At 39.3% G+C, this 144179-nt stretch overlaps 2 protein-coding genes across 2 annotated transcripts; both read right to left on the bottom strand.

The window, feature by feature from the left end:
* Positions 1-54102: 54102 nt before the first annotated feature.
* Positions 54103-56168, bottom strand: LOC135645271 (uncharacterized). The gene is made up of 5 exons (XM_065163473.1): positions 55838-56168; positions 55404-55739; positions 55052-55301; positions 54800-54895; positions 54103-54706 (listed from the first exon to the last, which is right to left on the bottom strand). Exons 1-5 carry the CDS (start codon positions 56081-56083, stop codon positions 54588-54590), a joined length of 1047 nt encoding a protein of 348 aa, XP_065019545.1. The 5' UTR covers positions 56084-56168; the 3' UTR covers positions 54103-54587.
* Positions 56169-62633: 6465 nt separating this feature from the next.
* On the bottom strand, positions 62634-129979 carry LOC135644149 (uncharacterized). Its single transcript, XM_065161610.1, has 5 exons — positions 129836-129979; positions 68546-68682; positions 63714-63861; positions 63289-63595; positions 62634-63149 (listed from the first exon to the last, which is right to left on the bottom strand). Exons 1-5 carry the CDS (start codon positions 129977-129979, stop codon positions 63007-63009), a joined length of 879 nt encoding a protein of 292 aa, XP_065017682.1. The 3' UTR covers positions 62634-63006.
* Positions 129980-144179: the final 14200 nt, after the last annotated feature.

Here is a 144179-nt window from a genome sequence, read left to right as displayed (position 1 = left end):
TAGTGCCCATAGATTCCTGTAATTTCTCCAGAATCTAGAGAAAAATCTGGAGTCTCTATCATATGATCTCCTTTAGAATACCATGAAGTCTTACTATTTCATTGACATATAAATCTGCAAGTCTGTCAAGCGAATAAGTCATATTAATCGGTAGGAAATGTATAGATTTTGTTAACCTATCAATGATAACCCAAATAGCATCATGCTTTCTAGAGGTTCTGGGTAGTCCTAGAATAAAATCCATGGTAACACATTCTCATTTCCATTCAAGAATATTTAAAGGTTGCAACAACCCTCCATAAATCTCCTGTATTAACCCACCATGCCCAAGAAGCTTCTAACTTCTGTTACATTTGTTGGTACTTCCCATTTAACTACAGCTTTTACTTTCTTTGAATCAACAGATATGCCCTTCCTTGAAGTCACATGGCCTAAGAAAGTAACTTCATTCAACCAAAATTCACATTTGCTGGACATTGCATACAACTTCTTTTCTCTTAGTATAGACAATACATTTCTCAAGTGTTCCTCATACTCCTGATTACTCATTGAATACACCAATATGTCATTAATGAATACAATCATATAGTCATCCAAGAGTGGTTGAAATATCATATTCATTAGTTCCAAAAAAGCTGTAGGGGCATTAGTCAAACCAAAAGACATCACCAATAATTCATAGTGACCATATCGAGTCCTAAAAGCTATTTTTGGAAAATCCTCCTTCTTGATCTTCGATAGATGATAACCCGACCTTCAATCAATTTTAGAGAATACTTGTGCACATTGTAGTTGATCAAACAAATCATCAATTCTGGGTATAAGATACTTTTTTTTTATGGTCACCTGATTTAACTATCTATAATCAATACAAAGCCTCAATGTTCCATCCTTCTTCTTAACTAACACCACTGGAGCACCCCATGGGTGAAACACTAGACCAAATAAAACCCTTATCTAATTGTCCTTTTAGTTGCCTTTTCGATTCCACTTATTCAAATGGTGTCATTTTGTAGAGAGGCTTAGATATTGGGATTATTCTAAGGACCAAATCAAAAGCAAAGTCACGTTTAGAGATAATCCGGGTAGGTCATCTTGGGATACATTAGGCAAGGAGATAAATCATGTCCAATACTCTCAAAATAAAAGATGGGCTAATCTAATATGCAAAAAGTGATCATTTGTTATATAAAAATCCATAATGGAATAATAAGAAGACAGCCAATTCATACCAAGTATAATATCAAAACTCCAAATGTCTAGGAGAACTAAATCAGCAAAAGTTCAAGTTCTCCAATAAAATCAGACAAGAGGACCAGATTCAAGTTTGTTATCAAAGAATTTCCAATGATTGTATTTACATATATCACATAATACAGTAGTCTAGGTTGAATACCCAAGTAATAAGCAAAATATTACGAATCAAATCATAGATAGGACCCATGGTCAAACAAATATTTGCATTCTTTCATAAACATGCATAATACCTTCGACTACTAATTCAGAAGTTTTAGAATCATATTCAGTGATAGCATACACTCTGACATGGGCTGATGATTTAGGAGGCAGTGACTCTTTCTTCTTGTTCAAAGGGCAGTCTTTTATTTTATGATCCAACTTTCCATAAGCAAAATAGACTCCAATCACCCGAAAACATAAATTTGTTTCATAATTTAATTTGTAATTCACACATGATTGAGTCTTTTGTGGTGACTTCCCATTTCAAATCCAAATGTCTTGACCCTCTTATTATTACTTTCTGATTCATTTCCAATCATATTTTTATTAGTAAACTTGTCCTTATCATTCTTGCCACTGATCTCCAAAAATTCTTTTTATTGTTTCCATTAATGATCAGCCTCTACTTCCAATATAATGTGGCAAAAGAAATCTTTTGATCATCAGAACAATTTTGTACATAAAATATCTTCTCTGTTTGCATCATCCCTTTTTCTACCACCAATGAAATTAGGTTCACGCTTTCATTACTCTACTCTGATTTAGTATCCTCGATCAACCCTTTCATCGCATTTAATTAATCAAAAGTAGATGAAGTAGGAGGACTAAATGTCCTCGTCATCCTAGATTCCTAAAATGCATCAAAGAAAATTTTTACCGATCATTATAGTTCACTAGACCTTAATATATTTTACATGTCAACATATCAAATATTTCAGTGATCCTTAAATCATGCTCTGATACCACCTCTGTCACGCCCCTCAAAAAAAATCGATGATTTTAAAATTTTCATCACAAACTAATCCAGGATCCAAACTAACATTAGAGGACACTGAAAAACGTTCTATCAAATTCACATCTTTAAAACCTATGCAGTTTATAATCATACATCACATCACTCGATAATTCATATTTATGACAACCCAAGCCAGCTTAACAAACATGAACAACATTTATAAATCCATAAGCTAAGTACTCATATATAATCAGAACTCCAACTATTTACCACAAGTTCATATCATCGTAAACTAGACTTAACATTCCGATATTCCAAATAAGAGAGATCTTCTAACACTTTTACATGGTATATCCATTTCGATTCATCGACAATATTTCATTACGTACAAAATATGCTTATACAATAATAACATAAAAACCAACAAAACTTGCCCATAATTCTGAATAGCTCTCTATTGCCTCAGCCCGATTCAAACATCTCAGAGAGTGACAAGCTGACCTGAAAGATTTATATAACAACGGAGTGAGCTAAAAATAGCCTAGCAAGTGACAAAGCATATCTAGCACGAGAATGGACAATTTCAAACGAACAAGATATCACAATGCAAAACAAAATCCAAGAGATTCAAGGATATCATCTCATTAGATACAGAATCGTAAATGTCATTTCATTCATAACATATTTGATTCATAACAAATGGAGCATAGAGTAATTGGAGCATATCAATAGCGTACGAGATGTTCCGGAGCATATCAATGGCAAATAGGACATTTCAGAACATATCAGTTCATAGCAAATGGAGCACAGAGTAATTAGAGCATATCAATAGCATATGAAATGTTCCAGAGCATATCAATGACATATGGAACATTTCGAAAAGTAACAATAACAGATGAAACAAATAGAAGGTGAGGTGGGATTTCAAACATAATATGGTCCATCCATTTCTGAATTACCACCAAACATAATCTAGAGCATCGTAGGCTCTAAGCACATACCCTTTACCATTTCTAACAAAGGTCCAAATAATCCCACAAACACCAGAGTACAAAAGGGTATTATGAACAATAAATTGGGACAGTAGCAGATGAAACATTTCGGAGCATATCAATGGCGTATGAAATGTTCCGGAGCATATCAATGACATATGGAACATTTTGAAGCGTAACAATAATAGATGAAACATTTCGGAGCATATCAATATGGTATGAAATGTTTCGGAGCATATCAATAACAAATGAAACATTTCGAAATATATCAATGGTATGTGAAACATTTCAAAGCATATCAATGGCATATGAACTATTTCAGAGCATATCAAAGAACAAATATGAAACAGAAGCTCAAACGTCGAATTTGACGTTGATTCATATCATTCTTATCCAAAGCATGTATAGAAACACATAATCAAAGCTCTGGATATCATATCAAACATACAGAAGCTTAAGTGGGACCATAACATAATATAGTACATCTATTTCTGAATGACCACCAAACATAAGTCTCCCACGTTTGGGAGCTCTCCCACGTTTGGGAGCTCCATCCACCCACGTCTAAGTGAAGTCATAAGGGCCGGCAGAACATCGCAGGCTCTATGCATAACTCCCTTCACCATTTTTGGCGAAGGTTCACAATATCTCACAAACACTAGAGTACAAAAGGATAGTATGAACAATAAATAGCACATATCGGAAGCACACGCAGAATAACAAAACATACATGTGCCTTTACGAGTCAATACGAAGTAAGAAATAATCTTTCACAATTGTATTCAGATTTGAAAGGAAATGAAAGCAAGAGCACACACGGATTTTAGATAATCACATATAGCTCAATTCAAATAAGAAGGTGAGATTAATTTGATATTCAAAGAAATGAAACTGGAATAGGCACATATCAAAAGCAAATACGAAACAATGGCATATATATATGCCTATATGAGTCAATATGATATAGCATAAATAATTTATAGACAAGAACAAACCAGAATTCAAGCATTAATATAAGTCTTAATTGAGTGAAGGGAACTGAATGAAATCTATTTTTAAACGAATGAAAACAGAATATGCGAAATCGACCAAAGCTCGATTTCCGACAGAATTCGAGAGGCACATTAAACAAATGATTTAAACCATCACTTGTGCTCCAATTTTACTTAGAAAATATATCATTGGAAAGATATTTCAATCTAGTTTCTGATGAAATAAGTTTCGTATGAATTAAGATTTCTAACAAGGAGTTACTATTGATTTAGTAACTAAAGGTCAAAAACAAAATCACTATTTTACAGAACTCAAAGGGTCAGATTCAACAGATAGCAAGATAGGCATTTGAATTCCAAATGTTTCAATCTATATATCAAAAGAAAGCTCTACAAGTCTAGTTTCAAATGAAATTAGCTTGGTATAAATCAGAATTTCTAACAGGGACTTATAGGCATTTTAGAATCAAAAGGTCAGAAATTACGATCCTTATTTTTTAGAATTCGTAGGCTCATTTGAAATAGAATTTTGGACAAGCAAACTTACTCCAAATTCTTAAAATAACCTACTAAAAGAAAGGTTTATGAGTCTTTATTTAGATTAAATAAATTTTGTCCAAATCAGAGGTCAGTGCATAAAGTTATAACCATAATAAGGTAGAAAGGTCAGAATCTTGAAAGTTTTACAGATTCAAATTGCTACGTCTAAACAGGAGATATATCAATGCAAGGCGAAGAACAATTCAAAGTTCCTTATATTCAAAGCAAATGTAGAGATAAAATTGCAGTAAGGGCAGATCAGGACACTTGCAATAGGAAAGACTAGAAAGCTTGCAATAGGAAGGATCGAAACACTTGCAATAAAAAGGATTGAAACACTTGCAGGAGAAAAGATCGGGACACTTGCCTTTCGAAGGTTTTGATCCAAATATTCAAAGAAGGTGTACGTTGGAATCCTTCTTCTATTTTTCCTTTGTGTCCTCTCCCTGTTTCATTTTTTGTATCTATCTTCTTCTTCTTTTTTTTTCAACTATAGCCATAGCCACGGTCGCAGCCGTAGCCACCGCTGCAGCCCCTTCCTTTGCACAACTTCCTTTCTCTATTCTCTCATTCCTTCTTTTTCTTTCCCAGCTGCAACTGATGTGGTCGCAGTTGCAGCCATGGCCGCACCCAAACCATAGCCGCAACCTCTTCTTCCTCCCCTGCTCTTCTTCCTCTCCTTCTTCTCTTCCAGCTGTAGCTGCCATCGCCATAGCCACAGCCCCTTCTTCCCCTTCTCTTCTTCCTCTCCTTCCCTTCTTACTTCCTCTTCCTCTTTCCCTGCCATAGCTACAGCTGCAACAGCCGCAGCCGCAGTTCTCCTTCCTCTCTTCTTCCTCACCTACTTTTCTTCCTCTCCTTCTTCTCTTCCAGCTGCAGCTGCCACCGCCGCAGTCATAGCCCCTTCTTTCCCTTCTCCTCTTCCTTCTCCTTCACTTCTTCTTCTCTTCTTCTCCTTCCTCCCCTTCTTTTCCCCAACGCACTACCTCTCTTCTCCTCTATTTCCTCTTGCTGGAAACAGAGGTTTCATAGCCTCCTCCTCCCTCCTCTTCTTCTTCTCTTCTTCTCCTCTCCTTCCCTTCTCCTCCCCGACGCAACAAGCACCCTCTCCTCTGTTTCCTCCAGCAGGAAACAGAGGTGTCACAACCTCTTCTCCCGCTTCTCCTTCTTCTCTTCCTCTTCTTCTTCTTCTCCTTCTCTTCTTCTCCTCTTCTTCTTCTTCTTCTCTTCTTCTTCTCTTCTTCTCTTTTCCTCCTTTTTTTTTTTTTTTTTTTGCAACTTAATAGTTTAGTCCTTGAAATTTCTATATTTATATATAGGTCCACCGATTTACAAATAAATCCTTATTAATAAATTTCAAAAGTGAGGGATATTACAGGTTTTATTTGAAACAACTTATAAGTACAGACTAAAAGATTAATTTTTGACTCCTTTACTCTACTAGTGCATTCGTGAGTCACTTTGAGTGTGTGTCATATATCAAAAGTCGTTTCACAAATAGACACTTGATTGAACTTGTTTTTATCCAAAGCACAAAACAAGGCATTCATAGCCTTAGCATTTAAAGTGAAAGTCTTCTTTTCAAACTCATTCCAATTGCTCATTAGAAGAGACGAATTTTGAAAACCATTTGCTACAAGATTCCATAACTCAAAATCCATTGAAATTAGAAAAATCCTTATTCTAGTCTTCCAATAGGTGTAATTCGTTCCATTGAACATGGGCTGACGTGTGATTGAATGACCCTATTGGTTGCCGAAAAATATCATTTCTCTTAGGTTTCAAACCAAATAAGAGTGACTGAGCTCTGATACCAATTGTTAGGATCAAGAGCGGCACTAAGATGGGGGGTGAATTAGTGCAGCAGAAAACTTTCCTTTTTCAAAAGTCTTCGTTTCTATTAAACCTAATTTCAAAAATCGTTTCGTAAAGATTTTAACTTGAAAGTGTATGGGAGCATAAAGAAGCAGTAAGAAGATAAAGTAACTTACAAGAAAGGTAAATTGCTCAAGACGAAATGCAAACCAGAATTTAGAGTGGTTCGATCATTGTGACCTACATCCACTTTTGGATTCCTCCTCTATCGAGGTCACCGGTGTCCACTAATGGCCTTCCTTCAATAGGCAAAGACCAACCACCTTTTATAGTGCTTTATACTTTTCACGGGCTTTGGAGACAATCCTTACAAGTCTTACACCTCTCTTGAATAATCACAACACTTAGAAAGGGAGGAGGACTCTAGCACTTTTTACAACACTTTAACACTTATGAATTCGGGATTATGCCAATGCTTTCGTGTCTTTAATGTAAAAAGGGTAGGGTATTTATAGTTCCCATTGGCTTCAAAATTGGAGCCAAAAAGTGTCATATCCCCGGATTTCAGGGTACTAGCGATACCACCACCTAGTCTGGGTGATACCACTGCCTGACAGACCCCAGAGACCGAGCTCTGGTGGTACCACCGCTGGCAACATTAACTGCCAGTAGTACCACCGCCCAGACCACCTTGTCATGGACTTAGTTGGTTTTACCTAAGTCGTGCGGTGCCCTTGCATATCCATCCATAAAGGTCAACCTCCCTGAAACCTCCCATGGTCCCTTAGGACCTACAAAAGAGAAAATGGGTTAGAGAAAGCGCCTTACTCGGGATCCATAAACAAACATTTTTGAAATACTTCATAACCAATGCAAATTACAAATAGACTTTACAAGCTCTGAATTATTGCACAACAAAGGGTTAAAATGGTCCACTACATACCGAATATCTCTCACAAGTATCCACATGACATAACCTTTATTTACAAGCCTAAAAAGGCCACCAAACCCAACTAAAATGGGGTTGTTAAGCCTTCGACCATCCCTCTATTTGATGTGCAAAGCATGAACAAACTAAAAGATACGAACATACATAAGCTTTACATTAAACATCCTGTTTAGAATTTTATCCGTGACATTCTCCCCCACTTATTTCTTCGACGTCCTCGTCGAAGCCTTTGCTGACACTATAACTCCTCGCCTTTGTTGAGTCTTCAATTTTTTGCTCCAATTGCAATGTGCCTCTTGGCTCCTAGTTGCTCTCTGCTGCTATTGTCGAGTAGTCGAACTTTTGGTCTGCCACACTACTTCAACTTGCTAATGACTCTGACTCTAGTATAGGGTTGCCTGAGTTATCTTGATCCCTGTTGGTTCTTACGGATCCTTTCGATGAAAGAAAAGACCATCCTTACTATGCGCCAGTCTCCCAAATGTCTCATGTTGCTTGAACTGGGTGGATGCTTGTTGGAGCTTTAACGAGCATCGCCTCACAAACTTTTAAAGTTTTGGGTCCTTCCTCCACCAAATTTACCAATTAACTCTTCTTTCACTTAGTTGTCACTTCCAAGTAGATTTGCATCACTTCTGCTTTTGATTAGCATTCTATTGGAAAATGAAGCAAATAATCTACTCTCAATAGCATTGATCACCATTGGTGAGGATTTGACAACTATTATCTTCCATTATCTTCGAAGGATATTTGAATTTATGTAGAGCTCCTCAGCTGGATAGATAAGAGAATTGGTGTACTCGGTTTTACCAATTCTCTTAAGAGTTGAGAAGGTAAAGATTACTTGACTTCGCCCGCCTCCTCGAAGGTTGTACTCCATGCATCGAGCTGGTTACTAGCCTTTGCCTGCTCTTTGCTCACACTTCTGAAGCACTTGAAGTGTTTGCACTCCTTGTGTTGAGTTAGTTACTATGATTCACCTTCTCAATGCCATTGAACTTCTGGAATGCAGGAAGATTTTCACCCCAACTTAGAGTAAGTCTCTAATAGATTTGGTCGCTTCTGAGATTGTACCATCTTCTCCATCAACCCTGCCGTCTACTCCACTGAGTAGTAAAGGTATAGCACCACATATTGCTTGCTTTGTTCCTTAGACATGCACTATTGCATGACCCAATGTCCTTCACTTTCGGCTATTTTGATGAGAAGCTTATTGACACCAGTCTTACAAATTTCCTTGGCCTCTACCCTTCAGCCTTATCTTGGTACTTGGAGTTTGCCTTTGCATACTCTACCTTCTCGGCCCCTTTCACAACCAAGCGCTCTCTCTCCATGAGAGCAAGGGATCGATGACTTCACGAAAGTCACACCTCTGTGGTATCATAGCGCTATCATACCCATGGCCCTACTATCCATCGCCTCACATCTGCATCCATTTCTTTACGATCGGTAGATCTACCTCTATGGCACTATGACACTCATCTGAGTCCACCTCCATTCTAACTGATACTTGGTTTTTGGTATATAAGTTTCTCTGGACTCATCGTCGCTTCCTCGCCCCTTTTGACCCCTTACTTCAACACCTCTATGTTCTCCAATCAATCCCCTTTGGTCAATGGAAAAACAAACTACAACTCTTATGCATGGTCTCTACCATCATGTTGCAGGGTTCACACCGATTCTATTCTCCTTAGCTTCCTTGGGAGCAATGTTCGCTTACTTGATCTTGTCCTCTAACTTGTCGGGTTCCCTTAAGCGAATATGGGCGCTGGAGTAGTCCAACTCTCCAGCTGCTTCGTTCATACCTTTGCATGATCAAGTCCCTCCCATGGGACTCACTAGTACTTGCATTCGAACTTTTCCCTTGGTGAAACACAATCCCCATATGCTGATAACCAAGGCTTTCATCCGATGCAAAACTCAATGCACGCACGGAAGACCCGCCTTTACGGTACCATGGCCTTCACTCCTTGAATCCATAGCCCTTCTTATCGTCATGTTGTTCACCGAGGTGGAGCTCCCCAATAGCTCCCGATCATATCTCCGTATGATATAGTCCCTCACAGGACCATATTAGTGTGTATCGCATTGCCACGAACTATTCAACCACGATCCACTACACCATGTCACCTCCTGGTGACATCTCCATTACATTCTGATCATTATGGGATGAACTCGGATTGCGATCCCTCCATATGTGGCCTCTGCCAACATATCATAGGGCCTCTTCCACTTTTGATTGTGTTCACTCCTTTGGCAATCGACCTTCATCCACCCGCTCTTGGGTCACACCTAGGTGAAGCACCGCTCTAGGATAATCTATCGCCTAGTAGCTCCCGAAGTCCACCGACTTCGCTGAAAATGGTGCACCATTGTCTGGATCTTGGGCCTCTGCCCCTACCAACACAATCTCCGTTGTACAGTGCTTCCTTCATGGCAACTTGAATGGCAACATTATGGCATATTCTTTAAGAGTACCCGACTCCGCGTACTCTTGCCCCGTGCCAAGGCCTTCTAAGTCCAACTTCCCTTCCGCAAGTTGAGTCACCTTAGTTCCTCCATCAAATGCTTCTCCAAGATAAGGTGTATGTGCCCAGAAGCTTCCTTTGTCTTTGGCATCATGCAAGATGAGTCCGCTCCATCAGAATAAAGGACCCATGGAACAACATGATCCTGCTCTTGCATCTGTAAGAGTTTATGTTCTTGACCTCTGTCCAAGGAAAGCTCTGTGCCTCCGCTCCATGTTTTATCTTCTATGCTGATTCCCTTTATGTGGCTTAGGTACTTCGCCAAGTTACACCCAAGTTGCTCCACACCTCGTTTTTCATTGAGTTGATGGTGGCCCTCGCGCCCACCATTCCATGGGTCATCCCTCCATTGAGTTTGATCTCTATATCGACTTCAAGTGTGCCTTCATTTGTGTTGCTTTGGGTTGCTCCCCCACTTGATCTCGCAATGCATCTGCTAATGCATTCTCTCAAGCGAGATCATGTGATGACTCCTCGCCGCTCACTCGATTCATTGAGCTTCTTGGAGTTGTTGTTTTTGAGGTGGTACTCTTCAACATGTATGGTCTATTGCACGTGATTCTCCCTCTAGAGAGCCGGGACTTATCCCTCCTGGATATCTATTTCGTTGAAGCAACATCTCTCTTTGTTTCCTCCCCTCTAAAAGTTTCGAAGACCACCATCCCCTTGGACTACTCCGACTTGCTGAACAAACTATGCATTATTCTGCCTCCTACAAACGCACTTGCTAAATTGTGACTCTACGTCAATAGAGCCCCCGCTACACCACTCAAGGTCTAGCAATATGCTAAACTCGCTACATACTTCAGCCTCCTATGGATGTATCCTTCTTATGCCGAAGAGAAAGTTTCAATGCTCCATGGCATTGAGTTTCGATCACCTTGGGATGGTTGCGACATGCTGAACTCGCTATATTGACTCCACGTCAATATAGCTCCCGCTGCACCACTCAAGGTCTAGCAATATGTTGAACTCACTACACACTTCAGCCTCCTATGGATGTATCCTTCTCATACCGAAGAGAAAGTTTCAATGCTCCATGGCGCCAAGTTTCAGTCGCCTTGGGATGGTCGTAAACATTCCATCGTCCACATACAAGCCCTTGCATGGGTACTGAATTCTTTGAGTTAGCAATTCCCCTCACCTTTGTGAGCTTTGCATAACTCTTTTGATCATTGAGCAACCCATTCCATCTTGTATGGTCTCATCCTTTACCAAGCACCTCGCTTGTCTTGAGCACCATCAAGTATAGTTGTCAACGTCGAGCCGTAGCTCGTACTCAGCTATCCCAACCTTTGTGCGCTATTTATTCTTCTAAGCTTGTTTGTTCTCATGGTGCCTTTTGTGTGAAGGGTTGGTTATTCCTCTGAATGCTAATCTCAGATGCCCGCTCCTTCGAGCGACTCCTTTTCCCTATATCTCCATGCCCATCTTCCCTCAAATGGTCATGTGTGCTAACCACCCTCAATGCAGCCCTGCTAGGTCCCCCACATTTGCATGCCAAGTGTTTCTATGAGTGCTTGTCCCGCTCTGATACCATCTATCATGAACTTATTTGGCTTTGCCAAAGTCGTGCAATGCTCTTGCGTATCCATCCGTAAAGGTCAGCCTCCCCAAAACCTCCTATGTTCCCTTAGGACCTACAAAAGAGAAAACGGGTTAGAGAAAGTGCCTTACTCGAGATCCACAAGCAAACATTTCCGAAAACACTTCATAGCCAATGCAAATTATAAACAGACTTTACAAGCTCTGAACAGTTGCACAACAAAGGGTCAAATGGTCCACTACAGACCAAATATCTCTCATAAGTATTCATATGACATAACCTTTATTTATAAGCCTAAAAAGGCTACCAAACACAACTAAAACGGGGCTGTTAAGCCTTCGACCGTCCCTCTACATGCTGTGCAAAGCATGAACAAACCAAAAGACATGAACATACATAAGCATTATATCAAACATCATGTTTAGAATTTTGTCTATGACAACTTGGGAGATTGGGTCTCCTAGGCGATGCCACCGTTGGCCATGATTTCAGGGGCTAAATGGGCTATTCAAGCTGGCCCAATTCAGTCCTGTTAAGGGCCTAGTTGGCCCTTATCTGAGTTAGTGGGATTACCTCTTAATCCTAATCAACTAATGTACTAACTATGATTAAAGCAAGCGATTAGTCCGGTATGTTGATTTCTCTCGGTGATCCTCCGACGAACTTCTCGGCGAGTCTTCCGGCGTGCTTCTGGCGAACTCCCGACGAACTCTCGATGATCTTCCGATGAGCTCTTGACGATCTTCCAATGAGCTTCAGGCGACGAACTCTTAGCAATCTTCTGATGAACTCTCAGAGATCTTCAGACAAGCTCTCGCGAGCTCCCGGTACATCGTCCGAATCTTCGATTCTATCACATCATATGCTTTACGCCTTACTGCTATCGTAGTTAATCCTGCACACTTATCTCAACACATAGATTAGGTCAAATAATTTACTTATTGATTTCATCATCAAAATCTGAGATTTAACACTGGGCGATACCACCGCCTGACACACTATCACTAGGTGGTACCATCGCCCAATCTGGCAGTACCACCGCCTGATAGCCTTAGAGACCGAGATTTCAAGTTTTCCAACTCACAAGCGGTTCTACCCTTGTTCTGATGGTGCCACCGCGTGGCCCAACATTTGGGTCATTGAATGGGCCTCCCAATCACTCTTAATTTAGGCCCAATTGACCCCTAATTAAGTTAGCATTGTTTCACCCCAATACCGACTCAATTAGACCTAAACTAAATCGATCTAGGCATAAACGATTACAAGCGAATCCCATATTGTCTAGCATATCATTGATTTATCCAATGCTTCGTCCGATCCTTCGGCACCTCATCCTCTTTTGCGACCTTTTGCCCAATTGGTATGTTGACTCTGCAACTTTGATCTCTGTGGCGTAATGTCTACTCTTTTAGGCCCGATGCTCGAATTCACAGCTCGAAGCCTTCTACCAACACGTCGACCAATCCTCCAGCCCAACGCCCAATCTACTGACATGTTTGCTCCGACCTAATATCTGATTCCTCTTACTTTAATCATTTTGCCTATTCTGATCGAAGCTAGTCCCGCATCACTTAAAATGCAAATTAGATCAAACACATCAATTGATTTCATCATCAAAATCTGAGATTCAACAAAATATATTATGGCTTTTTGGTACAACTTGAGTAGCAAACTAAAGGAGAGCCAACAGAATTTAAAGATCTAAACCTACTTCGTTTGCTTGCTGAATTTTTAGATATATTTGATGAACCGCGCAACCTAACTCCTACCCATCGGCATAATCATTGTATATCGATTCTTCCGAGCAAACCTCTAGAAAATACTCGGTCATATTGGTATCTACATCTCCAGAAGGATGAAATAGAAAGGATTATAAAAGAGATGCTCAAAATAGGAGTTATTCGGCCAAGTTGCAGCCCCTACTCTTCACCGGTGCTCCTCGTACGAAAGAAGGACGGAACATAGCGAATGTATGCTGATTACCAACCTTTCAACGGCATAACTGTCAAGGACAAATACCTTATTCCAATAGTAGATGAATTGATTGATTAATTAAAGAGAGCACGAGTCTTCATAAAGCCGGACCTTCGATCCGGGTGTCGTCAAATACGAGTGTGTGAAGAAGACATAAAGAAAACCGTCTTTCGAACACACAATGGCCACTACGAATTTTTGGTAATGCCCTTTGGTCTCACCAATGCTCCCTCCACCTTCCAGAGCCTTATGAATGATATTTTCAGAAATTATCTTCGTAAGTTTATGCTAGTTTTCTTTGACGATATCCTTATTTAGAGCCCTTCTCTTGAAAGTCATTTTCAACACTTATGACTTATTTTGATGATTTTACGAGAACATATTCTTTTTATCAAAAAATTAAAGTGTAGCTTTCTTTAATAAAAGATGGAATATCTTAGGCAGATCACATCAGAGGAAGGTGTGGTGGTGGACCCCTCCAAAATTGAAGTAATGCAGAACTGGCCAACTTCGAGGAACATAAAATCGTTACGTGGCTTTCTCGATTTAATAGGCTACTACCACAAGTTCGTGAAAACCTATGAAAAGATCAGTGCACCCCTTCCTTGCTGAAAAAAGATGCTTTCTAATGGTAAAACAAAGCCACCACCACCTTCGATGAACTTAAAGTTGCAATGACAACAATGCCCATACTAGCGCTACCTGACTTCGGCAGGACTTTTATTATTGAAGTTGATGCCTCCGAAGTCAGAATTGGTGCTATGCTAATGCAAGATGGTTGCCCTCTCTCTTATACCAGCAAAGCATTATCTCCTTCCCATCTCAAGATGACTATTTATGACAAGGAGATGCTCGCGATTATGCATGCGGTAACCAAATGGAGACCGTACTTGATTGGGCAATGCTTTCAAATCAAGACCGACCATAAAAGCCTAAAATATTTCTTGGAGCAGAAGATATCTTCCACCGAGCAGCAAAAATGGATAACAAAACTTCTTCGATATGATTATGAAATAATTTACAAAATGGGGAAAGAGAATGTTGTTGCAGATACGCTTTCGCGGCTACCCAAGCAAGCTAAATTTTTTGTTGTTTCACTTCCAACCAATGACTTCCTTGAGGATATTAAGAGGGAATGATAGGAAGATCCGGAGACCAGTAAGATCATAAAAAAATTGGAGGAAGCACCAAGCTTCATGGCTCATTACAGTTGGGACTCAAAAGAATTACGCTATAAGGGATACATTGTGCTTGTGCCAAATTCTACTTGCATAAAGATCATCCTTCAAGAGATGCATTCCACGCTTGCGGTCGGGCACTCCGGGTTCCTTAGAATCTATAAGAGTATTAAGTAAAATTTTTATTGGGTAGGGATAAAAAATATAATTGTTAAATTTATGGCACAATGTGATATATGTCAATGACATAAAGGCGAGACAGTGGTAAGCCCCGGAAAGCTACAACCTCTACCCATCCCGGACTTCATCGAAGAGCTTCCCTCATCACAAGGAAAAAGTACAATTCTTATCGTGGTTGATCGCCTTACAAAGTATGCTCACTTTTGCGATGTTCGTAATCCCTACACTGCTTCTAGTATTGCTTGAATATTTATGGAGAATATTGTAAAATTACATAGGATGCCGAGATCTGTTGTAAGTGATCATGATAGGGTCTTCACAAGCAGATTTTGGACAGAGTTATTCCAAATACAGGACACTAAATTGAAAATGAGTATGGTATATCACCCATAAACTATCAGCCAAACTGAAGTGGTGAACAGGTGCTTAGAGACATACCTCAAATGCTTCACCAGTGATTGGCCAAAAGAGTGAACAAAGTGGCTTCATTGGGCGAAGTGGTGGTATAATACAACTTATCAGTCATTCACAAAATATACTTCCTATGAGACTATATATGGCTAACCTCCCCATGTGATCCCAAAATATGTGTTGGGCACCTCTAAAGTAGAACAAGTAGACAGGGAACTATAGGACAGAGATAAAATTCTAAAGTTACTAAAAGACAATCTCACTACAGCACAAGCAAGAATGAAACAGCAATATGATCAACACAAAGGCGAAAGAGAATTTTCAGTAGGAGATTGGGTCTTCTTGCAGCTCCATCCATACAAGAAAACATCAATCCAGACTAGAGCATCAATTAAGCTTTCACCTCGGTTCTATGGACCCTACCAAATTTTGGAGCGCAACGGAGCGGTAGCATACAAATTGGACTTACCTGCTAGCTCCCGAATCTATCCAGTCTTCCATGTGTAGTGTTTATAGTTTAAACTGGGACAAAACAAGGCAGCCCAAAGCCATCTACCAAATATGACTACCCAAGGAGAACTTTAGACCCAACTGAGTGCCATTATTGATCGATGGATTGTGACTCGATGAAGATGACCCACTACTGAAATGCTAATACAATAGGTGAACCTACCAGCAGAAGATGCCACTTGGGAGAACTATGACAACTTAAAGATCAAATTCCTAGAATTTATGTATCGTTAGCCTCGAGGACAAGACTGATTTGAAGATGGTGGGTCTATTATGACTCTAGCTACGAGAGTCCTAATTGAATTTTATTGAAACGAGTATTCATGTAAAACCTACCTAGCCGACCCCTATTAAAAAGGTGAAGAGGTCGGCTAGGGTTATGGTAAGTTGGGAGGTTGCTTCTTAGAGTAGAAGTCTTATTAGGAGTTGGTTAGAAGTAGGAATCTTGAGTAGGAGTCCTATTAGGAATTAGGGTTTAGAAGCCCTGTAAATAGTCATGTATTCATCCTCTTTTGACAAGCAATAGATGAATCTTTTTAGTAGTCTTTGAGCAGCAATTTGGAGGAAGGAACCCCTATAGAGTTTCAAGGAAGTCGATCCCCTAAAGAGATCAACCCTAAGGTTAGAATCTGCTAGGGTTCTACCAATGGCTTTGGGCTGTCTCATTTTGTCCTAGCTTAAGCTTTAAACACGACACATGGAAGACTGGATGGATTCGGGAGCTGGCGGGTAAGTCCAATCTGTATGCTACCGCTCCGATGCGCTCTAAAATTTAGTAGGGTTCATAGAACCAAGGTGAAACTTTATAGATACTCTAGTCTAGATTGATGTTTGCTTATATGGCTGGAGTCGTAGGAAGACCCAATCTCCTACTGAAAATTCTCTTTCGCCTTTGCGTTGATCATATTATTGTTTCATCCTTTCTTGAGCTATAGTGAGATTATCTTTTAGCAACTTTAGAATTTTATCTCTCTCCTGTAGTTCCCTATCTACTTGTTCTACTTTAGAGGTGCCCAACACATATTTTGAGATTACAGGGGGAGGTCGGCCATACATAGCCTCATAGGGAGTATATATTGTGGATGAATGATAAGTTGTATTATATCACCACTCGGCCCAGTGAAGCCACTTTGTCAACTCATTTGGCTGGTCACTGGTGAAGCATCTGAGGAATGTCTCCAAGCACCTATTCACCACTTCAGTCAGGCCGTTGGTTTGTTGGTGATACACCGTACTCATTTTCAATTTAGTGCCTTGCATCTGAAATAACTCTGTCCAAAATCTACTAGTGAAGATCCTATCACGATCAATTACAATAGATCTCAGCATCCCATGCAATTTTATAATATTCTCCATAAAGATTCAAGCAATACTAGAAGTAGTGTGGGGATTACGAACAGTGCAAAAGTAAGCATACTTTGTAAGGCGATCAACTATAACAAGAATTGTAGCTTTTCCTTGTGATGAGGGAAGCCCTTCGATGAAGTCCATTGATATATCAGTCCATATTGAGTCCGGGACGGGTAGAGGTTGCAGCTTTTCGGGACTTGCCGCTGTCTCGCCTTTATATCGTTGACATACATCATATTATGCCACAAATTTAGCAATAATATTTTTCATCCCTACCCAATAAAAATTTTACTTAATTCTCTTATAGGTACTAATGAACCTGGAGTGCCCGGCTGTAGGTGTGGAATACATCTCTTGAAGGATGGTCTTTATACAGGTAAAATTTGGCATAAGCAAGATGCATCCCTTATAGCACAATTATTTTGAGTCTCAATTGTAATGAGCCACGTAGCTTGGTGCTTCCTCCAATTTTTTTTATGATCTTACTGGTCTTCGGATCTTCCTACCATTCCCTCTTAATATCCTTAAGGAAGTCACTGGTCGGAAGTGAAACGACCGAAAATTCAACTTACTTGGGTAGCCGCGAAAATATATCTACAACAACATTCTCTTTCCCATTTTTGTAAGTTATTTCATAATCATATCCAAGAAGCTTTGTTACCCATTTTTGCTGCTCTAGGGAAGATATCTTCTGCTCTAAGAAATATTTTAGGCTTTTATGATCGGTCTTGATTTGAAAGCGTCGTCCGATCAAGTACGGTCTCCATTTGGTCACCGCATGCATAATCACAAACTTCTCCTTATCATAAATAGTCATCTTTAGATGGGAAGGAGATAATGCTCTACTAGTATAAGTGAGCGGGTGGCCATCTTACATTAGTACAACACCAATTATGACTCCGGAGGCATCGACTTCAATAATAAAAGTCTTATCAAAGTCGGGTAGCGCCAGTACAGGCGTTGTCGTCATTGCAGCTTTAAGTTCATCGAAGGTGGTGGTGGCTTTGTCCGACCATTGGAAAGCATCTTTTTTCAATAAGGAAGTAAGGGGTGCACTGATCTTTCCATAGTTTTTCACGAACTTGCGGTAGTAGCTTGTTAAACCAAGAAAGCCATATAGCAATTTTATATTCCTCAAGATCGGCCAATTCTGTATTGCTTCAATTTTGGAAGGGTCCACAGCCACTCTTTCTCTGATATGATATGCCCAAGATATTCTACCTTTTGTTGAAGAAAGCTGCACTTCAATTTTTTGACAAAAAGAACATGTTCTCGTAATTTTTAATCGTCAAAACAAGTTGTAAGTGCTAAAAATGACTTTCAAAAGAAGGACTCTAAACAAGGATATCGTCAAAGAAAACCAGCACAAACTTACGAAGATAATTTTGAAAAATATCATTCATAAGGTTTTGGAAGGTGGAGGGAGCATTGGTTAGACCAAAGGGTATTACCAAAAATTCGTAGTAGTCATTATGTGTTCGAAAGGCGGTTTTCGGTATGTCTTCTTCAGACACTCGTATTTGAGAATGCCCAGATCGAAGGTCCAGCTTTATGAAGACTCATGCTCCCTTTAATTCATAAAGCAATTTATCTACTACTAGAATAAGGTATTTATCCTTGACGATTATGCCATTGAGAGCTCGGGAATCAACGCACATTCGCTATGTTTCATCCTTCTTTCATACGAAGAGCACTGGTGAAGAGTAAGGTCTGCAACTTAGCCGAATAACTCTTGTTTCAAGCATCTCTTTTACAATCCTTTATATTTTATCCTCTAGAGATGTGGATACCAATATGGCCAAGTATTTGTTGTAGGTTTTCCCGAAAGAATCGGTATACAACGATCATGTCGATGGGGAGGAGGTAGGTTATGCGGTTCGTCAAATATATCTAAAAATTCAGCAAGCAAAGGAAGTAGGTTTGGATCTTTAAATTCTATTAGCTCTCCCTTAGTTTGCTGCTCAAGTTGTACCAAAAATCTACTACATACTTTGTGCAAAACCTTCTCCATTCGTTGTGTGCAAATCATCGTTACATCGCCCTCACGTTTCCCGTGCAGTATCACATGTTTCCTCTTACTATAAAATTTCATAATTAGTTTCACAAAATCCTAAGAAACATCACCTAATGTCATCAGTCATTTGATGCAAAGCACGACCTCATAATCATTAAGATGGAGGAAGAAATCTGCAATTATCTCTTGGTCTTGCAGCAACAGTTTCACCCGCGGGCACCTATGATCACACTTCAAAATTCATATGTCGACAATCTTAACATCAAATCTACTATAATTCTCGATAGATAAGGCCATCCGGATAGCAACCTTGCTGTTTATAAAATTATTAGTGCTCACAGTGTCAATAAGAATGGTGATAGGTTGTTGCTTCAGAAGTCCTCCCACTTTCATCGTTTGCAGGTTTATATAATTGCCAAGGGCATGCATCGTAATATCCACCGACTATAGTTCTTCATCCATGACCTCTTCCTTATGCTCCACGACCTCCTCCTCCATGTCTCCAAGATGTTCAATCAGCAGGAGGAGCCCCTTTTGCAGCGATGATCATGGTTCCATGGCTCGTCGCAATGCCAACAAAGACCCTTTGCTAATCGGTCACGTAGATCTTTGTTGAATCTCGGATTTTGATGATAAAATCAATTGATGGGTTAATTGATCTAATCCATATTATTGAGTTAAGTGTGCAGGATTAACTACGATAACTGAAAAACATAAAGTAAGAATACCGGAATCAAGTTCGATGGACGTTTAAGAGACTGAAGAATCGTCGGAGATGTTGCCGGAACCAACCGAGAAGAAATCGGGAACCTGTCGGAATTTTTAGAAGTTCACCGAAGAGATCATCGGAGGTTCACGGAGATCACCGAGAAGGCTCGGCTACTCGTTAAAGTCATCATAAGATCGGGAGCTTGCTGGGAGTCCGTCGGAAGAAGTTCGTCGGAAGAAGTTCGTCGGAAAGCTCGCCGGAACAAGACTCGACGTTCACGGTTGAAAACTTGCTTAGGATGTTTTTAGTTATGTAGTTCACATGTAATTAGGATTAGGATTAAAAGATAATCCTATATCCTGGTTAGGGGCCAACTGGGCCCAAAATTAGACTTGGTTTGGGCTAAATTTAAAGCCCAACCAGTGAACCGAAGGGTCTGGCGGTGGCACCGCCCAGCACCCGAGAGCTGGGCAGTGGCACCACTTGGCTGGGCTATGGCACCACCATTGACAAGCGGTGGCACCGCCAGCATCGGGAACCAAAGAGAATTCAAATTTTGGAGCCCAAATTTGAATCCTCTTGAGGCCTATAAATACCCCTCAAATCTCAGCTAAGATTACAACTTTTTGAGAAGCAATTGATTGAGAGAAAGATCTTAGAAAAGTCTTAGCAAGTCTTATTTTCAATTTGCTAGTGTTCACCTCCTTCTTTCTTGCTGAAAATCTGTAAGAGAATGAACTGCTTGTAAAAAGTTGTAAGAGGAGTGTTTACCCTTCCCCTTCAAGAGATTTGCTAGTGGAAGGTGGGAGCCTCATCGAAGAGGGGCCTCGCAAGTGGATGTAGGTCATTTGACCGAACCACTTTAAAATCAGCATAATCTCTGGTTTGCATTTCATTATTGCTATTTACATTACTGCAAACCTTCTTGTGTACTTTATTTCCTCATTACCTTTGCTGCATATCTTTACGAACACGCGTTCAAGTTAAGCACTTCCGAGTTCGATTTTTATCGTACGAAAGATTTTCCAAAATCGACGTTTTAATCTGCTGCACTAATTCACCCCCCCTCTTAGTGCCGCTCCGATCCTAACAATTGGTATTAGAGCTAGGCTCACTCTCATATTTGGTTTGATACCCAAGAGAGATGGCTTACTCCGGCATACATGAGGGTCATTCTATCACACGTCCACCCATGTTTAATGGGTCGGATTATACTTATTGGAAGACTCGTATGAGGATCTTCCTCATTTCTATGGATTTCGAGCTTTGGACTATTGTTGAAAACGGATTTCAAAAATCTTCTCTTCCGATGAGCGAATGGAATGAATCGGAGAAGAAGGTTTTTGCTTTAAACGCAAAGGCTATGAATGCCTTGTTTTGTGCACTAGACAAAAATGAATTTAATCGTGTTTCAATTTATGATTCGGCTTTTGATATTTGGAGAACTCTTGAGGTCACTCATGAAGGCACTAGCCGAGTGAAAGAGTCCAAAATCAACATCCTTGTGCACTCTTACGAACTTTTCCGAATGAAACCAAGTGAGTCCATTAGAGACATATACACTCGGTTCACGGATGTCATCAATGGACTCAAAGCCCTTGGTAAAGATTTTACTAACTTTGAACTAGTAACTAAAATCTTAAAATTCCTCCCTAAAAGTTGGGATTCAAAAGTTACGGCCATTCAAGAGGCCAAAGACCTTAAAACATTCCCTCTTGAAGAACTTATTGGGTCTCTAATAACCTACGAAATGACATGTCAAGCTCATGACGAGCTCGAGAACCCCCTTCCAAAGAACAGGGAGGATATAGCACTCACATCACAAGAAGATCACTTGAAAGGAACATCAAGTGATGAGGACAATGACAATGACATTGCACTTTTGACTCAAAAATTTTAAAAATATTTAAGAAAGAACAATTTAAAAATAATACAAAAAATAAATTCGAACAAAAGAAGGACCAAGTAATTTGTTATGAGTGCAAAAAATTGGGACACTCCAAGAATGATCGTCCTCAAGCGAAAAAAAGAACATCAAAGAAGAAGGCGCTCAAGGCAACGTGGGATGATTCAAGCGCGTTCGAAGAAGAGGAGTCCAACACCGAGCAAGTTGCTCATTACGCCTTAATGGCCATTGGAGAAGAGGTAACGGATTTAATTGATGCAGATTTACCTTATCATGAATTATTAAATGCCTTCCATAAGTTATTTGATGAATGTAAGACAATTAGTAGAAAATACAAATTGCTAAAAAAGGAGCATGATAGTCTCACTTGTAATGTCGATAAATTAAAGACTGAATATCATGATAGTTTAGCTCCATGTATAAAATGTCATGATCTAGAAACTCTCCAAAAGGAGAACTTGCTACTTAAGGACACCTTGAAGAAATTCGAGGTTGGTAGCAAGTCTTTGAACATGATCCTTACAAATAAGGGTCATGTTCCTAAAAGAAGTGGAATCGGATTTGTGAGAAGTCCTCACCAAAATCCAACCACCTTCATTAAAGGCCCTATCTTACATGTTTGGCACCAAAGCAATTGCAACTTTTGTTACAAATATGGACATAAAACTTATAAATGTCCATTCAAGAAAATTAGTCCGAACAAGCTAATTTGGGTTCCTAAAGGAACCATGATCAATTCTATGCAATATGATGGACAAGTTAAATTAGTTTTTAAGGCACCCAAAAGAAAATGGGGACCTAAAAATAATCCCTTCTTGTAGAAACATACATCATCACAAGTTAGGAGCAAGATATGGTATCTAGATAGTGGATGCTCAAGACATATGATTGGAGATCCATCTCATTTCTCTATGCTCACTAGCAAAGAAGAAGGGTACGTCACCTTCGGAGACAACAACCAAGGCAAAATCATTGACAAGGGAACCATAGGTAACAAATTAAATTTTTCTATTGATGATGTCTTACTAGTTGATGGATTGAAATATAATCTCTTGAGTGTTAGTCAATTATGCGATAAAGGTTATATCATTAGATTTGAATCAAATGTGTGTATTATTGAAAAACCAAACCATAACATAACTATGATTGCATTAAAACAAAATAATGTCTACACCATCAACCTTGATAAACTAAGTAATGAAATGTGCTTCTCCGCTTTAAATGATGATGCTTGGCTTTGGCATAGGAGACTAGGCCATGCAAGCATGAAACTAATATCTAAGATCTCATCTAGAGAATTAGTGTGAGGAATTCCAAATATAAAGTTTATTAAGGACAAAGTATGCGATGCATGTCAACTAGGTAAACAAATAAAAACTAGTTTCAAACCAAAAACTCAAATTAGCACCACTAGACCATTACAATTGATTCATTTGGACTTATTTGGACCAATTGACACGATAAGTCTAGGAGGAAGCAAATATACGTTTGTAATTGTGGATGACTATACTAGATACACTTGGACCTATTTCTTAGCTCACAAAAGTGATTATTTCAAGTGTTTCTCTAAATTTTGTAAACTCACTCAAAACGAAAAAGGTTTCATGATTTTATCAATTCGGAGTGATCACAGTGGCGAATTTCAAAACCGTGACTTTCAAAATTTTTGTGAAGTTAATGGATACAATCACAACTTCTCCACTCCGAGGAATCCCCAACAAAATGGAGTAGTTGAAAGAAAAAATAGTAACCTACAAGAAATGGCAAGAATGATGTTAAATGAACATAGTCTACCCAAGTATTTTTGGGCCGAAGCCGTAAATACGGCTTGCTACATCATGAATAGGGTCCTAATAAGACCATCCCTATCAAAAACTCCCTATGAATTATGGAATAACAAAAAACCAAATATTTCCTATTTTAAAGTTTTTGGTTGTAAATGATTTATTTTGAATGAAAGGGATGCCTTAGGAAAATTTGATGCTAAATCCGATGAAGGCATCTTTCTTGGTTACTCTTCCGTTTATAAGACTTTTCGGGTTTTTAACAAAAGAACCTTAGTAATAGAAGAATATGTAGTTTTTAATGAAATTTCTGATTTAAAGAAAAATGATTTTGATGATGATCTTGGTTTTGATAATTTGAATTTAAATGAACCCCCTCCTCAAAATAGCAACTTGGATGTACCTTCTTCCGAAATTTCCTTACCCAAGGAATGGAAGTATATAGATGCTCATCCAAAGGAGCTAATTATAGGAGATACCTCAAAAGGGGTTCAAACCCGTTCCTCTTTCAAGAATTTTTGTGCTAACACCGCCTTCCTTTCTCAAATCGAACCTAAATGTATTGATGAGGCCTTAAAAGATTATTTTTGGGTTATTGCAATGCAAGAGAAATTGAATCAATTTGAGAGGAATAAGGTATGGAAGTTTGTTCCTAGACCTAGTGACCATTTAGTCATTGGTATTAAATGGGTCTTTAGAAACAAGCAAGACGAAAATGGTATCATGGTTAGAAATAAGGCTAGATTAGTGGCCAAAGGTTTCAACCAAGAAGAAGGTATCGACTACGAAGAAGCCTTCTCTCCTGTGGCAAGATTAAAAGCCATTAGGATGCTCTTTGCCTATGCTAGTAGTAATAATTTTAAACTGTTTCAAATGGATGTCAAAAGTGCCTTCTTGAATGGTTTTATTTCCGAAGAAGTATATGTTGAACAACCTCCCGAATTTGAAAATTCTCTTCTACCTAATCAAGTATTCAAATTGACTAAGGCTCTCTATGGTTTAAAACAAGCTCCTAGAGCTTGGTACGAAAGGCTTAGTTCCTTTCTTATTTCAAATAATTTTACCAGAGGCAAGGTTGATACTACATTGTTTATCAAACACTTTGAAGATAATTTTCTTATTGTGCAAATTTATGTTGACGATATTTTTTTTGGCTCTTCGGATGAATCACTATGTGAATCATTTGCCAAATGTATGAGACATGAATTTGAAATGAGTTTAATGGGTGAATTAACTTTCTTTTTAGGATTACAAATCAAACAACTTAGTGATGCTATATTTCTTAACCAATCTAAATATACATTAGAATTGTTAAAACGATTTAACATGGATAATTCAAAAGCAACAAACACCCCGATGAGTACTTCGACTAAGTTAGATTTGGATGAAAATAGTGAAAATTTTGATCAAAAAATATATAGGGGAATGATAGGTAGTCAACTCTACCTCACTGCGACTAGACCGGATATTATGTTTAGTGTAGGACTTTGCGCTAGGTTTCAATCTAATCATAAATTATCTCATCTTAAGAGTGTTAAAAGAATATTTAGGTATCTTAAAAGAACTTCAAATCTAGGATTGTGGTATCCAAAATCTAAAAAATTTGATTTAATAGCTTATGCAGATGTCGATTTTGGCAGATGCAGGATAGATAGAAAAAGTACATCCAGAACATGCCAATTTTTAGGACATGCATGTTAGAACCCTTACAGATTCTAAACTTGGAGTTAATCTCTTTAAGGGATCGGCCTCCTTGGAACTCTATAGGGGTTCCTCCCTCCAAGTTGCTGCTCAAAGGCTACAGAAAAGATTCATCTATTGCTTATCAAAAGAGGTGGAATACATGACTATTTATAGGGCTTCTAAACCCTAACTCCTAATAGGACTCTTACTTAAGACTCCTACTTCTAACCAACTCCTAATAAGACTCTTACTCAAGTCTCCTACTTCTAACCAACTCCTAATAGGACTCCTACTCAAGACTCCTATTCCTTTACAACTCCTTATTCTTCTCTAAGAAATAACCTCCTAACCTTAGCTGGCCACTTCACCTCTTTAATAGGGTTCAGCTTAGGTAGGTTTTATATGAATGTCTCTCTCAATTAGGACTCTCCTAGCTAGAGTCCTAACAAACTCGCCCTCTTCAAATCAGCCTTGTCCTCGAGGCTGACGATTCATGAATTTTGGGAATTTGATCTTCAAGTCATCATAGTTCTCCCAAGTGGCATCTTCTCTTAGTAGGTTTGCCCACTGTATTAGCAATTCAGTAGTGGATCGTCGTCGTCGAGTCACGATCCGTCGATCAATAATGGCACTTGGGTAAGTTTGAAGTTCTCCTTAGGTAGTCATATTTGGTGGGTGGCTTTGGGCTATCTCCAAGCACCTATTTACAACTTTCGTCTAGCTGTCGGTTTGTGGGTGATATGCCATACTCCTTTTCAATTTAGTACCCTTATAGTGTAATTTTTTTGAGTCCTAATTGTAATGAGCCATGGGGCTTGGTGCTTCCTCCAATTTTTTATAATCTTACTAGTCTCTGAATCTTCTTGTCATTTCATCTTAATATCCTTAAGAAAGTCACTGGTCGAAAGTGAAACGGTCGAAACTTCAACTTGATCGGGTAGCTACGAAAGTGCATCTGCAAGAACATTCTCTTTCCCCTTTTTGTAAGTTATTTCATAATCGAATCCAAAATGTTTTGTTACCCATTTTTGCTGCTCAGAGGATGATATCTTTCGCTCCAAAAAGTACTTGAGGCTTTTATGGTCGGTTTTAATTTGAAATCGTCGGCTAATCAAGTAGGGTCTCCACCTCGTTGCTGCGCGCACAATGGCGAGCATCTCCTTATCATATGTTGACTTATTGTGATGGGAGGGAGATAATGCCTTGCTAGTGTATGTGAGTGGTTAACCTTCTTGCATGAGAATGGCTCTAATTCCGACTCCAGATGCGTCGGCCTCAATAATGAAGGGTCGGTTGAAATCTGGTAGTGTTAGCACCGGCGTCGTCATCATGGCTGCATCAAGTTTGTCGAAGGCAGTGGAGGCTCTGTCCGACCATTAGAAGACATCCTTTTTCAGTAAGGAAATAAGTAGTGCACTGATCTCTCCATAGTTTTTCACAAACTTGCAGTAGTAGCATGTTAAACCCAGAAAGCCATGTAGCAATTTTATGTTCCTCAGGGTAGGCCAGTTTTGCATTACTTCAATTTTGAAGGGGTCCACTGTCACACCTTCCTCTGATATGATATGCCCAAGATATTCCACCTTCTGTTGAAGAAAGCAAAAATTCGTAGTGGTTGTTGTGTGTTCAAAAGGTGGTTTTCGGTATATCTTCTTCGCACACTCATATTTGATGATACCCGGATCAAAGGTCCAGCTTTATAAAGATTTGTGCTCCCTTTCATCTAGCAATTCATCTGCTATTGGAATAAGGTATTTGCCATTAATGGTTATGTCATTGAGAGCTCGGTAATCAACGTATATTCGTTATATTCCGTCCTTCTTGCGTACATATAGCACCGGTGAAGAATAGAGGTTGCAACTTACCCGAATAACTCCTGTTTTGAGCATCTCTTTTATAATCCATTCTATTTCATCCTTCTGGAGATGTAGATATTGATATGGCCGAGTATTTGCTGGAGGTTTACTTGAAAGAATCGTTATATAATGATCATGCCGACGGGTAAGAGGTAGGTTATACGGTTCGTCAAATATATCTGAAAATTCAGCAACCAAAGGAAGTAGGTTTGGATCTTCAAATTCTATTGGCTCTCCCTTAGTTTGCTGCTCAAGTTGTACCAAAAATCTGCTGCATGCTTTATGCAAAACCTTCTCCATTTGTTGTGTGTAAATCGTTGTTACATCGCCCCCACATTTCCCGTTCAGTATCACCTATTTCTCCTTACTGTAAAATTTCATAATTAGTTGCATAAAATTCCAAGAAATATCACCTAATGTCGTCAACCATTTAATTATGAGCATGGCCTCATGATCATCAAGAGGGAGAAGGAAGAAATATGCAATTATCTCTTGGTAAGGCCTCATGATCAGCAACAGTTTCACTTGCGGGCGCCTATGATCATACTTCAAAATCCATCCATCGACGACCTTAAAGTCAAACCTGTTGCAATTCTCGATAGGTAAGGCCAACTGGATAGTAACCTTACTGTTTAGAAAGTTATTAGTACTGCCCGTGTCGATGAGAACAGTGATCGGTTGTTGTTTGAGAAGGCCTCCAACTTTCATCGTTTGCGGGTTTGAGTAGCCGGCTAGTGCATGTACCGTAACTTCAGTCGGTTGTGGCTCTTTTTCTGCATCTTCTTCTTCATGTTCAAGGCTCTCTTCTAGATGTTCAATGATCTCTTCTTCTATTGGTTCAATCATAAGAAGTCTCCCTTTACTACAGCGATGCTCACGGCTCCATAACTCATCGCAATGCCAACATAACCCCTTCGTATATCGCTCCCGAAGCTCTTCTCTTGTTAACCTCTTTGGTGTAGGGACTTGGTCGATAGTAGGGGGGCTGAGGGCTTCAATATAACTGGTTGAGGAGTGACCCTAGTCCTCCGAGCTTCATGGTTCAATTGCTCCTCTTGATGTCGTGCGAAAGAGATGGCTGCCATAGGCGTATACGGTTGTCGCGCTTTAACTTCTCCTCGGATCTCCGGCTTCAAGACCTCAATGAAGGTTCTCAATAGCTATTTTTGAGACCAATCATGAGTTTGATTAGATAACCTTTCAAACCTGGTTTGGTACTCCTGAATGGTGGAGGTTTGTCGGATCTTTGCAAGTTGTCCGTCAATATTCTCGTGATCGGTTGGTCTGAAGCGGATCAGCAGTCCTTCTTTGAATTGTTGCCATGAAAGGACTCCATAAGTATGTTCAAACTAGTCAAACCAATGTATAGTATCCCCTTCAAGATGTATAGCTACAATTTTCACTATAGATGCATCCGTGGTTTTATGGTACCGAAAATATCGCTCCGCGCGCGAGATCCAACCAATCGGGTCTCCTTCCCATCTAGAGAAGTCCACTCTCATGTATGGATAGTTGGGGTCAGTCATAGAGCTTCCCCTCTCTTGGAAGTCATATCTTCGGGCTTGGTGTGATTGGGCAAAGCTCTCTCCGTGATATGATTTTTTCGGGCTTAGTAGTCGGCCCAATCTGAGTTCGGTAAAGAGCGTCCGAATCTTATCCTCCATTCGCGCCTCCAAGGCTTCGAATTTAGCATTGATTTCCTCCTTAGATGCCATAGTATATGCCTCCAAATCTATGATGTTAAGATCTCTCTTTTGTTGTCAGGTTAAAGGCATGTATAGGTTGAGAGAAGTGATGGTCGAAAGGGTTGGTGGATCAGTGGATGTAGGCTACGATTTAGGCTTGTTTTGTGGCTATTTTGGGTGCAGTTTGAGGGTGTGGTATAGTGGAGTTTTAGGGTTGTGGATGAAAGTTTTGGATCTGTGGTAGATGGCAGCAAAGGTTTGATAGAAATCAGTGGAAGTTGCAGCAAGTATGTGCTGTCTTGTAAGAGCAGAATTGTCATCGAAGAAATAGTGGCTTCTCGACGTAATTTCAACCAAAAACTTGAGAAAATTGAGGAGGGAATTGATAGAAAAATCACAGTTTATATAATAGCAAGGATGACTAATTTAATCAAGAAAATTTCGGCAGTATAACAGCAAGGAAATTGGTGCAAGTTGCGATAGCAGAATTCTCATCGAAAATTTTCAACAGCTTACGATGAAAATTTACAGCAACACAAAATCTGTTTTAGAGATGAATTCCTCAATATATCAATCTTAGATGAAATCCAAGATGATCTATGAAGTGTATAAGAAATTTCATTCAAAAAAGATTGCAAATAGATGGGTTAAGGCAACAATATGCGGTTGAAATTTTCTGCAGCACAGATTTTTAAGTATAGCAGATTGGACATAAATGATCAGTAGTTTATATTGAGATTTTTTTGATGAAACCAAAGGAAAATCTACTATTAGGAAGTTTCAAAGCTATCATAAAAATTTCGTAGAGATTTAGATAGAAACAACATAGTATCAAGATCAAACAAACAGTGCTATGCGGCTAAAATTTTACAGTGCAGATTTTCAAGTATAGCAAATTAAACGTAAAATATCAATAGTTTATATTAAGAATTTTTGGACAAAACTAAAGGGAAATCTGCTGTTAATAAATGTCAAAGATGTTATAAAAATTTCGTAGAGATTTGGATAGAAAAAACACAGTAGCAAGATCAAACAGATGGTGCTATACGGTTGAAATTTTGCAATGTATCTTTCGTCATAGAGATGAATACTTTATAACGAAAAGTTTATGCAGCAATATAGGAATAATTTTTTTGGGATTTTCAAATAAGGATAACTAAATTGCAGCAGTAGTAAGGTAGAAAACCAGAACCTGTTGTTTCACGGGGAGATCAAAGGATGATCCGTGGTGGTGGAGATGATGGCGGAATTCGGCGATGATCTTTTAAGCAATTATGGGAATTGCTTTGGGTGATTATGGAGGGCTGATGGATGGCAGTGGAAGGGCAGCGAGATGCCTAGAACGCTGCTCTGATACCAGGTGTTAGAACCCTTGCAAATTCTAAACTTGGGGTTGATCTCTTTAGGGGATCGGCCTCCTTGGAACTCTATAGGGGTTCCTCCCTCCAAGTTGCTGCTCAAAGGCTGCAGAAAAGATTCATCTATTGCTTATCAAAAGAGGTGAAATATATGACTATTTATAGGGCTTCTAAACCCTAACTCCTAATAGGACTCTTACTTAAGACTCCTACTTCTAACCAACTCCTAATAAGACTCCTACTCAAGTCTCCTACTTCTAACCAACTCCTAATAGGACTCCTACTCAAGACTCCTATTCCTTTATAACTCCTTATTCTTCTCTAAGAAATAACCTCCTAACCCTAGCCGGCCACTTCACCTCTTTAATAGGGTTCGACTTAGGTAGGTTTTATATGAATGTCTCTCTCAATTAGGACTCTCCTAGCTAGAGTTCTAACAATGCACTTGTTTCTTGGACTTCCAAGAAACAAAATTCAGTTGCACTATCTACGGCGGAAGCCGAATACATTGCTGCAAGTGCATGCTGTGCACAAGTTGTTTAGATGAAAAATACATTAGAAGACTATGGAATTCACTTTAAAAACATTCCCATAAAATGTGATAATACTAGTGTCATATGTCTTACTAAAAATCCAATTCAGCACTCTAGAACTAAGCACATCGACGTTAGGCATCATTTCATACGCGATCATGTCCTTAACAATAATGTTGTTCTAGAATTCATTAACATAAAGTATCAATTAGCAGATATATTTATAAAAGCTTTGAATGAAGACCAATTTGAATTCATTAGAAGGGAATTAGGTATGTTAAATTATCCCTAAGAATAAACTTGTTTGAATGGATTTTCCGTAAAGTTTTTCATCCTCTCTCCATTCCTCGATGAATTTGATCCTTCTCTTTCGATTCTAAATGACACGTTAAATTACCTTATCCTATCTTGAGTCAAACACCGCTCCCATCTGATCAAGATTAATGATTTTATGATATTTTATGAATCTCGAAATTGATTTTGGTGGCTTGATTATGAGTTTCAAGTTGACAATTTGAATTTGAATGAGTTTGTATTTGAATTATGATCTTGACTTATTGGAGTTACTACTTGAAATTTTTTTTAATCACAATCTCTTCCTTGTACACCTACAATTTTTGTTATTTATAGAAAGAAGAGATTTGATAAAATGTATGAATACTGAATTTTCCTTTAAAGATGAACTCTGCGTAAATATTTTAGCATACTTAATTTTGAATGATAAATTTTTGTATGATCAATGTTGAATTCCTGATGTTATAATCACAAATTATGTGCTTCAAGTGACATTCCCTTTTTGTTGATGACAAAGGGGGAGAAGTGATAACTAAGTGATGACTTATACCACTTCGATAGCATGACTTAATGAAATTATCTTATGCGCATCGATAACATGACTTATATGAATTACAAAAGCTTGTGTGATATGAATGTCTTATATGCCTTGCAAAATCTTTGAGAATATCGCAAGATTGATTGATCATATTGAAAGCATGCCTTACATCTATATCATGAAATTCATGTTGAAAATCTTTATCTCCTGTCGTAGTAAAAATTGTCTCTTATCATTCGACTTGAAAATGATTTTCATCGAAGTTTCGTATTTACTATTGCTTAATGAGAAAAACGATAAGTTCTACGGTTAGAACTTATCGGTTTATGCTTGAATTCAATGGGATGAAATTCAAGTGTTTTATCTTCTCATAATATGGCATATAGATAGGGGGAGTTATGTTTAACTTCGTCATCAATTGATTGTCATCATCAAAAAGGGGGAGATTGTTGAATCTCGGATTTTGATGATAAAATCAATTGATGGGTTAATTGATCTAATCCATATTATTGAGTTAAGTGTGTAGGATTAACTACGATAACCAAAAAACATAAAGAAAGAATACCAGAGTCAAGTTCGATGGACGTTTAAGAGACCGAAGAATCATCGGAGATGCTGTCGGAACCAACCGAGAAGAAATCGGGAACCTGTCGAAATTTTTGAAAGTTCGCCGAAGAGATCGTCGGAGGTTCACGGAGATCACCGACAAGGCTCGACTACTCGTTAAAGTCATCACAAGATCGGGAGCTTGCTGGGAGTCCGTCGGAAGAAGTTTGTCGGAAAGCTCGCCGGAACAAGACTCGACGTTCGCGGTTGAAAACTTGCTTAGGATGTTTTTAGTTATGTAGTGCATATATAATTAGGATTAGGATTAAGAGATAATCCTATATCCTGGTTAGGGGTCAATTGGGCCCAAAATTAGACTTGGTTTGGGCTAAATTTAAAGCCCAACCAGTGAACCGAAGGGTCTGGCGGTGGCACCGCCCGAGAGCCAGGCGGTGGCACCGCCCAGCACCCGAGAGCTGGGCGGTGGCACCGCTAGTCCACTGTTAGTGTTAGACACTGACAGGCGGTGGCACCGCCAGCATCGGGAACCAAAGAGAATTCAAATTTTGGAGCCCAAATTTGAATCCTCTTGAGGCCTATAAATACCCCTCAAATCTCAACTGAGATTACAACTTTTTGAGAAGCAATTGATTGAGAGAAAGGTCTTAGAAAAGTCTTAGCAAGTCTTGTTTTCAATTTGCTAGTGTTCACCTCCTTCTTTCTTGCTGAAAATCTGTAAGAGAGTGAACCGCTTGTAAAAAGTTGTAAGAGGAGTATTTACCCTTCCCCTTTAAGAGATTTGCTAGTGGAAGGTGGGAGCCTCATCGAAGAGGGGCCTCGCAAGTGGACGTAGGTCATTTGACCGAACCACTTTAAAATCGACGTGATCTCTGGTTTGCATTTCATTATTGCTATTTACATTACTGCAAACCTTCTTACGTACTTTATTTCCTCATTACCTTTGCTGCATATCTTTACGAACATGCGTTCAAGTTAAGCACTTCCGAGTTCGATTTTTATCGTATGAAAGATTTTCCAAAATCGACATTTTAATCCGCTGCACTAATTCACCCCCCCCTCTTAGTGCCGCTCCGATCCTAACAATCTTCTCTTGTCAATTTTTTTTAGCAGCGAAGGATGGCTGGGAGGGGATCAATCTCTCTCTTATATACCCTAAGGAGCCGAGCCGAGACCCATGTCGATCGACCAGTCCTCATATATCTTCCAAATAGTCTCGGAGGAATAGAGTATATCTCTCAATGGAAGCACTTGATCTATCTTCTTATTAGATAGGAAGGAAAGTATATTATTTATAGAGCATCCAGACCGAGCGAGACTGAACCCTCAATCCCTACCTTTATCTATGAGGTATAAATTCTCCTTCCAACCTTTATTGTTGGAAGGGATATCACTAACCTTAAAGCACTCTCGAACAACTATGTAATAGTTATTTTTTTTTATCTTGCATAGTCAAAAGCAAGTAGCAAAAAATTTATAGGTCAGGGTAATACTAGCATGACAACACTTTGTAGTGAACACTACCAAATAACATAATGAGTTGGGCACTATTTATGAGGACAATATCCTCCACTGTTGGAGATAAGACACAATCACTAGATGAATGGGAAAGCAAAGTCCTAACTCTAGAGCGTCAGAAGATAAATAAAGGAATCTAAATATTGGATCATATGAATGGTGATTGGGTTGAGGGACTGATAGCTCAAACTCAGTTGAAATATAATACCTAGTATGGATGCAATCTAGGAGTTATGTGCTTATCACTGAGTCCCTATCATATGTGCCTTTTATGGATTTTAAATCCCAAATAATCATTGGGTTCACTGGGATCGACTCTCTTAATGAAGAAGAGATCAAACTTCCTCAACTCTTGAGTTGTCTAAGGACGGAGTAACAACCTCTTTAACCATTCAGTGGCTATAAGATTATGAGGAGTTTATGTGATAATGGAAAGACATCCCAGCCCATAAAGGTGAAAAAAATTCTTCAGGATCGAGATGCTGGATGGCCAAGGTACTGGAGAGTCAACATGCATAAAGGATGAGACACTTGGGAACCGACCCGCCTTAAAAAGATGACCAAGAACCAACTTGCCTTAAAGAAATAAGCCAAGGCTAAGAAGAAGAAGCTCTTAAAGAAGACCACAATGGCTTAAATGAGAGAATGAGTCTCACTCCCATGGCTAAGGAGAATTTATAGGGAGGGGATTAATCTCTCTCTTTCCATATTGAAGATAAGTGTTCCTTTGTGTTGAATATAAAGATATGCTAATTGATGAAGAGGCATATTTAAAAGTATAAAGGTGATCGATGTGTGATGATCTTTTAAGCAATTGTAGGAATTACTTTGGGTGGTTGTGGAGGGCTGATGGATGGCTGTGGAAGGGTAGTGAGATGTCAAGAATGCTGCTCTGATACCAAGTGATAGAACCCTTGCAGATTCTAAGCTTGGGGTTGATCTTTTTAAGGGATCAGCCTCCTTGGAACTATATAGGGGTTTCTTTCTCTAGGTTACCGCTCAAAGACTACTAAAAGGATTGATCTATTCCTTCATAAAAGAGGATGAATATATGACTATTTATAGGGCTTCTAAACCCTAACTCCTAATAGGATTCCTACTCAAGATTCCTACTTCTAACCAACTCCTAATGCTTCTCTAAGAAACAACATCCAAACTAATCCTAACCTTATTCGGCCTCTTCATCTCTTTAATAGGGGTCGGCTAGGTAGGTTTTATATGAATGCCCCTTTCAATTAAACTTAATTAGGACTCTCTTAACTAGAGTCCTAACATATACCTACTAGATATGTATATATATTTGCATGTGAAGTAGATATATATTAAATATATATATGTATGATATGTAATATTAGGAGATCGAATAAAAATCTACTCTTTCGATAATATTAAGTTGATAAATATAAGGCAATTATATTGACCCATATGGCCTTCCATTGTTATATAGAGAAATTAATTCTCAACGTATGTTGAGTTAATTGAGACCCTCGAGGCTCACCTATATTTTGATTCGAGATCTTGCCTATGACATAGAGATGTCACCGGTGACCTAAGGACGTGGTATATTTCATCAAGTCCCTCGAGGGTATTGCTAGTCATAGGTGCCCTGTAAGGCAATCACGTGAGTGATGGCACGTACGATATGACATGCACTCTTGTTGCTTATTATTATTTATTGATATTTTCTCACTTTATCTTGTATGTTGCATATATTGTAATATTCATAGATCTATGCAATGAGAATCGGATTGTGATGAGATCGCGATAATGAGATTGATCCGCCTTTAAGCATAGACCCTAAATGATCCTGGTTGTAGGTTACTCGAGAGGGACATCAGATAGATTGGTGTGTTGTATACCCATCATATGATGGAGGTAATTGGTCTCATAGCAGCTCGTGTGGGGACACCAGGGATATAGTGCATGTCCTTATTGGAGAATAAGTTCACTGATTGATCCGCTCATGGAATATCGAATGGTATCTCACTATTAGACAGTGATTTCATTGTCCCAATTGCATATTAGACTTGAGACACTAAGGATATCCCGTATGAGTAGTTCGCTCTTTAATACCATACTTATAGGTATAGAGGTTTCAGATCTAGGACAATCGATATTTAGGGGTGGCAACCAACCTTACGAGGGCATTTGAGTGTCGATAGAGGACCATCCGCTCTCGGTATCATGAAAGAAATATCCTATGTATTCTTGTCCAAGCAAATCTCTAGCTAGGGTCATTCGGATTAAGAGAGAAAGTTCTCCGGGAGAATCTGATTAGAGCGAGACTCGAGTAAAAATCGTATGGGTCTAACAGCACTATGCATGGTTATATGATCTTTGGGATATTAGATAGATGAGAGACTATAGATACATAGTAATTGAGGACAAACATGTATAATTGATTGGATTCCCCTGTATTGTTTGCGGACTGTGACGTAGTGGCCTAGTATGTCCGTAGTTAATGAGTCGAGTGAATTGTTATTGAGATAATAATTCATTGAATCAGAAAGAGTTCTGATAGGTGTGACTCACAATCAGCTCGATATTGGGCCTAGAGGGTCATACACATATGGTAGGTATTGCGATAAGTAGAGGTTTAAATATAAGATATCTATTAGAGCTCCTATCTTATTGGATATCTAGTAAGCTCTTGAATTATTGGATCCTATGGATGAGATCCAATAAGAGCCAATAAGATATTATTGGGTAGAGATCCACTAATTCAAGAGGCTTTGGTAGTTGGATGGAGATTCAATGCCCAATAGAGTAGGATTCATTAGGGTTAAGTTGGCAGTGACCTCTATAAATAGGAGAGAACCAAATGCGCCATAGGCTAGACCCTTTTTTGCTACCACCTCCTATACTCATCTCTCTCTCTCCTCCTTAGCTGATAGCCCTAGTTTGGGGCATGTGAAAGGTAAGAAGAGTTGGCTCCTTGATCATGTGATGCGTGTGGAGAAGAGGATTGTGCAACGATTTCAGGAGCGTCTTCGCGACATCTATCATGTAGATCACCACTAGAGAGGAGGACAATTGACCTCCTTCATATGATGGGATATAAAAAGAAATAAACTTTGTATAGGAACAAATACTAGTAGGTTGTAACATGAAGTGGAATTAAATAGAAATCACAATCAAATAGAACACCAAGATTTACGTGAAAAACCCCTCCAACGTGAAGGGTAAAAGTCACAGGGCAAACTAGAGATAATTCATTACAAGAATAATGAATATATAAATCCTAATCTTTTACCCAAAACCCTAGTAACAATCACAAAAGAATAATTGGGATACAAGGATTACGTCACTATGCAAAATATCTAAATTCTCCCTCAAGTAATCACAATAAGAATCTACTGTAAATCTGATCTAACCTGAGATAAGAACACTATCTAGATGATTGAGAACAGTCTCTCTGCATTGTCCTTGTCTTCTTCCCTTTCCTTCTCTTATTTTTCTGCCATTTTTTAAATTAAGTTGCTGCTACAATTTTTCTCCTCATTACTATAGTTTTTCTCCATGTTGCTGTAGTTTTTCTCCTCACCAAATCACAGCCACTACACCCCCCTAATTTGATCTAGGGATAGGTGAAAGGGGGGTGGGTTATGGGCTGTTAAAACCCACTATGGGCTGAACCTATGGGCTGTCAGCCCAACAACCGCCCCCTTCAGCCCATAAGGGAGGCTATCTCATGACTCCTCAATATGAAGTCATGCCGATCAACTGTCGGCATATCTCTTGTCTTTCTTTTGGTAAGGTCTTTGTCAATATGTCTGCTCTATTATCATCTGTATGAATTTTCTGAAGCTGCAACTACTTCTCTTCAAGTACATTTCGAATCCAGTGGTATCTGACATCTATATGCTTTGACTTGGAGTGAAAAGTTGGGTTCTTACATAAATGGATGGCATCTGGCTGTCACAATTCACTACATAGTTTTTCTATTTCAGCCCTAATTCTTGTAAAAATTCTTTCATCCATAACATTTCTTTACAAACCTCTATAGTAGTAATATATTCTGCCTTTGTGGTGGAGAGAGCAATACACCTTTACAATCTGGATTGCCATGACATAGCTTCCCTTGCAAAAGTAAGTATAAAACCTAATGTGGACTTCCTCATATCAATATCTCTTGTCATATCTGCATCTGTATAACTTGTCAACATAGGTGATCCATCTCCAAAGCTTAAACAAACCTTAAAGCTCCCTTTAAGATATCTAAAGATCCATTTTACTACTACCCAGTACTCTTTGTCTGGATTTGTAAGAAATCTGCTAGTAACACCCACTGCATATACGATGTCCGGCTTCGTACATACCATTGCATACATAAAACTTTCAACTACTGAAACATAAGGAACCTTTTGCATTTTCTCCTTCTCCTTATCACTTGATGAACTATATTCTGAGCACAACCTGAAGTGACCTACAAGAGAAGAACCAACTAGCTTTGTATTGCTCATACTAAACCTTTCCAATACCTTCTCAATGTATTTCTCCTATGACAACCAAATCTTCTTGGTTTCTCTATCATAGGAAATCTGCATGCCTAGTATTTACTTTGCTGGCCACATATCCTTCATTGCAAAAGACTCAATTCCTTCTTCAACCTGTCAATTTTAGACATATTTTTCCCAAGAATAAGCATGTCATCAATATAAAGTAAGATAATAATAAAATTCTCACCAAACCATTTAATGTACACACAATGATCTAAAGCCATTCTTTTGTATCCATTTTCAATTATAAATGAATCAAACTTTTTCTACCACTGTCTTGGAGCTTGCTTCAACCCATACAAGATCTTCCTCAACTTGCAGACAAAGTTCTCTATACCTTTGACTTTGAAGCCTTCTGGTTGATCCATATAAATTTTCTCCTCCAAATCACCCTAAAGGAAAGCTATCTTCATATCTAACTGCTCAATCTCCAAGTTCTGGCTAGTAGTAATACCAAGAGCAACACGAATATATGACATTTTTAATAACATGAGAAAAAATCTCTTCAAAGTCAATACCTTTCTTTTGACCAAAGTCTTTCATAATCAATCTAGCTTTGTACTTTGATTGAGAACAATATTCTTGAGTCTTTAACCTGTAAACCCACTTATTCTTCAAGGTCTTTATTCCTTTTGGTAGTAGCACTAAATCATGTGTAGTTCTTCTGAAGAACATTCATCTCTTTCTGCATAGCAACTAACTACTTCTTTTTCTGCTCACTTTCAACTGCTTCCTGGTAACTCTCTGGTTCACCTGTATCAGTAAGCATCACATACTCATCTATAGAGTATCTTTTGGAAGGTTGACGTTATCTAAAAAATCTTCTCAACTGAGGATCTATGGGAAGTTGCTCCCAAACGTCTTCTTACTCAACATGTCCTACAAGTAGATCAATATCAAGCTCTACACCATCTTCTTGCATATCTCCCCCATCACCCTGATATATTGGAGGAGTAATTGGGTCAAATCTACTAATCCTTCTACAAAAGTCTTAGTTGATGCCCTTTTTTTTAAAATCCTCAAAGGTTTGATCCTCAAAGAAGATAACATCTCTGCTTCTAAACACATTCTGCTTTTCTGGATCTCAAAGCCTGTAACCAAAATGATTATGTAAGTAGCCAAGAAAAATATATTTTTTGTTTTACCATCCAGCTTAGACCTTTCATTGTCTGGAACATGTGAAAATGCACGATAACCAAATACTCTCAAATGCCTATAAGAAACATCTTTCTCAGACCATATATGGTCTGCAAAATCATAATCTAAGGCTATACATGGTGACAAGTTGATCACATCAACTGTAGTCCTCAAAGCCTCATCCCAAAACTTTTTAGGTATATTGGCTTGTGAAAGCATACATTTGATCTTTTCTATGATGGTACGGTTTATCCTCTCTGCAATAGCATTATGCTAAGGTGTACTAGGAACTATCATCTCATGTTAGTTTCCATGTGACCTACAATAATCATTAAATAATCCTGTGTACTCTTTGAAGACATTAATAACCTAATCTTTGGTCTTCATAGCATAGGCCCAAACTTTCCTATAAAATTCATCTATAAAAGTGATAAAATAAAGTGCACCACTGATACCAAGAATATTAACAGATCCACCAAGAGTTTTTATCCTCAAAAGACCAATACATCTATATAAACATGATCTAAGATATTATTTTTCTAGATAAAGCAGGACTAGTAAATAAAACTCTATGTTGTTTACCAACCAAACAATTAATACAAGGGTTCATATGTATTGAATCTCATATTTTGATGATGAAACCAATCAATAAGTGTTTATGTTTTAATCTGTGTTTTGAGTGACGTGGGATGCTTCGATCAGGATGAGAAAATTAAAGCAGGAAATATCATGTTGGGCCGGAGGAACATGTTAGAAGATTGAACGTCAGGCCGGTGGATCAGTCGACGTATCAACAGAAGGCTTCGGGACGTGGATTCGGGCATCGGGCCAAGAAGAGCGGATATTGTGCTAAGGATCTCAGAGTTGTGAAGTCAACTGACCGATTGGGCAATAGGCCGCAAGAGAGGACGATGCGCCGAAGAATCAAACAAAGCATCGAGGAACCAATGACATGTCGGACAACATGATTATTGTTTAGAATTAATTATCTAGATCGAAGTGTGTTTTACATGTGCAGGATTAACTACGATAGCAATGTATGAAGCAAAATAAAGTCCCAGAGTCAAGGACGCGATCACGTTAGGAGTTTGAGAGTTCGTTGGAAGTCTGGACGTTCGTCGGAAGTTCTAGAGGAACCAACCGAGAAGTCTCATAGCTTGCCAGAGAAGCTCGTCGAAACTCTCCAAGAAGATCATCGTGAAGTCTAGGAGCTTACCGGGAGTCCACCGAAACATTACCGAGAGATCGCTGGAAGCTCACCGGAAGAATAGACATACGGACTTTGTTTAGCTTAGAATATGTCTTAGGAATCGTAATTAGCATATAATTGGGATTGGATTTGGGTCAACCCAATTAGGGGCCAGCTAGGCCCATGTAAGAACTGTGTTGGGCCCAATAAGAAGCCCAAACAATGCCCCAAGAAATCTTACCGTCGTGGCACAGTTTTCGAGGCTATGTTAGAAGGTGGTACCGCCCATCTGGGTGGTTGTAACCGCCCCTAGCAAGGTTCCAGGTGGTAGTACCGTCAATTTGGGGAGTGGTACAGCCCAGCATAGCACCCTAGGCAGTGGTACCGCCAAACCTAGGCGATGGTACTGCCCATGCCCGGGGAACCCTAGATGGGAAAGTTTTAGGCTCCAAGTTTGAATCAACTTGAAGCCTATAAATACCCCTCTCATCCCTGGTTAAAGCATACAAGCACAGAATATTCAAAAGTAAGAAAATGCTGCTGCAATCTCTCTAGAAATTCCCTCATCCACTCCAAGTTTAGAATTCTGTTAAGAGAGGAGAGTGAGTGCTTGTAAGGGTTATCTCTTAAACCCGGTAAAAGGAGAAGAGGGGTGTAAAAGGTGATTGACCTTCGCCTATTGAAGGAAGGCCTCTAGTGGATGTCGGTGACCTCGTCATCGGAGGAAGCCAAAAGTGGATGTAGGTCAAGATTGACCGAACCACTCTAAATCTCGATTTGTATTTACTTTCTAATATTTATCTTAACTGCAAACAGCCTCCATTGCTTTACATCAACTACACTTCCATATGCTTTTAATTTAAGTTAAGTTTCCGAAAATAGTTTTATGTCGGAAATGATTTTACCATACGAAAGTTTTTAAACCATCGTGAATTTACCGCGGTACTAATTCACCCCCCCCCCCCCCGACCTCTTGATCCTAACAATATGTGTACCTCTAAGGTTTAGCAATACCTCTTTTAGAAATAGCTTGCAGCCCCTTCTCGCTCATGTGTCCCAGTCGCTTTTGCCATAACTTCATGCTTAAGTCTTTCTCTGTAGCATTTAATTACTCGCCATAAGCTTTGGCCTGCAACCTATATAAAGTGTGATATTTTTTTCCACTAGCCACAATAAGAGAACCCTTACTGAGCTTCCATTGCCCTCTGTGAAATCTACTATCATAGTCATCATCATCTAGTCTTCCAATTGAAATTAAATTCAACCTCAAGTCAACCATATGCTTCACATCTTTAAGCACTAACTTATAGCCAAGGTTGGTCTTTATATGGATATCACCCATGCCAATGATGTCTATTATGTCATAGTTGCCCATCTTGACAACACCAAAATTTTCAAACCTGTAGGTAGCAAAAAACGCCCTTCGTGGTGTAGCATGATAAGAAGCATTTGTGTCAATAACCCACTCAAGATCCTAATACACACAAGAAAAAATATCATCAGAAGGAGACAAAATCAAATAATCACCACCCTACATTGTAGCTGTAGTATTATCCTTTGACTTTGTAGGCTCTACTTCTTTTTCCTTTTTCTTACTCTTCTTATGTTGCTTACATCGATTCTTATAATGTCCTTTCTCATCACAATTATAGCAAACAATATCTTTTCTTAATCTTGAATTGCTTCTACCTATACGTGAACTGTTTCTATCCTTGGACTTTGATCTTCCTCTATTCTCTAAGATAAGTGCATGTGAATCATTCTGAGATGTTACTGAATTCTTTCTTCTTGATTCCTCATTCAACAAACTGCTTGTTACTTGACTCATAGTAACAACACCATCTAGCGCAGAATTACTGAGGGAAACCGCTAGTGTCTCCCAACTTTCTAGCAATGAACTAAGAAGTAATAATGCTTGTAACTCATCATCAAGAGACATTTTCATAAAGGATAACTGGTTAGTGATACTCTGCATTTTATTCAATTGCTCAGCAATAGAAGCACTCTCTTTATATTTCAATTTCATAAGTTTTCTAATCAAGAAAGTTTTGTTGCTATCTATTTTTCTTTCATAAAGACCTTTCAACTTTTTCTAAAGAGAATATGCAGAACTTTCACTAGAAACATGGTGAAAGACACTATCATCAAGCCAATGTCGAATAAACCCAACTGTTTTTCGATCTAACCTCTTTCACTCATCATCTGTCATAGTTGCTGGCTTTGCACTATCTCCTTACAAAGGTCCATACAAGTCTTTGCAATACAAGAAATCTTTCATTGTTGGTTTTTATATCATACAATTGTTTTCATTCAAGCTAATCATGCGAGAAACACGACTGGCCTCCATGTTCAAATATAAAAATTAAATCACCAAAACCTCGCTCTAATACCAATTGATAGGATATAAAGGAAAATAAACTTTGTATAGGAACAAATACTAGCGGGTCGTAACACACAACGAAATTAAATGAAAATTACAATCAAATAGAACACCAAGATTTACGTAGAAAATCCCTCCAACATGAAGGGTAAAAATCATGGGGCAAACTATGTTGAATCTCGGATTTTGATGATATAATCAATTGGTGGGTTAATTGATCTAATCCATATTATTGAGTTAAGTGTGCAGGATTAACTACGATAACCAGAAAACATAAAGCAAGGATACCGGAGTCGAGCTCGATGGACGTTTAAGAGACCGAAGAATCATCGGAGATGCTGCCGGAACCATCCGAGAAGAAATCGGGAACGTGTCGGAAGTTCGCCGAAGAAATCGTCGGAGGCTCGCGGAGATCACCGAGAAGGCTCGGCTACTCGTTAAAGTCATCACAAAGATTGGGAGCTTGCAGGGAGTCCGTCGGAAGAAGTTCGTCGGAAAGCTCGCCGGAACAAGACTCGACATTCGCGGTTGAAAATTTGCTTAGGATGTTTTTATGTTATGTAGTTCACTTGTAATTAGGATTAGGATTAAGAGATAATCCTATATCCTGGTTAGGGGCCAACTAGGCCCAAAGTCAGATTTGGTTTGGGCTAAAATTAAGCCAAACCAATGAATCAGAGAGCCAGGCGGTGGCACCGCCTGGCTGGGCGGTGAAACCGCCCAGCACTCGAGAGCTGGGCGGTGACACCTCCTTGGCTGGGCGGTTGCACCGTCCAGCACCCGAGTGCTGGGCGGTGGCACCGCCTGGCTGGGCGGTGGAACCTCCAGCACCGGGAACCCTAAGAGATTTCAAATTTTGAAACCCAAAATTTGAATCCTCTTGAGGCCTATAAATACCCCTCTAATCTCAGCTGAGGTTACAACTTTTGAGAAGCATTTTGATTGAGAGAAAAGTCTTAGAAAGTCTTAGCAAGTCTTGTTTTCAATTTGCTAGAGAGTTCTCCTCCTTCTTTCGTATTGAAAATTTGTAAGAGGTTGAGCTGCTTGTAAAAGGTTGTAAGAGGGGTGTTTACCCTTCCATTTCAAGAGACTTGCTAGTGGAAGGTGGGAGCCTCATCGAAGAGGGGCCTCGCAAGTGGAGTAGGTCATTTGACCGAACCACTCTAAAAATCGGCGTAATCTTTGGTTTGCTTTTTATTATTGTCATTTACATTACTGCAAATCTTCTTACTGCTTTAGTTTGTATTACTCTTGCTGCGCAACTTTAAGAATACGCCTTCAAGTTAAATTTCTCAAATTTCGTTCTTAACGTACGAAAGATTTTGATTAAAATCGAAGTTTTAATCCGCTGCACTAATTCACCCCCCCCTCTTAGTGCCGCTCCGATCCTAACAAGTGGTATCAGAGCAAGGTTATCTCTCATATTTGGTTTCATACCCAAGAGAGATGGCTTACTCCGGCATGCAAGAGGGTCATTCTATTGCACGACCACCTTTGTTTAATGGGTCGGATTACACATATTGGAAGACTCGCATGAGAATCTTCCTCATTTCTATGGACTTTGAGCTTTGGTCTATTGTCGAGAATGGATTTCAAAAATCTTCTCTTCCGATGAGCGAATGGGATGAATCGGAGAAGAAGGTTTTTGCTTTAAATGCAAAGGCTATGAATGCCTTGTTTTGTGCACTAGACAAAAACGAATTTAATCGTGTTTCAATGTGTGATTCGGCTTTTGATATTTGGAGAACTCTTGAGGTCACTCATGAAGGCACTAGCCGAGTGAAAGAGTCCAAAATCAACATCCTTGTGCACTCTTACGAACTTTTCCGAATGAAACCAAGTGAGTCCATCGGAGACATGTACACCCGGTTTACGGATGTCATCAATGGACTCAAAGCTCTTGGTAAAGATTTTACTAACTTAGAACTAGTAACTAAAATCTTAAGATCCCTCCCTAAAAGTTGGGATCCAAAAGTTACGGCCATTCAAGAGGCCAAAGACCTTAAAGCATTCCCTCTTGAAGAACTCATTGGGTCTCTAATGACCTACGAAATGACATGTCAAGCTCATGACGAGCTCGAGAACCCCCTTCCAAAGAACAGGAAGGATATGACACTCAAATCACAAGAAGACCACTTGAAAGGAACATCAAGTGATGAGGACAGTGACAATGACATTGCACTTTTGACTCAAAAATTTAAAAAATATTTAAGAAAGAACAGATTTAAAAATAATACAAAAAATAAATTTGAACAAAAGAAGGACCAAGTGATTTGCTATGAATGCAAAAAACCGGGACACTATAAGAACGATTGTCCTCAAGCCAAAAAGAGAACATCAAAGAAGAAGGCGTTCAAGGCAACGTGGGATGATTCAAGCGCATCCGAAGAAGAGGAGTCCAACACCGAGCAAGTTGCTCATTACGCGCTAATGGCATTAGGAGAAGAGGTATGTGATTTATTTAATGAAGATTTATCTTTTGAAGAACTATCTATCGCTTTTCATGAATTATTTGATGAATGTAGAACTGTTAGCAAGAAGTTAAGTATCTTAAAGAAAGAGCATGCTTTGCTACAAGATAAGTTTGATAGTCTTCAAACTCCTCCATGCTCTAAGTGTGAGCACTTAGAAGCAATAAAAAATGAAAATTTGCTTCTTAAGGAAACCTTAAACAAGTTTAAGGTTGGTAGCAAAGGATTAGATATGATCCTTGCACACAAGGGTCACATCGCAAATAGAAATGGAATTGGATTTGTAAAAGGATTACATCAAAATCCTACCACTTTCATAAAAGGACCTACATTACATGTTTCCTCTTATATGAAATGCAACTTTTGTTGCAAATCCGGACATATTGCCTACAAATGCCCATTTAGGAAAATTAGTTCACAAAAATTAATATGGGTTCCTAAAGAAACTATAAAGAATTCAATCATAAATAACAAAGTTAGTGGGTCAATTTTTGAGGCACCCAAAATCAAATGGGTACCTAAAAATCATCCTCTTTTGTAGACAAACCCACAAGCTAGGAGCAAGAGATGGTATCTCGATAGTGGATGCTCAAGACATATGACTGGAGATCCATCTCATTTCTCTATGCTCACTAGCAAAGAAGAAGGGTACGTTACCTTCGGAGACAACAACAAGGGCAAAATCATTGGCAAGGGAACTATTGGTAACAAATTTAATTTTTCCATTGATGATGTCTTACTAGTTGATAGATTGAAACATAATCTCTTGAGTATTAGTCAACTATGCGATAAAGGTTACATCGTTAGATTTGAATCAAATATGTGCATTATTGAAAAACCAAATCATAACATGACTATGATTGCTTTAAAACAAAATAATGTCTATACCATCAATCTTGATGAACTAAGTAATGAAATGTGCTTCTCCGTCGTAAATGATGATGCTTGGCTTTGGCATAGGAGATTAGGCCATGCAAGCATGAAAACAATATCTAAGATCTCATCTCAAGAATTAGTACGAGGAATTCCAAATATAAAGTTTATTAAGGACAAAGTATGCGATGCATGTCAACTAGGCAAACAAATAAAAACAAGCTTCAAACCAAAAAATCAAATTAGCACTACTAGACCATTACAATTGATCCATTTGGACCTATTTGGACCAATTGATACAACAAGTCTAGGTGGAAGCAAATATGTTTTTGTGATTGTGGATGACTACTCTAGATACACTTGGACCTATTTCTTAGCTCACAAAAGTGATTGCTTCAAGTGTTTCTCTAAATTTTGTAAACTCACTCAAAACGAAAAAGGCTTCATGATTTCATCAATTCGGAGTGATCACGGTGGTGAATTCCAAAACCGTGACTTTCAAAATTTTTGCGAAAGTAATGGGTACAATCACAACTTCTCAACTCCAAGAAATCCTCAACAAAATGGAGTCGTTGAAAGGAAAAATAGAAACCTATAAGAAATGGCAAGAACTATGTTGAATGAACATAGTTTACCTAAGTACTTTTGGGCCGAAGCCGTAAATACGGCTTGCTACATCATGAATAGAGTCCTAATAAGACCATCCTTATCCAAAACTCCATATGAATTATGGAATAACAAAAAACCAAACATCTCCTATTTTAAAGTTTTTGGTTGTAAATGCTTTATTTTAAATGAAAGGGATGCTTTAGGAAAATTTGATGCTAAATCCGATGAAGGCATCTTTCTTGGTTACTCTTCCGTTTCTAAAGCTTTTCGGGTTTTTAATAAAAGAACTTTAGTAATTGAAGAATCTATTCATGTAGTTTTTAATGAAATTTCTGATTTAAAGAAAAATGATTTTGATGATGATCTTGGTTTTGATAATTTGAATTTAAATGAACCCTCTCCTCAAAATAGCCATTTGAATGCATCTTCTTCCGAAATTTCTTTACCAAAAGAATGGAAGTATGTAGATGCTCATCCAAAAGAGCAAATTATAGGAGATACATCAAAAGGGGTTCAAACTCGTTCTTCTTTCAAAAATTTCTGTGCTAACGCCGCTTTCCTTTCTCAAATTGAACCTAAATGCATTGACGAAGCCTTAAAAGATGATTTTTGGATCATTGCAATGCAAGAAGAATTGAACCAATTTGAGAGGAATGAGGTATGGAAGCTTGTTCCTAGACCAAGAAACAAGCAAGACGAAAATGGTATCGTGGTTAGAAACAAGGCTAGATTAGTGGCCAAAGGTTTCAACCAAGAAGAAGGTATCGATTACGAAGAAACCTTCGCTCCCGTGGCTCGATTAGAAGCCATAAGGATGCTCCTTGCCTATGCTAGTAGTAATAATTTTAAACTATTTCAAATGGATGTTAAAAGTGCTTTCTTGAATGGTTTTATTTCCGAAGAAGTATTTGTCGAACAACCTCCCGGATTTGAAAATTCTCTTCTTCCTAATCATGTATTCAAATTGACTAAAGCTCTCTATGGCTTAAAACAAGCTCCTAGAGCTTGGTATGAAAGGCTTAGTTCCTTTCTTATTTTAAATAATTTTACCAAAGGCAAGGTTGATACTACATTATTTATTAAATATTTTGAAAATAATTTTCTTATTGTGCAAATTTATGTTGACGATATTGTGTTTGGCTCTTCGGATGAATCACTATGTGAATCATTTGCCAAATGTATGAGTCTTGAATTTGAAATGAGTTTAATGGGTGAATTAACTTTCTTTTTGGGATTACAAATCAAACAACTTAGTGATGGTATATTTCTTAACCAATCCAAATATACATTAGAATTGTTAAAACGATTTAACATGGATAATTCAAAAGCAATAAACACCCCTATGAGTACTGCGACTAAGTTAGATATGGATGAAAATGATGAAAGTTTCGATCAAAAAACATATAGGGGAATGATAGGTAGTCTACTCTACCTCACTGCGACTAGACCGGATATTATGTTTAGTGTAGGACTTTGCGCTAGGTTTCAATCTAATCCTAAATTATCTCATCTTAAGTGTGTTAAAAGAATATTTAGGTATCTTAAAGGAACTCCAAATTTAGGATTGTGGTATCCAAAATCTGAAAATTTTGATCTAATAGCTTATGCAGATGCCGATTTTGGCGGATGCAGGATAGATAGAAAAAGTACATCCAGAACATGCCAATTTTTAGGACATGCACTTGTTTCTTGGACTTCCAAGAAACAAAATTCAGTTGCACTATCTACGGCGGAAGCCGAATACATTGCTGCAAGTGCATGTTGTGCACAAGTAATTTGGATGAAAAATACATTAGAAGACTATGGAATTCACCTTGAAAATATTCCCATAAAATGCGATAATACTAGTGCCATATGCCTTACTAAAAATCCAATTCAGCATTCTAGAACTAAGCACATCGACGTTAGGCATCATTTCATATGCGATCATGTCCTTAACAATAATGTTGTTCTAGAATTCATTGACACAAAGCATCAATTAGCAGATATATTCACAAAAGCCTTGAATGAAGACCAATTTGAATTCATCCGAAGGGAATTAGGCATGCTAAATTGTCCCTAAAATGAACTTCACAAAAAAAAAAAAGGACTCGTTCTTTTCCCTTCGTTTATAAATTTGAATTCTTCCTTCTTCTACAATTCAAAATGATCCATTAAAGTATAAATTATGATCTTGAGAGAAGAAACTAAACAAAAGGAAGGAAGAAATTTTTTTTTTCTTTCCTCCGCGTGATGCCAGTGGTGGCACCGCCAGATCCGGCGGTTGGACTGACTGGCGCTCGGGCGCCAGGCGGTGACACCGACCAGTTTGGCGGTGACACCGACCGAGTCACCCTTTTAACCCGAGGGGTTAGGGCCGGCGGTGACACCGCCCCCAACCCGAAGAAAGACCCCTCTAAAACCCTCTCCCATTCCCTCTAACCCTCATTCTACCTCTTAGAAACATTGGAGAAGGATTCTTGGTGGTCCAAGCTTTCCATCTCTCAACATAATCTCCACAAGGTAACACTTGAAATCCCTCATTTCTTTTCTCTTTCTCTTGCTTATTTTTCACAATTTCATCATCATCTTGTCTAGAAAATGGCACCAAAGAGATCAAAAGGAATAAGGATTGAAGGAGATTCATATAACCATGACCTTTTTAGATCAAAAGAGGTAGCCCTTAGCTTTCCAAAATTTGAAACACGATGTATCCATAAGGGAAAATACGTTGATTTGGATGAACTAGAGGACTTAGATCCCATTAAGTGGTTTGCTCAACTAGAAGCTCTACCTCTACTACAAATAGATGAACCAATCTATCCACGGTTAGTGAGATTGTTCTATGCCAACCTATATGAAGACAATGATAGCCTAAGCACTTACATTCTAGGAACACCCATTAGAATTTTTGACAGCACCATTTGTGAGCTAATTGGCATAACTGAAAAAGATAGGGGATGCTATTTTAAAGGTAAATGGGACGTCAAAAAAATAGGAGCAACCTATTCCGAAGCCGTGAAAACAATTTTTGCAAATCCAAACCTTGACTTCCTACCCAAGAGCTGTGAACACTTAATGCCTTTCAACTCTAAAATTCTTCATCACATTATCACAAGCATCATATTCCCCAAACAATTTCATCTTGACGAAGTAAGTCAATTAGAGATAGGAACCATGTATTGGATTATGACCAGTCAGCATAATTGTTTTGGGTACTTGATTCGCCAACACATGCAGGAAATTATGACTAAAGATACTATATTGCCATATGGGAGGTTAATCACTAGAATTCTTCATGCCTATGACATTTGCATACCACCCGATGAAGAATCTATTCAAAATGATCGATATAACATAATAAATAAAAACCTGCTAAAAAAACTTAGGTGCACTCTTAGCAATGGCATATGGGTTAGGCAGCCTAGAAGGACGGATCCAATTCCTACACCAATAGAACAACCCGAAACACCAATTCTTATAGGAAATGAATCTCCTCCTCCTAGTCCCTTTGGAGCAGCACCTTCAGTTCCTGTTTCCTCCTCTGAAGATATCATTATGGCGGAGCTATCTCAGATCAAATCACAGTAAGAACAAATTCAGAATCAACAAGTTGAAATTTTGAAGACACTACGACAGATGAATGAAAAAATAGATATCATGTATCAGCACTGTGGATTACCTCCTAAGGATTAAATTGATGTATCTTTTTATTCTGTTCTGTTTGCTTTTAAAAACAAAGTCATGGTTGTCATCGATTGTACGATAACTGATCTTTCCTTTAGATAACTACTGTCTTAATCTGCATAGATGATGATGTCTTTTGGATAAACTATTTCTGGCAAATTTGAATGATGAACTTTGATAAATGCTAAACCTTTTTCTATGATCATCAATTAGCTGGCTTGTCTCTTTTTGTTGATGACAAAGGGGGAGAAGTGATGACTTGCACCAGAACGATAGCATGACTAATATGAATTACAAAAACTTATGTGATATGAATGTCCTATATGACTTGCAAATCCTTGAAAATATCACAAGTTTGATATCATGAAATTTATATTGAAAATATTTATCTTCTGTCGTAGCAAAATTTATATTGAAATTTATATTGTTTAATGAGGATAACGATAAAGTTCTACGATTAGAACTTATCGGGTTATGCTTGAATCCAATGGGATGGAATTCAAGTGTTTTTTATCTTCTCATAATATGGCATATAGATAGGGGGAGTTATGTTTAACTCCGTCATCAATTGATTGTCATCATCAAAAAGGGGGAGATTGTTGAATCTCGGATTTTGATGATATAATCAATTGGTGGGTTAATTGATCTAATCCATATTATTGAGTTAAGTGTGCAGGATTAACTACGATAACCAGAAAACATAAAGCAAGGATACCGGAGTCGAGCTCGATGGACGTTTAAGAGACCGAAGAATCATCGGAGATGCTGCCGGAACCATCCGAGAAGAAATCGGGAACGTGTCGGAAGTTCGCCGAAGAAATCGTCGGAGGCTCGCGGAGATCACCGAGAAGGCTCGGCTACTCGTTAAAGTCATCACAAAGATTGGGAGCTTGCAGGGAGTCCGTCGGAAGAAGTTCGTCGGAAAGCTCGCTGGAACAAGACTCGACATTCGCGGTTGAAAATTTGCTTAGGATGTTTTTGTGTTATGTAGTTCACTTGTAATTAGGATTAGGATTAAGAGATAATCCTATATCCTGGTTAGGGGCCAACTGGGCCCAAAGTCAGATTTGGTTTGGGCTAAAATTAAGCCAAACCAATAAATCGGAGAGCCAGGCGGTGGCACCGCCTGGCTGGGCGGTGACACCTCCTTGGCTGGGCGGTTGCACCGTCCAGCACCCGAGTGCTGGGCGGTGGCACCGCCTGGCTGGGCGGTGGAACCTCAAGCATCGGGAACCCTAAGAGATTTCAAATTTTGAAACCCAAAATTTGAATCCTCTTGAGGCCTATAAATACCCCTCTAATCTCAGCTGAGGTTACAACTTTTGAGAAGCATTTTGATTGAGAGAAAAGTCTTAGAAAGTCTTAGCAAGTCTTGTTTTCAATTTGCTAGAGAGTTCTCCTCCTTCTTTCGTATTGAAAATTTGTAAGAGGTTGAGCTGCTTGTAAAAGGTTGTAAGAGGGGTTTTTACCCTTCCATTTCAAGAGACTTGCTAGTGGAAGGTGGGAGCCTCATCGAAGAGGGGCCTCGCAAGTGGAGTAGGTCATTTGACCGAACCACTCTAAAAATCGGCGTAATCTCTGGTTTGCTTTTTATTATTGTCATTTAAATTACTGCAAATCTTCTTACTGCTTTAGTTTGTATTACTCTTGCTGCGCAACTTTAAGAATACGCCTTCAAGTTAAATTTCTCAAATTTCGTTCTTAACGTACGAAAGATTTTGATTAAAATCGAAGTTTTAATCCGCTGCACTAATTCACCCCCCCCTCTTAGTGCCGCTCCGATCCTAACAAACTAGAGATAATCCACTATAAAAATAATAAATATACAAATTTTAGTCTTTTGCCCAAAACCCTATCAACAATCATAAGAGAATAACTGTGATACAAGGATTATGTCATTTTGCAAATATCCAAATTCTCCCTCAAGTAATCACAGCAAGAATCTACTATAGATCTGATCTAACTTGAGATGAGAACACTACCTAGATGATTGAAAACAGTCTCTCTGTGTTATCTTTATCTTCTTCCCTTTCCTTCTCTTATTTTTTTGCCCTTTTTTGAATCAAGTTGCTACTGCAATTTTTCTCCTCGTTGCTACAGTTTTTCTCCACGTTGTTGTAGTTTTTCTCCTCACCTAATTTGATATAGAGTTAGGTGAAAGGGGGGTGGGTTGTGGGCAGTTAAAGCCCACTATCGGTTGAACTTGTGGGCTATCAGCCCAACATCATATTCTCCTATAAATCTATAGATTTTCAAAGATATACGATTTTCTTAGGTAATACATATTTAATATATGTGCAGTTCTTTTGTTTTGTATGTTTTTACGTACCAATCTTCGTACAACAACGAAAAACTTTTTCTACGAGAAATTTTGGGATTTTAATTTTCTATTTTTCCGCTACGCATATGATGTTGTCCTATATTTCCAACACAAACGACCACCACTAACAACACCAAGTCGTTGCTGCCTAGTAGAGCATCGTATATACATAGCCTCTCCCGCATTGATGATAAGCTCAGGAGCTTCCGATCCTGTCTTAGGTGGATATGCATCGATCAGTCTGACGCTAGGCATGTAATGTTGTCTTGGTTCCTCTTTCTCCTCTTGGGCATCTTTGTCCCGCCACCTTTGATTTCGTCCTCTCCTATGCCCCTGCCCATCACGCCTACGACATAGTGGTCCAGCTTTCTCTCACCTTCGCCTCCGACCTTTTCTACCTCTCTTCATCTTCATTTGTCACTATGGCATTCTTCGTTTTTTCTTTTTTGACAAAATAAATTTTTTTAACTTAAATTATAAGTTTTATTATATTAATAATTTATTATAAATCAGCATACCAATTCGAACATATATAAAGACTTTTATTGTGGGAGACATATATACTATATTTTTTAAAATATATAAACTATTTTAAATATAAATAAAATTATAAAAAATTAAGTGACACAAATAACATCTATTAACACAAACTTAACGAGAAAAACTTATATAATATATTTTTTAAAATAAAAATTATTTTAGATATTAATAAATCATAAAAACTTAAATAATTCATGATCTAAACCAAAATTCGACCCGAGAAGAAACACGAAAAACAGCGCATCTCAAACTTGTGCTGATTTCCAATCTTCCCATGCAAGAGAAACATGGCTTGGACATGGGTAGAAAACAACGGATGCCAGGATAAAGATACGCCATCCCACAAACAAAATACAACAGTCTGGTCTCAAGAGAGCGTATGACATCATCTAAGCGACTTGTGATTCCCATCTCAGATTTGGGTTTTCACCATAAACGGCACACTTAACACTAAATTAATCATCCCCAAGACGAAGTTTGACCACGTGGACCAGGGAAAACTTCAGTGGGAAAAAGACATAGGAGAAGGCACGAGGGAAAATAATTAAAGAAGCAGGACAGGTACGACCAACAGAGCCAACACTTCACGCACAAGACACCACTCTCTCAACTTTCGGAAAGCAACACAAAAAATGTCGACGCCTTTACTCCCTCCCCTCATTCAAAAGCAAAAGTGAGCAAATCACGCCTCGCGAGGTCTTCCTGACAGCCTCGATGACCAAATAATAGCACATTTATTTTGGTTTTACATAATACGGAACACGCAAGAGAAGACATAGGACAAAATGCAATTTTTAATCAGCAGCACTAAACTAACTACAGCACAAGAACAAGTGAAATTTCACGATAAATACATACAAATTTAATGAGACTGCAATTCTCCTAGCACCGTCACTCTCCACACAAAGCAACTAACTAAACGAAGAACACGTCTACCAATTATTACCAAAAGAGATTGTCGACCTTACATAATAGAAAAGGCTGCAAAGAAGAGAACTAACTGACACACAAAAAAAAGGGGAGAGAACTTGCAGCAAAAAAAAGATTAATCTCCCCCTTGATGCTTTCACCGAAATCAACCCAACATAACTTATTTCTTCCTTCCCTGCCATCCTTCAGTACTATTCACAGGAGAAAAATAGCCTCCATACAAGACAGCCGCTGCTGCCGCCTTCCTAACTCAAAATATAGAACACTGCTACAGATTATGTTTTTTGAAATTTATGTTTCTCTTACTACCAGTCGTAGCTAAAATAGGGGCAACCCTGTTGAGTTAGCAGGAAGTTTGGTGGCTCGAGGACGTCAATAGGACCACTCATGGGGGAGTCGAATCTCCCGAGCAACCATGGATGTGGATGGGAAGACTTGGTGATTCAGGTTTTGATGCGAAAACAAGTCATTGCTTCGGCCACCACGAGCATCTGATAAGATGTACAACAAAAGCGTGTTATGAAAGGTTTTGGAAACATGTCAACTAGAGAATAAGCAAAAAAAAAAAAAAGAGAAGACATAACTGTGATTATGAAGAAAGCCATCTTCGAACCGAGACTGTACCCCCAACTCCTTCAAGGCCCGAACCACTTTTGCCGGAACGATCACGGTCGAGCAATCTGTTAGCGTCGCAAAGGAGTATAAAAAACTACTCGTCGACAGGAATCACGACGTAAACAAGAATAAAGTATGAGACAATTAAGTGTCGTTATACCATTCACGATGACAGCACGAATTCACAGTTGATGGAAAGAAGGGCGTAGCAGAAGGATTACCTGTTGTTTTCCGCGGTTCTGCTTTACTCACAGGAATCCGTGGCAGGAAGACGCCAGTACCAGCCGATAACCTTTTAGCAGCCGAGCCGTTTGGCAAAACAGACTTCATGCCGTGACAGGGTCGAACAGGTTGAGGCAGAGTTGGAGAAGCCGGCCAAGCGGACGAGAACAGGCCTTGGGGGCGGCTTCCTCTTGCTTTGCCATGCCCTTCCGACGCCGAAGACCACTGCTGCTGTTTAAGGTATCGGAACTGCAAATAGGAAAGGCGAATACATAAGACTACCCAGTTTACTATGACAAACATACCAATTAAGAGAAAGAGGTAAGCAACGGAGGAACACGACGGACGAACTTGAGCTGATTGCAATTGCTGATGCTGCGGCAGCGCTGGGCTCGAGTAGTAGCCACCTTGAGTGTAATTAGGGATCCTGGGAATTTCGAGAGACGCATTCTTCGGCAGACCAAGAAGCTTGCTATCATTAGCCTTCGGGAGAAACCCTGCGTCGTTATGCCGCAGCCACGTGACCTGGGCCGCCGCCTCGCATAGCAGATCCCACACGTCGTTCTTCTGCCGCTCCAGCTTGAGCGAAGGCATCGAGCAGACAAGAGAGGGGTCGTTGGGGTTTCTCCTGGTAGAGGCGAGATAGGGGCAGAGAACAGAATGCGGCGTCCCGGCCGTCGGCCGAGTCTTAGGAGCCACCAAGAATGTCCAGAATTAGATAATTTGGGGCTGAATCTACTCAAAAAGCAGAAGGAACTCAGCTCACTACGAAGATAAGAGCATACCTTCGCCTTCTCTGTGACAACGATGGAGGCTTGAGCCATCTGACGGGTGATGGTGGCCATGTACTCCTCGATGGACGCCGTATCCGCCACAGCCGCTGCGGCGTGAGGTTCTACTTTAGACCCCAGCCGTTGGCGGAGCACGAAGGCCGCTTCAGCCCGCCTCATTCGGCCTTCCTCGACGAAGAAGTCGTCGCAGAGGAATTCAGAGGGAAGCCAAAACTCCCCGTCGCCGAACTCCTCCGCCATGTCGTGAGTTAGAGCGGAAAGCGAAGGAGAGAGGGGCTAAAAAGAGAGGAACAAGAAGGAAAAGAACAGCGTTGAAGGGTTGGGTTTCGGAGGTGGTTGACGAAATATATCACACACAAAGAGGTTTTGCCACTCTTGTCCGCTACCCACTTTCTTGGGTCCCACCATTACGTTCACCCACTTCTGTTTCTTTTTCGGTTGATGGTTCGCCCGATAGAGCGGAGTTGAGTGCAAACCACTTACGCCCATTTAAAATAAGCCAAAAATTATACGTAAGTACTACGTTCTTAAAGAATATTTTGCTAGTTTGAAACATGATAATTGCATCCATGAGCGATAATAAATCGAACACACGAAAAGGAAGACATGGCCCATGTTTTGCTCGATTCCCTGCGATAGTGATTGGACTGGACATCGTGCTTGCCTCTCTATCTCCCTGCCATCTGTTTACAATGCGCACGCTTCATTTTTCTCGGGTGAGACACCCCCCACAGCTTAAGATTCCCCGCCTGGTTTGCCTCACTGACTTCCCTTGATTAAATTGGATACAGAACTCCGGAAAGCCCTACCTATGTCACGGAACACCATCCCACACCTAACATACGTATATTGGTCAAGAAACGACGATGTACAGGGATCGTATCAATAAGAATCGGTGGGCTGCGACTGTATATCTTGCACGAGAAATATCTGAATCTGCGGGATGAAGGGACTGGCCGGAGCATGTGTCATTTCATCACTGAAATGTCAGCGTGTTTGTTTTTACCACGTTACTGGTAAGTAATACTAGTAATAATTTATGATGACCTGACCCAAGGCAGTAAAAATGATTAAACAATGAGGGCCGAGGCGGGACGTCGATGTTTACCCACCCAAAGGCTCATAGGATTCCATCCTCTTGCCGTTCCGTTTCCACGGACTGCTCGAATCGCAGTCCTCGTAATTTTCATCGCTTAGGAAACTGTGGCACTAACGGCGGACGTGACGGGTTTCTTTCAGCATATTTTAATCGACGACGTCTCGTGTCCCCAAAATCTCCGCTGCCGAAAACTTGACCTCTGGGCTTCCCTGCTGAAACGTGGTCTCACGTCGTAAACGAATAAAATATATTTTATTTGCCTCGGGAACGTTGGGCCCATCAACTGCGGCCGTAGCGGGATGGGTCCCAGTGCTGACGTGGTGTCGCCTGATAGGGATCCTTTCCAAGTTAAACTTAAGTTCGTCGCAAGGAACCCCACGATTGTCCTTGATGGAGCCCAATCCAACCGTCGACTTCGAAAAGGGTCCACCTTCTCACAACCAAACTAAGTGGAGGGGATCTCAAGTCGTTCTGCTCCCGGACGCGACTCTCTCCTTTGATTTTCTAGCATCGTTTCTACTACCCCGCCAAAAGGCTAAAAAGAACGAACAAAACGAGCGTCTGCTTTCCAATAGCATGAGCTGAAAAGAGACGAGTGGCGGGGCCGTGCTCACCTGCCGCAAGGACAGCACAGGTAGAAGTAGGATCAGAAAAAAGAGAAGAAATTTTAAGAAAAACATACATAAATGCAAAGTAAATTAAGCTAGAGATACTGTTCTTAGTTGGGTTCAGCAACATGTGAACTGGACTCAACAACAAAAGACAAAGGAAACTGTACAAGACAAGAGTTTTGTCTTCCCTGATTTTGTTTCTGCCTTCAGTTTGCTTCACTTCAAAGATGACGTGACCGCCCGCCAATGAGGGATGAGACTGTTTCGCTAGGACATGAAACGGTGATGATTCAAACAAACAAAACTGACGGAATCCGAGGGAAAAGTCCCTCTTCCTACCCGCCGGCACATATTAGTCCACGTACACCGACAAGGTTGGGACCCGTTCGGGCCCATTTTGACTTTGCAGTCGCTGCCTGGGTAATGGCGTGGGTAGGGCACGGATATGTATGTCAGTACGGCTTTAAACGGCGTCGGGCTTCGGCAAACGGAAATTTTGAAATTCCCGCCCAGAGAAGAGCATTTATCCAATGGGTGGAATAAAAGATCGATAGTTTTTGTTCAATTCATTTCCGTTGATGTGATGGAGTACAGTTGTGCTACAAATAAATCAACTCCAGCAAGGACTCGTCGTCGTACGTCGAAGTGATGCAGTAGCCAGACAGGCAGCTAATTCGGAACACAGCCCGCTCTCAAGACCTCTTCGAAATTTAGAGCCATTGTAGGCGCCAATATGTGGAACAAATAATAATAGGTAGATATAGCTAAATGCATGTAACATTCCCAATTAATCTTATATTAAAAGTGGATAAAGATTAAAATTAATTTATAAAGATCTGATTAGTATATTATAATAATTTAAGTTTAAGTATTTTGAATAGTGATTGAATTAAATGATAGTTATTAATAAATTAGCGTATTAAATTTGGCTCGTGACATTTACAAAATCCATCTAGTATTTGAACGGAGTCGGTAAAAAAGGATTACCCTCAATTAACCCCAATTAATCACACACAATCTAGTATTTGAACATGATTAGTGATCATTGGCGTTAGATGAACATAAAGATTACTCATAGGACTAACCTAGTCGTATATTGTAGCATAGGATATTGACACCACCATTAATAAGCGAGTACGAAAAGAAAGAATATGCCTTAAGCATGTAACCAAGACCTGAAGTATCACCACAATGTTGAGCAACTTTAATAACATAGCATCCACAAAAATAAAAGTCATATACAGACTTTGCTACCCGACTTGGAACAGTCATGTCCACACAGCAGCATCAACCATTCTGACCCAATGGTCATAATTATCCTCATCGCTCATTGCCCCCTTGCATTTCGAATATAGATTAGAACACAAATCAAAACCTGCATGTTGCGGAATCTGATAGCAAAACCCAAGTATTCATGTTTACAATCAAACACAATGCGAACTCATCAACATTGAAGTTAAAGAAAGAATCGGTAGTTTCAACTCTAATAATATATATATATATATATATATATATATATATATATATATATATATATATATAAATATATATATATATATATATATATATATGTATATAATATTTAGATTATTCAGTAAGAACAAAAGAAAATTTTAAAATGTGAAACAAGGTTATATCAAATACAACCTTAAATATTATACCAAAACTTCATTTGGGAAATATACAAGGATATCAAAATAGAAATAGTCTTAGAATGTTAAAGCAGTACATCAAAACTACAACATATTTAAATAAGGTATGTGATAAATCAAAATAAAAATTTAAATAGAAGATGCTATCCTAAGGTTATTTCTCGTCACGTTACAAATTATAGTTGAGAAATCTGCCCTAACATACGACCGGGAATAATTCCGAGGGCATAACATTATATACTTGCTAAATAGTAAAAATAATTACCTAATCATATACACCCTACATAATATCTCACAATATCAAGGGCAACATCAACGTACCGTAAAATCCATGTTGTAAATCCTTCTAGGTTGTCTCACATACTCATAATAGTCATTAAAAGACTCACTTATGCTCTAATCAAAAAATGAAAACAACTCCCGTTATCAAAATCAGTGAGAATATGATCCACGTCTAAGGACATTGGAGAGTGTTCAAAAACTGTACATGATAGGCAAATAATATCGATGGTGTGTGTGTGAGAGAGAAACGATGATCTAATGTTAAATTATAAAATAATAGTATTATTCAAGAAAATGATTTTTAAAGCATATAATGTAATTTAAATAGGCAAGGCAATTTTCTAGGTGTTCTCATCTCTTATCTATTTAACTTGTGCAATCCATAGATGAGGTCGATTTAGAGAGAAAATACAGTGACATAAAAAAAAGGTTTATGCTGACAACAAATGATGGAATACTCTTCTCATAGAAAGCTTGGAAAAACATTTTTATATGAAATCTTGGAATTAAATAAATTTATTTTTGTTATAATTATTCATTTACATTAGATAAAGAGAAATTGACTAAGATAATAGTTGCATATATTTAAGGATTAAAAGAGTCAAGTCAAATATTATGAATCATAACCTATAAGTTAACCTATAAGTCAAACCTTCAGGTTGAACTGATTTGACCTAATATATGTTAACATTGATCGGCTTGATTCAAACTGATTTTTTAATACTTTATATTTAAGATTTCAAATGAAACAAGATTTTTAGGAAGACCAAATATTTGAGCTAATATTAAGGTGAACTCTTTGGGTGAAATTTGATAAGAAAAGACAAATTGTTTGGAGGACACTTTTTGTGTAAAATCGGATGCTTTATGATAACTCAACTCATCGAGATGAAAACTAGAGTCCACATAGATCCCATACATTTTTCCATATTTTGGACAATTTATTTTCCTTGACACTACTAAATATTTGAGTATTGACTCAAAAAGAGGTGATAACGATGCATTACCAATTGCATGGTTCTCTGGAAAAACATTTAGTTTTAGGCATCTCAGTCTTTCGAGTAAGCTCGTTTGTGAGCGATGATAAATTTCATAGATCTTGCTTATTGAAGAAAGAAAATTGTCTAATTTTTAAAAGAGCGAGATCAATTCAATCAAGAGTGAGAGTGTTGATATTCAGACATACGGTAAGTTTATTACAGGCATAGATTCTATGAAGTGATAAGAAATCATAAGTTTTAAGATAGATTTCATGTACTCCAATAAAATTTAAAACCTAGTTGATGCAGGGTATTATATCTATTGATTATAAGTGGATCTTCAAGAAAAAGATTAGAGTAGATGAAAATGTAAAAACCTATAAAGTAATATTAGTAGTTAAGGGGTATCGTCAAAGACAAGGAGTTGACTATGATAAAACCTTATCACCCATAGTTATGCTGAAATTCATTTGAATTCTATTAACTATTACATCAAATGGTGTTTCTCAATAATAATATCGATGAGTATTATTTTTTACCATTATATCTTTCACCTATTCTTACTTGAGAACATATCAAAAAAATTCCTATATCATTCCGTAACCAATCTTTCTGTCTTTCAAACACTATCATGGTTGGAGGCTTGCTTCTATTACCGCACAACCTTTCCATCTTTTGGAAATCCTTTCTAGTAGTTGCATCCACTTATTTTGTTACATGATGAATTTGACTTGGAATTCCACCAGAGACGACCCCCATAATTTGTTTTGTGGCTCTTTTAACTTTACGAACTCATAAATGTGTTAGCTAGTTTAATGGACAAAGATCATCACAAGATTTTTTAATTTGAAATCTAAAATTCATTATCAATCGACGTTAATATTATATTCACAGTAGATGCATCACCTAACAGTACACCCACCTATCATTATTTTGAGCTGCAAAAAATATCTCGTCCAAAACCAGATTCTATTGCACACGCCTTTCATGAAGCCCTTCTGTGGAGAACCACTACCACGGTCTCGTCGCTCTGCTACCTTTATTACGAGTGATCAGGAGATCACGGGAGCCCAAAAGAGAAAGAGAAGCACCATAGACATCCAACCAAAGTGAACGCAAGCATATTACGAGTTTTTCTCATGTCTGAAGCTACAAGCACCAGATAGGATGTCCACGAGCTGCGTGCGTGTTAAAGCATATCCTATCGGTGCATGTTAAAGCATATTTTATTTTCACTGGTCAACTAGGAGGTTGATTTGGAACCAATCTAAATCCTATGCATCAAACCTTATAAAGCTGCATATTTATAATAAAATCTTTCATAAGTTTAAGTTAGCTTTCAAGTCGATAATGTTTGTTGAACATTAAATATATGAGTCAAATATAGTAAAGAACGAGTCTCCGAAAAAAAAAAATACTTGAGAGACCTTTTTATAGTGGAGTTTTGGACTATTACGCTTAATATTGGAATCAATTATACGTCTCCTCTGTCGTCAAATGTAATCATGTTACTCCAAATTCGAAGAATATGATGCAATCATGATGAGGGTCATAACATCCAAAGGGAAGAGTTATATTTGTCATTTGCTAGTGAGATTTCGATCATACGATATCAAGATATCTACTACATTAGTTTTGAGATATCGATACTCTTTTTTACATCATTATTCGCATACGAAGGTGGCTTCGATAAGCTATAGATTATATATCATAATACGGATAGAATACACCGAGTACTCAATCGATTTATTAGGTATGACAATACAAGATCAACCTTACTAAATCATTAGTCATAGCTTTGCAAGGAAGAAGAGTAATGGGGTTCGAATCTCATAAGTCCCATATTGTTTTATAAATAAGAAGCTTAGCTAATAAAAATTTTAATTGATTGTTGTAAGATCCTCCGCTTGAATACCATCTTCGTTATAGTGATTCCTAGATCATTGAAGGGCTAGATGGTCCATGTCTTTTTAAAAGAAAACTGCATTAGCAAAACAATGGAGTTCTTGCGCAAGATCATCCCTGCTGCAATGGCGATAGAACAAAATCGAAACTAGAAACATGAGAAGAAAACCATGTCGAATGCAAAAGTAGAATGGATATTATGGAACGACAATTGATGAGACCCATGCGGAGACAAATAAAGAAAAGAAACATCAGTGAACCTGACAATATGCAAAGCGTAAAGTGACAAGGAAACCTTTGCAGAGAAGTAAGCCTATGGGACTGGCAAAGCGCAAGAGAGCGGAAGGGAGGGCAGATGCTGGAATGTAAAACCTACGCTTTATTTGTTCCCCTTTCTGATGCATCTTCAATTCTGTAAGACGAAATACATACGAAATGACAAAAACACAGATAGGAGTTCATTAGATAATAAAAATTAGATGGTATTCTCAACCAATCTCCATAATCAATGCAGCTATTCCTTGACATGCCACGAATCCTCGTATCTCCTAATTAACATCCCTCTATTTATGTTAATTCTAAGTAGGCAAATTGTCGTATATAATAAATTTCCATATAAATACAATAGAATCATTTAGACTGGAAGTGGGGGAGAAGCCACCGGGAGAGCTGCTCCACCGGCAACTGGACCAGGTGCTGCTCCAGAACTCAGAATCTCCACCATGGCGCGATGCGGATTCACGCGCTGAGCCTCGCACAAATCCGGCAGGAAAATACCTGTTCCACATCAAATTCATCATTAGATCGAAGCTACATCCTCCCATCATGCACATATGTTTTCTGTTTTGACAGCTTTTCTTTTCTTGTAACCTGCGCTACCTAAAACACATGTGGCATTGGGTTCATGCGTGCATACCTTCCGCGGCAGCGAGATCGAGGTGGAGATCGATGATGTTGGGGCAGTTCTGGTGGCAGGCAGCGGAGCAAAGCTGCTGCGTGAAGTGTGGTTCCAGGAGTGCGTCCGAGGAAATGCCGACGGCGTTGCGGTCCACGCCGCATACGCTCACGCACTGCTCCGTCTCTATCCAATCCCGCAGCCGCTCCACCACTATCTCCGACGCCCGGCACTGGTACACCGTGTTCCCGCCACTGTCTTGGCTGCTCTCGAGCAGGCACCGGTTGGATGAGGACGAGACCGCAAAAGCACAGACCTCCTGCGGCAGCTCCTCACAGATAACACCCGCCGCACGATTCAGATGCTATCCCTTAATGCATATTGATCGAAATAGAGATAGAAAGAGATGGATGGACTGCAATTAGGTAATTTATTCATGTACATACCAAGAGCAGAACGAAGGATGACGGAGAAGAAGGCCTGAAGCGCAAAGACCATCTTAAAAGCTGCAGAGGAAGCCATGCTTGACGATGAAAGGAGGGAGAGAGGTTGTGCTTGTATGCTGTGGAGTGGAGTGTAATTTGGGAATTGTTCCTTCACTTTTCCAAACTTGCTCCTTGAACCAACCTCATTATCATAACTAATGCTACTCTACTCTTCTTTACCATCTTTATGTTACTTCCATAAGGCATATTAAGATAATATGTATATGTGAGAGCTAAAAATTGGAGGATGACTAGGAGATAGTCGACTGTGTATTAAAAGAATCAAGTGACATACATTTGATTTCGTCTACAACTTAACAAACTTAAAACTTTTAGATCAAATTAGAGGAGCATTACAACTACGAGTGGGACTGCTGTAAATTATCTCCTCATCCATCCTAAGTAGGCCATGAACGAGGCCACAGCAGTTCATAATGACATCCCACGGCACCAAGTGGCGTATACAACAAATCCATCAATAGCAGTAGCATCCGTTCCTTTCAACATGTTCAAAGAAGCATGATGAGTAGCGTCGAATGCAGATGATCTATTCTTTTCGTAACAGTGCCCAAAGCCTCTTAGAACTAACATCAAAGTTACCTTTCTTCCAGACTCCAACTAAAAATACGCATATGACGCCGATTTCTTTTGTCGAAAGCCAATGGCTTTATAAGATTCTTTAACTTTTCTTGTGAACCACACCAGCAAACTTATTTATGCATTCATTTGGGCAATATAGTAGATATAACATCTTGATCAGTTCCACATTAAAAAAAAAAAGAAAAAAGAAGAGGACATACAAGTAGTAGATGAGTGTATTATTATTAAATTATATTTAAATATTTTGAATTAATGATTCGAGGTTCAGGTTGAAAAATAACCACTTGTGGATAGTCTTAGGGGACATGTTATGACATAAAGGCATCAAGTGTAACATGTTAGTGCTTGACATTTCATTATGTGGATCCTCCTCCATTGATAAGACCTCACAAACATGAATTTAATTATAAGCTATATTAATCCTCATTATATCTCGATTAATTCTACCTTAAAAATCGGATAAAACTTGAATAGGCTTATTAAATATTTTAGATTAATAATATTGCAAACTTAAGCTTCACTTTACCTTTTCCATCACATTTCACATGTGGTATGAAACATGACATTAAAGGTTCAACTAACATTAGATTATTTTTCTTTGGGACTGCTGTCTCCTAAGTAACTATTTTTTGATGCCACTGCGTTTGTTTCTTCCATCATAGTTTGGATCCTTGCCAATTGCAACTTGACTATCACAATCAATAAATGGGTTTTTTTAGCATTCTTCACTATCCCTAAGCTTGACCAAATTGCTTCCTGTACGGTAGATAAACATATTACAAACTCAACTTCATTGGTTGATGATGTAATGAAATTTTATTTCTTACTTCTTCGTAACATCGTTATACGGCATTGATGCATTGCCAGGTCGTGTTGGTCGGCAGTGTAGAAAAGCCATCGACTTTATGAGAAGTCGTGGTGGTTGATTGATGGGCGGTAGTGGACGGTGGTCTTTGGCCATCGTCTCATCATTGCTGTAGGGTTGCCGTCTGTATGACTCGTGCGGATGGATGTGTACGGTGGAACACAATGGCGGTTGTGAGCGGTTGCGAAAGAGACGATTTAGGGTGAGTAGTTTTTACCTAAAAGGATCTCGTACCATTTTGAAATAATTTAATTTCAATTGATGTCCCCTTCTATCAAGAGATTTTCAATATATATTATGATAAAATGATAGTTTTATCCTTCAAAAATTAAATATTTTTGACTTGTGTTCTCAATTAGTTTGATTGGGTTGATTTTTTTGTTTAATCTATACGACCCAATTAGTTTAATCCAATTCAAATTAGTCCAATTTGGGATGTCTAATTAAATAAGATAGATTGACTCGTTTAGATCATTTATAAAATTTTTAAAAATATAAATTATGATTTTTTTTATAATTTTCTCATATGAGATATTAGTAAAATTTTGCTTGTGAAACTTGAATTCAATTATTATTTTAGATATTTATATAGTTATTCATATGCATATTGAATCTCGAATTTTGATTATGAAATCAATTGATAAATTTATGATCTAATCAATATTTAAGAAAAGTGATGTAAAACTAACTTCGATCATGGAAAGACAAAATGATTGAAGTAGAAGAATCATATGTCGGGCCGGAAGAATCGGACATTGTGCCAAGATTAAATATTGCAGGAGTCAACATGCTGAAGGATTGAGCAATACGTTGAAGAAAAGCACGATGCGTCGAGAGTTTGAATGAACCAATGACATATCAAACAATATAGAATTCTTATCTTGTAATTGTTTATGTCTTGATCATCGTAAGTTAGGTATTAATTGAGTTAATTTTAAGTATAACCATGCTAACTTAATAAGGACGCATTGGGCCTAAATTGAGATTAATTTGAACCCATTGGGAGGCCAATTCAGTGACCCATAATTAGGTTAGGTTAGGCGGTGGCACTATTAGACTAGGCAGTGGAACTACCTATGAGATGGAACATATGAAGTGTATGTTTATTGGAAGACTCGACAATGGTACTACCAGTGTCAGGTGGTGGTACCACCCAGACTAGCGGTAGTACCGCCAGTACATGGTCTCCCATGTTGTCAGGCGATAGTATCGCCCAGACTGGGTAGTGGTACCACCAGTGATCAATGTTGTAGTTGGTGGGACCACTCAACATTGGTAGTAGTACCGCCAGGACCTCAAAAACCCGGGGATGAGACTCTTTGGTTCTATTTTTGAAGCCATTTGGGGCTTATAAATGCCCAACTCATTCTTACTTTAGTTAGCAAGAAAAGTGAACGAAAAGACTTGTGGTTCTAAGTTGTAAACTCTTTAAAGTTTAGACCTTATTTTAAGAGAGGTGTGAGACTTGTAAAGATTCACTCCTAAACCTGTGAAAAGGAAAAAGAGTTATGAAGAGGGTAGCTAGTCTTCGTCCATTGAAAGAAGATCGTTAGTGAACACCGGTGGCCTCGACGGAAGAGGAATCGAGAGTGGACGTAGGTCACGATCACCGAACCACTATAAATTTGGTGTCCATTTCCTTTCTACTCTTTATTGCTATTACTTTCTGATTTAATTATTTATTACACTTACTCTAAGTTAAGCATACTTTTGATATCGGTTTTCATTGAACAAAATTTTTAAAATTGTAATTTTACGAAAGCACTAATTTACCCCCCTTTCTCTTAGTGTTGTTGTGATCTTAATAGTTGGTATCAAAGCCAAGTTTCTCTCAGTTAGACTAACATCCAAGAGAGATTAAATGACTTTTATCGACAATCAATAGGGTTACTCTATTACGCATCCTCCTATGTTCAATGGGACGGATTACGCATACTGAAAATACAAATGAGGATTTTTTTAATTTCTATGAACTTTGATTTATGAAATATTATCGAATGTGGTTTAAAAAAATCCTCTAGACCAATGAATGAATGGAATGATCTAGAGAAAAAAATATTTTCTTTAAATGCTTTAGTTATGAATGTTTTATTTGGTGTTTTAGACAAAAATAAGCTTAATCGTGTTTCTATATACGCACATGATATTTGACACACACTCAAAGTTACAATTGAATGCACAAGTAGAGTTAAAGAGTCTAAGATTAATTTTTTGGTGTCTAGTTATGAATTGTTTCAAATAAAGCTAAGTGAAACTATTGGTGATATGTACACCAATTTTATGGATGTTGTCAATGGTTTGAAAGCTTTGAGTAGAAGTTTTAATAATCTTGAACTTGTTAATAAAATTCTAAGATCTCTTCCAAAAAAATTCGGATCCAAAAGTAATTTCTATTCAAGAAGTAAAGGACTTGAAGTATTTTCTATTGAATCTCATATTTTATTGATGAAACCAATTAATATTGTTTATTTGATCGGCATTTTGAGTGACGTAGAAAGCTTTGATCAGGGAGAGACAATTAAAAGCAAGAAGAATCATGTTGGGTCGAAGTGGAACATGTCAGAAGATTGGACGTTGAGCTAGAGGATCGGTCGATGTATCGGTAGAAGGCTTCAGGCTATGGGTTCAGACATTGATCAATTGGCCGATTGGGCAATAGACCGCAAGAGAGGACGATGCGTCAAATAATCGGACGAAGCATCAATGAACCAATGATATGCTGGATAATATTTGATTCAAGCTTTATAATAATTGTCTAGATCGAAGTACGATTTAAGTGTGTAGGATTAAATATGATAACGATCAAGGCATAAAGCAAAATGAAGTCCTGAAGTCAAGAATGAGATTTCGTTGGGAGTTTGAGAGTTCACTGGAAGTCCGATCGTTTAGTGGAAGTTCTATCGGAATTGATCGAGAAGTCCAGGAGCTTGCCAAAGAAGCTCGTCAGAACTTACCAAGAAGATCATTATGAAGTTTAGGAGCTTGTCGGGAGTCCGCTGGAACACTACTGAGAGATCATTAGAAGTTCACTAGAAGATCACCGAAAGCTCGTCGGAATAAACCTAGACTTACTGGACTTATTTAGCTTAGTGTATGCCTTAAAATTTATAGTTAGTATATAATTAGGTTGGAATTGGGCCAACTCAATTAGGGGCCAATTGGGCCCAAGTTTGGGCTATGTTGGGCCAAGTGAAAAGGCCTAAACAATGACCCAACAGGTGAAACCATCATGGCACAATCTCCAAGATTGTGTCAGGCGATGGTATCGCCCAAACACAGTCTCCGAGAGACTATTAGACAGTGGTACTGCCAGACTAGGTGGTGGTACCACATAGTGTCAGTGCTGTAGGCAATGGTACCACCCAACACAAGCGGTGGTACTGTCAGAACCTCGAAAATAGGTGATGAGACACTTTTAGGCTCCAAGTTTGAATCCACTTGAGGCCTATAAATACCCATCTCATCCTTGGTTAACACACACAATAATTGAGAGCAAAAAGTAGAAAAATACTATTATAGTATTGTGAAAACTCCTCTCAAGCTCTAAGTATTAGTTTTGTTTAAGAGAGGAGTGAAGGGGATTGTAAAGGTTCTCTTCTAAACTTGTCAAAAGGAGAATCGAGTTGTACGGGTAGTTGATCTTCGCCCATTGAAGGAAGATCATTAGTGGATATCGGTGGACTTAATAGAAGAGGAATCGAGAATGGATGTAGGTCATGACGACCGAACCACTATAAAACTCGGTTTGCATTTACTTTGATCTATTTACTTACTTTGCAAACTGCCTTACTTGCTTTACCTTCTCATTACACTCTTCCGTATGCTTTCAAAGTTAAACTCACTTTGTTGAAATAATTTTATCGAATGAGATTTTCGACTCGATGTGTTTTTACCCATTGCATTAATTCACCCCTCCTTAATGCCGACTCGATCCTAACATTTTCCTGTTCAAGAACTCATAGGGTCATTAATGACCTATGAAATGACTTGCAAGGTATATGATGAACATGAGAAGAATATTTCAAAGAATAGGAAGGATATGTCACTTACAACTAAAGAAGACTACTTGAGCGAAAGCTAGTGATAATGATGACTTGACACTCCACACAAAAAAAATTTAAAATTCATAAAAAGAAACAAAATAAATCTTGTAAAACAAGTTACTAAAAATAAAAACGAACTAAAAATGGACATAATTATCTACTACGGATACAAGAAGCCAGGGTAGTTTAAAAGTAAATATCCTCAATTGAAAAAGAAGATATTATCACAAAAAAAGAAAAAAACACTCATGGCGACTTGGGACAAATCAAGTGCATTAGAAGACGAGAACAAACCAACGAAGATGATGTGGCAAACTACACTTTAATGACTCAACCGAAACTCATTTATCTTATGATAAATTGTTTAATGCTCTTCATGATTTATATGATAATTTTAAATTAGTTGGTAAGAAATATAAATTGCTAAAAAGAGACCATGCTTATCTTTATAGTAAATTTAAAAAATAAAAAAATAAACTTGATAATTGCATGTTAACCTCTTGTACTCAATATGAAAAGTTAGACTTAGTCAAAAAGGAAAATGTGGCATTTTAACAAATATTAGAAAAAAAATTAAATTTAAAAATAAATTATTAAACATAATCCTTGTTAATAAAGATCATTCTCCAATGAGCACTTGTGCAGTATCCTTAATGTCCCCAAATGAGCAACTATGACACTAGCCACCTCCATCATATGGATGAGCATACAACACACTAGTCTATCCGATCATCTCGATATCCCTCTCGAGTGACCTATGATCAGGATTTTTAGGGTCTATGATTAAAAATAAATTAGTCTCATTATCATGATCTTATCACGTTCTGATTCCTATTGCAAAGGTCCATGGACATCACAATACATGCAATAAGCAATATAAAGTAAGAAAAATATCAAATAAATAAATAAAAAAAAGAGTGAGTATCATATCACACATGCCATCACTCATATGATTGGCTTGTAGGACACATATGACAAGCAATCTTTTACTTGACCTAAAGCCAATAACCTATGTGTTTGATCCCCATGAGACCCCTATAACGCTTAAAGATAATATGAGACAATGGCTTTATTAGTGAATCTGCGATATTATCTTCGAATGCAACTCTTTCCACTACTATACCTCATCGGGCCATGATCTCTTTGATTAGGTGGAACCTTCTCTGAACGTGCTTATACTTTTGATGAGACTTGGGTTCTTTTGCTTAAGAAATCATCCCATTATCATCGTAATATAAGGGAATCAACTCCTCGCTGCCTGGCACTACTCCTAGATCTATGATGAACTTAATCTAAAATCCCTCCTTTCCTGCCTTTATTGCAACAATGTACTCTACCTCTATAGTCGAGTCAGTAGTAGTTACTTACTTATAACTCTTTCAGCATATTGCTCCTCCATTCTAGGTGAACACATATCCCGAATAAGACTTGCTATCATCGATATCAGACTAAAAACTTGAGTCTATGTAGCCCTCAACCCTGAGGCCCTTAGTTCTTCTCAAGTACTTAAGGATATACTTTATTGCTTTCTAATGCTCGAAGCCTGGATCCGCTTGATACTTGCACATAACACTTAGAGCCTATGCTATATCAGGCCTGGTACATAGCATAACATACATCATAGACTCTATCGCTGAGGCATAGGGTATCCTATCCATGTCTCCCCTTTCTTCAAGAGTCTTTGGGGATATACTCCTAGAAAGTGACATCTCATGTCTTATTAGTATTTGACCTTTCTTGAAATTTTCTATGCTAAACCTTTTGACAATGATGTCTCTGTACCTGGACTAGGATAAGCCAAGCATCCTCTCGGATCTATCTCTATAGATCTGAATCCCTAAGATATAGGATACTTCCCCTAAGTCCTTCTTGGAGAAATGTCTAGATAGCAAAGTCTTTATTGTGGAAAGTATTCCTACATTATTCTCATTGATCAGGATGTCATTCATATACAACACCAAAAAGGTGATAGCGGTCCCACTTACCTTCCTGTACATATAAGACTTATCTTCATTCTTAACGAAGTCATAAGACCTGATCGCCTCATCAAATCTTATATTCCAACTTCGGGAGGCTTGCTTTAGTCTATAGATGAACCTAAGCAATCTACACACCTTATCTAGGCTTTTTTTGGACTTGAATCCCTCAGGCTATATTATATACACCTTCTCCTTGAGGTTGCTATTGAGGAACATAATTTTTACATCCATCTGACAGATTTCATAATCATGGTATGCTGCAAAAGTCAATAGAATTAGGATAAATTTTAGCATGGTTACGGATGAGAAGGTTTCATCGTAGTCAATATCTTGCCTTTGATGATATCCCTTAGCCACTAGCCTCGCTTTATAGATCTCTATCTTTTCATCTACTCTGATCTTCTTCTTGAAGATTAACTTACAACTAATGGGAATGATACCCTCGGGTGCATCAACTAGGTTTTAAACTTTATTGGAGTATATGGAATCTATCTCAAAATTTATGGCTTCTTACCACTTCCCGGAGTCTATACTCATAATAGCCTCCTCCTAGGTCTAAGGATCAATATCCTCAATATCCTCTCCTCTAATATATCCCATATTTCTCTCTAGAGGATAGGATAATCTATCGGACCTATGTAAAGTCGGAACGTGTGTGCTAGATACTTAAACAGACTCAAGCTGCAGAATGGTGCTTGAGCTGGGCTCTCCAACCTCGCTCAACTCTATCATGCTCCCACTATCTCCACCAAGAATGTGTTCCTTCTCTAGGAACACTATCCTGTTGACTATAAAGACCTTTTGATCCTTGGGATGATAGAAATAATACCCATAAGTTTCCTTAAGGTATCCTACGAACTTGAACTGCTCTGTTGATAGAACCCTAGATGAGTTCTATGTAGATTGATCTTTGAGAGAGATCACTCCTTGGAACGCTATAGGGGTTCCACCCTCCTAGAAGTCGGCCATATGGCTACAATTGTAGATAGATCTTATTGTCAAAGAGATAAAGGCTACATGATTATATAAGGCTCCAAACCCTATCCCTAGGGGCTGCTTCTTAAGTGAGTTACCCCTTTTGCCCTCAACCCTAGCCGACCGGCCTAGTAAAAGGGGGGGCAGCGGCCAAGAAGCCTAAAGGCCCAATTATAAACCATAGACACTCTTCTTTATAGGATAGATGTGGTTAGGTGGGGTTTATTATAATCTCATAGAGTTTTTATTAGTTGCTTCTTGGTTGAGTAGGACCCAACCCTACTAGGGTCCTATCAAGCCCGCTCTCTCCAAATCAGCCTTGTCCTTAAGGCTGAGGTTCTATGAACTCAAGGAACCGGATCTTTAGCTCCTCATATGGTTCCCATGTGGTGTATTCGAGTGGTAAATTATTCCAATGCACTAGAACTTTAGTAGAGGGACATCGACGACGCATCATGATTCTGCGGTGGAGGATGGCTTATGGTTGGGCTTGAATATCTCCATCATTGGTGGTGTTAGGTAGTTGGATCTGGGGTGACTCGTGTTCTCCCAACATGGGCTTCAGGCATGACACGTAGAAGACAGGATGAATTTTGGTATCCTTAAGCAATTTAAGTTTATATTCCATGGCTCCAATACGCTATGTGATCTGATAAGGCCTATAAAAATGTGGGGATAGCTTCATGGAGGCTCGTGTGTTGATGGAGAGTTGCTTGTATGGTTGTAGGCGAAGATAAACCCAATCTCCTATTGAAAATTCTCTCGCGCTTCGTCGTGTATCGGCTTGCTTCTTCATTCTAACTTGAGTGGTAGAGAGATTATCCTTTAGCAGCTATAGGAGTTTGTCCCTGTCAATTAAATCTTGGTCGACCTGATCTACCTTGGCCGAGCCAATTATATACTTTAGATTCGCAAGGGCCGGCCGACCATACAGTGCTTCATATGGGGCACATTTTGTAGATGAATGATATGTAGAATTATACCACTATTCAGCATAGGGAAGCCATTTCGTCCACTCTTTTGGCCAGTCACTGGTGAAACGTCGAAGGTACATTTCTAAACACCTGTTCACCATCTTTGTTTGGTCGTTAGTTTATGGATGATATGCTGCGCTCATCTTGAGTGTGGTGTCCTGTAATTGAAATAACTCGGTCCAAAATTTACTAGTGAAGATCCTATCACGATCACTTACAATGGACCTTGGCATCCTATGCAGTTTAACAAAGTTTTTTATGAAAATATGAGCAATACTAGCAGTAGTGTAGGGATTTCACATATTACAAAAATGAGCATATTTCGTAAGTCGATCAATCACTACGAGGATTACGCTTTTACCTTTGGAAGTGTTGAATCTCAGATTTTTATAATGAAATCAATTAGTAAATTATTTGATCAAATCTATATGTTGAGATACGTGTACATGATTAACTACGATAGCAGTAAGTCATAAAGCAAATGTTGGGCCAGAGTCAAAGATCGGACGATACGTCGAAGATTCAGACGATGTGCTGGAAATTTACCAGAAGCTCACCGAGAGTTCATTGGGAGCTCGCCGAGAGTTCATTAGGAGTTCGTTAAGAGTTCGTCGGGAGTTTGCCAGAAGATCACCGAGAAGTTTGCTGGAAGATCGTTGAAAGAATAATCGACATATCGAACAGAGATTGCTTGTTTAAATGTCTTAATTATCATAATTAGACCTTAAGTTGAGTTAGGATTGGGAGGTAATCCCAATAACTCAGTTAGGAGCCAACTAGACCCTTAATAGTGTTGAATTGGGCCAGTTAAACAGCCCATTCAACACTAGAAGTCAGGGGCGACGATGGCACCACCTTGTCACGGACTTAGCTAGTTTTGCCTAAGTCGTGCGACACCCTTACATATCCGTCTGTAAAGATCAGCCTCCCTGAAGCCTCCCATGTCCCTTAGGACCCACAAAAGAGAGAACGGGTTAGAGAAAACGCCTTATTCGGGATCCACAAGCAAATATTTCTGAAAACACTTCATAGACAATGCAAATTACAAACAGACTTTATAAGCTCTGTACAGTTGCACAACAAAGGATAAAATGGTCCACTAGATATCTAAAATCTCTCTCAAGTATCCACATGACACAACCTTTATTTACAAGCCTAAAATGACCACTAAACCCAACTAAAATAGTACTATTAAGCCTTCGGTTGTCCCTCTACATGTTAGGTAAAGTATGAACATACCAAAAGACACGGACATACATAAGCATTACATCAAACATCCTGTTTAGAAGTTTATCCGTGACATTCTCCCCCATTTATTCCTTCGACGTCCTCATCGAAGCCTTTGCCGACACTGCAACTCCTTGCCTTTCCTGAGTCTTCAATCTTCTGCTCCAGCTGCAATACGCCTCCTGGCTCCTAGTTGCTCTCTGCTACTGTTTTTGAGTAGTCGAACCTTTGATCTGCCATGCTACTTCAACTTGCCAATGACTTTGACTCTAGTGTGGGGTTGGCTGAGTTGTGTTGATCCCTATTGGTTCCTGCGGATCCTCCAGATGAAGGAAAAGACCATCCTTACTGTGCTAGTCTCTCAAATGCCTCATGCTACTTGAATTGGGTGGATGCTTATTGAAGCTTTAACGAGTATCATCTCGTAAACTTCTGAAGTTTTGGGTCTTTCCTCCATAAAATTTGCCCATTGACTCTTCTTTCACTTAGTTGTCACTTCCAAGTAGGTTCGCATCACTTCCGCTTTCGATTGGCATTTCATTGAGAAATGAAGTGGACAATCTACTCTCAGTAGCACTAATCACCGTTGGTGAGGATTTGACAACTATTATCTTCCATTATCTTCGAAGGGTCGTTGAATTTATGCAGAGCTCCTTTGCTGGATAGATAAGAGAATTGGGGTACTCGGTTTCACCCATTCTCTTAAGGGTTGAGAAGGCAAAGGTTACTTGACTTCGCCCGCCACCTCGAGGTTGTACTCCATGCATCGAGATGGTTACTAACCTTCGCCTGCTCTTTGCTCACACTTCTGAAGCACTTGAAGTATTTACACTCCTTACGTTGAGTTAGCTACTGTGATTCACCTTCTCAATGCCATCGAACTTCTGGAATGCAAGAAGTTTTCACCCCAACTTGGAGTAATTCTCTAATAGATTTGGTCACCTCTAGGATTGTATCATCTTCTTCATCAACCCTGCCGCCTACTCCACTAAGTAGCAAAGGTACAACACCGCGTACTGCCTGCTTCGTTCCTTGGTCGTGCACTCTTACATGACCCAAAGTCCTTCACTTTTAGCTATCTTGATGAGAAGCTCGTTGATACTAGTCTTACGAAGTTCCTTGGCCTCTTCCCTTCAGCCTTGTCTTGGTACTTGGAGTTTGCCTCTGCATGCTCCACCTCCTCAGCCCCTTTCATAACCAAGCGCTCTCCCTCCATGAGAGCAAGGGATCAATGACTTTCACGGAAGTCCCGCCTCTACGGTACCATGGCGTTATTATGCCCATGGCCCTACTATTCGTCGCCTCGCATCTGCATCCTTTTTTTCATAATCAGTAGATATGTCTCTATGGCACTCCTCTGAGTCTACCTCCATTCTAACTGATGGTTGATTTTGGGTAGCTAAGTCCCTTTGGACTCGTCATCGCTTCCTCACCCCTTTCGACCCCCTGCTTCAACACCTCTGTGTTCTCCAAGAAGCTCCCTTTGGTCGATGGAAAGACAGACTGCAACTCCCATGCATAGCCTCTGCCATCATGTTGTAGGATTTGCACCAATTTTGTTCTCCTTAGCTTCCTTGGTAGCAACGTTCGCTTACTCGACCTTGTCCATTGACTTGCCGGGCTCCCTTAAGCGAATATGAGCTCTAGAGCAGTCCAACTCTCCATCTGCTTCGATCATACCTCTGTATAATCAAGTCCCTCCCATGGGACTCACTGGTACTTGCATTTGAATTTTTCCCTTAGTGGAACACAGCTCCCATATGCTGATGACCAAGGTTTTCGTCCGATGCAAAATTCGATGCACGCACGGAAGACCCGCCTCTGCGGTACCATGGCCTTCACTCCTTGAATCCATAGCCCTTCTTGCCATCATGTTGTTCACCAAACTGGAGCTTCCAATAGCTCCCGATTATACCTCCATATAATCTAGTCCCTCACGGGACTCATTCATGTGTATCACATTGCCACAAACTGTTCTACCACGATCCGTTGTACCATGTCACCTCCTAGTGACATCTCTATTGTATTCTGATCCTCGTGGGATGAACTCGAATTGTGATCCCTCCATATGTGGCCTCTGCCAATACATCGCAGGGTCTCTTCCACCTTCGATTTTGTTCGCTCCTTTGGCAATTGACCTTCATCCACCCACTCTTGGGTCACACCTAGATGAAGCACCACTCTAGGACAGTTCGTCGCCTAGTAGCTCCCGAAGTCCCCTGACTTCGCTGCAATTAGTGCACCATTGTTTGGATCCTGGGCCTTTGCCCCTACCAGCACAATCTTCGCTGTGCACCGCTTCCTTCATGGCAACTTGAATGGCAACACTGTGGCATATTCTTCAAGAGTATCTGCCTCCGCGTCCTCTTGCGCCATGGTAAGGCCTTCTGAATGTAACTTCGCCTCTGCAAGTTGAGTCGCCTTATTTCCTCTATCAAATGCTTCTCCGAGATAAGGTGCATGTGCCCAAAAGATCCATTCGTCTTTGGTACCATGCAAGATGAGTCCACTCCGTCAGAATGAAGGACCCATGAAACAACATGATCCTGCTCTTGCCTCTACAAGAGTTCATGTCCTTGACCTCTGTCCAAGGAAAGCACTGTGCCTCCGCTCCATGTTCCATCTTCTATGCTGGCTCCCTTCATGCGGCTTGGGTACTTTGCCAAGTTACACCCAAGTTGCTCCGCTCCTCGTTTTTACATTGAGTTGATGGTGGCCCTCGCGCCCACCATTCCACGAGTCAGCCTTCCCTTGAGTCTGATCTCTATATCGACTCTAGGTGTGCCTTCATTTGTGTTGCTTTGGGTCACACCCCCACTTGATCTCGCTGTTGAATCTCGGATTTTGATGATGAAATCAATTTATGGGTTAATTGATCTAATCCATATTATTGAAGTTGAGTGTGCAGGATTAACTACGACAGCCTAAAACCATAAAGTAAGGATACCGAAGTCAAGTTCGTTGGACGTTTGAGAGTCCGAAGATTTGTCGGAGATGCTGTCGGGACCAACCAAGAAAGATCGGAGACTTGTCGGAACTTTTAGAAGTCTGCTGAAGAGATCGTTGGAGGTTCGCAGAGATCACCGAGAAGGCTCGGCTACTCGTTGAACTCATCACAAGGTCGGGAGCCTGCTAGGAGTCCGCTGGAAGAAACCCGAGGGCGTATCGGAAGTCCACCGGAAGAACACGGGAAAGCTCGCTGGAACAAAACTTGAAGTTGGCCGGTTAAACACTTGCTTAGGATTATGTTTGTAGGTATGTAGTTCACATGAGGGTTAGGATTTATGGACAAATCCTATACCTTGGTTAGGGGCCAACTGGGCCCAAAAGAGACTTGGTTTGGGTCGGACGTAAAACCCAACCAGAAATTTGTAAGGACGGGCGGTGGAACCGCCGGACTGAATGGTGACACCGCCCAGAACCCGAAGTGTCAGGCGGTGGCACCGGCATACTAGGCAGTGGCACCGCCCAGCACCCGAGACCAGGCGATGGCAAAGCCACCGACAGGCGGTGGCACCGCCAGTACGCCTGCCTGACATACATTGACAGGCGGTGGCACCGCCAATCTCGGAAACACAAGAGGAATTCAAATTTGGAGCCCAAATTTTGAATCCTCTTGAGGGCTATAAATACCCCTCAATTCTCAACAGAGAATACACCTTTTGCAAAGCAATAGTTTGAGATAAGAGCCTTAGAAAAGTCTTAGTAAGTCTTGTTTTTCAAATTGCTTGAGTGTTCACCTCCTCCCATCTTGTTGAAAAGAATTGTAAGAGTGTGAACCACTTGTAAAGGTTGTAAGAGCGGTATTAATCCTTCCCCTACAAACAGATTTTGCTAGTGGAAGTTGGGAGCCTCTTCGAAGAAGGCTTCGCAAGTGGATGTAGGTCATTTTGACCAAACCACTTTAAAACTGCTATGTTATCTGGTTTGCATTCTACTCTTGCCATTTACATACTGCAAACTTCTTTACTTAGTCACTACGCTTCCATACGCTTCTAAGTTATCAAGCTTCCAAATCGTTTTCATCGATATTGGTTTTTATCTTACGAAAGATTTTTTCCAAAATCGAAGTTTTAATCCGCTGCGCTAATTCACCCCACCCTCTTAGTGCCGCTCCGATCCTAACAATTGGTATCAGAGCAAGGCTCACTCTTATAGTTGGTTTAATACCTAAGAGAGATGGCTTACTCCGGCATGCATGAGGGACACTCTATCACACGTCCACCTATGTTTAATGGGTCGGATTACACATATTGGAAGACCCGTATGAGGATCTTCCTCATTTCCATGGATTTCGAGCTTTGGACTATTGTCGAAAACTGATTTCAAAAATCTTCTCTTCCGATGAGCGAATGGAATGAATCGGAGAAGAAAGTTTTTGCTTTAAACGCAAAGGCTATGAATGCCTTGTTTTGTGCACTAGATAAAAATGAGTTTAATCGTGTTTTAATTTGTGATTCGGCTTTTGATATTTGGAGAACTCTTGAGGTCACTCATGAAGGCACTAGCTGAGTGAAAGAGTCCAAAATCAACATCCTTGTGCACTCTTATGAACTTTTCCGAATGAAACCAAGTGAGTCCATCGGAGACATGTACACCCGTTTCACGGATGTCATCAATGGACTCAAAGCTCTTGGTAAAGATTTTACTAACTTTGAACTAGTAACTAAAATCTTAAGATCCCTCCCTAAAAGTTGGGATCCAAAAGTTACGGCAATTCGAGAGGCCAAAGACCTTAAAACATTCCCTCTTGAAGAACTTATTGGGTCTCTAATGACCTATGAAATGACATGTCAAGATCATGACATACTCGAGAACCCCCTTCCAAAGAACAGGAAGGATATGACACTCACATCACAAGAAGATCACTTGAAAGGAACATCAAGTGATGAAGACAGTAAAAATGACATTGCACTCTTGACTCAAAAATTTAAAAATTTTTTAAGAAAGAACAAATTTAAAAATAACACCAAAAAGGGACTTGAACATAAAAAGGACCAAGTGATATGCTATGAATGCAAGAAGCTAGGGCATTTCAAAAATGAATGCCCCCAAGCCAAGAAGAAGCAACCAAAGAAGAAGAAAGCTCTAAAGGCAACTTGGGACGATTCAAGTGATTCCGAAAGTGAAGAAGCTAGTAACAAAGAGGAGGCAAACTTCGCGCTAATGGCTCTAGGAGAAGAGGTATGTGGATTAATTAATGAAGATTTATCTTTTGAAGAACTCTCTACCGCTTTTCATGAATTATTTGATGAATATAGAACTATTAGTAAGAAGTTAAGTGTCTTAAAGAAAGAGCATGTTTTACTACAAAATAAGTTTGATAGTCTTCAAACTCCTCCATGCTCTATGTGTGAGCATTTAGAAGCAATAAAAAATAAAAATTTTCTTCTTAATGAAACCTTAAACAAGTTTAAAGTTGGTAGCAAAAGATTAGATATGATCCTTGCAAATAAGGGTCACGTCGCAAATAGAAGTGGAATTGGATTTGTAAAAGGATCACATCAAAATCCTACCACTTTCATAAAATACATTACATGTTTCATCTTATATGAAATGCAACTTTTGTTGCAAATCCGGACATATTGCCTACAAATGTCCAATTAGGAAAATTAGATCACAAAAATTAATATAGGTTCCTAAAGGAATAAGAAATGATTCAATAATGAATAACAAAATTAGTGGATCAATTTTTAAGGCACCCAAAATCAAATGGGTACCTAAAAATCATCTGCTTTTGTAGACAAACCCACAAGCTAGGAGCAAGAGATGGTATCTCGATAGTGGATGATCAAGACATATAACTAGAGATCCATCTCATTTCTCTATGCTCACTAGCAAAGAAGAAGGGTACGTCACCTTCGGAGACAACAACAAAGGCAAAATCATTGGCAAGGGAACTATAGGTAATAAATTAAGTTTTTCTATTGATGATGTTTTACTAGTTTATAGATTGGAACATAATTTATTGAGTATTAGTCAATTATGCGATAAAGGTTATATCGTTAGATTCGAATCAAATATGTGATTATCGAAAAACCAAACAATAACATGACTATGATTGCATTAAAATAAAATAATGTCTACACCATCAACCTTGATGAACTAAGTAATGAAATGTGCTTCTCTGCTCTAAATGATGATGCTTGGCTTTGGCATAGGAGATTAGGCAATGCAAGCATGAAATTAATATCCAAAATCTCATCTAGAGAACTAGTACAAGGGATTCCAAATATGAAGTTTACTAAGGACAAAGTATGCGATGCATGTCAACTAGGTAAACAAATAAAAACTAGTTTCAAACCAAAAAATCAAATTAGCACCACTAGACCACTACAATTGATCCATTTGGACTTATTTGGACAAATTGACACAACAAGTCTAGGAGGAAGCAAATATGCTTTTGTAATTGTGGATGACTATACTAGGTACACTTGGACCTATTTCTTAGTTCACAAAAGTGATTGTTTCAAGTGCTTCTGAAGATTTTATAAACTCACTCAAAACGAAAAGGGCTTCATGATTTCATTAATTCGGAGTGATCACGGTGGCGAATTTCAAAACCATGATTTCCAAAATCTTTGTGAAGTTAATAGATACAACCACAACTTCTCCACTCCAAGAAATCCTCAACAAAATGGAGTAGTTGAAAGAAAAAATAGAAACCTACAAGAAATAGCAAGAACTATGTTAAATGAACATAGTCTACCCAAGTATTTTTGGGCTGAAGCTGTAATTACGGCTTGCTACATCATGAATAGGGTTCTAATAAGACCGTCTTCATCAAAAACTCCCTATGAATTATGGAATAACAAAAAACCAAATGTTTCTTATTTTAAAGTTTTCGGTTGCAAATGCTTTATTTTGAATAAAAAGGATGCCTTAGGAAAATTTGATGCTAAATCCGATGAATGCATCTTTCTTGGTTACTCTTCCATTTCTAAGGCTTTTCGTGTTTTTAACAAAAGAACCTTAGTTATAGAAGAGTCTATTCATATAGTTTTTAATGAAATTTCTAATTTAAAGAAAAATGATTTTGATGATGATCTTGTTGAATCTCGGACTTTGATGATGACGTCAATTGTCATTTGTTATCTAATCCATATGTTGAGATAAGTGTGAAGGATTAACTACGATGAAAGTAAGACATGCAACAGGAGTTGCGTCGGAGTCAAGACTATGATCACGTTAGGAGTTCGAGAGCTTGACGGAAATTCGAACGGTCATCGGAGGTTCTGTGGGAACAAATCCGAGAAGTCCAGGAGCTTGCCAAATGAAGCTCGTCGGAACTCGCCAAGTGGATCGTCGCAAGTCCAAGAGTTTGCCGGAAGTCCGTAGGAGCATCACCGGAGGTCTGTCTGATGTTCGCCAGAAGTTCGCCGGAAGCTCGCTGGAAGAAGCAATTGATGCACCAGAGCAAGCTGTAGTAAAAGTCTTAAGAATTGTCATATTTAGCACGATGATTAAGTTAGAAATGGGAGGTGATCCCATTAACTTAATCCAGGGGCAATTGGGCCCTTGAAAGAACCAAATTGGGTAGAATGGATCAACCCATTTGGACCCATATCTCTCGCCCAGAGGTGGCACCGCCTGGGTCGGCGGTGGCACCGCCTGGGTCGGCGGTGGCACCGCCTAGGGCTCAGTCTCCGAGTTCTGGCTGGGCGGTGCAACCGCCTGAGCTCAGTCTCCGAGCTCTGGCTGGGCGGTGCAACCGCCCCTGACAAGCGGTGGCACCGCCCAGAGGCTCAGTCTTTGAGCTCTGTCAGGTGGTGCAACCGCCCCAGTCAGGCGGTACAATCGCCAGACCCCGAAATTCCGGGAAATGACAGTTTTGAGCTCCAAATTCAAACTGGTTTGGGGCCTATAAATACCCCACTCTTTCAGCAATGAAAGAGCAACGAAAAACCACCAAAATCCTGATCTTACTCTGTGATATTTAGAGCTCAAAAGTGTTTTATAAGCTAAAGGTTCTTCTCCCTCTTTTCTTCAAAGTTCAGATCTTTCAAGAGAGGAGAGAAAAGTTTGTAAGGGTTTTCTCCTAAGCCCGTCAAAAGGAGTGAATCTATAAAAGGGTGGTTGGCCTTCGCCTATTGAAGGAAGGCCTCTAGTGGACGTCAGTGACCTTATCGGTGGAGGAAGCCAGAAGTGGATGTAGGTCAAGATTGACTGAACCACTCTAAAATCGTGCTGCTCTCTGGTTTGCATTTACTTTGAGCTTATTATCCTTACTGCAAACCTCCTTCATAGCTTATTGCCTTCTGCGCTTTTACGATTGCATTTCCAAGCTCAGTATTTTCCGAATCGGTGTTTAGACGTAAATCACTTTTCTCGTACGAACATCGTATTTCAGTTTGCGCTTACATTCTGATTTCCATCACAATTGCAAACTACCTTCATAGATTCGTTTTAACTACTTCTTGCCTAATCACAAGTTAAAGTGATTTACGAATTGACTTTTCTACTGAAATCACTTTTACCATACGAACATCGTATTTTAGTTTGTGCTTACATTCTGATTTCCATCATAACTGCAAATTGCCTTTATAGATTTATTTTAACTGCTTCTTACCTGATCTCAAGTTAAAGTAATTTACGAATCGACTTTTCTACCGAAATTTCTCTTGTCGTATGAACGCAGTTTTAAACGTCAAAAGTTTTCCGCTGCACTAATTCACCCCCTCTCTCTTAGTGCTCTTGATCCTAATAGATCTTGGTTTTGATAATTTAAATTTAAATGAACCCCCTCCTCAAAATAGTAACTTGGATGCATCTTCTTCCAAAATTTTCTTACCTAAGGAATGAAAGTATATGGATGCTCATCCAAAGGAGCTAATTATAGGAGATACATCAAAAGGGGTTCAAACTCGCTCTTCTTTCAAGAATTTTTGTGCTAACGCCGCCTTCCTTTCTCAAATCGAACCAAAATGCATTGACGAGGCCTTAAAAGATGAATTTTGGGTCATTGCAATATAAGAAGAATTGAACCAATTTGAGAGGAATAAGGTATGGAAGCTTGTTCCTAGACCTAGTGACCATTTAGTCATTAGTACTAAATGGGTCTTTAGAAACAAGCAAGACGAATGCGGTATCGTGGTTAGAAACAAGGCTAGATTAGTGGCCAAAGATTTCAACCAAGAAGAAGGTATCGACTACGAAGAAACCTTCGCTCCTATGGCAAGATTAGAAGCCATTAGGATGCTCCTTGCCTATGCTAGTAGTAATAGTTTTAAACTATTTCAAATGGATGTCAAAAGTGCTTTCTTGAATGGTTTTATTTCCGAAGAAGTATATGTTGAATAACCTCCCAGATTTGAAAACTCTCTTCTTCCTAATCATGTATTCAAATTGACTAAGGCTCTTTATGGCTTGAAACAAGCTCCTAGAGCTTGGTATGAAAGGCTCAGTTCCTTTTTTATTTTAAATAATTTTACCAAAGGCAAGGTTGATACTACATTGTTTATCAAACACTTTGAAAATAATTTTCTTATTGTACAAATTTATGTTGATGATATTATTTTTGGCTCTTCGGATGAATCACTATGTGAATCATTTGCTAGTTGCATGAGTCACGAATTTGAAATGAGTTTAATAGGTGAATTAACTTTCTTTTTGGGATTACAAATCAAACAACTCAGGGATGGTATATTTCTTAACCAATCAAAATATACATTAGAATTGTTAAAACGATTTAACATGAATAATTCAAAAGCAATAAACACCCCTATGAGTACTTCGACTAAGTTAGATATGGATGAAAATAGTGAAAATTTCGATCAAAAAACATATAGGGGAATGATAGGTAGTCTACTCTACCTCACTACGACTAGACCGGACATCATGTTTAGTGTAGGACTCTATGCTAGATTTCAATCTAATCCTAAATTATCTCACCTTAAGAGTGTTAAAAGAATATTTAGATATCTTAAAGGAACTCCAAATTTAGGATTGTGGTATCCAAAGTATGAGAAATTCAATTTAATAGCTTATACAGATGCCGATTTTGGCGGATGTAGGATAGATAGAAAAAGTACATCCGGAACATGCCAATTTTTAGGACATGCACTTGTTTCTTGGACTTCCAAGAAATTGTTAGGATCGAGAGCACTAAGAGGGGGGGGGGGGGGGGGGGTGAATTAGTGCAGCGAAAATCTTTCAGCGATTAAAAACGAAAGCTGCGTTCGTTCGATAAAAACGATTTCGATGTAAAAGCCGATTCTAATATTACTTAAGATTGAGCGCAGTTTACGTCTAAACACAGTTTACGTCTAAATGCAATTTGCGTCTAAATGCAGTTTGTGTCTAAACGCAGTTTTACGTCTAAACATAGTTTGCGTCTAAACTCAATTTATGTCGAAAACGCAGTTTTACGTCTAAACGCAGTTTGCATCTAAACGTAGTTTTACGTCTAAACGTAGTTTTACGTTTAAAAGTAGTTTATATCTAAAACACAGTTTTACGTCTAAACACAGTTTGCGCAGTTTACGTCTAAACGCAGTTTTACGTCTAGACGCAGTTTGCATCTAAACGTAGTTTTACGTCTAAACGCAGTTTGCGTAGTTTACGTCTAAACGTAGTTTCAAAAAGATCTGAACTTAGAAACTCGTTCGTAAAAGCGCAGAAGACAGTTTGCAGTTATAAATAGAATCAAAACGTAAACGTAAACTGCAATGTAAAGATCGTACGAAAACACCGATTTACGTCTGAATGCAGATTCGGAAAGATCAGAACTTAGAAACTTGTTCGTAAAAGCGCAGAGAGCAGTAGCTATGTAGGAGGTTTGCAGTAATGATAAAGTGCTCAAAATAAAAGCAAACCAGAGATTTAGAGTGGTTCGGTCAGTCTTGACCTACTCCACTTTTGGCTTCCTCCACCGACGAGGTCACCGACGTCAACTAGAGGCCTTCCTTCAATAGGCGAAGGCCAACTGCCCTTTTACAGTTTCACTCCTTTTGATGGGCTTAGGAGACAACCCTTACAGAACCATTCTCTCCTCTCTTTACAACTCAAAACTTGAAGAACAGAGGGAGGAGAACTTTTGGGCTTTTACAACAATTTTGAGCTCAAGAATCACAGAAAAGATCAAGATTTCGATGTAGGTCTGTGTCTTTTCAGTGCTGAATGGTTGGGTTATTTATTGGCCCCAACCCAATTCAAATTTGGAGCTCAAAACGATCAAATCCCGGAATTCCGGGATCAGGCGGTTGCACCTCCTGTCTGGAGAGGTTGCACCGCCTGACAGAGCTCGAAGACTGAGCCCAGGCGGTTGCACCTCTCTGTCAGGGGCGGTTGCACTGCCCAGTCTGGCTCGAAGACTGAGCCCCAAGCGGTGCCACCTCCTGACTAGGGCGGTTGCACCGCCTTGTCACGGACAAACTTCTCAACAAGATGTTGGATGTAATGCTTATGTGTGTCCGTGTCTTTTGGCATGTTCATGCCCTGTACAGAATGTAAAGGGGCGGCCGAAGGCTTAATAGTCCCATTTTAGTTGGGTTGGTGGCCTCTTTAGGCTTATAAATAAAGGTTGTGTCATGTGGACACGTGCGAGAGCTTTTCGGTCTGTAATGGACCATTTTATCCTTTGTTGTGCCACTGTTCAGAGCTTGTAAAGCCTGTTTGTAATTTGCATTGTCTATGAAGTGTTTTTCGGACATGTTTGCTTGTGGATCCCGATTGAGGCGTTCTCTTTAACCCGTTCTCTCTTTTGTTGGTCCTAAGGGACAATGGGAGGCTTCGGGGAGGCTGACCTTTGCGGACGGACGCGCGAGGGTGCCGCATGACTTAGGCAAAACCAGCTAAGTCCGTGTCATATGGTATCAGAGCGGGACAAGCACCCATAGAAACACTTGACATGCAAACATGGGGGACCTAGCATGGCTGCGTTGAGGGCAGTCAGCACACGCGCGACCGTTTGAGGGAAAACAGGCATGGAGATGTAGGGAAAAGAGTCGCTCAGAGGAGCGGGCATCTGAGATTGGCATTCAGAGGAATGGCCAACCCTTCGCGCAGGAGGCACCACGAGAACAGGCAAGCTTGGAAGAATTTGGAGCGCACAAAGGTTGGGATGGCTGAGTTTGAGCTACGGCTCAACGTTGACAACTATACTTGATGGTGCTCTAGGCAAGCGAGGCGCTTGGCAAGAATGAGACCATGCAAGGTGGAATGAGTTGCTCAACGACCAAAAGAGTTATGCAAAGCTCACAGAGGTGAGGGGAATTGCTAACTCGAAGAATTTGGTACTCATGCATGGGCTTGTATGCGGACGATGGAATGTTCGTGGCCATCCCAAGGCGACCGAGACTCGGCGCCATGGAGCATTGAAACTTTCTCTTCGGCATGTGAAGGATACGTCCGTAGGAGGCTGAAGTGTGCAACGAGTTCAGCATGTTGCTAGGCCTTGAGGGGTGCAGTGGGGGCTGTATTGACGGGGAGTCGCAATCTAGCAAGTGCGTTTGCAGGAGGCAGAACAATGCACAGTTTGTTCAGCAGATCGGAGTAGTCCAAGGGGATGGTGGTCTCCGAAACGAAGAGAGATGTTGCTCCAATGGGACAGTTATCCAGGAGGGATAAGTCTCGGCACTCCAGAGGGAGAATCATGTGAGACGAACTTCACATGTTGAGGAGGAGTATCTCACAAACGACAACTCCACGAAGCTCAATGGACCGAGCAAGCAGCGAGGAGTTGCCGCATGATCTCGCTCGAGAGAAGGCATTGGTGGATGCATTGCGAGATCAAGTGGGGGAGCGACCTGAAGCAACTTAAATGAAGGCACACTTAGAGTCGATATGGAGATCGGACTCGAGGGAGGGCTGACCCGTGGAATGGTGGGCACGAGGGCCACCATCGACTCAATGCAAAAACGAGGAGTGGAGCTACTTGGGTGTAACTTGGCGAAGTACCCAAGCCGCATGAAGGGAGCCAGCAGAGAAGTTGGAACGTGGAGCAAAGGCACAGTGCTTTCCTTAGACAGAGGTCAAGGACATGAACTCTTGTAGAGGCAAGAGTAGGAGCATGTTGTTCCATGGGTCCTTCATTCTGACGGAGTGGACTCATCTTGCATGGTGCCAAAGACGAAGGGAGCTTCGAGGCACATGCACCTTATCTCGGAGAAGCATTTGATGAAGGAACTAAGGCGACTCAATTTGCGGAGGCGAAGTTGGGTTCAGAAGGCCTCAGCACGGGGCAAGAGGACGCAGAGGCGGGTACTCTTGAAGAATATGCCACAGTGTTGCCATTCGAGTTGCTATGAAGGAAGCGGTGCGTAGCGGAGATTGTGCTGGTAGGGGCAGAGGCCCAGGATCCAGACAATGGTGCACAAATTACAGTGAAGTCGGTGGACTTCGGGAGCTACTAGGCGACGGACTGTCCTTGAGCGGTGCTTCATCTAAGTGTGACCCAAGAGTGGGTGGATGAAGGTTGATTGCCAAAGGAGCGAACAAAATCGAAGGTGGAGGAGACCCTACGATGTATTGGCAGAGGCCACACATGGAGGGTTCACAATTCGAGTTTATTCCCCAAGGATCAGAATGCAATGGAGATGTCACCAGGAGGCGACATGGTGCAGCGGATCGTGGTGGAACAGTTCGTGGCAATGCGATACACACGACTGGTCCCGTGAGGGATGAGATCATATGGAGGTATGATCGGGAGCTACTGGGAGCTCCGCTTTAGTGAACAACACGACGGCAAGAAGGGCTATGGATTCAAGGAGTGAAGGCCATGGTACCGCAGAGGCGGGTCTTCCGGGCGTGCACCGAATTTTGCATCGGATGAAAACCTTGGTCATCAGCATATGGGGGCTTTGTTCCACCAAGGGAAAAGTTCGAATGCAAGTACCAGTGAGTTCCATGGGAGGGACTTGATCATGCAGAGGTATGATCGAAGCAGCTGGAGAGTTGGACTGCTCCAGAGCTCATATTCGCTTAAGGGAGCCCGGCAAGTCAGAGGACAAGGTCGAGTAAGCGAACGTTGCTACCAAGGAAGCTAAGGAGAACAGAATCGGTGCAAATCCTACAACGTGATGGCAGAGGCCATGCATGGGAGTTGCAGTCTGTCTTTCCATTGACCAAACAGACTGCTTGGAGAACATAGAGGTGTTGAAGCAGGAGGTCGAAAGGGGCGAGGAAGCGACGACGAGTCCAGAGGGACTTAGCTACCCAAAATCAAGCATCAGTTAGAATGGAGGTGGACTCAGAGGAGTGCCACGGAGACATATCTACTGATTGTGAAGAAAGGGGATACAGAGGCGAGGCGACGGACAGTAGTGCCATGGGCATGGCAGCGCCATGGTACCGTAGAGGCGGAACTTTCGTGAAAGTCACTGATCCTTTACTCTCACGGAGGGAGAGCGTTTGGTCGTGAAAGGGGCCGAGGAGGTGGAGCATGCAGAGGCAATCTCCATGTACCGAGACAAGGCTGAAGGGCAGAGGCCAAGAAACTTCATAAGACCGGTGTCAACAAGTTTCTCATCAAGATAGCCGTAAGTGAAGGACTTCGGGTCATGCAAGAGTGCACGACCAAGGTACGAAGCAGGCAGTACGTGGTGCTGTACCTTCGCTACTCAGTGGAGTAGGCGGCAGGGTTGATGGAGAAGACGGTACAATCCCAGAGGCGACCTCATCTATCAGAGAATTACTCCAAGTTGGGGTGAAAACTTCCTGCATTCCAGAAGTTCAATGGCATTGAGAAGGTGAATCACAGTAGCTAACTCAACGCAAGGAGTGCAGACACTTCAAGTGCTTCAGAAGTGTGAGCAAAGAGCAGGCGAAGGCCAGTAACTAGCTCGATGCGTGAAGTACAACCTCGAGGAGGCGGGCGAAGTCAAGTAACCTTTGCCTTCTCAACTCTTAAGAGGATGGGCAAAACCGAGTACCCCAATTCTCTTATCTATCCAGCAGAGGAGCTCTGCACAAGTTCAAAGACCCTTCGAAGATAATGGAAGACAATAGTTGTCAAATCCTCACCAACGGTGATCAGTGCTACTGAGAGTAGATTGTCCGCCTCATTTCCCAACGAAATGCCAATCGAAAGCGGAAGTGATGCAAACCTACTTGGATGTGACAACTAACTGAAAGAAGAGTCAATGAGCAGATTTTGTGGAGGAAGGACCCAAAACTTCAGAAGTTTGCGAGGCGATGCTCGTTAAAGCTCCAACAAGCATCCACCCAGTTCAAGCAGCATGTGGAAATTTTGAGAGACTGGCGCAGTAAGGATGGTCTTTTCCTTCATTTAGTGGATCCGCAGGAATCAACGAGGATCAACACAACTCAGCCAACCCCACACCAGAGTCAGAGTCATTGGCGAGTTGAAGCAGCATGGCGGATCAAAGGTTCGACTACTCAAAAACAGCAGCGGAGAGCAGTTGGGAGCCAGGAGGCGCATTGCAGCTGGAGCAGAAGATTGAAGACTCAGCAAAGGCGAAGAGTTGCAGTGTTCACAAAGGCTTCGACGAGGACGTCGAAGGGATAAGTGGGGGAGAATGTCACGGACAAACTTCTCAACAAGATGTTGGATGTAATGCTTATGTGTGTCCGTGTCTTTTGGCATGTTCATGCCCTGTACAGAATGTAAAGGGGCGGCCGAAGGCTTAATAGTCCCATTTTAGTTGGGTTGGTGGCCTCTTTAGGATTATAAATAAAGGTTGTGTCATGTGGACACGTGCGAGAGCTTTTCGGTCTGTAATAGACCATTTTACCCTTTGTTGTGCCACTGTTCAGAGCTTGTAAAGCCTGTTTGTAATTTGCATTGTCTATGAAGTGTTTTTCGGACATGTTTGCTTGTGGATCCCGATTGAGGCGTTCTCTTTAACCCATTCTCTCTTTTGTTGGTCCTAAGGGACAATGGGAGGCTTCGGGGAGGCTGACCTTTGCGGACAGACGCGCGAGGGTGCCGCACGACTTAGGCAAAACCAGCTAAGTCTATGTCAGCCTGGCAGAGCTCGAAACTTGAGCTCTGGCGGTGCTACCTCTTGACAGAAGAGGTTGCACCGCCCAGTCTCGCTCGGAGACTGAGCCCGGGGCGGTGCCACCTCTTGGCTAGGGCGGTTGCACCTCCCAGTCTCGCTGGGAGACTTAGCCTGGGCGGTGCTACCTCCTGGCCTAGCGGTGCCACCTCTTTCACTATTTCAGCTCACTTGGTTTGGCTCCAAACTTGGCCCAAACCAGTCCGAACTTGGGCCTAATTGGCCCCTACTTGGGTTATAGGATTAACACCTAATCCTAACCCTAATTAACATGCTAACTATGATTTTAAAGACATTTTCTAAGCTATTACAAAGTCCGCAAGTCAAGACTTCTTCTGGCGAGCTTCTGGCAAACTTCCGGCGGTCTTCCGATGAACTCTTGGAAACCATTCTGCGGACTCCCGGCAAGCTCCTAGACTTCACGATTTGATCTTAGCGAGTTCCAACGAGCTTCTTCGGCAAGCTCCGATCTTTCTCGGCGAGCTTCGCGAACTTCCAACGAACCTTCCGGCGAGCTTCCGAAAAACCCTTCGGCAAGCTCCCAACTCATTCTCGGCTAGTTCCGGTAGCATTCCCGACGAACCTTCGGACTTCCGTCGAACTCTCGAACTCGCAACAAATCCTTCGCGCTTGACTCCGACACTTTGTTTCGCTTTATGTCTTCATCGTTATCATAGTTAATCCTGCACAATTAAAACAAAACTTCGATCGAGACAATTAATCCTAAGCAATTAACCAAGTTGTCCGACATGTCATTGGTCCCTCGACGCTTCGTCCGATTCTTCGGCGCATCGTCCTCTCCTGCAGCCTATTGCCCAATTGGCCAGTTGACTCCGCAACTCCGATATCCTTGGCACAATACCCGCTCTTCTTGGCCCGATGCCATTGTCCACGGCCCGAAGCCTTCTGTCGATACGTCGACCGATCCACCGACCCGACGTCCAATCTTCTGACATGTTCCTTCGGCACAACATGATTTTCCTGCTTTAATTGTCTCATCCTGATCGAAGCATCCTGCATCACTCAAAACGCAGATTAAATCATAAACATATATCAAGTAGTTTCATCATCAAAATACGAGATTCAACAATCTCCCCCTTTTTGATGATGACAACCACTTGATGACGGAGTTAAACTTAACTCCCGGAGTTTAAACAAACTCCCCCTATCAATATGCCATATTGATAGAACCTTGAATTCAAACTGAATTCAAGTCATTGCAATATTCATCATGAATACTTGCAACACGTCAACATGAACATATGCATAAACTTATGCATCACATGTCATGTCATCAACATACTTCTCCCCCTTTGTCATCAACAAAAAGGAGAAGTACCACAATCAAGTGTATGTGATATTGGTTCAACTCATTGCATGAAAATCATAATATCAAGTTTTATCATCATGCAAGTTTGCTAATATCAAATATCAACATGAAAAATTGCGATGTAAGCTTTTGATATCATAACGCAAACATTTCAAGTGTTTATCAATTGTAGCATTTCATCACATGGTAAGATATCAACGCGTAAAATTACGATACAAGTTCTTGATATCTTAACGCATGATGCAAACATGGCATAATGCAAGTTTGGCAATCATAGCATCAATTCATATATCTCTTAATGATGCAAGCATTGCAAATATGGCAATCATATCAATTCATATATCTCTTGATGATGCAAGCATAGCATCATTGTTCATAGCATCAATTCATATATTTCTCCCCCTTTTTCATCAACAAAATGGAGAACGATATAAGCAAATTTTAAGCATAAGTGCTTGTTGTTATATATTTGAAATAAATCCTTGCAAGTAAAAACACTTTCATCCATATTCATCAAATCCATTTCTCAAAAAATATTTTTCACATGATGTGTGTATGAGAGATGTATTTGCTAGTTAATTACATATGTCAAAAATCAATGATATGAACTAAACTTGATATGACATATGCTTGTTAAGTTTGGAAGAGAGTGAACTTGATATGTTAGATTCAAGAGAATCCGAAAATGAAACTTGACTCTTTCTTCCATTCGGACAAGGTTTTGCTATAGATATTCAATTACAATCATGAAGGTAAAGCATGCTTGTTATCATGGAAGTTTTGTATTCAAGCACATAATTTTCAACATGTAATTGTGTAAAATCATTATGCCAATCAAGTGATTCGATCATTCAATCAAGAAGGTTCGAAAAATAATTTTAACACGTTCAATCATTAGGACGTATTTTTGCCATAGTTTTTCAAATACAATCATAAAGATAAGACATGCTCATCATCATGGTAGTATGATAGCAAGTTTACCATATACAAGCTAGCAAAAAATTTCTACATTTTAAGGCCCGCAAGCTAGCAATTTTGAGATGTTCAAGAAAGCAACTCTTGCTTCTTGAAATATAAGTTTTGCTAGATGTGCAAGTTAACTTTTTGCTTCTTGAGATAGGCAAGATAGCATTCCTTAGTGATGTTCAATATAGCTAAGTTCTACATCATGCAAACTAGTGAATTTTATAACATTTTAGAACATGCATAATCACCAAAGCATCATAAATTTTAATGATGTGCAAAATTACAAATTTTGCATGATTGCATTTGTGTGTCTTGAGATCTGCAAGATAGCACTTCTTAGTGATGTTCAAGATAGTAATTTCTTCTCTTTTGAGAAGTGCAATTTTTGCTTTCTTCTTGAATTGTGCAAGCTAGCTATCTCCCCTTTTGTCATTGTCAAAAAGAAGGGAAAAACCCTTTACATCAATTTTTAAATCATGACAAAGGTTAGTATCAATCTTATTTGTGCATCATTATATTTTCAAATTAAAACATGCACATTTTCAAAACAAATAAACTCATTATTATATGCATGATTCCAAATCATCATTCATATTATTTCAATCATTGTTTCAATCACCACTTATAGCTTATCATGCACAATATATAAAATCATCTAACATGATACAATCATTTATTTTCAAAATATTTATCACTATTTTAATGTATGATAATGAAGTATTCATGATACCGAACATTAAATCAGTATTTATCACTTCATTTTAATCATGATTCCAAACATTTATCATTTAAAGCATTCATGATACACATCATAAAAAAAACATGTGCATCATTCCAAATCATAAATATTTTAAATCATCATGATATTAATTTGTCACATTGCATCCTACCCTGCATGATCGAAACTTCTCATTTGCATACATCAAAATAAATTCATAAATATCTCATGCATTCATATCATCACTTGAGGAATATTGAAAAGAAATAATTGGGTAATGAGATAAATATTTCATGAATACAAAGAATTGCATAAAAATCATATCATGAATACAAGGAATACAAGTCACAATCATTCAAGAGAAAAATCAAGATCATGATTTTAATAAAACTCATTTCAAATTTAAATCATCAAAATCATTTTTATGGCTCACAAAATTTATAACATAAATAGATTCATGATTTCATTGATAATATATTTTCCCCCTTTTTAAGTGTTTCATTTTAAGTGATCGATTTCATGTTAGCATGCCTTTTCATTTATGAAAACATGCATCAAAAATTTTTTTTTTAAGCCACTGTTATTATCATGAAAATCGATAATCCATAAATATCAAGAATCATCATAATTTCAAAAATATATACTCAGTAATCATAACTTCAAATTAAACATGATTTCATATACTCAAAATCGAGAAATAACAATGGAAATCAACATGATACACATTATTACTTCTCAACCACATATAGCATGATTTCATAAGGTATTTTTAATCAAAATCATTTTGTTTATCATAAACATGCAATTTTCATGATTATTTTCAAAATTACTAGAATGATAAGCATGATTCCTAATTGTTTGTATTTTCATTATAAAATTATTAAACATGTAACTTTCAAGAAAATTAAATAAAAAAGAAAAATGCTTTATGAAAAGCATCATGTAATTTCAAAGTAATTTAAAGGCATTTTGCTTACCTCAGCGTCGAAAGGCGTAAAGGCGTAGTTTGCCACCTCGCCTTTGTTGATTTTCTCCTCGTCTTCGGAGGAGCTTGATTCATCCCAATTTTTGTCCTTCTTCTTGCGTTCAAAGCAAGTAGTTCCGTTCTTTTTACTTTTTAATTTTTGTTTCATTTGTAGTTTAAGTTCACCATCACTTGAGCTTATGCTCGAGTGGTTTTTAAATGTTCTATGTCCCAAATCCTTCCTGTTCTTTGGAAGGTGGTTCTCAAGTTCTTCACGTGCATTGCACGTCATTTCATATGTGATCAATGAACCAATTAGTTCTTCAAGTGGAAATTGGTTCAAGTTTTTCGATTCTTGAATAGCAGTTACTTTTGAATCCCAAGTTTTAGAAAGTGAGCGCAAAACTTTGTTAACGAGTTCAAAATCCGAAAGCTTTTACCAAGTGATTTTAAACCATTGACGACATCCGTAAAACGGGTGTACATGTCAACAACGGTTTCGCTTGGTTTCATATGAAAAAGCTCGAAATCATGCAGTAAAATATTAACTTTCGAGTCTTTGACTCTACTAGTTCTCTCGTGCATGATTTCAAGAGTGCGCCAAATATCGAAAGCCGTTTCGCACAAAGAAACCCGATTGAACTCATTTTTGTCCAAAGCGCAAAATAAGGCATTCACAGCCTTTGCGTTTAAAGAAAAATACTTCTTCTCTAAATCCGACCATTCGTTCATCGGTTTAGAGGGAAGTTGAAAACCGTTTTCAACGATATTCCATAAATCCAGATTTAGAGAAATCAAGAAAACTCTCATTCGGGTTTTCCAATAGGTGTAGTCCGTCCCATTAAACATGGGTGGACGTGTAATAGAATGGCCCTCTTGGTTTCCGGCGTAAGCCATCTCTCTTGGATTTTAATCCGTTTGAGAGTTAACCGGGCTCTGATACCAATTGTTAGGATCGAGAGCACTAAGAGGGGGGGGGGGGGGGGGTGAATTAGTGCAGCGGAAATCTTTCAGCGATTAAAAATGAAAGCTGCGTTCGTTCGATAAAAACGATTTCGATGTAAAAGCCGATTCTAATATTACTTAAGATTGAGCGCAGTTTACGTCTAAACACAATTTGCATCTAAATGCAGTTTGCGTCTAAACGCAGTTTTACGTCTAAACGTAGTTTGCGTCTAAACTCAGTTTACGTCTAAAACGTAGTTTTACGTCTAAACGCAGTTTGCGTATAAACGTAGTTTTACATCTAAACGTAGTTTTACGTTTAAAAGTAGTTTACGTCTAAAACATAGTTTTATTTCTAAACACAGTTTGCGCAGTTTACGTCTAAACGCAGTTTTACGTCTAGACGCAGTTTGCGTCTAAACGTAGTTTTACGTCTAAACGCAGTTTGCGCAGTTTACGTCTAAACGTAGTTTCGAAAAGATCTGAACTTAGAAACTCATTCGAAAAAGCGCAGAAGACAGTTTGCAGTTATAAATAGAATCAAAACGTAAACGTAAACTGCAATGTAAAGATCGTACGAAAACACCGATTTATGTCTGAATGCAGATTCGGAAAGATCAGAACTTAGAAACTTGTTCGTAAAAGCGCAGAGAGCAGTAGCTATGTAGGAGGTTTGCAGTAATGATAAAGTGCTCAAAATAAAAGCAAACCAGAGATTTAGAGTGGTTCGGTCAGTCTTGACCTACTCCACTTTTGGCTTCCTCCACCGACGAGGTCACCGACGTCAACTAGAGGCCTTCCTTCAATAGGCGAAGGCCAACTGCCCTTTTACAGTTTCACTCCTTTTGATGGGCTCAGGAGACAACCCTTACAGAACCTTTCTCTCCTCTCTTTACAACTCAAAACTTGAAGAACAGAGGGAGGAGAACTTTTGGGCTTTTACAACAATTTTGAGCTCAAGAATCACAGAAAAGATCAAGATTTCGATGTAGGTCTGTGTCTTTTCAGTGCTGAATGGGTGGGGTATTTATAGGCCCCAACCCAATTCAAATTTGGAGCTCAAAACGATCAAATCCCGGAATTCCGGGATCAGGCGGTTGCACCTCCTGACTGGAGAGTTTGCATCGCCTAGTAGAGCTCGAAGACTGAGCCCAGGCGGTTGCACCTCTCTGTCAGGGGCGGTTGCACTGCCCAGTCTGGCTCGGAGACTGAGCCCCAGGCGGTGCCACCTCCTGACTGGGGTGGTCGCACCGCCTGGCAGAGCTCGAAACTTGAGCTCTGGCGGTGCTACCTCTTGACATAAGAGGTTGCACCGCCCAGTCTCGCTCGGAGACTAAGCCCGGGGCGGTGCCACCTCTTGGCTGGGGCGGTTGCACCTCCCAGTCTCGCTGGGAGACTTAGCCTGGGCGGTGCTTCCTCCTGGCCTGGCGGTGCCACCTCTTTCACTATTTCAGCTCACTTGGTTTGGCTCCAAACTTGGCCCAAACCAGTCTGAACTTAGGCCTAATTGGCCCCTACTTGGGTTATAGGATTAACACCTAATCCTAACCCTAATTAACGTGCTAACTATGATTTTAAAGACATTTTCTAAGCTATTACAAAGTCCGCAAGTCAAGACTTCTTCTGGCGAGCTTCCGGTAAACTTCTGGCGGTCTTCCGATGAACTCTCGGAAACCATTCTGCGGACTCCCGGCAAGCTCCTAGACTTCACGATTTGATCTTAGCGAGTTCCAACAAGCTTCTTCGGCAAGCTCCGATCTTTCTCGGCGAGCTCCGCGAACTTCCAACGAACCTTCCGGCGAGCTTCCGAAAAACTCTTCGGCAAGCTCCCAACTCATTCTCGGCTAGTTCCGATAGCATTCCCGACGAACCTTCGGACTTCCGTCGAACTCTCGAACTCGCAACAAATCCTTCACGCTTGACTCCGACACTTTGTTTCGCTTTATGTCTTCATTGTTATCATAGTTAATCCAGCACAATTAAAACAAAACTTCGATCGAGACAATTAATCCTAAGCAATTAACCAAGTTGTCCAACATGTCATTGGTCCCTCGACGCTTCGTCCGATTCTTCGGCGCATCGTCCTCTCCTGCAGCCTATTGCCCAATCGGCCAGTTGACTCCGCAACTATGATATCCTTGGCACAATACCCGCTCTTCTTGGCCCGTTGCCCGAGTCCACGGCCCGAAGCCTTCTGTCGATACGTCGACCGATCCACCGGCCCGACGTCCAATCTTCTGACATGTTCCTTCGGCACAACATGATTTTCCTGCTTTAATTGTCTCATCCTGATCGAAGCATCCTGCGTCACTCAAAATGCAGATTAAATCATAAACATATATCAAGTAGTTTCATCATCAAAATACGAGATTCAACAGAAACAAAATTCTGTTGTGCTATCTACGATGGAAGCCGAATACATTACTGCAAGTGCATGCTGTGCACAAGTTGTCTAGATGAAAAATACATTAGAAGACTATGGAATTCACTTGAAAAATATTCCCATGAAATGTGATAATACAAGTGCCATATGTCTTACCAAATATCTGATTCAGCACTCTAGAACTAAGTATATAGATATTAGGCATCATTTCATATACGATCATGTCCTTAGCAATAATGTCATTCTAGAATTTATTGACATAAAGCATCAATTAGCAGACATTTTTACAAAAGCCTTAAATGAAGACCAATTTGAATTCATTAGAAGAGAACTAGGTATGTTAAATTATCCTTGAAAATAAGTTTGTTTGAATGTATTTTTTGAAAAATGTCTCATCCTTGTTCCGTTCTTTTGTGGATTCGATTTCATCCTTTTCTTTCGATTCAAAACGATATATTGAAGTACAATTCAATATCTCAACCTATCTTGAGTCAAACACATCTGAAAATCAAGTAGGGGGAAGGAAAAAATTTATCTTCTCTTACGCTGCAAGCCAACGGTGGCACCGCTAGGATCGGCGGTAGCACCGCTTAAGCGCTCAGGCGCTAGGCGATGGCACCGCTTGTTTTGGCGGTGGCACTGCCCGAGAGCCCCTTTATAAGTCAAGGGGTTAAGGCCGGTGGTGACATCACCCCCAACTCGTGAGAAATGCCTCAAGCTCTCCTACATCCTCTCTAAACCTTCATTCCAGCATTTGGAAGCCTTGAAGAGTGATTCTTGTTGATCCAAGATCTCCATCTTCTAAGAGATTCTCAATAAGGTAAAATCTGAAAATTTTCCTCTCTTCTCTTATTTTATGTACTCCTTATAGTTTCTTTCATCTATCATCTTGTCTAGATAATGACTCCTAAAAGATCAAAAGGGAAAATGGTTGAAGGAGGTTCATATGACCAAGACCTTTTTAGATCCAAAGAAGAAACTCTTAGGTTCCCAAACTTCGAAAAAAGATGTATCCATAAGGGTAAACACGTTGATCTCAATGAACTAGGGAACCTAGAAATCATTAGGTGGTTTGCACATCTAGATGTCCTACCTCTGCTACAAATAAATGAACCAATTTATCCTAGGTTAGTTAGGCTATTTTATACAAACTTATATGTGGATAATGATAGCCTAAGTACTTACTGTTAGGATCGAGAGCACTAAGAGGGGGGGGGGGTGAATTAGTGCAGCGGATATTTTTCAGCGATTAAAAAGCGAAGGCTGCGTTCGTTCGACAAAGACTATTTTGATGCAAAAACCGATTCTAAGATTACTTATGATTAAGTGCAGTTTACGTTTAAGCGCAGTTAGCGTCTAAACGCAGTTAGCGTCTAAATGCTGATTGCGTCTAAACTCAGATTGCGTCTAAGCGCAGTTTGCGTCTTAGCGCAGATTGCGTCTAAGCGCAGATTGCGTCTAAACGCAGATTGCGTCTAAGCACAGATTGAGCAGAAGTATAAAGACAATGTGCTGTTGTTGTACAGCTCAAAAGGTAATCTGCAAAAAACAGATTTACGTCTAAACGCAGATTTGCGTCTAAACGCAGATTTACGTCTAAACGCAGATTTACGTCTTACACGCAGATTTACGTCTTAGACGCAGATTTACGTCTGAACTTTGAAACTCGTTTGTATATTCGCAGAGGGCAGTATGCAGTTGAAATCAAGACGTAAACGTAAACTGAAATCTGACGATTGTGCGAGGAAAGCCGATTTACGTCTAAATGCAGTTTTACGTCTAAATGTTGAAACTCATTCGTAAAATTGCAGAAGACAGTTTGCAGTTATAAATAGAATCAAACTGTAAGTGTAAACTGCAAAGAAACTCGTTTGCAAAAGCACAGAGGACAGTTCTGCAGAATCAAAACGTAAACGTAAACTGTAATGTACTAAAACACGACTTTACGTCTGAATGCAGATTCGGAAGAACAGCACTTAGAACTTGTTCGTGAAAGCGCAGAGAGCAGTAGTAGTGGAGGAGGTTTGCAGTAAAGATAAAGTGCTCAAAGATAAACGCAAACCAGAGATTTAGAGTGGTTCGGTCAGTCCTGACCTACTCCACTTTTGGCTTCCTCCACCGACGAGGTTGCCGACGTCAACTAGGGGCCTTCCTTCAATGGGTGAAGGCCAAACTGCCCTTTTACAATTTCTCTCCTTTTGACAGGCTCAGGAGACAACCTTTACAGACCTTTCTCTCCTCACTTTACAACTGAAAACTTGAAGAACAGAAGGAGGAGACTTAAAGGCTTTACAATCACTTTTGAGCTCTTAGAATCACAGAAAAGATCAAGATTTCGGTGTAGGTCTGTATCTTTTCAGTGTTGAATGGGTGGGGAATTTATAGGCCCCAACCCAATTCAAATTTGGAGCTCAAAACGATCAAATCCCGGAATTTCGGGATCAGGCGGTTGCACCTCTTGACTGGAGAGGTTGCACCGCCTGGCAGAGCTCGAAGACTGAGCTCAGGCGGTGCCACCTCTTGACAGAGGCGGTTGCACCTCTCTGCCAGAGCTCGAAGACTGAGCTCAGGCGGTGCCACCTCTCTGTCAGGGAGGTTGCACCGCCCAGTCTTGCTCGAAGACTGAGCTCAGGCGGTGCCACCTCTCTGCCAGGGAGGTTGCACCGCCCAGTCTAGCTCGAAGACTGAGCTCAGGCGGTGCCACCTCTCTGCCAGGGAGGTTGCACCGCCCAGTCTAGCTCGAAGACTGAGCTCAGGCGGTGCCACCTCTCTGCCAGGGAGGTTGCACCGCCCAGTCTAGCTCGAAGACTGAGCTCAGGCGGTGCCACCTCCCGGCTGGGGAGGTTGCACCGCCCAGTATCGCTGGGAGGCTTAGCCCAGGCGGTGCCACCTCCTGGCCTGGGCGGTTGCACCTCCTGGTGCAATCAGGGTCCGAATGGTTCATTCCATTCGACCCAATTTCAATCTTTCAGGGGCCCAATTGCCCCAAGATTAAGCCAATGGGATCACCTCCCATTTTCCAACTTAATCATCGTGCTAACTACGATTAAATCTAAGACAACTTCTGCAGCTTTGCTTCGGTGCGTCAATCGCTCCTTCCGGCGAGTTTCCGGCGAACTTCCGTCGATCATCCGATGAATCCTCGGTGATGCTCCTGCGGACTTCCGGCAAACTCCTGGACTTTGCGACGATCCACTTGGCAAGTTCCGACGAGCTTCGCTTGGCAAGCTTCTGGACTTCTCGGATCTGTTCTCGCAGAACCTCCGACGACCGTCCGAACTTCCGTCGAACTCTCGAACTCCCAACGTGATCATGAACTTGACTCCGGCGCAACTCCTGCTGCTTGTCTCTCTTTCATCGTAGTTAATCCTGCACACTTATCTCAACACATAGATTAGACAACAAATGACAATTGACTTCATCATCAAAATCCGAGATTCAACAATCTCCCCCTTTTTGATGATGACAATCAATTGATAATGGAGTTATCCTTAACTCCCCCTGTCTATATGCCATAGTTGAGATAAGTCAACCTTGAATTCAAGACCTAAGAATTCAAGTGACGTATTGATAAGTTAGATCAGTTAAACTTATCAATACTCCCATCATGATACTCATCATGATGTATCTCTTCAAAGATGATGTCAGGGCTTGACATACATCATCAGATTTGTATGATTGTGTTTGTAACCATTCATCATGTAGTATGAACATTATCATATAAAGCTGTGAAGCACTATTACATGATGCATACATTTGAAATATACTAGTAAGTTTTTGCATTTTCTTCACATGATAACATATCAACTCAGGGCATAATGCAAACTTTAGCACATGTTTTTGTATCTCTTGGTGATGCAAGGATGGCATAATCATAGCAGTGTTTATAGCATCACTTATAGTATGGCAGTGTTTATCAATTCATATATATATCTCCCCCTTTGTCATCAACAAAAAGCATAATAATCATGATACCAGGAAATTAATCAAAGCAAGCTTATAGAGGAATTTCACATAGATTGCTCTAAATACTTCTTCCCCTTTGTGTTATAATCCATTGTCCATGTAAAGATTTTGCAGGATGGAATACATACACATGAATCACTTCATCAAATCTATTTCAGATACTTATTTTTCATGAAAGTGTATCTGATGCATTCGAAAAATCTGGTTCATAGCATTCGAAAAATAAGATGCATTCGGAGAAGATTTTGTTGCATATAATCATAGAGACATGGCAATCAAGTGATTTGATCATACAATATAGTCCGAAAAATAATTTTAACAAATTTAAGTATTCGGACATATCAACATTCTTCGAATCAAAGCACAAGGTTTTCAAAACTTTTCGTTTCAAAGCACAACATTCTTAATTTGGACATATCACATGCCAAAACAGTAATGATACCATAAAAATCTGAGATAACTTTTACCATAATAGATGTTTATATTCAGTACATCAGAAGTGAGAAGTTTACAACAACAACAGGTGTTCAATGAGTTCAATGATGCGGTGGAAAATTAAAGTGCCTAAACAAGGAGTTAAATTGACTATGAATCTGCTGCAGCTCAGATAGGATTTGATCTTGTCTTTGTTCAATCCGTTCTTGTCTCTGTTCAAATCGATCCATACGAATCCCAATTTCTTCAATGGATGTATGAGTTTGCTCAACTGGATGTGTTTCCTCAAAGGGAAGGGTCGGAGGAGATTGGGTACCCCTAAATACTGGTGTTTCCGGTTCTGGTTCAGGTTGAGGATGATCAGTCCTTCTAGGGAGTCTAACCCAGTTACCGTTTCTATAGTAACATCTTAGTCGGTGAAGTAGATTTTTGTTTATTATGCTGTATCGATCTACTTTCATTACTTCTTCCTCTGGTGATATTAGAATGTCGTAAGCTTTTATTATTCTAGTGATTATACCACCATATGGGAGCATCATATCCTTTTTTGATAATTCTAACATATTTTGTTGAATAAGATAGCCAAGACAGATGTCATGTCCCTTCATGATTGAGTACATAGTTCCTAATTCTAGTTGACTAATTTCATCATGATGGTATTGTTTAGGGAAAATTATACTAGTCATGATATAATGAAGTATCTTAGTGTTCAAAGGCAATAGATGTTCACAACTTTTAGGAACTAATGCTATGTTAGGATTGGCAAAGATTGTTCCTAAGGCTTCAACATAGGATGTTCCAATACTTTCATCATCCCATGATCCTCTAAAGTAGAGTCCTATGCTTTTTATGGGAATGCCTATCATATCACAAATGAATTTATCAGTGATTGAGATGTGTTGTCCCAAAAGATAGGTGGACATCCTTCCTTCATCATCTATTTGTATGTTATTGTAAAATAATCTAACAAGCCTAGGATAGATGGGTTCGTTAATCTGCAAGATTGGAAGTAGACCTAGGTTTGCAAACCATTGGATGGTCTCTAAGTCTCTTAGTTCATTTAGATCTACGTATTTTCCTTTAGTGATACATCTAAGTTCGAAAGAGGGAAATCTTTCAGCATGGTATTTTGAATCGAAAAGAGTGAAATCAAATTCTTCTACTAATCTCCTCTTTCCCTTGTCCCTTGAGGATCTTCTAGATCCCATAATTACTGCTGTTTAGTGGGATGATGATGAGCTAGAGTAAATGAAGAACAAAACAGAATTTAAAAGCTTCTTAAAGAGTACCTTTGTGAAATCTTCAAGAGAGGGAAGGATTCTTGATGTTTTGCTCCGAAATGGAAGGTATTTGGACGGCTTAGAGGAGTGAAATGAGAGTGGAGGAGACTTGGAAGAGTAGAGGAGGAAATGGGAGTGAGTTGGGGTCGGTTTCACCGCCGGCCCTAGTGTGGGTTTAAAAAGGCAGAGTTACGAGCGGTTGCACCTCTGGCTGGAGCGGTGCAACCTCTGGCAACCCGTGATAGCTGGAGGTGCAACCGCCAGCTGGAGAGGTGCCACCGCCTGCAGCCAGTGAGCACCTAATATGATTTGATCAGAGAGCCTTTGCCTTGAGGAGAGTTTCAGAGCAATTAGCGTTTGTTACATGACTTCGTATGAGTTTTTATTTACGGAAGAAGCTCTTGCATGATCAAAATAGATCTTTTAACGTGCATACGTATGTTGATAGTTTGTTTGGTATCCCTTTTAAGATCATGACATATTTAGTTTCATGATACAAGAATCAATTCGTAGATGATAGTGTTAACAGGTTTTGGAGGTATGTGAATTTGGATATCATATGTTTCTAATAAGGTTGTATCCAATTCGTATTTGTGATTTCATAACTTTCACTTGTTACTTAAGCGTTGCGAGTTCCTTTTTGATTCTTGATTTCTGACCATCGAGAGTCAAGGAGCAGAATATTATTTCTTGCTCCGGCCTAAAATTTTAATGTTTTTATAGGAAGGGATGATCTTTAGGAACCCATTTGCTTTTGGGTGCCTCATAAATAGATCTACATTTTCTATCATGTTGCATCGAGTTTATCATGGTTCCTTTAGGAACCCAAATCAGTTTGTTTGGACTTATTTTCTTGAATGGACAACAATGTGTCCTATGTCCAGATTTGCAACAAAAGTTGCACTTGGTTTGGTGTTGAACATGTAAGATGGAGCTTTTTATGAAGGAGGTTGGATTTTGGTGAGGACTTCTCACAAATCCAATTCCGCTCCTTTTTGGAACGTGACCCTTGTTTGCAAGGATCATGTTCAACGACTTGCTACCAACCTCGAATTTCTTCAAGGTATCCTTGAGTAGCAGGTTTTCTTTTTGTAAAGTTTCTAAATCATGACATTTGATACATGAATTTAAACTATCATGATGTTCGACTTTTAACTTATCAAACTCACAAGTAAGACTATCATGCACCTTTTTCAGCAATTTATATTTTCTACTTATACTCTTGCATTCGTCAAATAAGTCATTGAAAGCATTTAATAATTCATCGAAAGATAAATCAGCATTTAATGAATCCGTTACCTCCTCTCCGATAGCCATTAAGGCGTAATGAGCAACTTGCTCGGTGTTGGACTCCTCTTCCTCAGATGCGCTTGAATCATCCCATGTTGCTTGGAGCGCCTTCTTCTTTGTTGTTCTTTTCTTGACTTGGGGACAGTCACTCTTGTAGTGTCCCGGCTTTTTGCATTCATAGCAGATTACTTGGTCCTTTTTGGGTTCAAATTTATTTTTTGCATCATTCTTAAACTTGTTTCTTTTAAAGAACTTTTTAAACTTTCTTGTTAGAAGTGCCAAGTCATCATCACTTGAGTTTTCTCTCAAGTGGCATTATGAAGTTTTGAGTGCCATATCCTTCCTGTTCTTTGGAAGGATGTCTTCTTGCTCTTCATGAGCTTTACAAGTCATTTCGTAGGTCATTAATGACCCGATTAGTTCTTCAAGAGGGAAATTTCGCAGATCTTTTGCCTCTTGAATAGCGGTGACTTTAGGATCCCAACTCTTAGGAAGGGATCTTAGTATCTTATTAACAAGCTCAAAATCCGAAAAGCTCTTTCCGAGTCCTTTTAGACCGTTGACGACATCCGTGAAACGGGTAAACATGTCGCCAATGGTTTCACTCGGTTTCATCCGAAAAAGTTCGAAGGAGTGTAACAGCAAATTGATTTTTGACTCTTTTACTCTACTTGTGCCCTCATGGGTCACTTCGAGTGTGTGCCAAATATCGAATCCAGTTTCACAAGTTGAAACACGGTTAAACTCGTTTTTATCAAGTGCACAAAATAAGGCATTCATAGCCTTTGCATTTAGAGCGAAAGCCTTCTTCTCCAAATCATTCCAATCGATCATTGGAAGAGAAGACTTTGAAAAACCATTTTCGACAAGATTCCACAGTTCAAAATCCATAGAAATAAGAAAGATCGTCATTCGGGTCTTCCAGTAGGTGTAGTCCGTCCCATTAAACATGGGTGGACGTGTAATAGAATGACCCTCTTGGTTTCCGGCGTAAGCCATCTCTCTTGGGTTTTAATCCTTTTGAGAGTTAACCGGGCTCTGATACCAATTGTTAGGATCGAGAGCACTAAGAGGGGGGGGGGTGAATTAGTGCAGCGGATATTTTTCAGCGATTAAAAAGCGAAGGCTGCGTTCGTTCGACAAAGACTATTTTGATGCAAAAACCGATTCTAAGATTACTTATGATTAAGTGCAGTTTACGTTTAAGCGCAGTTAGCGTCTAAACGCAGTTAGCGTCTAAATGCTGATTGCGTCTAAACTCAGATTGCGTCTAAGCGCAGTTTGCGTCTTAGCGCAGATTGCGTCTAAGCGCAGATTGCGTCTAAACACAGATTGCGTCTAAGCACAGATTGAGCAGAAGTATAAAGACAATGTGCTGTTGTTGTACAGCTCAAAAGGTAATCTGCAAAAAACAGATTTACATCTAAACGCAGATTTGCGTCTAAACGCAGATTTACGTCTAAACGCAGATTTACGTCTTACACGCAGATTTACGTCTTAGACGCAGATTTACGTCTGAACTTTGAAACTCGTTTGTATATTCGCAGAGGGTAGTATGCAGTTGAAATCAAGACGTAAACGTAAACTGAAATCTGACGATTGTGCGAGGAAAGCCGATTTACGTCTAAATGCAGTTTTACGTCTAAATGTTGAAACTCGTTCGTAAAATTGCAGAAGACAGTTTGCAGTTATAAATAGAATCAAACTGTAAGTGTAAACTGCAAAGAAACTCGTTTGCAAAAGCACAGAGGACAGTTCTGCAGAATCAAAACGTAAACGTAAACTATAATGTACTAAAACACGACTTTACGTCTGAATGCAGATTCGGAAGAACAGCACTTAGAACTTGTTCGTGAAAGCGCAGAGAGCAGTAGTAGTGGAGGAGGTTTGCAGTAAAGATAAAGTGCTCAAAGATAAACGCAAACCAGAGATTTAGAGTGGTTCGGTCAGTCCTGACCTACTCCACTTTTGGCTTCCTCCACCGACGAGGTTGCCGACGTCAACTAGGGGCCTTCCTTCAATGGGTGAAGGCCAAACTGCCCTTTTACAGTTTCTCTCCTTTTGACAGGCTCAGGAGACAACCTTTACAGACCTTTCTCTCCTCACTTTACAACTGAAAACTTGAAGAACAGAAGGAGGAGACTTAAAGGCTTTACAATCACTTTTGAGCTCTTAGAATCACAGAAAAGATCAAGATTTCGGTGTAGGTCTGTATCTTTTCAGTGTTGAATGGGTGGGGAATTTATAGGCCCCAACCCAATTCAAATTTGGAGCTCAAAACGATCAAATCCCGGAATTCCGGGATCAGGCGGTTGCACCTCTTGACTGGAGAGGTTGCACCGCCTGGCAGAGCTCGAAGACTGAGCTCAGGCGGTGCCACCTCTTGACAGAGGCGGTTGCACCTCTCTGCCAGAGCTCGAAGACTGAGCTCAGGCGGTGCCACCTCTCTGTCAGGGAGGTTGCACCGCCCAGTCTTGCTCGAAGACTGAGCTCAGGCGGTGCCACCTCTCTGCCAGGGAGGTTGCACTGCCCAGTCTAGCTCGAAGACTGAGCTCAGGCGGTGCCACCTCTCTGCCAGGGAGGTTGCACCGCCCAGTCTAGCTCGAAGACTGAGCTCAGGCGGTGCCACCTCTCTGCCAGGGAGGTTGCACCGCCCAGTCTAGCTCGAAGACTGAGCTCAGGCGGTGCCACCTCCCGGCTGGGGAGGTTGCACCGCCCAGTCTCGCTGGGAGGCTTAGCCCAGGCGGTGCCACCTCCTGGCCTGGGCAGTTGCACCTCCTGGTGCAATCAGGGTCCGAATGGTTCATTCCATTCGACCCAATTTCAATCTTTCAGGGGCCCAATTGCCCCAAGATTAAGCCAATGGGATCACCTCCCATTTTCCAACTTAATCATCGTGCTAACTACGATTAAATCTAAGACAACTTCTGCAGCTTTGCTTCGGTGCGTCAATCGCTCCTTCCGGCGAGTTTCCGGCGAACTTCCGTCGATCATCCGATGAACCCTCGGTGATGCTCCTGCGGACTTCCGGCAAACTCCTGGACTTTGCGACGATCCACTTGGCAAGTTCCGACGAGCTTCGCTTGGCAAGCTTCTGGACTTCTCGGATCTGTTCTCGCAGAACCTCCGACGACCGTCCGAACTTCCGTCGAACTCTCGAACTCCCAACGTGATCATGAACTTGACTCCGGCGCAACTCCTGCTGCTTGTCTCTCTTTCATCGTAGTTAATCCTGCACACTTATCTCAACACATAGATTAGACAACAAATGACAATTGACTTCATCATCAAAATCCGAGATTCAACACTTACCTACTAGGAATACAAATTATAATTTTTGATAGTACTATTTGTGAACTAATTAGAATCACTGAAAAAGATAAGGGCTATTATTTTAGAGGTAAATGGGATATCAATATCATCGGAGCAACTTACTCTGAAGCCGTCGAAACTATTTTTGTAAATCATGACCTCGGCATAATACCCAAGAGTTGTGAGCACCTACTGCCCTTTAATTCTAAAGTCCTTCATCATATCATAACTAGCATACTATTTCCTAAGCAATTTCATCTTGATGAAATAAGTCTAGTAGAAATAAGCACCATGTATTGGATTATGACCGGTCAACATAACTGTTTTGGATACTCAATCCGGCAACACATGCAGGATATTATCGCTAAAGACACTATGTTGCCATATAGAGGGTTAATCACTCGATTCCTACTTGCCCATAACATTTGTATCCCACCCGATGAAGAAACAATTCAAAGTGATCGGTATAACATCATCAATAAAAATCTGCTGAAAAGACTTAGGTGCACATTTAGCAACGGTATATGGGTTAGGCAACCTAGAAGGACTGATCCAATTCCCCCACCCGTAGAACACCCCGAAACACCAATTCTTAGGGAAAATGAATCTCCTCCTCCTAGTCCCTTTGGCATAGCACCTTCGGCTCCCGTTTCATCATCCGAAGAACTCATTATGGCAGAATTGTATCAGATCAAGTCGTAGTAAGAACAAATTCAAATCCAGCAAATTGAAATTTTGAAGGAACTACGACAAATGAATCAAAAAATAGATGTCATATTTCAGTATTGTGGCTTACCTCCTAAGGATTAATCGATGTAATTTCTTATTCAGTTCTGATTACTCTTAATGTGAAGTTAGAAGTCTATCATCTTCTTTTGAACAAAAACTGAACCTTTGTTTCAAATGTATTGCTAAATTCTGGATAACTGCTGATTTGATTTTTCTTGCGAGATTAATTTTGAATGATGAACTTTGTATGATTAAACTTTATGCTGACTTCTTTTGATTTTATGATCACAAACTGTGTACTTCAAGTCTCATCTCCTTCTCTTCTTTTTTTGTTGATGACAAAGAGGGAGAAATGATGACTTGTATGACTATGCGCATCAATAGCATGACTTATATGAATTGCAAAAGCTTGTCTTATATGCCTTGCTTGTCTTACATGTCTTAATCTTTGAGTATATCGCAAGATTGGTTGATCATGAAATTCATATTGAAAATCTTTATCATATTTTTATCTCTCGTCAAAGTGAAAATTGTCTCTTATCATTTGACTAGAAAATGATTTTCAATAGCTGAAAATTATGAGAAATACGAAGGTTCGTATTTGCTCGTGCTTAATAAGACAACGATAAGTTCAATGTTAGAACTTCTCGATTTATGCTTGAATTCAAAGGGATGGAATTCAAGTGGTTTTATCTTCTCACAATATGACATATAGATAGTGGGAGTTATGTTTAACTCTGTCATCAATTGATTGTCATCATAAAAAAGGGGGAGATTGTTGAATCTCGGATTTTGATGATGAAATCAATTGATGGGTTAACTACGATAGCCTAAAAACATAAAGCAAGGATACCGAAGTCAAGTTCGATGGACAATTGAGAGTCCGAAGATTCGTCGGAACCAACCAAGAAAGATCGGAGACTTGTCGGAACTTTTGGAAGTCTGCCGAAAAGATCGTTGGAGGTTCGCAAAGATCACCGAGAAGGCTCGGCTACTTGTTGAACTCGTCACAAGATCGGGAGCCTACTGGGAGTCCGTTGGAAGAAACTCGAGGGCGTATCGGAAGTCCACCGGAAGAACCCGGGAAAGCTCGCCGGAACAAAACTTGAAGTTGGCCGGTTAAACACTTGCTTAGGATTATGTTTTTAGGTATGTAGTTCATATATAATTAGGGTTAGGATTTAGGGACAAATCCTATACCTTGGTTAGAGGCCAACTGGGCCTAAAATAGACTTGGTTTGGGTCGGACGTAAAGCCCAACCAGAAATTTGTAAGGACGGGCGGTGGAACCGTCGGACTGAGCAGCGACACCACCCAGAACCCGAAGTGTCAGGCGGTGGCACCGCCCAGCACTCGAGACCAGGCGGTGGCACAGCCACCGACAGGCGGTGGCACTGCCAGTACGCCTGCCTGACAGACATTGACAGGCAGTGGCACCGCTAGTCTCGGATACACAAGAGGAATTCAAATTTGGAGCCCAAATTTTGAATCCTCTTGAGGGCTATAAATACCCCTCAATTCTCAGTAGAGAATACACCTTTTGCAAAGCAATAGTTTAAGATAAGAGCCTTAGAAAAGTCTTAGCAAGTCTTATTTTTCAAATTACTTGAGTGTTCACCTCCTCCCATCTTGTTGAAAAGAATTGTAAGAGTGTGAACCACTTGTAAAGGTTGTAAGAGGGGTATTAGTCCTTCCCCTACAAAGAGATTTTACTAGTGGAAGTTGGGAGCGTCTTCGAAGAAGGCTTCGCAAGTGGATGTAGGTCATTTTGACCGAACCACTTTAAAACTGCTGTGTTATCTGGTTTGCATTCTACTCTTGCCATTTACATACTGTAAACTTCTTTACTTAGTCAATACGCTTCCATACGCTTCTAAGTTATCAAGCTTCTAAATCATTTTCATCGATATTGGTTTTTATCTTACGAAAGATTTTTTCCAAAATCGAAGTTTTAATCCACTACACTAATTCACCCCCCCCTCTTAGTGCCGCTCCGATCCTAACACTCACAATGCATCCACCAATGCATTCTCTCAAGCGAGATCATGCAATGATTCCTCGCTGCTTACTCAGTCCATTGCGCTTCGTGGAGTTGTTGTTTGTTGAGGTACTCCTCCTCAACATGTGAGGTCCATCCCACATGATTCTCCCTCTGGAGAGCTGGGACTTATCCCTCCTAGATAATTGTCCCATTGGAGTAACATCTCTCTTTGTTTCGGAGACCACCATCCCCTTGGACTACTCCGATTTGCTGAGCAAATTGTGCATTGGTTTGCCTCCTGCAAATGCACTTGCTAGATTGCGACTCCATGTCAATACAACCCCCGCTGCACCACTTAAGGCCTAGTAATATGCTGAATTTGTTACACAATTCAGCCTCCTACGGACGTATCCTTCACATGCTGAATAGAAAGTTTCAATGCTCCATGGCGCCGAGTTTCGATTGCCTTGGGATGGCCGCGAATATTCCATCATCCGCATACAAGCCTATGTATGAGTACTGAATTCTCTGAGTTAGCAATTCCCCTTACCTTTGTGAGCTTTACACAACTCTTACGGTCGTTAAGCAACTCATTCCACCTTGCATGGTCTCATCCTTTACCAAGTGCCTTGCTTGTCTTGAGCACCATCAAGTATAGTTGTCAATGTTGAGCCGTAGCTCAAACTCAACCATCCCAACCTTTGTGCGCTCCGCATTCTTCCAAGCTTGCCTATTCTCATGGTGCCTCTTGCGCGAAGGGTTGGCCATTCCTCTGAATGGCAATCTCAGATGCCCGCTCCTCCGAGCAACTCCTTTTTCCTACATCTCCATGCCCGTTTTCCCCCAAACGGTTGTGCGTATGCTGACTACCCTCAACGCAGCCCCGCTAGGTCCCCCACATTTGCATGCTAAGTGTTTATATGAGTGCTTGTCTCGCTCTGATACCATCTGTCACGGACTTAGCTGGTTTTGCCTAAGTCGTGCGGCACCCTTGCGTGTCCGTCCACAAAGATCAGCCTCCACGAAGCCTCCTATGTCCCTTAGGACCCACAAAAGAGAGAACAGGTTAGAAAAAATGCCTCATTCAGGATCCACAAGCAAACATTTCCGAAAATACTTCATAAACAATACAAATTACAAACAGACTTTACAAGCTCTGAACAGTTGCACAACAAAGGGTAAAATGATCCACTATAGATCGAAAATCTCTCTCAAGTGTCCACATAATACAACATTTATTTACAAGCCTAAAACGGCCACCAAACCCAACTAAAATAGGACTATTAAGCCTTCGGTTGTTCCTCTACATCTTAGGCAAAGTATAAATATACCAAAAGACACGGACATGCATAAGTATTACATAAAACGTCCTGTTTAGAAGTTTGTCCATGACAGCCTAGTAACTCAGTCTCCCATGTGGTCTGGGTGGTGGTACCACCCTTGTTAGGCAATGATACCGCCAGATCTCGATCTCTAAGATCTATCAAGCGGTCATACTGCCTAGAATGGGCGGTGGTATCATCTAGTGTCAAAGTATCAAGCAGTGGTACCATCCAATAATGGTGGTGGTAATGTCAGTACCCCGAAATATGGGGATATGACACTTTTTAGCTCAAATTCTGAAGCCATTGGGGCCTATAAATATCCCACCCTTTCCTGCATGAAAGGGTAACAAAAGTGCAATCAAAGTGTTAAAAAATTCTAAGTGTTAGGGTGTTAAAAGTGTTGTAAATGTGAGAAGAGTCCTCATCCCTCTCCTTAGCTTTGTAATCATTCAAGAGAAGTGTGAGGCTTGTAAGGGTTATCTCCTAAACCCGTAAAAAGGAGAAAGCGCTATAAAGAGGTGGTTGGTCTTCGCATATTAAAGTAAGACCATTAGTGGACGCCAGTGACCTTCACGGAGGAGGAATGAAAAGTGGATGTAGGTCACAACGACCAAACCACTATAAATTCCAGTGTGCTCATTTCCATCCTCCTTTTCATTACTGTCATTACTTTCTAAGTTAATTGCTAGTTCATTTAAATCTAAAGTCAAGTACTTTCTGAGATTGGTTTTCAATGAAAGAATATTTTAAAAAATCGATGACTTTTTTTGCTCCACTAATTCACCCCCCCTCACTTAGTGCCGCTCTTGATCCTAACAATTGGTATCAGAGCAAGGTCACTATCATTTGGTTTGAAACCCAAGAGAGATGACATTTACCAACAACTAAGAGGGTCATTCAATTACACGTCCACCCATATTTAATAGGACGGATTACACATATTGGAAGACTAGAATGAGGAATTTTCTAATTTCTATGGATTTTGAGTTATGAAACATTATGGAAAATGACTTTCAAAAGTCTTCTCTTCCAATTAACGATTGGAATGAGTTGGAGAAGAAGACTTCGCTTTAAATGCCAAGGCTATGAATGCCTTGTTTTGCACTTTGGATAAAAACAAGTTTAATTGAGTATCTATTTGTGAAACAAATTTTGATATTTGATACACACTCAAAATCACTTACAAAGGCACTAGTAAAGTAAAGGAGTCAAAGATAATTCTTTTAGTTCATACTTATGAATTGTTTTGGATGAAGCTAAGCGAAACTATTCTTGACATGTACACTTGTTTTACGGATGCCGTCAATAGTTTAAAAGCTCTTGGCAAATATTTTTTGAACTTTGAACTTGTTAATTAAATCTTGATATCCCTTCCAAAGTGTTGGGACCCTAACGTAACAGTCATTCGAGAGGCCAAGGATTTAAATAACTTCCCTCTCAAAGAACTTATCGGGTCACTAATGACCTATGAGATGACTTGCAATGCTCATGAAGAGCTTGAGAACAATATTCCAAAGAACAGGAAGGATATATCACTAAGAACTCATGAAGGCCACTTGAAAGAAAGTTCAAGTGATGAGGACTATGATGATGACTTGGCATTCTTGACAAAAAGGTTCAAAACATTCATAAAAAGGAATAAATTTAAAAATGACACAAAAAAATAAAATTGAACCCAAGAAAAAACAAGTTATATGCTACAAATGCAAGAGGCCAGGATATTTCAAAAACAAATGTCCCCAAACAAAGAAGAAGAAAGTGCTTAAAGCAACTTGGGATGACTCAAGTGCATCCGAAGAAGAGGAGCCAACCAATAAAGAGTAAGTTGCTCACTACACACTGATGGTTATTAGAGATGAGGTAAGCAGTTCATTAGATGCAAATTTATCTTTCGATGAGCTTGTAAGTGCTTTTTATAAATTATTTGATGAATGTAAATTAGTTAGTAAAAAGTATAAACTATTAAAAAAGGAGCGTACTTCTCTTGTTAATGATTATGATAGATTAAAAATTGAACATGATGATAGTTTAGTTTTTTGCACAAAATGTGATGAATTAGAAACACTTAAAAAGGAAATTTTGTAACTATATGAAACCTTAGAGAAATTTGAAATTGGTAGTAAGTCCTTGAACATGATTCTTACCAATAAGGGTTATGTTAATAGAAAAGGCAGAATCGGATTTGTGAGTAGCTCTCACCAAAATCCAACCACCTTTGTTAAAGGCCCTACCTTGCATGTATCACCCTACACCAAATGCAACTTTTGTTGCAAACTCGGACATATTACGTATAAATGTCCGTTTAATAGATGTAGTCTACACAAATTGATTTGGGTTCCTAAAGGAACCGTAAAGAACTCCATGCAAAATGATAAGTTAAGTCAATCGATTTTTGAGGCACCCAAGGTCAAATGGGTACCTAAAAATCATCCTTTTTTGTAGAAATATTTACCATCACAAGCTAGGAGCAAGAGATAGTACTTTGATAATGGATGCTCAAGGCATATGACCGGAGATCAATCTCAAATCTCTAAGCTCACTAGCCTAGAAGAAGGATATGCCACCTTCGGAGACAACAACAAGGATAAAATCATTAGCAAAGAAACCATAAGTAACAAATCCAACTTTTTGATTGAAGATGTGTTGTTGGTTGATGGCTTCAAGTATAATCTTTTGAGCATTAGTCAATTGTGTGATAAAGAATACATCATTAGATTTGAATCTAATACTTGCATTATTGAAAAACCACACAAAAACACATCTATGATTGCCCTAAAACAAAATAATATATACACTATCGACATTGATGATCTTTGTAATGAAATATGTTTTTCGGTTTTGAATGACGATGCTTAGCTTTAGCATAGGAGATTAGGTCATGCTAGCATGAAACTAATATCTCAAATCTCATATAAAGAACTTGTAAGAGGTATTCCTAACATTAAGTTCATTAAAGACAATGTGTGTGATGCATATCAACTAGGAAAACAAATAAAATGTAATTTCAAACCAAAGAATCAAATAAGCACCTCTAGACCATTGCAATTGATCCATATAGATTTATTTAGACCAATTGATACATAGGAGGTAGCAAATACGTATTTGTAATTGTAGACGATTATAGTAGATACGCTTGGACATACTTCTTGGCACACAAAAGTTATTGCTTTAGGTATTTTTCTATGTTTTGTAAACTTGTTCCAAATGAAAAAGGCTTTATAATTTCATCAATTCGGAGTGATCATGGTGACGAATTTCAAAACTATGATTTCCAAATTTTTTATGAATCTAATGGATACACCCATAATTTCTCTATTTTGAGAAATCCTCAACAAAATGGAGTAGTAGAAAGAAAAAATAGAAATTTATAAGAAATGACAAAAACTATGTTGAACGAATATAGCCTACCCAAATATTTTTGGGCCGAAGCCGTTAATACGGTATGCTATGTCATGAATAGGGTTATAGTAAGACCATTACTTTTCAAAACTCATGAATTATGGAATAATAAAAAACCCAACATTTTATATTTTAAAGTTTTCGGTTGTAAATATTTTATCTTGAATGAAAAAGATGCATTAGGAAAATTTGATGTAAAATCTGATGAAGGGATTTTTCTTGGCTACTCTTCTTTTTCTAAAGCCTTTCGTATATTTAACAAAAGAACTTTGGTTATAGAAGAGTCTATTCATGTTGTCTTTAATGAAGTTTCCGAATTTAAGAAAAATGAGTTTGATGATGATCATAATTTTGATGCTTTGAATTTAAATGAACCCTCTCCTCCAATTAGCAACTTGGATACATCTTCTTTCAAAACATTCTTACATAAGAAATGGAAGTATGTAGATGTTCATCCTAGGAGCTAATCATAGGAGACACATCAAAAGGGGTTCAAACTCGTTCTTCTCTTAAAATTTTTTGTGTCAACGTCGCTTTTCCTTCTCAAATTGAACCTAAATGCATTGACGAGGCCTTGAAAGATGATTTATGGTTTATCGTAATGCAAGAAGAGTTGAACCAATTTGAGAGAAACGAGGTGTAGAAACTTGTTCCTAGGCCAAATGACCATTTAGTGATTGATACTAAATGGGTTTTTTTAGAAACAAGCAAAATAAATTTGGTATCGTGGTTAGAAACAAGGCTAAATTAGTAGCCAAGGGTTTCAACCAAGAAGAAGGTATCAATAATAACAAAACCTTCACTCTTGTGGCACGATTAGAAGCCATAAGGATGCTCCTTGCTTATGCTAGTAGTAATAATTTTAACTTATTTCAAATGGATGTCAAAAGTGCTTTTCTTAGTGGTTTTATTTCTGAAGAAGTTTATATTGAACAACCTCCCGGATTTGAGAATGATAATTTTCCGAATCATGTGTTTAAATTGACTAAAGTTCTCTATGGATTAAAACAAGCCCCAAGGGCTTGGTATGAGAAACTTAGCTCATTTCTTATCCAAAATAATTTGTCTAAAGGTAAGGTCGATACTACATTATTTATTAAAAAAATTAAAAATAATTTTTTTATTATTCAAATTTATGTTGATGATATTATTTTTGGTTCTATAAATGAATCCTTATGCGAATTATTTGCCAAGAGTATGAGCCAAGAGTTTGAAATGAGTTTAATGGGTGAACTAACTTTCTTTTTAGGCTTACGAATCAAACAACTTAGTGATGGTATTTTTCTTAGTCAAATAAAATATGTATTAGAATTGTTAAAACTGTTTAATATGGAAAGTGCAAAGGCTATCAATACTCATATAAGTACCTCCATTGAGTTAGACATTAATGAAAGTGGAGAAAGCTTTGATTAAAAGCTTATAGGGGTATGATAGGTAGTTTATTATACCTCACTGCAATTAGATCGGACATCATGTTTAGCGTAGGACTTTATGCTAGGTTTTAATCTAATCCTAAGCTATCTCATTTTAAAGTTGTTAAAAGAATTCTTAGATATCTTAAAGGAACCAATAATATAGGATTATGGTATCCAAAATCTGAAAACTTTGAACTAATTGCTTATGCTAATGCGAATTTTGCTGGATGTAGAATAAATAAAAAAAATATATCCGGAACATGTCAATTCTTAGGTCATGCACTTGTCTTTTGGTCTTCCAAGAAACAAAACTTGGTTGCACTATCTACAACCGAAGCTGAATATATAGCGGCTAGTGCATGTTGTGCACAAGTTGTATGGATGAAAAATACATTAAAAGATTATAAGATTCAACTTAAGAACATTTCTATAAAATGTGATAATACGAGTGCAATATGTTTAATAAAAATCCTACTCAACACTCTAGAACTAAACATATTGACATTATGCATCATTTCATAAGAGATCATATTAATAACCATGATATATCTTTAGAGTTTGTTGATACGAAATATCAATTAGCCGATATTTTTACAAAACCTTTAAATGAAGAACAATTTGATTTTATTAGAAGAGAGTTAGGGATATTAAATTATCCGAATGCATGAGTTTGTTGTATATCTTTTCCCGACTTTCTCGATTTTTTTAAAAAGCCTTCATGAAATCTGAAATATCAATTTACTTGGTAACAAATTTATTTTATACCCCTGCTCCATCAATTAATGATTTTTGATACACTTAATCACTTCACTCATAGAATTCATTGATAAATGAATCTCTCATGGATTTCACTCTTGTGAATTTTTAATGAGAAACATATTTGATTTATGAAGTTTTATTTGTGAATTTCTTTTTCATATGATGCTCCCTTCCCATGAATTCTTCCTTAATCTACTCATGAAAGATGAATTTTATGAATTCACATGGATATCTTGATCTTCAAAAGATGAATTTTAGTGTGTGATGATTACTTGTAAGAATGGCGATTTGATTTCACATAGATATCTTGATCATTTTCATGCATCCCTTCTATTTGTTAAAATTGAAGCATGATTTAATCAAACTCATTTATTGTCTTGAATTTGACTTGGTTCAAATCATTTAATAAATTTAGTTCTGAATGGATTCTTTTCTTACCTTTCTTCCTCTACTTCTTATTTTTATGAGAAAGGAAGAAATAAACTTGCACATCTGAAGAAGAACCAAAAAGCCCTTGAGTAAAAATATTAGCTTATCCAAAAAGGTTATCATGCAAAGTTTTTGCTTACCTTCCTTTATGGCATGGATAAATTGGTGCGAAACTTAATTTTATTTACCACACTTGCATTGTCGAATGGTTCTCTTTTTTGTTGATGACAAAGGGGGAGAAATGTGACAAATTGATAAAATGCCTTACCTTTGTGCCATTATGAATGTTTGAGATAAATGTATAAAATGTTTCTTGTCGTAAATGCTTGGATGTTTTGCGAATGCTTGAAATATAATTGAAATCATCATGAATGATAATTGTCTATCATTATGATAATGTATCATGAGCTAAACTTGCTATTTACAATTGATATCATACATCGGAATGATGAATTGTTATCTTTTATTAAGAATTGTCATCTTGCTAAATTTCATATTTGAAATTTGTATCATACTTGAAAATGATGATTGTCTATCATTTGTGGACTTGGAAATGAATGTCAAGCCTTGACATCATTTTTAATAATTACATGGTATCATATTTTGAATTGGTAAATCATGATAAGTATCATGATGTGCATGTTGATAAGTTTAAACGAATATAACTTATCGGTTTGATGCTTGAATTCAAAGGCCTTGAATTCAAGAATATCCTTTCTCAAGTATGGCATATAGGTAGGGGGAGTTAAGGTTAACTCCATCATCAATTGATTATCATTATAAAAAATGGGGAGATTGTTGAATCTCAGATTTTGATGATGAAATCAATTGGTAAATTGTTTGATCTAATCTATATGTTGAGATAAGTGTATAGGATTAACTATGATAGTAGTATGGCATAAAGGAGATGTCGGGCCAGAGTCAAAGTTCCGACGATATGTTGAAGATTCGGATGATGTGCTGGAAGCACGCCAAGAGTTCATCGAGAGCTTGCCGAGAGTTCGTCGAGAGTTCGCTGAGAGCTCATCAAGAGTTCATCGGAAGTTCATCAGAAGTTCGTCGAGAAGTTTATCGAAAGATCATTGAAAAACAATCGACATACTGGACAAAGATTGTTTGTTTAAATGTATTAATTATCGTAGTTAGACCTTAAGTTGAGTTAGGATTGGGAGTAATCTCACTGACTCAGTTAGGGACTAACTAGGCCCTTAACAGGGCTGAATTGGGCCGGTTGAATAGCCCTTTCAGTACCTGAAGTCACGACCGATGGTGGCACCACTTGGTGACTCGATCTCCTAGGTGGTCTGGGTGGTGGTACCACCGACGATTAATGCTGCCAGGTGGTGGTACCGCCCTTGTCAAGCGGTGGTACCACCCGGGCTTAGTCTCTGAGCTTTGTCAGGTGGTTGTTGTTAGGATCGGAGCGGCACTAAGAGGGGGGGAGTTTTGAATTAGCGCAGCGGTAAAGTGCGATAAACTTTTCACGATTTAACACTTTTCGGAAACTTCGTACGATAAAAGCAACGTTTTTGTATAAAATCATTTCGATTTCATTTTAACTTGAAGAGATAAGTAAGACGGAGAAAAAGCAGTATAGTATTAAAGTGCAAATGATTTGCAGTAATGTAAATGATAATAAGTAAATGCAAACCAGAGATCACGCTGATTTTACAATAGTTCGGTCAAATGACCTACATCCACTTGCGCGGCCCCTCTTTGATGAGGCTCCCACCTTCCACTAGCAAATCTCTTGAAAGGGAAGGGTGAATACCCCTCTTACAACTTTTTACAAGCGGTTCACTCTCTTACAGATTTTCAGCAAAAAGAAGGAGGTGAACACTAGCAAATTGAAAACAAGACTAGCTAAGACTTTTCTAAGGCCTTTCTCTCAAACACTTGCTGCTCAAAAAGTTGTTATCTCAGCTGAGATTTGAGGGGTATTTATAGGACACAAGAGGATTCAAATTTGGGCTCCAAAATTTGAATTCTCTTTGAGTTCCCGATGCTGGCGGTGCCACCGCCTGTTAGTGGCGATGCCACTGCCTATCAGTGTCAGACACTGACAGTGCTGGGCGGTGCCACCGCCTAGCCCAGGCAGTGCCACCGCCCAGCTCTCGGGCGCTGAGCGGTGCAACCGCCCAGTCTGGCAGTGCCACCGCCAGACCCTTCGGTTCACTTGTTGGGCTTCAAATTTAGCCCAAACCAAGTCTAATTTTAGGCCCAGTTGGCCCCTAACCAGGATATAGGATTATCTCTTAATCCTAATCCTAATTACAAGTGAACTACATAACAAAACACATCCTAAGCAAGTTTTCAATCGCGAACGTCGAGTCTTGTTCCGACGAGCTTTCCGACGAACTTCTTCCGACGGGCTCCCAGCAAGCTCCCGAACTTGTGATGACTTTAATGAGTAGCCGAGCCTTCTCGGTGATCTCCGTGAACCTCCGACGATCTCTTCGGCGAACTTCCGAAAATTCTGATAGGTTCCCGATTTCTTCTCGATTGGTTCCGACAGCATCTCTGACGATTCTTCGGACTCTTAAACGTCCATCGAACTTGACTCCGGTATCCTTGCTTTGTGTTTTCTGGTTATCGTAATTAATCCTGCACACTTAACTCAATAATATGGATTAGATTAATTAACCCATCAATTGATTTTATCATCAAAATCCGAGATTCAACAATCTCCCCCTTTTTGATGATGACAATCAATTAATGACGGAGTTAAACATAACTCCCCCTATCTATATGCCATATTATGAGAAGATAAAAACACTTGAATTCCATCCCATTGAATTCAAGCATAAACCGATAAGTTCTAACAGTAGAACTTATCGTTATTCTCATTAAGTATAATGTAAATGCGAAACTTCGATGAAAATATTTTTCAAGTCGAATGATAAGAGACAATTTTTACTACAACAAGAGATAAAGATTTTCAACATGAATTTCATGATATACATGTTTGACATGCTTTCAATATGATCAATCGATCTTGCGATATTCTCAAAGATTTTGCAAGGCATATAAGACATTCATCGATCGATCACTTTTCTCAAAGATTTTGCAAGGCACATTCTCAAAGTTTTTGAAAAGCTTTTGCAATTCATATAAGTCATGCTATTAAAATGATGCAAGTCATCACTTTTCTCCCCCTTTGTCATCAACAAAAAGGGAAATGAGACTTGAAGCACATATTTTGTCATACAAAGATTTTATCATTCAAAATTAAGTATGCAAAAATATTTACGCAGAGTTCATCTTAAAGGAAAATTCAGCATGCATCCATATTATCTAATCTCTTCTTTCTATAATTAACAGAAATTGTAGATATACAAGAAAGAGATTGGGATAAAAAAAAATTTCAAGTAGTAATTTCAATAAGTCAATATCATAATTCGAATACAAACTCATTCAAATCGTCAAATTCATCAAAATCTCAACATTACTTTCAAGAGATTCAAAATGGTATACATAGATTTATCATAAAGTAAATTAATTTTCAATCATCACATAAGGCATTTAAAGAATTTTTGAAACATAGGAGAATGATTAATTTAAGCATACAATGTTTCAATCAAATTCAAGTCATGAATACCAATACATTCATATTGTAAGTATCAATTCATGAATACCAAAAGATATTATTTGTGATTCCAATTTTGCAAGATCAAGATTATGATTTAGATAAAACTTATTCAAATCAAATCGTTAACTTGAAATTCATAATCAAGTCATCAAAATCAATTTCGAGATTCACAAAATGTCATAAAATCATTAATCTTGAGCAGATTTAACATGTCATTTAGAATTGAAGGAGAAGGATTAGATTCACCGAGGAACGGAGAGAAGATGAAAAACTTTACGGAAAATCCATTCAAACAAGTTTATTGTTTAGGGACGATTTAATATACCTAATTCTCTTCTAATGAATTCAAATTGGTCTTCATTCAAGGCTTTTGTAAATATATCTGCTAATTGATGCTTTGTGTCCATGAATTCTAGAACAACATCATTGTTAAGAACATAATCGCGTATGAAATGATGCCTAATATCGATATGCTTAGTTCTAGAGTGCTGAATTGGATTTTTGGTAAGACATATGGCACTAGTATTATCACATTTTATGGGAACATTTTTGAAGTGAATTCCATAGTCTTCTAATGTATTTTTCATCCAAACAACTTGTGCATAGCATGCACTTGTAGCAATGTATTCGGCTTTCGCCGTAGATAGTGCAATTGAATTTTGTTTCTTGGAAGTCCAAGAAACAAGTGCATGTCCTATAAATTGGGATGTTCCGGATGTACTTTTTCTATCTATCCTACATCCGCCAAAATCGGCATCTACATAAGCTATTAAATCGAATTTTTCGGATTTTGGATACCATAGTCCTAGATTTGGAGTTCCTTTAAGATACCTAAATATTCTTTTAACACATTTAAGATGAGATAATTTAGGATTTGATTGAAACCTAGCGCAAAGTCCTACACTAAACATAATATCCGGTCTAGTCGCGGTAAGGTAGAGTAGACTACCTATCATTCCCCTATATGTTTTTTGATCGAAATTTTCACTATTTTCATCCATATCTAACTTAGTCGCAGTACTCATAGGGGTGTTTATTGCTTTTGAATTATCCATGTTAAATTGTTTTAACAATTCTAATGTATATTTAGATTGGTTAAGAAATATACCATCACTAAGTTCTTTGATTTGTAATCCTAAAAAGAAAGTTAATTCACCCATTAAGCTTATTTCAAATTCATGACTTATACATTTGGCAAATGATTCACATAGTGATTCATCCGAAGAGCCAAAAATAATATCGTCAACATAAATTTGCACAATAAGAAAATTATTTTCAAAATGTTTAATAAACAATGTAGTATCAACTTTGCCTTTGGTAAAATTATTTAAAATAAGAAAGGAACTAAGCCTTTCATACCAAGCTCTAGGAGCTTGTTTCAAGCCATAGAGAGCCTTAGTCAATTTGAATACATGATTAGGAAGAAGAGAATTTTCAAATCCGGGAGGTTGTTCGACATATACTTCTTCGGAAACAAAACCATTCAAGAAGGCACTTTTGACATCCATTTGAAATAATTTAAAATTATAACTACTAGCATAGGCAAGGAGCATCCTTATGGCTTCTAATCGAGCCACGGGAGCGAAGGTTTCTTCATAATTGATACCTTCTTCTTAGTTGAAACCTTTGGCCACTAATCTAGCCTTGTTTCTAACCACGATACCATTTTCGTCTTGCTTATTTCTAATGACCCATTTAGTACCAATAACTAAATGGTCACTAGGTCTAGGAACAAGCTTCCATACCTTATTCCTCTCAAATTGATTCAATTCCTCTTGCATTGCAATAACCCAAAAATTATCTTTTATGGCCTCGTCAATGCATTTAGGTTCGATTTCAGAAAGGAAGGCGGCGTTAGCATAAAAATTCTTGAAAGAGGAACGAGTTTGAACCCCTTTTGATGTATCTCCTATAATTAGCTCCTTTGGATGAGCATCTATATACTTCCATTCCTTGGGTAAGGAAATTTCGGAAGAAGGTGCATCCAAGTTGCTATTTTGAGGAGGGGGTTCATTTAAATTCAAATTATCAAAACCAAGATCATCATCAAAATCATTTTTCTTTAAATTAGAAATTTCATTAAAAACTACATGAATAGACTCTTCTATTACTAAGGTTCTTTTGTTAAAAATCCGAAAAGCCTTAGAAACGGAAGAGTAACCAAGAAAGATGCGTTCATCGGATTTAGCATCAAATTTTCCTAAGGCATCCTTTTCATTCAAAATAAAGCATTTACAACCGAAAACTTTAAAATAGGAAATATTTGGTTTTTTGTTATTCCATAATTCATAGGGAGTTTTTGATAGGGATGGTCTTATTAGGACCCTATTCATGATGTAGCAAGCCGTATTTACGGCTTTGGCCCAAAAATACTTAGGTAAACTATGTTCATTTAACATAGTTCTTGCCATTTCTTGTAGGTTTCTATTTTTTTTTTCAACTACTCCATTTTGTTAGGGATTTCTCGGAGTGGAGAAGTTGTGATTGTATCCATTAACTTCACAAAAATTTTGAAAGTCACGGTTTTGAAATTCACCACCGTGATCACTCCGAATTGATGAAATCATGAAACCTTTTTCGTTTTGAGTGAGTTTACAAAATTTAGAGAAACACTTGAAACAATCACTTTTGTGAGCTAAGAAATAGGTCAAAGTGTATCTAGTATAGTCATCCACAATTACAAATGCATATTTGCTTCCTCCTAGACTTGTCGTATCAATTGGTCCAAATAAGTCCAAATGAATCAATTGTACTGGTCTAGTGGTGCTAATTTGAGTTTTTGATTTGAAACTAGTTTTTATTTGTTTACCTAGTTGACATGCATTGCATACTTTGTCCTTAATAAACTTTATATTTGGAATTCCTCGCACTAATTCTCTAGATGAGATCTTAGATATTAGTTTCATGCTTGCATGGCCTAGTCTCCTATGCCAAAGCCAAGCATCATCATTTAAAGCAAAGAAGCACATTTCATTACTTAGTTCATCAAGGTTGATGGTGTAGACATTATTTTGTTTTAATGCAATCATAGTCATGTTATGGTTTGGTTTTTCAATAATACATACATTTGATTCAAATCTAATGATATAACCTTTATCGCATAATTGACTAACACTCAAGAGATTATGTTTCAATCCATCAACTAGTAAGACATCATCAATAGAAAATTTTAATTTGTTACCTATGGTTCCCTTGCCAATGATTTTCCCTTGGTTGTTGTCTCCGAAGGTGACGTACCCTTCTTCTTTGCTAGTGAGCGTAGAGAAATGAGATGGATCTCCAGCCATATGTCTTGAGCATCCACTATCTAGATACCATCTCTTGCTCCTAGCTTGTGATGGTGTATGTTTCTACAAGAAGGGATTATTTTTAGGTACCCATTTTCTTTTGGGTGCCTTAAAACTGATTTAACTTGTTCATCATATTGCATAGAGTTGATCATGGTTCCTTTAGGAACCCAAATTAGTTTGTTCGGACTAATTTTCTTGAATGGACATTTATAAGTTTTATGTCCATATTTGCAACAAAAGTTGCAATTGCTTTAGTGCCGAATATGTAAGACGGGGCCTTTAATGAAGGTGGTTGGATTTTCGTGAGGACTTCTCACAAATCCAATTCCACTTCTTTTAGGAACGTGACCCTTATTTGTAAGGATCATATTCAAAGATTTGCTACCAACCTCGAATTTCTTCAAGGTGTCCTTAAGTAGCAAGTTCTCCTTTTGGAGAGATTCTAGATCATGACATTTTATACATGGAGCTAAGCTATCATGATATTCAGTTTTTAATTTATCGATATCACAAGTGAGACTATCATGTTCCTTTTTTAGCAATTTGTATTTTCTACTAATTGTCTTACATTCATCAAATAACTCATGAAAAGCATTTAATAATTCATGATAAGGTAAATCTGCATCAATTAAATCTATTACCTCTTCTCCGATGGCCATTAGGGCGTAATGAGCAACTTGCTCGGTGTTGGACTCCTCTTCTTCGGACGAGCTTGAATCATCCCACATTGCCTTGAGTGCCTTCTTCTTTGATGTTCTCTTTTTGGCTTGAGTGCAATCGTTCTTGTAGTGTCCCAGTTTTTTGCATTCATAGCAAATCACTTGGTCCTTCTTGTGTTCGAACTTATTTTTAAATTTGTTCTTTCTTAAATATTTTTTAAATTTTTGAGTCAAAAGTGCAATGTCATTGTCACTATCCTCATCACTTGATGTTCCTTTCAAGTGGTCTTCTTGTGATGTGAGTGCCATATCCTTCCTGTTCTTTGGAAGGGGGTTCTCGAGCTCATCATGAGCTTGACATGTCATTTCATAGGTCATTAGAGACCCAATAAGTTCTTCAAGAGGGAATGTTTTAAGGTCTTTGGCCTCTTGAATTGCCGTAACTTTTGGATCCCAACTTTTAGGGAGGGATCTTAAGATTTTAGTTACTAGTTCAAAGTTAGTAAAATCTTTACCAAGAGCTTTGAGTCCATTGATGACATCCTTGAAACGGGTGTACATGTCTCCGATGGACTCACTTGGTTTCATTCGGAAAAGTTCATAAGAGTGCACAAGGATGTTGATTTTGGACTCTTTCACTCGGCTAGTGCCTTCATGAGTGACCTCAAGAGTTCTCCAAATATCAAAAGCTGAATCACAAATTGAAACACGATTAAACTCAATTTTATCTAGTGCACAAAACAAGGCATTCATAGCCTTTGCATTTAAAGCAAAAACCTTCTTCTCCGATTCATTCCATTCGCTCATCGGAAGAGAAGATTTTTGAAATCTGTTTTCGACAATAGTCCAAAGCTCGAAATCCATGGAAATGAGGAAGATCCTCATACGGGTCTTCCAATACGTGTAATCCGACCCATTAAACATAGGTGGACGTGTGATAGAGTGTCCCTCATGCATGCTGGAGTAAGCCATCTCTCTTGGGTATTAAACCAACTATGAGAGTGAGCCTTGCTCTGATACCAATTGTTAGGATCGAAGCGGCACTAAGAGGGGGGGGGGGGGGGGGGTGGGTGAATTAGTGCAGCGGTAAAGTGCGATAAACTTTTCACGATTTAACACTTTTCGGAAACTTCGTACGATAAAAGCAACGTTTTTGTATAAAATCGTTTCGATTACGTTTTAACTTGAAGATATAAGTAAGACGGAGACAAAGCATTATAGTATTAAAGTGCAAATAGTTTGCAGTAATGTAAATGACAATAAGTAAATGCATACCAGAGATCACGCCGATTTTACAGTGGTTCGGTCAAATGACCTACATCCACTTGCGAGGCCCCTCTTCGATGAGGCTCCCACCTTCCATTAGCAAATCTCTTAAAAGGGAAGGGTGAATACCCCTCTTACAATTTTTTACAAGCAGTTCACTCTCTTACAGATTTTCAGCAAGAAAGAAGGAGGTGAACACTAGCAAATTGAAAACAAGACTAGCTAAGACTTTTCTAAGGCCTTTCTCTCAAACACTTGCTGCTAAAAAAGTTGTTATCTCAGCTGAGATTTGAGGGGTATTTATAGGCCTCAAGAGGATTCAAATTTGGGCTCCAAAATTTGAATTCTCTTTGAGTTCCCGATGCTGGCGGTGCCACCGCCTGTTAGTGTCAGACACTGACAGTGCTGGGCGATGCCATCGCCCAGTCTTGTAGTGCCACTGCCAGACCTTTCGGTTCACTTGTTGGGCTTCAAATTTAGCCCAAACCTAGTCTAATTTTAGGCCCAGTTGGCCCCTAACCAGTATATAGGATTATCTCTTAATCCTAATCCTAATTACATGTGAACTACATAACAAAACACATCCTAAGCAAGTTTTCAACCGCGAACATCGAGTCTTGTTCCGGCGAGCTTTCCGACGAACTTTTCTGACGGGCTCCCAGCAAGCTCCCGAACTTGTGATGACTTTAATGAGTAGCCGAGCCTTCTCGGTGATCTCCGTGAACCTCCGACGATCTCTTCGGCGAACTTCCGAAAATTTCGATAGGTTCCCGATTTCTTCTCGGTTGGTTCCGGCAGCATCTCCGACGATTCTTCGGACTCTTAAACGTCCATCGAACTTGACTCCGGTATCCTTGCTTTGTGTTTTCTGGTTATCGTAGTTAATCCTACACACTTAACTCAATAATATGTATTAGATCAATTAACCCATCAATTGATTTTATCATCAAAATCCGAGATTCAATAGTTGTATTACCTAGACTAGGCGGTGGTATTGTCCAGTGTCAGAGTATCAGGTGGTAGTACCGCCCAATAATGGTGGTGGTACCACCAGTACCCCAAAATCTAGGGATATGACACTTATTGGCTTTAATTTTGAAGCCATTGGGGCCTATAAATACCCCAACCTTTTCTACATGAAAGGGTAACAAAAGTACAATCAAAGTGTTGAAAAATTCTAAGTGTTGGAGTGTTAAAAGTGTTGTAAAAGTGAGAAGAGTCCTCCTCGTTCTCCTTAGCTTTGTAATCATTCAAGAGATGTGTGAGGCTTGTAAGGGTTATCTCCTAAACCTGTAAAAAGGAGAAAGCACTGTAAAGAGGTGGTTGGTCTTCGCCTATTGAAGGAAGACCGTTAGTGGATGCCGGTGACCTCAACGGAGGAGGAATCAGAAGTGGTTGTAGGTCACAATGACCGAACCACTATAAATTCTGGTGTGCTCATTTCCATTCTCCTTTTTATTGCTGCCATTACTTTCTAAGTTAATTGCTAGTTCATTTACTCTAAGTCAAGCACTTTCTGAGATTGGTTTTCAATGAACAAATATTTTACAAAACTGATGACTTTTTCCATTGCACTAATTAACCCCCCCCGCCCCCCCCCCCCCTCCCCTCTTAATGCTACTCTTGATCCTAATAGGAAGGTGGCAGCCCTTCGATGAAGTCCATGGAGATGTCAGTCCACACTAAATCTGGTATAGGTAGTGGTTGTATCTTCCCTAGACTCGCCACTGTTTTACTCTTTTGTTGTTGACATACATCACATTATGCCACATATTCAAAAATAATTTTTTTCATCCCTCTCCAATAAAAATTTTGTTTCACTCTTTTGTATGTTCTCAGAAATCTGGAGTGCTCTGCTGAAGGTGTGGAGTGCATTTTGTGCAGGATGATTTTGATGCAAGGGGAGTCGGGTATAAGCACAATGCAACTTTTATAGTGTAGATCCCTCAAATCCCAAGTGTAGTGGGCTATTGCGCTTGGATCCTCCTCCAATTTTTTTATGATATTGCTGATCTCTAGATCCTTCTTTAAATCCTCCCTAATATCCTCGAGGAAGCCAGTGGTAGGAAGGGAGATGGTTGAAAATTTAGCTTGCTCAAGTAGCTATGAAAGTGCATCTACAACAACGTTTTCTTTCCCTTTTTTGTAAATAATTTCATAATCAAATCCTGGAAGTTTGGTTACCCATTTTTGCTACTCAAGGGATGATATCTTTTGCTTCAAAAAGTACTTGAGGCTTCTATGGTCAGTTTTAATTTGAAATCACCGGCCGATTAGGTAGGGTCTCTACCTCATTACTACGTGCACAATGATGGGCATCTCCTTATCATATAGTGACATTTTTTGATGGGAGGGAGATAATGCCTTGTTGGTGTATGTGAGTGGTTGACCATTTTGTATTAGAACGACTTCAATTTTGACTCCAGATGCGTTGGCCTCAATGATGAAGGGTTGGTTGAAATTTGATAGCGCTAGCACTGGCATCGTCATCATGGCTATCTTAAGTTTGTCGAAGGCAGCAGAGGCTTTGTTCGACCATTGGAGGCGTCTTTTTTTAGTAGAGAAGTTAGGTGTGCATTAATCTTCCCATAGGCCTTCACAAATTTTCAGTAGTAGCCCGTTAGTCCAAGGAACCCATGTAGTAATTTCACATTTGTAAGTTTCGGCCAGCCCTGCCTTACTTCAATTTTTATTAGGTCTGCCATCACTCCTTCTTCTGATATTATGTGCCCAAGGTACTCTACTTTTTGTTGGAGAAAGTTACACTTTGGCTACTTAACAAAAAGAGTATTCTCCTGAAGGATCGTGAAAATAACTCATAAATGCTGCAAGTGAATCTCAAGAGAAGGGCTGTAAATGAGAATATCATTGAAAAATACCACACAAATTTATAAAGAAACCTTTGAAAAATATCGTTTATGAGACTTTGGAAGGTTGAAGGAGCATTAGTGAGTCCAAAAGGTATTATCAAGAATTCATAATGGCCGTTATGTGTGTGGAATCTAGTTTTTTGAATGTCATCTTCATATACCCGAATTTGGTGGTAATCGGATCGGAGGTCCAACTTCGTGAAGACCTGAGCTCTTTTTAACTCATTTAGAAGTTCATCCACCACTGGTTTTGGGTACTTGTCCTTGACGGTGATGCCATTTAAAGCTCGGTAGTCGATGCACATCCGCCAAGTTCCGTCTTACTTGCGTAAAGGAAGCACCGGTGAGGAATAAGGGCTGCAACTTCGCCGAATCACCCATGTTTCAAGCATTTCCTTTATAATATTTTCAATTTCATCCTTCTAGAGATGAGGATAAAGGTACGGCCAAGTGTTCATTAGTGGTTTGTGTCATGCCCCACTGAATTTTTAATCAACAACAATACATTTCAGGATCCAATCACATATTTAAGGACACTGAGAAAATATTTAAGTCAAAATTCACCTCTATATTCCATAATTTATAAAACCTGTGTAGTTTATAATCATACCATCATATCATGTAATGATTCACAAAATCCAAAGCCAACTCAACTAAACCATAACCACATCATAAATCCATAGTTGTGGGAATCTATACAATCATAAAACCAATATGTACCACATGTTTATATCATTACACAATTTTAACTTAACATTCCCAAAATCCTAACATGAGAGGTACTCTTTAAATATTTACAAGATACATCAATCTAGAGTTGTCGTTGATATTTCATCACACACAAAGGAACTTCTACAACATCAACCTATCAAGTATGAAAGATTTGCCCCAAAACCTTCTAGCTTTCAACTATCGTAGCTCAATTTAAATATTCTAGTGAGCGACGAGCTATCCTGAAAAATTTATATAGCAACGGGGTGAGCACATAGAGCTCAGCAAGTGACTAACGATCAATGGCAGATAAATCATTTCAGAGCATATCAATGACATATGAAATATTTCAAAGCATATCAAAGACATAAAGAGCATTTCAAATATCAATGATATATGAAACATTTTAAAGCATATAACATTTCAGAACATATCAAAGAACAAATACAAAACAAAAGCTCAAACGTCGTATTTGACGTTGTATACATTTCATTCTTATCCATAGTAGATATAGAAGCACATAACCAAAGCTCTGGATATCATATCAAATAGATAGAAGGTGAAGTTGGATCTCAAACATAATATGGTCCATCCATTTCTGAATGACCACCAAATATAATCTAGAGCATCACGGGCTCTAAGCACATACTCTTTATCATTTCTGGCAAAGGTCCAGATAATCCCTTTATCATTTCTGGCAAAGGTCCATATAATCCTTTTACTATTTCTAGCAAAGGTCCAAATGATCCCACAAACACCAGAGTATCAAAGGTATTATGAATAATAAATTGGGACATATCAGAAACACATGTGGAACAATGGAATGCATGTGCCTATACGAAACATTATGATACAAACATAAAGTTTACATAACAAATCAAGGTATGCAAATACTCATAGGATAAGAGTATATATGAATTTGAACCAATAATGTAAAGCTCAATTGAAGTAAGGATTTTAGCTGAAATCAATCTCCAAAGAGACGAAACAAGAATAGGCGAAATCGATCAAAGCTCGATTCTGATAGAATTTGAGAGACACATTGCATGAATTATTTGGATGATCAGTTATACTCTAATTTGCAAAAAACATGATTCATTTGAAAGATATATCAATCTAGTTTTTGATAACTCAAGTTTTGTATGAATCGGAGTTTTCAGCAATGAGTTATAAATAATTTAGTAACCAAAGGTCAGAGAACATTATCTCTATTTTACATAATTCATAAAGTTGATTTGAATAGATGATTCAATTAGTTATACGCAAAATCATTCAAATCATATTTTGTATGAATCTGAGTTCCCAATAGAAAGTTATAAGCAGTTAAGCAACAAGAGATCAGAAATTACAGTCCCTGTTTTATAGAATATATAGGGTTAATTGAAATAGAAGTCTTAGTAGGCATTTAAACTCAAAATCATTCAATCTTAGTATCAAAATAAAGATCTTTGAGTCTACTTTCAAATAGATTAGGATTTGCCTAAATCATAGTTTACTTCTAAAAGTTAGATCCAAAACAGTGCATAGAGGTCAGATTACCAAAAAAATTATGGATTCATGGCTTTATATCAAAATGGAAGAAAGGTTTGGTGCTAAGCTGAAATCTTTCGAATTAAAATAAAAATAGAGATTAGAATTTCTGTAGGAAGGGGTTGTTAGGACTCTAGCTAGGAGAGTCCTAATTGAGAGGGACATTCATATAAAACCTACCTAAGCTGACCCCTATTAAAGAGGTGAAGAGGCCGGCTAGGGTTAGGAGGTTGTTTCTTAGAGAAGAATTAGGAGTTGTAAAGGAATAGGAGTCTTGAGTAGAAGTCCTATTAGGAGTTGGTTGGAAGTAGGAGTCTTGATTAGGAGTCCTATTAGGAGTTAGGGTTTAGAAACCCTATAAATAGCCATGTATTCCTCCTCTTTTGATAAGCAATAGATGAATTTTTTCTGCAGCATTTGAGCAGCAACTTAGAGGGAGGAACCCCTATTGAGTTCCAAGGAGGCCGATCCCCTAAAGAGATCAACCCCAAGTTTAGAATCTGCAAGGGTTCTAACACCTGGTATTATAGCAGCGTTCTTGGCATCTCGCTGCCCTTCCACAGCCATCCATCAACCCTCCACAACCGCCCAAAGCAATTCCCAGAATTGCTTAAGAGATCGTTGTCAAATTCCACCGTCATCTCCACCACCACGGATCATCCTTTGATCTCCCCGTGAATTGCAACAGGTTCTGGTTTTCTACCTTACTGTTGCTGCAATTTAGTTATCCTTATTTGAAAATCCCAAAAAAAAAAAATTATTCCTATATTTCTGCATAAACTTTTCGTCATAAAGTTTTCATCTCTACGACGAAAGATACATTGCAGAATTCCAACTGTATAGCACTGTCTGTTTGATCTTGCTACTGTGTTTTTTCTATCCAAATCTCTACGAAATTTTTATGACATATTTGACATTTCCAAATAGCAGATTCCCTTTGGTTTCATAAAAAAATTCTCAATATAAACCACTGATCTTTTACGTCCAATCTGCTATACTTAAAAATATGTGATGCAGAAAATTTCAACAGCATATTGTTACCTTAACCCATCTATTTGCAATATTTTTTGAATGAAATTTCTTATACACTTCATAGATCATCTTGAATTCCATCTAAGATTGATCTATTAAGAAATTCATCTTTAAAAACGATTTTTTGTTGCTGCAAATTTTTGTCATAACCCGCTGAAATTTTTCGACGAGAATTCTACAATCACAACTTGCACCAATTTCCTTGCTGTTATACTGCCGAAATTTTCTTGATTAAATTAGATATCCTTGCTGTCATATAAACTGTGATTGTGCTATCAATTCCCTCCTCAATTCTCTCAAGTTTTTGGTGGAAATTACGTCGAGAAACCGTTGTTTCTTCAACGACAATTCTACTCTTACAAGACAGCACATACTTGCTGCAACTTCCACTGATTTCTATCAAACCTTTGCTACCATCTACCACAGATCCAAAACTTTCATCTACAGCCCTAAAACTCCACTAAATCACACCCTCAAATTGCACCCAAAATAGCCTCAAAACAAGCCTAAACCGTAGCCTACATCCACCAATCCACCAACCCTTTCGACCATTATCTCTCTCAACCAATACATGCCTTTAACCCGACAACTAAAAAGAGATCTTAACATCACAGATTTGGCGACATATACTATGGCATATGAGGAGGTAATTATTAGGATCAAGAGCACTAAGAGGGGGGGGGGGGGGGGGGGGTGAATTAGTGCAGCGGAAAACTTTCTGCAATTAAAATCGAAAGCTGCGTTCGAACGACAAAAATGATTTCGATGTAAAATTCAATTCTAAGATTACTTTAACATAAGATTAAGCCAGATGATGTTAAAGTAAATCTATGAAGACAGTTTGCAGTTTATGATGAAAATCAGAATCCAAGCGCAAACTGAAATGCGACATTCGTACGATAAAACCGGTTTACGTCTAAACGTCAACTTTGAAGATAATGAACTTTGAGATATATTTTATAAATGCGCAGAAGGCAGTTTGCAGTTATGATTGGAATCAAAACGTAAACATAAACTAAAATATAATGATCATACGAAAATGCCGATTTACGTCTAAATGCAGATTCGGAAAGTTCTGAACTTAGAATCTCGTTCATAAAAGCGCAGAAGGCAGTAGCTATTTAGGAGGTTTGCAGTAATGATAAAATGCTCAAAGTAAATGCAAACCGAGATTTGAGTGGTTCGGTCAATCTTGACCTACTCCACTTTTGGCTTCCTCCACCGATGAGGTCACCGACGTCAACTAGAGGCCTTCCTTCAATAGGCGAAGGCCAACCACCCTCTTATAGTTTCACTCCTTTTGACGGGCTTAGGAGACAACCCTTACAGAAATTTTCTCTCCCCTCTTTACAACTCAGAACTTGAAGGAAAGAGGGAGAAGAACTTTTGGCCTTTACAACAATTTTGAGCTCTAAGAATCACAGAAAAAGATCAAGATTTCGGTGTTTGTCTGTGCTCTTTCAGTGCTGAATGGGTGGGGTATTTATAGGCCCCAACCCATTTCAAATTTGGAGCTCAAAACTGTCAATTCCCGGAATTCCGGGATCAGGCGGTTGCACCTCCTGACTGGGGTGGTTGCACCACTTAGCAAAGCTCGCAGACTGAGCCCAGGCGGTTGCACCTCCTGTTAGGGGCGATTGCACCACCTCAGTCTGGCTCAGAGACTGAGCCCAGGCGGTTGCACCTCCTGACTGAGGCGGTTGCACCGCCTGCCAGAGCTCGAAGACCGAGCTCAGGCGATGCTATCTCTCTGTCAGGGGCGGTTGCACCGCCCAGTCTCGCTCGGAGACTGAGCCGAGGCGGTGCTACCTCCTGGCTTGGGCGGTTGCACCTCCCACAGCAATCAGCTTCCGAATGGATAGCTCCATTCGGCCCAATTTCGGTTTTTTCAGGGGCCCAATTGCCCCAATATTAAGCTAATGGGATCACCTCCCATTTCCAACTTAATCAATGTGCTAACTACGATTAATCCTAAGACAATTTTTGCAGCTTGCTCCGGTGCGTTAATCGCTTCTTCCGGCGAGTTTCCGGCGAACTTCCGTCGATCATCCGATGAACCCTCAGTGATGCTCCTACGGACTTCCGGCAAACTCCTGGACTTGCGACGATCCACTTGGCGAGTTCCGACGAGCTTCTTTTGGCAAGCTCCTAGACTTCTCGGATCTATTCCCGCAGAACCTCCGACGACTGTCTGAACTTCCGTCGAACTCTCGAACTCCCAACGTGATAATTGTCTTGACTCCGGCGCAACTCCTGCTGCATGTCTTTCTTCCATCGTAGTTAATCCTGCACACTTAAAACAAAACTTCGATCGAGACAATTAATCCTAAGCAATTAACTAAGTTGTCCGGCATGTCATTGGTCCCTCGACGCTTCGTCCGATTCTTCAGCGCATCGTCCTCTCCTGCAGCCTATTGCCCAATCGGCCAGTTGACTCCGCAACTCCGATATCCTTGGAGCAATACCCGCTCTTCTTGGCCCGATGCCCAAGTCCACGGCCCGAAGCCTTCTGTCGATACGTCGACCGATCCATCGGCCCGACGTCCAATCTTCTGACATGTTTCTCCGGCACAACATGATTTTTTCTGCTTTAATTGTCTCATCCTGATCGAAGCATCCTGTGTCACTCAAAACGCAGATTAAATCATAAACATATATCAAGTAGTTTCATCATCAAAATACGAGATTCAACAATCTCCCCCTTTTTGATGATGACAACCACTTGATGACGGAGTTAAACTTAACTCCCGGAGTTTAAACAAACTCCCCCTATCAATATGCCATATTGATAAAACCTTGAATTCAAACTGAATTCAAGTCATTGCAATATTCATCATGAATACTTGCAACACGTCATCATGAACTTATGCATAAACTTATGCATAACATCATACTTCTCCCCCTTTGTCATCAACAAAAAGGAGAAGTACCACAATCAAGCGTTTGTGATATTGGTTCAACTCATTGCATGAAAAACATAATATCAAGTTTTATCATCATGCAAGTTTGCTAATATCATATATCAACATGAAAAATTACGATGTAAGCTTTTGATATCATAACGCAAATATTTCAAGTGTTTATCAATTGTAGCATTTCATCACATGGTAAGATATCAATGCGTAAAATTACGATACAAGTTCTTGATATCTTAACGCATGATGCAAACATGACATAATGCAAGTTTTGCAATCATAGCATCAATTCATATATCTCTTGATGATGCAAGCATTGTAAATATGGCAATCATATCAATTCATATATCTCTTGATGATGCAAGCATAGCATCAGTGTTCATAGCATCAATTCATATATTTCTCCCCCTTTGTCATTAACAAAACGGAGAACGATATAAGCAAATTTTAAATATAAGTGCGATGCCATAAGCAGGTTCATGTCATTTTTCAACAAAAAGTGATAAGATACCAAATATTCAAACATTTCAAGGAAAACATGACATGGAGATATCTTTGAAAACTTCTTCCATTTTATTTGTTATTTTCTTTTTAAATGACGGAGGAAAGCTATTTCTGAGCTTACTCGAATGAAGTTAAAATCGATAAGATATTAAAGCATGCTTCATTTTTACAAGTATCAAGATATGTATCAAATCTTTGTACGTAAAAATGACTTCCTTTTTCAAGAAGGAATTTATAAGCAGGAATCATTTCATCAAATCCATTTCTCAAAACAAAATTTTGTTCACATGATAAGTGTATAAGAGATGTATTTGCTGATTGGTTCCATATGTCAAAAATTAATGATATGAATTAAACTTAATATGACATATGCTTATTAAGTCTGGAAGAGGATAATTCGAAAATCCAATTGTTATGATGCCAATAGTTAAGAGAATCCGAAAATGAAATTAACACTTTCATGCATTCGGACAAGGTTGTGCTATTGATTTTCAAATACAATCATGAAGATAGGACATGCTCATCATCATGATAGTACGATAGCAAGTTTACAATATACAAGCTAGCAAAAATTTTCAACATTTTAAGACACGAAAGCTAGCAATTTTCTCTTTGAGATATGCACATTAGCAACTCTTTGTCCCCCTATGTCATTGGGAAAGAGAAGGGAAGACCCTTTACATTAATTTCTAAATCATGACAAGGGAAGGTTTCAATCTTATTTGTGCATCATTATATTTTCAAATTCGAACATGCACAATTTCAAAAACCTTATATTTCATTCATGCATGATACTGAATAAATCAATCAATATTATGAGCATATCATACATGATACTTAAATTTTTAACTATTTATCAACATTTTAATCATGATACCAAACATTCATCATTTAGAGTATTCATGACATTAAATCAACATACATCATTTTAGTAACAACTCATAGCATTTTAAATCATGATTTACATCATATGCAATACATCACATCATAATTAAAAAGCTCAAGTATTGCATGCATCATTGCAAATCATAAATGCTTCATATCATGATGGTATCAATTTTGTCAAATTATATCTTACCATGCATGATCATAACTTTTCATTTGTATACATCAAAACAAATCAATGAATATCTCATGTATTCATATCATCACATAAGGAATATCAAGAAGAGTTGGTAATGAGATTTACGAATCATGTAGACAAATTATGAATATTAAGAGACATATTATGATTCTTTTTAGATAACTCAAATAGCAAAAAGAAAGAATCACAGTAAGTTATTTTGATTTATAAAAAGAATTCTCAAGTTATAATTCCAAGAAATCACGATTCATTTCAATAAATTTCAATAAGAACACATCATCAAAATCTCAACATTACTTTCAAGAGATTCAAAATGGCATAGATAATTTTATTGATCTCTTAGTGAAAAAGTCAATACGGGAGAGAAAAATAAATTTTCAAGAAAAATACATTTCTCTTTTCAGTTGTTTTAGTTCATAAGATTTTATTTCATCTAAGCCAAACATGTAGCATGTTTTAAAATCGAAAGTGCAAGTTTTATTACGACAAAGATCAATAAGGCACTTTTATTACCGTGAAAATCGAAAATCGCAAGATTCATCATCCATAATTATAAAACCAATAAACATGATTTTTAAAATCTCATGCATAGAATAAAATCATGGTATCAAAACATCATTATATCATCAAGAATGATTTCATATTTTCAATCAAAATTATTTTGTTTGTTTATCATAAAATATGTATTTTTCATGATTATTTTCAAAATTACAAGCATGATCATAAATTTTGCATTTTCATCATATGTATATATTTTTTTAGCATGTAATTTTCAAGAAAATTAATTCTATATTAAAAAGAAAATGTATTATGAAGAGCATCATGTAATTTCGAAATAATTCAAGTGAATTGAGTTACTTACCTTGTAGTCGAAGCCCGTCAAAGCCCAATTCACCGTTTCACCTTTGGAAGTTCTTGATTCATCCTTGGTTGCCTTCCTCTTCTTTGGCCTCTTTCTTAGTTCAAGTTCATTGTCTATTTTAGATTTTTGTTTAATAAACTTATTAAGATTTAGTGTTTGAAGTTCAAGTTCATCATTGTCCTCATCACTTGAGTCATCACTCAAGTGGTATTCATTTGTCCGGAGTTCCAAATCCTTCCTGTTCTTTGGAAGGTGATTGTGTTCAACATGTTCATCATGTGCATTGTGCACCATTTCATATGTCATCAACAAACCAATTAGTTCTTCAAGTGGTAGGTTGTTTAGGTTTTTAGCTTCTTGTATTGCAGTTACTTTTGAATTCCACTTCTTAGAAAGAGAACGTAAAATCTTGTTTACGAGTTCAAAATCCGAAAAGCATTTTCCAAGAGCTCTTAAACTATTGACGACATCCGTGAAACGGGTGTACATGTCGCCTATAGTCTCGCTTGGTTACATTCGAAAAAGCTCAAAATCATGCAATAAAAAGTTAACTTTCAAGTCTTTGACTCTACTAGTTCCCTCGTGCGTAATTTCAAGTGTTTGCCAAATGTCAAAAGCTGTTTCGCACGTAGAAATCCGATTAAACTCATTTTTGTCCAAAGCGTAAAATAAGGCATTCATAGCCTTTGCGTTTAAAGAAAAATACTTCTTCTCCAAATCCGACCATTCGTTCATCGGTTTAGAGGGAAGTTGAAAATCGTTTTCAACGATATTCCATAAATCCAAATTCATAGAAATCAAGAAAACTCTCATTCGAGTTTTCCAATAAGTGTAGTCCAATTCGTTAAACAACGGTGGCCGAAAAACCGATAAGCCCTCTTGAAAGCCATGAAGAGCCATTTCTCTCGGGTGTAAATCCGAAATGAGAAAAACCAGGCTCTGATACCAATTGTTAGGATCAAGAGCACTAAGAGGGGGGGGGGGGGAGTGAATTAGTGCAGCGGAAAACTTTCTGCGATTAAAATCGAAAGCTGCGTTCGAACGACAAAAACGATTTCGATGTAAAATCCGATTCTAATATTACTTTAACTTAAGATTAAGCTAGATGACGTTAAAGTAAATCTACGAAGACAGTTTGCAGTTTATGATGAAAATTAGAATCCAAGCGCAAACTGAAATGCGACGTTCGTACGATAAAACCAGTTTATGTCTAAACGTTAACTTTGAAGATACTGAACTTTGAGATATGTTTTATAAATGCGTAGAAGGCAGTTTGCAGTTATGATTGGAATCAAAATGTAAACGTAAACTGAAATATAATGATCGTACGAAAACGCCGATTTACGTCTAAACGCAGATTCGGAAAGTTCTGAACTTAGAAACTCGTTCGTAAAAGCGCAGAAGGCAGTAGCTATTTAGGAGGTTTGCAGTAATGATAAAATGCTCAAAGTAAATGCAAACCGAGATTTAGATTGGTTCGGTCAATCTTGACCTACTCCACTTTTGGCTTCCTCCACCGACGAGGTTACCGACGTCAACTAGAGGCCTTCCTTCAATAGGCGAAGGCCAACCACCCTCTTACGATTTCACTCCTTTTGACGGGCCTAGGAGACAACCCTTACAGAAATTTTCTCTCCTCTCTTTACAACTCAGAACTTGGAAGGAAAGAGGGAGAAGAACTTTTGGCCTTTACAACAATTTTGAGCTCTAAGAATCACAGAAAAAGATCAAGATTTCGATGTTTGTCTGTGCTCTTTTAGTGCTGAATGGGTGGGGTATTTATAGGCCCCAACCCAGTTCAAATTTGGAGCTCAAAACTGTGAATTCCCAGAATTTCAGGATCAAGCGGTTGCACCTCCTGACTGGGGCGGTTGCACCGCCTGGCAGAGCTCGAAGACTGAGCCTAGGCGGTTGCACCTCCTGTCAGGGGCGGTTGCACCACCTCAGTCTGGCTCAGAGACAGCCCAGGCGGTTGCACCTCCTAACTGAGGCGGTTGCACCACCTGCCAGAGCTCGAAGACCGAGCTCAGGCGGTGCTACCTCTCTGTCAAAGGCGGTTGCACCGCCCAGTCTCGCTCGAAGATTGAGCCCAGGCGGTGCTACCTCCTGGCTGGGGCGGTTGCACCGCCCAGTCTCCCTAGGAGACTTAGCCCAGGCGGTGCTACCTCCTGGCTTGGGCGGTTGCACCTCCCACAGCAATCAGGGTCCGAATGGGTAGCTCCATTCGGCCCAATTTCGGTTTTTCAAGGGCCCAATTGCCCCAAGATTAAGCTAATGGGATCATCTCCCATTTCCAACTTAATCAATGTGCTAACTATGATTAATCCTAAGACAATTTCTGCAGCTTGCTCCGGTGCGTCAATCGATTCTTCCGGCGAGTTTCCGACGAACTTCTGTCGATCATCCGATGAACCCTCGGTGATGCTCCTGCGGACTTCCGGCAAACTCCTGGACTTGCGACGATCCACTTGGCAAGTTCCGACGAGCTTCTTTTGGCAAGCTCCTGGACTTCTCGGATCTGTTCCCGCAGAACCTCCGACGACTGTCCGAACTTTCGTCGAACTCTCGAACTCCCAACGTGATCATTGTCTTGACTCCGGCGCAACCCCTGCTGCATGTCTTTCTTCCATCGTAGTTAATCTTGCACACTTAAAACAAAATTTTGATCGAGACAATTAATCCTATGCAATTAACTAAGTTGTCCGGCATATCATTGGTCCCTCAACGCTTCGTCCGATTCTTCGGCGCATCGTCCTCTCCTGCGGCCTATTGCCCAATCGGCCAGTTGACTCCGCAACTCTAATATCCTTGGTGCAATACCCGCTCTTCTTGGCCCGATGCCCAAGTCCATGGCCCTAAGCCTTCTGTCGATACGTCGACCGATCCATCGGCCCGACGTCCAATCTTCTAACATGTTTCTCCGGCACAACATGATTTTTCCTGCTTTAATTGTCTCATCCTGATCGAAGCACCCTGCGTTACTCAAAACACATATTAAATCATAAACATATATCAAGTAGTTTCATAATCAAAATATGAGATTCAACAGTAATCAATGCTAAATTTGAAGCCTTCGAGGCATGAATGGAGGATAAGATTCGGACGCTCTTTACCGAACTCAGATTGGGCCGACCACTAAGCCCGAAGAAATCACATCAAGGAGAGAGCTTTGCCCAATCGCACCAAGCCCAAAGATATGACTTCCAAGAGAGGGGAAGCTCTATGACCAACCTCAACTATCCATGCATGAGAGTGGACTTCCCTAGATGGGAAGAAGGAGACCCGATTGGTTGGATCTCGCGCGCGGAGCGATATTTTCGGTACCATAAAACTACGGATGCATCTATGGTGAAAATTGCAGCTATACATCTTAAAGGGGATGCTATACAGTGGTTTGACTGGTTTGAACATACTTATGGAGTCCTTTCATGGCGACAATTCAAAGAAGGACTGCTGATCCGCTTCAAACCAACTGATTACGAGAATATTGACGGACAACTAGTAAAGATTCGACAAACCTCTACCATTCAGGAGTACCAAACCAGGTTTGAAAGGTTATCTAATCAAACTCATGATTGGTCTCAAAAACAACTATTGAGGACCTTCATTTAGGGCTTGAAGCCGGAGATCCGAGGAGAAGTTAAAGCGCGACAATCGTATACGCTTATGGCAGCCATCTCTTTCGCACGACATCAAGAGGAGCAATTGAATCATGAAGCTTGGAGGACTAGGGTCGCTCCTCAACCAGTAATATTGAAGCCCTCAGCCCCCCCTACTATCGACCAAGTCCCTACACCAAAGAGGTTAACAGGAGAAGAGCTTCGGGAGCGATATGCGAAGGGGTTATGTTGGCATTGTGATGACCCGTGGAGCCGTGAGCATCGCTGTAGTAAAGGGAGACTTCTTATGATTGAACCAATAGAAGAAGAGGTCATTGAACATCCAGAAGAGAGCCTTGAACATGAAGAAGAAGATGCAGAAGAAGAGCCACAATCGATCGAAGTTACGGTACATGCACTAGCCGACTACTTAAACCCGCAAACGATGAAAGTTGGAGGCCTTCTCAAACAACAACCGATCACTGTTCTCATCGACACGAGCAGTACTAATAACTTTCTAAACAGTAAGGTTGCTGTCCTGATGGCTTTACCTATTGAGAATTGCAGTAGGTTTGACGTTAAGATCGCTGATGGATGGATTTTGAAGTATGATCGTAGGCGCCCGCAAGAGAAACTATTGCTACAGAACCAAGAGATAATTGCAGATTTCTTCCTTCTCCCTCTTAACAATCATGAGGCCATGCTCATAATTAAATGGTTAACGACATTAGGTGATATTTCCTGGAATTTTATGAAACTAATTATGAGATTTTACAGTATGGAGAAACATGTGACATTGCACGGGAAATGTGGGGGCGACATAACAACGATTTTCACACAACAAATGGAGAAGGTTTTGCATAAAGCATGCATCAGCTTTTTGGTACAACTTGAGAAGCAAATTAAGGGAGAGCCAATAGAATTTGAAGATCCAAACCTATTTCCTTTGCTTGCTGAATTTTCAGATATATTTGACGAACCGTACAACCTACCTCTTACCCGTCGGCATGATCATTATATAACGATTCTTTCAGGCAAGCCTCCAGCAAATACTCGGCCATATCAATATCTACATCTCCAAAAGGATGAAATAGAAAGGATTGTAAAAGAGATGCTCGAAACAGGAGTTATTCGGCCAAGTTACAATCTCTACTCTTCACCGGTGCTACTTGTACGCAAGAAGGACGGAACATGGCGAATATGCGTTGATTACCGAGCTCTCAATGGCATAACCATCAAGGACAAATACCTTATTCCAATAGCAGATGAATTTCTAGATGAAAGGAAGCACAAATCTTCACAAAGCTGGACCTTTGATTCGGGTATCATCAAATATGAGTGTGCGAAGAAGACATACCGAAAATCACCTTTTGAACACACAACAACCACTATGAATTTTTGCTTTCTTCAACAGAAGGTGGAATATCTTGGGCATATCAAATCAGAGGAAGGTGTGACAGTGGACCCCTTCAAAATTGAAGCAATGCAAAACTGGCCTACCTCGAGGAACATAAAATTGCTACATGGCTTTCTAGGTTTAACAGTCTACTATCGTAAGTTCATGAAAAACTTTGGAAAGATCAATGCACCACTTACTTTCTTACTAGAAAAAGATGTCTTCTAATGGTTAGACAGAGCCTCCACTGCCTTCGACAAACTTAAGGCAGCCATGACGACGACGCCGGTGCTAACACTACCAGATTTCAACCGACCCTTCATTATTGAGGTTGACGCATCTGGAGTCGGAATTGAAGCCATTCTCATACAAGATGGTCGACCACTCGAATACACTAGCAAGGCATTATCTCCCTCCCATCAAAATAAGTCAACATATGATTGTTAGGATCGAGAGCACTAAGAGGGGGGGGGTGAATTAGTGCAGCGGAAAACTTACAGCAATTAAAACCAAAAGCTGCGTTCGTTCAATAAAAACTATTATGATTCAAAAGCTAATTCTCAGTTTGTATCTAAGTGCAGTTTGCGTCTAAGCGCAGATTGCGTCTAAGCGCAGTTTGCGTCTAAACACAGTTTGCGTCTAAGCGCAGATTGCGTCTAAGCGCAGTTTACGTCTAAACGTAGATTTACGTCTAAACGCAGTTTTACGTCTAAACGCAGATTTACGTCTAAACGCAGTTTTACGTCTAAACGTAGATTTACGTCTAAACGCAGTTTTACGTCTAAACGCAGATTTACGTCTAAACTCAATTTACGTCTAAAACGTCTTTACACAGTTTGAGCAGTTTTACGTCTAAACGCAATTTTACGTCT

Source organism: Musa acuminata, chromosome BXJ3-8 (genome assembly GCF_036884655.1).
Source record: "Musa acuminata AAA Group cultivar baxijiao chromosome BXJ3-8, Cavendish_Baxijiao_AAA, whole genome shotgun sequence".
Lineage (NCBI taxonomy): Eukaryota > Viridiplantae > Streptophyta > Magnoliopsida > Zingiberales > Musaceae > Musa > Musa acuminata.
This window is presented reverse-complemented; position numbering and strand designations above follow the sequence as displayed.

Excerpts from the sequence above, each read along its gene's own strand:
- LOC135644149 (XM_065161610.1), bottom strand. The coding sequence starts at position 129,979 with ATGTGCATCGACTACCGAGCTTTAAATGGCATCACCGTCAAGGACAAG. Across the intron at positions 68,683-129,835 it reads CCGATTACCACCAAATTCGG|GATGAGATGGGTATTTATAG; the intron begins GTATATGAAGAT and ends GTGTTAACCAAG. Across the intron at positions 63,150-63,288 it reads CGATCTCGCTGCCGCGGAAG|GTATTTTCCTGCCGGATTTG; the intron begins GTATGCACGCAT and ends GATGTGGAACAG.
- LOC135645271 (XM_065163473.1), bottom strand. The coding sequence starts at position 56,083 with ATGGCGGAGGAGTTCGGCGACGGGGAGTTTTGGCTTCCCTCTGAATTC. Across the intron at positions 55,740-55,837 it reads TTGTCACAGAGAAGGCGAAG|ACTCGGCCGACGGCCGGGAC; the intron begins GTATGCTCTTAT and ends GTGGCTCCTAAG. Across the intron at positions 55,302-55,403 it reads AGCAATTGCAATCAGCTCAA|TTCCGATACCTTAAACAGCA; the intron begins GTTCGTCCGTCG and ends TCCTATTTGCAG.